The 144,179-nt window shown below is 42.9% G+C and overlaps 1 protein-coding gene across 1 annotated transcript; it reads right to left on the bottom strand.

Moving 5' to 3' along the window:
* Positions 1-51,457: 51,457 nt before the first annotated feature.
* LOC146829780 (nicotinamide N-methyltransferase-like) lies at positions 51,458-96,964 on the bottom strand. The gene is made up of 3 exons (XM_085608494.1): positions 96,801-96,964; positions 83,222-83,429; positions 51,458-52,157 (listed from the first exon to the last, which is right to left on the bottom strand). Exons 1-3 carry the CDS (start codon positions 96,946-96,948, stop codon positions 51,722-51,724), a joined length of 792 nt encoding a protein of 263 aa, XP_085464620.1. The 5' UTR covers positions 96,949-96,964; the 3' UTR covers positions 51,458-51,721.
* Between the last annotated feature and the right edge of the window lie 47,215 nt (positions 96,965-144,179).

The raw sequence follows: 144,179 nt of genomic DNA, 5'->3' as shown, positions 1-144,179 counted from the left end.
ACTGAGGTGAATTCATTCACGATGTCCTGGGGCAAGTGAGGCTTTCACCCCTTGCCAATGTTATGTCTGGTATAGCTATGGCAGCTTCACGCTGACAAAGCTGTGCTTCCAGTGATCTCCCTTATTTCTCTTCCTGTTTTTTATGCCTCCCATTCATCCTCTGCAGAGCATACTTGGATTTGGAGGTGCCTGCTCCAAAGATTTATGATGCTTTACAGTTGGGTGTTCCGAGTACAGGAGGGTATATGTACTAATGTCATTTTCCAACTCTTTCTGCTGAGAAATAGTTTGTTTGTTGGCCTGTGCTGTGTCTCTCATAAGATGATCCCTGATGGTGGCCTTTGCTGTGGCCCAGAGAGTCCTGCCAGAGTGGTAGTCTTTGAGGGATTTCTGTAAGTGGAATTTACCGGTAGGGGTATGAAGGTGCTGGATATTCATTCACCAGGGCTTGCATCCCGGCCTGGCCAGCACAATTTCTAGTGAAGGAGAACTGGAAAGTGGTAATAAAGTGAAACCTTTAGGATTTCAGATTCCTGAGTGAATTGCACCACCCTGTGGCAGATGAGAAAATAGTCCAGGTGGGACAGCATGCTGTGTGTTGGAGAGCTAAAGGTATATTCTGTATCTGTAGGGGTGGCTCAGATGCCAGTGGTCCTCCAAACCGTTGTCCACCAGCACATCATCCATCAGGGCCCTGTCTGTTGCATTAATTTTATCAAGGGGTCCCGTTTCTGTCCAGAACCGGGTCCCTCTGAAGATTCCAGTCCCTGCCAATAAGATATTGTGAGATGCCTTTTCCCACCAAAACATGATTTAGCTGTAGAAGAAACAATTTCTTTGCATCAGTTGGAGCATAAATCGACCCTTTACGTATATGCTAGTCACCCAACCTCAGCTTTGCAAACGCATATCACCCGTCAGGGTCTGTCCATGTTTTTATCACTGTAACTGGGAGTGATTTTCGGAGGAGAATCGCCATGCCACATTTTCGTGTGGGTCACACGTCCTGGATGTTTCCACCCTGCACATGACTTTCTCCATCCATTCTCTGTGTAAGCTTGTCGGATTCCAAAGCTTCAAAATGCACGTACTAGGTTATAGCGCGTAAGGGATGAGTGGACTCATGTTGAGAAGTAGTACCGGGCTGAGAGTGGAAGGATCCCACTAGTGTATGTCAAGGAGTCCTGCAATAACAGAAGTGTGTTGGAATGCTGCCGCTGCAGTTCCTTTTGAGGCGTAAAAATTGGCTGTATGGTAAAGTTTCTCTGAGGGGGCGTGGATGAAAGCTATTGAATGAAAGGAGACTAAGCAGTGAGCTTAACAAATACAGGGAACAAGCACAAGACCTCTGCACAAAACTCTCTAAACGTGACTATCCCATCAAAAATGTCAATAAATGTAAAAAAAGAGCAAGAAATCAACCAAGAGAGAGCCTTCTTGAGACAACACCTAAAACTCGGCCATCAGACCAACTAACATGTGTAACAACATACAACACAGCAAGTAATGCAGTCAAGAAAATTATCAATAAACATTGGCGCATACTGACATCAGGCAACCTGGACTGGCCTAAACCCCTCTTTGCTAACAGAAGAACAAAAAATGTCAAAGACATGTTAGTCCACACCCGACCTTTGGAACTAAAGACAAACTCCATAACGAACACCTTATGGGGTATGCCACCAGTGACAGGCCATTTTCCTTGTGGACATTGCTCTGTATGACATCTCACAGAAACTATTAAATCCATTGATTTAACACCAAATCTAAAATGGACGATGAGACAACACGCAAACTGCAATACAACCCATGTCATTTACATGATTACTTGTCCCTGTAAACTTAAATACATTGGGATGACTTGCCGTAAAATCAAACAACGAATCTGTGAACACAGAAGGAATGTCAAGTGCAAACGAGGTACCACCAAGATGAGCAACCATTATATTGATCATCCACACACCCTTGATGACCTCAAATGGATTGTCTTAGAGACTCTGATCTCAAAACCATCTAATGCTGAGAAACTATTATTTGAGAAAGAGCAAAGATGGGTGCACCGTTTACAAATGAACCTCATAGGGCTGTCTTACCGTTGATCGGACGAGTCCTGAAAGGAATGAGGAGAATGAGGATCAGGAAGCTGAAACCACTCAGGAGTTTTAATCTTAGAGTGATCACGTAAATTATTTCTATGTTCAGAAGAGTGAGGTGGTGGCAGACAACCACTAGACCTAGGCTAACTTTTGTCCCACGTTTTTTGGGGGAAAAACAGGGCATCGCACCTTTGCAGGAGGAGGCTTTCCCCGAGACTACGAAAAAATTATTGTGTCCCAAGGATGTATAAACATCAGCAATAATAATCGGCAACTCATCCAGGTCAGCCACCTATGAAAGGCATTGATGAACCATCAAGGTGATGCTTTACATTCAACATTAGCCATGATATTTCAATACTGCAGTCACTGACGATTCATGTCTGTTTTGATATGAGGCTTGTACAGGCCAATCCAGAGGTGGAATTGAGCCCTGCACTGTCTCGATAACTCACCCTCTACCATATTTCTTTGCTCCTTTCATGCACAAGTATACAGAGTGGAGATTGATAGTCCTTGCAAAACTCTTGACTTATGTGTCAGAGCGCACCATTGTCGTGCACAAGTTTGCTTATGTAAGATCAGGTTTTGCTGTGAGCAGCTACTCTGACCTTCAACAGCCAAAATATCAGCACCATATTTTGTTTGCTGCCTAGAAAGAATTGTATAGCCTTGAAAAAGTCTGTAGGATGAAACACGTGATGACTGCCCTTTTGCTTGACTTGTGCAACAAGACTGGATAATAAACACCTCTCATTTTGAGAAGAAAATAAATCTTGGACTGTATCTGTATAATTTCCGTCAACTCAGGGTTACTGTCTGGACTATTTATGTGTGCTTTGGTACTTCCTTATGTGTATTAGGTTTAAATTTAACATTAGAAAGGATCATACCAGAGACTATTGGAATAATTCCCAGATCTACGGCAGGACCTGTCCAATGTTGATCCTGTACTTGTTTAAGAACGCTCAGATGAACGGTCATGGAGGAGGTACAATAGCAAAATATAAACACTGAGGTAAGCAGTATCCTCCAGGTGTTTCAGTTGGCCAAAGGAGGAATTAGACCACTAGGCAAGCATATAGTGAGATCCTATGTTTCTCCACCGGACCAGTAAGCATCAAGCTGTTCAATTTTCGAAGCAATCCAAAACGGCAAGTCCTCGCGATTCTGAGGACGTTTGCCCATCTCCAAATTAATCATAATGGGGATAATCACAAGACCACCACCATGTGCAGCTTGCGCCAGGGGGCAGCCCCAGGTAGAGACATCAGAAAAGCCATTGCAACAACATGGATAAGGAACCTGTGAGAAGCTGGCTTAGTATATGGTGGACACTTATGTAAGTGGACACCCTGCACTATTACAGATAACACTTAGGATGATTTTAGTGGACTTAGACAACCTTAGAATGTGGTAGCAGTAGAAAGAAGCCCACAGGCTTAGTCCAGAAGGACTGTAAAGGAGCTTGTTTTACAAAAGCATAACCGTATTCATTTAGATGAAATAAAAAAGAACCACACAGTGTATTTATAAAAATATGTATTTATTATAAGACACTCACTAACATCTACAGATATCTCCTACCCGGAGATATACACAATGCACACAATACTTTGCAATAAAAACAGGTAAGTGGCAGAAATATGCAGTGGTTGCCAGGGGGAGACCAAACTATATACTAAAATAGTGGTATGTGAACCATAACTCAAGTCAAGACTACATACAGAAGAATTAGAAGTTCTGGGGATCCAAGGAACCACCCGAGGTAAGTAACCAGGAACACTATGGAGGCTGTGTGCAGAGTGGGAACAAGACTACGGGCTCAATACAAGTCAATGGGTAAGTTGCAGTCGCAATTTTGAAGAAGCAGGACACTTGCCAGTGGACCCTGAAGAAATCCTGTGGAAGACAAAAGGTTGGAGAGCCACCCCACCCGTGGATACCCAAGGAACTTGGAAATATACACCAGGGAAGCCGGGTGCAAAGGTATGAAGAGGAGTCAGACACCATTCTTGAACTCAAGGAGGACTTTAGAAAGATGCTGCTGCTGGAGAAGGTTAAAGTGTCTGGTGGAACCCAAAGGTGGATTCAAGATGAAAAGTACCTGCAAGCAGAGGGGAGAGAGTCTATGCCATTCAGGGGTGGCCAGGAGGCATGAAAGATGAATGTCCACCGATGTCGGGTGATCAGGTGGCACTGTGGAAGACCAGAAGCCATTCATGAGATGTCCCATGTCGTAAGTCGAGAGTTGAGGGCTCCGTGTCCATCAGGAGAACCAACAAGCCCTGGCAACTGCAAATTACGTGGAAAGCAAAAAAGGTACAGTATTTGATCAGAAAGATCCAGGTGACTCACCACAAGCAGGGGAGTAAGAGCAGACCCCAAGCAATCAGAGGAACCCACTGAATTCAAAATAGACCCTCAAGCTGACCCACATGATGGAGGCACTTGAGTTGCAAGAGGATTTCAGGAACCTCACCAAATATGCAGGCTCACGGTGCAGTTGATGTGGTGAGGACTAAGCTCTTGGTCACAGGAGATGCCTAAGGTTGGGGTTACTTGTAGCTCGAAGATCTTGGTTGAAGGAAGCCAACAAGCCTTAGCAAAAGCAAGTCAACACGTTACACAAGGGTTCTGTTACTGCGGCTCTGACAAGGCATAGTGACCTCAAACTTGGTAAGAGGACAGGGTAGTCCTTGTGGGATGTACAGAACCACCACCTGTGTTGCTGAGCCTATTGGAGTCTGTGGGATCCCAGGGCCCTTAGACCAGTCAGCTTTGTTGAGGTGCCTGCAGATGCAGACAAGTGACTCCTTCTCTTCAAGGGAGACTCCTTCAGGTGTCTTGGATGTCCACAGGCTTTTAAAGGTTCCTGTATGGAGCCCAGGCATGGTCTTTGCAGCAGACGTGCAGGGCAACGAGACCAAGAGCAGCAGGAGTCTTCCCAGATGCAGCCTTGATGCTCAGCGCTAAGTCCAGAGTGTCCAGATGGTTGAAGAAGATGTGGTGTCTTGATATGAATACTGTCCCACAACTAATCTAGGAACCCACTTACAGGTAAGCCCTTAATTACCCTCAGGAGAGGGTTGGGACAATTAAGGATTCTTCCCCAGGGGAAGGGTCGGACAGTCGGGAGAATACCCCCCGTCCTTTGTCTAGTTTCCCACTAGAGAGGGAGCCAATGGCTCCCTGAGTTTGTTTGAAATGTGCCCTTAAAGCAAAATGAGTGATGCATCAAGCGCTCCCACCCGGCCCCAATACACTAAACCCTGTCTGGAAGGTGGTCACACCTCCCTGTGCCAGGATACCTATTGTTCTGCCTTCCCCTGCTTGAGCTTGTCTCAGCAGCAGTAGGGCAGAATTGTGTCTCTGGTTGGCAGCTTCTCAGCGGGATGTGTTGATTACAGGCTACATGATGGCCAGATTGGGAAGAATTATTGAACTGTCCAAGAGCAGTCTGACCAAGAGGTCACTTTCAGTCATTTGAGGCTTTATAGATTTCTGGAGTGTAACTCAAGGACGTTTGGTTTCCTGAAAAGCAAGATGGAGTTTTGCCCCTGACAAAGGGACGGCTCATCCCAAAATGCACTGGGTGCTACTCTCCACAAGCTCCTGAAGCTAAAATTACTGTATAAATTACTGAAAATTATATTTTCCTTTGATTTGTTTACATGTTGAAAAGAATAATAAGTAAACATTCTTGAAAGATATAATTAAGAATGGTCACAGATGATTTAATTGATGTACATCGCGCATAGCAATGCACACTTGAGTCCATGTTGCCCTAGGAACTTGGCCACTTCATACTTTCTGGTTGGCAGCCGTCATGTTGTGCTCTCCGGGTCTAGAATACTGGCACCTGGAGCACTGAGGGCGTCCCGGAGGAGCTTTACAGTGCATGAAATCATACCTCCCACACCATTTACAGTGCTGTCTGCAGTGTTCTTGCTACCTTCTCTCCTGCCCAGCAACAGAATTTTGCTGGGAAGCCATCCTCCCCTGGTACCTTATGGTAGGGTAATTTGGTTATTGCCAATTCTATCTCTTCTCTGCTGAATTCTCCCTCTAGAACTTCCCTGTCCAGATTTGCCTCTTGTAGAAAAATGGTCACCTTGTCATCCTCAACAGGCTCTCCTGGAGTGTAGAGGGACTCATGAACTGAGGTGAATTCATTCACGATGTCCTGGGGCAAGTGAGGCTTTCACCCCTTGCCAATGTTATGTCTGGTATAGCTATGGCAGCTTCACGCTGACAAAGCTGTGCTTCCAGTGATCTCCCTTATTTCTCTTCCTGTTTTTTATGCCTCCCATTCATCCTCTGCAGAGCATACTTGGATTTGGAGGTGCCTGCTCCAAAGATTTATGATGCTTTACAGTTGGGTGTTCCGAGTACAGGAGGGTATATGTACTAATGTCATTTTCCAACTCTTTCTGCTGAGAAATAGTTTGTTTGTTGGCCTGTGCTGCGTCTCTCATAAGATGGTCCCTGATGGTGGCCTTTGCTGTGGCCCAGAGAGTCCTGCCAGAGTGGTAGTCTTTGAGGGATTTCTGTAAGTGGAATTTACCGGTAGGGGTATGAAGGTGCTGGATATTCATTCACCAGGGCTTGCTTCCCGGCCTGGCCAGCACAATTTCTAGTGAAGGAGAACTGGAAAGTGGTAATAAAGTGAAACCTTTAGGATTTCAGATTCCTGAGTGAATTGCACCACCCTGTGGCAGATGAGAAAATAGTCCAGGTGGGACAGCATGCTGTGTGTTGGAGAGCTAAAGGTATATTCTGTATCTGTGGGGGTGGCTCAGATGCCAGTGGTCCTCCAAACCGTTGTCCACCAGCACATCATCCATCAGGGCCCTGTCTGTTGCATTAATTTTATCAAGGGGTCCCGTTTCTGTCCAGAACCGGGTCCCTCTGAAGATTCCAGTCCCTGCCAATAAGATATTGTGAGATGCCTTTTCCCACCAAAACATGATTTAGCTGTAGAAGAAACAATTTCTTTGCATCAGTTGGAGCATAAATCGACCCTTTACGTATATGCTAGTCACCCAACCTCAGCTTTGCAAACGCATATCACCCGTCAGGGTCTGTCCATGTTTTTATCACTGTAACTGGGAGTGATTTTCGGAGGAGAATCGCCATGCCACATTTTCGTGTGGGTCACACGTCCTGGATGTTTCCACCCTGCACATGACTTTCTCCATCCATTCTCTGTGTAAGCTTGTCGGATTCCAAAGCTTCAAAATGCACGTACTAGGTTATAGCGCGTAAGGGATGAGTGGACTCATGTTGAGAAGTAGTACCGGGCTGAGAGTGGAAGGATCCCACTAGTGTATGTCAAGGAGTCCTGCAATAACAGAAGTGTGTTGGAATGCTGCCGCTGCAGTTCCTTTTGAGGCGTAAAAATTGGCTGTATGGTAAACTTTCTCTGAGGGGGCGTGGATGAAAGCTATTGAATGAAAGGAGACTAAGCAGTGAGCTTAACAGGGAACAAGCACAAGACCTCTGCACAAAACTCTCTAAACGTGACTATCCCATCAAAAATGTCAATAAATGTAAAAAAAGAGCAAGAAATCAACCAAGAGAGAGCCTTCTTGAGACAACACCTAAAACTCGGCCATCAGACTAACTAACATGTGTAACAACATACAACACAGCAAGTAATGCAGTCAAGAAAATTATCAATAAACATTGGCGCATACTGACATCAGGCAACCTGGACTGGCCTAAACCCCTCTTTGCTAACAGAAGAACAAAAAATGTCAAAGACATGTTAGTCCACACCCGACCTTTGGAACTAAAGACAAACTCCATAACGAACACCTTATGGGGTATGCCACCAGTGACAGGCCATTTTCCTTGTGGACATTGCTCTGTATGCCATCTCACAGAAACTATTAAATCCATTGATTTAACACCAAATCTAAAATGGACGATGAGACAACACGCAAACTGCAATACAACCCATGTCATTTACATGATTACTTGTCCCTGTAAACTTAAATACATTGGGATGACTTGCCGTAAAATCAAACAACGAATCTGTGAACACAGAAGCAATGTCAAGTGCAAACGGGGTACCACCAAGATGAGCAACCATTATATTGATCATCCACACACCCTTGATGACCTCAAATGGATTGTCCTAGAGACTCTGATCTCAAAACCATCTAATGCTGAGAAACTATTATTTGAGAAAGAGCAAAGATGGGTGCACTGTTTAAAAACGAACCTCATAGGGCTGAATGACGAAATTCCCTTGCTTAATGTATTATACATTTATAAAGTGCAAAAATTACAAACTGTGATTAACATAACACCACTTGTCTCCCAAATACGAACTAGACCTCAAATTCTGACTGATTGTACCTAGGGCTCTTTTTAGCATAAACCTAATGTTTCAGCTTTTTGACCGCAATTCAACAACCAGAATTAGTGGCCATTTTTAGAGAACCCACTGCTTAATATAACACTCTGTTCGCTGTTAACATCATTAAAATAGTAGTCTTTCTTCCCTCCATACACTTCACCTTTTATAAACACCTAACCGAGTTGCAGCATTCAAACAGGAAGACAGCGTCAGCACAAGTCGTGCATTATGCGAAAACCCGGTAGGAACAACCTGCAGATGACCGCCTTCAGAGAAGACACGTAACGTTGTCTCACTGCTAATCCTCACTTGTAAACCTTGTCTTGTTGTTTCCCCCCCCCTCCCTCCTCCCACTATTTACAGCAGCAAACCGCGTCCGTACCTATCTATTGAAGCCTCGAATAGAAGCACCAGAAGGTACACGGACGACACTATTTATTTACTTTTCTGTTTTGTTCGCCCCTTACTACTATCACAGTAAAAGCGCGACTTAAGCACCATATTTTGTAAATACGTGTTGGGGCTAAAGACGCCCAGTGTTATCCTGCACAATAAGCGACCTACAAACCGACAATGGCGCATTTCTCCACCACATATATATCAGTAAAGAGAAACATATATCTTTGAGTAAGATTTGTCTTCTACTTATTAACTCTCTGTCGGTTTGCACCTCGTAACTGTTATGATCACACTAACACACTGTTTAAGCACCACATTGTGCCAATTCCTGTTAGGGCTAGGAAACTTTAAGCGTAGCAGTACAAAAGGTGCGGCCGCGCACGAAAAACGGCTGTAACAACTAACATATCGACAATGGTCTATTTCAGCTCACTACCACGCAACTGACACCAATGAGCCTAATGAAAAGTGACCATATATACATACAGTTATCTTGGAATAAGAGTTGCCATTTTTATACTTGCTTTTGCCTCGAAATTTGTTCTACTACTAGCTACGTGTTCGAACACCACTTGCATTTTATTTAAACTGTATCTAGAAGATTTGCCATTTATTTTGCTTCATTGGTAAATTCACAAATTTAGCATTGCATCACCATTGGTTTTTCGACGTATGTCCTACCAAATATGTAAGGACTTTGATGTCTTTTTACCCCTGTACTCTTTCTCCCCCACAGGCAAAAAACCTTCTTTAGGAGTTCTACAGATTGACATTTGAACTCCCCCTTTTCTTGATTCTGGGTAGTATCCCTTTATCCCAGCACCCTTTCAACACCTTCAAGGTCCTGACGAAAGCCCCCCCGACCCTTCGGGGCGAATAAAGGGCTGAAACATTTCGAATAATTATTCGGACTAACTAAATGCCCATTCTGCACAACCTTCCCCTTTTTATTCTTTCCCCATGCACCAGACAAAAATAAAAACATAGTCCAGATAGCATGAGGGACTAAACCCCCATTTTTTAAAAAGTAGTTTTTCACTCAACTCGAGCACTTTATCACAATTTTTATTTCTGATCACTACTGTTAATATCCAGTGGTTCCCTCCGGGTGGAGGAAGTATAAACAAAACCCAATGATGATGCTGTCACATTTCTTAGGCGGAGAATCAAGATATACCCCCCTACGAACCACCTAAACGTGATGAGGGTTTTTTAAGGAATAGAAAAAACATGAACAAAGGCAGTCACGGTTTGGAGGGCGGAGGCCTTGTCCTCATGGGTGTGGGTTGTCCTGTCATGTTCTCTTCCATGATTCCGTGATCTGCTGGTAATCCGCCATCTGCTGTCTGATGCTTGGGGGCACTAATATGGGACTGTTCAGGGGCCTAATGTTGGTTATCCATTTCCTGTGCTCCTAAGTTATCCAGGACCGGTGTAGGTCTTCTGGATCATAGAAATCCCTTGAGTCACCATCTCATTATACAGAACCGTGAGGGTTCAAAAAGACCATATTTGATATTCATCTGGCGCAACCTAGGCCTCAATCAATCAATCAATCAATCACTGCATTTGTAAAGCGTGCTACATACCCGAGAGGGTCTCAAGGTGCTGGGGGGGGGGGTGCTACTGGTCGAAGAGCCAGGTCTTGAGGAGTCTTCTGAAGGTCAGCAAGTCCTGGGTCTGTCGTAGGATGGTGGGGAGAGTGTTCCAGGTCTTGGCGGTGAGGTAGGAGAAGGACCTGCCGCCGGCGGTGGTTTTTCGGATGCGAGGGACTGTGGCGAGGTTGGATGAGCGGAGGCTTCGGGTGGGGGTGTGGAAGCTGAGTCGGTTGTTGAGGTAGGTGGGTCCGGTGTTGTGCAGTGCTTTGTGTGCGTGGATCAGGAGCTTGAAGGGGATCCTTTTGTTGACAGGGAGCCAGTGCAGGCCTCTCAGGTGGAGTGTGATGTGGCTGCGGCGGGGGACGTCGAGGATGAGTCGGGCCGAGGCGTTCTGGATGCGTTGGAGTCGTCTCAGGAGCTTGTTTGTAGTTCCTGAGTAGAGGGCATTCCCGTAGTCGAGTCTGTTGGTGATGAGGGCCTGGGTAACGGTTTTTCTCATGTCAAGGGGGATCCATTTGAAGATCCTGCAGAGCATACGGAGGGTGTTAAAGCAGGACGCAGAGACGGCGTTGACTTGCCTGGTCATGGAGAGAGTGGAGTCGAGGATGACCCCCAGGTTGCGTGCGTGGTCTGGGGTTCCGGGGCTGTGCCAAGTGACGTGGGCCACCAAGAGTCCTCCCAGGCTGATGGGGTGGGTCCGAGAATGAGGACCTCTGTCTTGTCTGAGTTCAGCTTCAGTCTGCTGTCCTTCATCCAGTCGGCTACGGCCTTCATTCCTCTGTGGAGGTTAGCTTTGGCGGTGTGGGGATCTTCGGTGAGGGATATGATCAGCTGGGTGTCGTCGGCGAAGGAGATGATGTTCAGGTTGTGTTGTTGTGCGACGTGGGCGAGGGGGGCCATGTAGATATTGAACAGCATCGGGCTGAGAGAGGATCCCTGTAGGACGCCGCAGATGATCTCGCTGGTTTTGGAGCGGAAGGGTGGGAGGAGGATGCTCTGGGTTCTGCCGGAGAGGAAGGAAGTGGTCCAGGCCAGGGCCTTCTCTTGGATGCCGGCATCATGGAGGCATGCTGATAGGGTGCGGTGGCAGACCGTGTCAAAGGCTGCTTATAGGTCCAGGAGGATGAGGGCGGCTGTTTCTCCTTTGTCCATCAGGGTCCGGATGTCGTCAGTGGCGGCGAGAGGGCGGTCTCGGTGCTGTGGTTGCTGCGAAAACCAGATTGGGAAGGGTCCAGGATGTTGTTAACTTCGAGGTAGTGGGTAAGCTGTTTGTTGACAATCTTCTTGGTCACTTTTGCCGGGAAAGGGAGCAGGGAGATGGGCTGGAAGTTCTTGAGGTCCTTGGGGTCCGCCTTGGCCTTCTTCAGAAGGGCGTTGATCTCGGCGTGCTTCCAGCTTTCTGGGAAGGTTGCTGTCTCGAAAGAACAGTTGATTGTTTTCCGGAGGTGGGGCGCGATGGTTGCGCTGGCTTTGTTGAAGACGTGGCGAGGGCAGGGGTCCGATGGGGATCCGGAGTGGATGGAGTTCATGGTTTTGATGGTGTCTTCGTCGCTGACGCTGGACCAGACGGTCAGGCGACTGGTGCGAGTGGTAGTCGCAGGGGTGGTGGACTCGGTGGTGGGTGCGGGGGGGGGTCGGAGTTGAAGCTGTCGTGGATGTCGGTGATCTTGCGGTGGAAGAAGGTGGCCAGGGAGTCGCACAGGTCTTGAGATGGCGGGATGTTGTTGGTGTTGGAGCTGGGGTTGGAGAGTTCTTTCACGATGCTGAAGAGCTCTTTGGTGTTGTGTGCGTTGTTGTCTAGGCGGTCCTTAACGGCGGTCTTCTTTGCGGTCCTGATGAGTTGGTGGTGTCTGCGGGTGGTGCTCTTGAGGGCTGTGTGGTTGTCTGGTGTTCCAGCTTCCGACAGGTGTGCTTGGAGATCCAGAGGCCCTCGGTGAACCAGGCGGCTTTCTTGTTGGTATGGTTGGTTGTAGAGGTCTTGAGAGGAGCGAGGGTGTTGGCGCAGTCGTTGATCCACTGTGTGAGGTTGGTCGCGGCGGTGTCTGGGTCGGTGAGGTCGGTGGGTGGTCTCAGGGCGAGGGCGGTAGTCAGTTTGTCCTCGGTGACCTTGCCCCAGCAGCGGCGTGGTAGCTGTTGGGTGCGGTGGTGTGTTTTCTGAAGGTGAAGTGGACGCATCTGTGGTCGGTCCAGTGTGGTTTGGTGGTGTGGTTGAAGGAGACGTGGGGGCTTGCGGAGAAGATTGGGTTGAGCATGTGTCCAGCAGCGTGAGTAGGTGTCATTACGAGCTGTTTGAGTCTGAGGTTGGCGGAGTTGTCGATCAGGGTGGTGGAGTTGGCGTCGTTGTTGTTCTCGAGGTGGAAGTTCAGGTCCCTGAGGAGGATGTAGTCCGTGGAAGCGAGTGCGTGGGTGCTGATGAGGTCGGCGATGGTGTCACTGAACTTTGGGCGGGGTCCGGGAGGTCTGTAGATGAGAGTTCCTCTGAGGGTGGTGTTGGGGTCAGTGTGGATCTGGAAGTGCATGTGCTCGGCGGTGGTGAGGGTGTCATCGGTGTTTGTTGAGATTTTGATGGAGTCTTTGTGGATGATGGCGATTTCTCCTCCCACTCCGTTGGTGAGGTCTCTGCGGGAGATCTTGTAGCCCTGTGGGATGGCTATGGCGATGTCTGGTGCTGAGGTGGCATTCAGCCAGGTCTCCGTCAGGAAGGCGACGTCAGGGGCGGTGGAGTCTAGGAGGTCCCAGAGTTCGATGGCGTGCTTGCAAGCGGAGCGGGTGTTGAGGAGGATGCAGCAGAGGCGGTTGGGTTCTCTGGCTGGTGGTGTGGAGGGTTGGATGCTGGTGAATCTGCAGTTCCGGCAGGTGAAAGGCCCCTGGGTGTGTTTCGGGGTGGCCTGGTAGCAGGGGTGGTCTTGTCTGGTGTTGAGTGTGTGGAGGGTGATTGCGTCGTAGTGCAGTCTGGCGTTGTGGGGGGTGCGGGGTCCAGGGGTTCTGGTGCTGGGTGCGGTCCAGGCACGGACAGGCGCAGACGGGCTTGCCTTAGGCGTGCCTTCGGCGTGCCAGCGGCGCGCACGCTGGCAGCCTCCATATGGGGGCAGAGGGAGGGAGGAGCAGCTGGGAGGTGGGAGCGGGGCGGCCAATGGGAGTGAAGGGGGCGGGGCCGCAGGGGCTCAGCGGCGGGGGAAAACCTGGGGAAAACCCGGGGAAAAAACGGCGGGAAAAGACGGCAGGAGAGGTACAACAGAGCACAGGGGTACAGAAAGCAAAACACAGGGGCACAGAATGAAAAAACAAAGTGGCACAGAAGCCAAGCGCAGGGGTACAGAATAAAAAAGGGAGCGAGCAGTCAGGCGGCAAAAGTGGCAACGGAGGTTCAACCCACAGGGGGCTGTGTGGCGGATGGGGGGAACGACCTGCCTGGTGACAGGGTCAAAGGTCGCCTCAGGGAGGGAACGGTCTTGTGGCGCTCATTAGTCTCTCTGGAGAAATCAGCATGCACCCGAATACAATGGCCTTCTTGAGGGAATAACCCTTGGGCACACGCTGCAGCCAGTATCTGCCTCATCTGCTTGTGGCATAGGAAACAGGAACTGAGCTGACGGGGTCATGTGTTAGAGTCCTTGCGTGGGAGGCCTATGCGATGAGCACAGTGTCTCTCCAATGGAAGATCAAAGGCAGCACGTGTAACTTTGGGCCTTCAATTGTTTCTGGGAAGCCAAAGAAACAGGCATTGTCCCTTTGACTGCAGTCTTCCAGGTCAATCATTGTGCTACGGAGGAAGAGAAGTTATTGATCCCTATCCTGCATGGTGTTGAGATGGCCTTCCACTGCCATTAGTCTTTGGTCCGTCCTTTCGCTTGTGTGTGGAACTCCACGATGACTGCTCCTATTGATTTCACCTCATCAGTAAGCTTAGAGATATTGGAACACATTCCGTCCAGCCATCGGCTGACTCTGGAGATTCCCTCCAGGATGCGGTCCATGGTCTCACCTGTTGCAGAGGCTGTTGGAGGTGTAGAGGAATGACTTACAGGGAGGGCGTCTCCCTACATGGCCAGGGTGCAAGGTTATTTGAATGCCTCCGTGAATAGGAGCTGCCTTGAGGGTTTATTCCTGTGTTTATTGGTGTGCATTCGCTACTGTTCACAGGGTGAGGCTTGGTAATGTCGTGCCAGACTGCCTGGTAGGCAGACAGCAAGACCAGTGGCGTTCCAATGAAGGGCTAGCAAGCAGGAGCAAAGTATCTAGGGTGGTTGCTCCTCAGTGGCCTGTGGTTGAAGGTTAAAGGTAGGTGCCCACCCCACTGCAACACCTCTGTAAGTTGCCCCTTAGTTCACCCCTGAAGGGGCCCAGGAGAGCTTGCCTTATTGCATTTGCTGCCTAGGCTGTGGCATACGGGGCAGCCCCGGAGGTGACAGGCGAAGGGTCCTATAGGCTCGTCTGCAACTCGCTGCATTGTTCGTGATGGATAGCTCCTATCTGGGATGCCAGGAAAAAGTAAATGGGGACAGTTAACACTGTGCACCCTCCAAGGGTTCAATGTCACACAAGGGTCAGCCTCTGCGAGTCCCAGCAAAAATGAGGTGGGGCCATCTGGGATATATGCGGGTGTCCACTTTGACCATGGTAGGGAGAGACACCAGTAGATGAACAGTGGCCAACAGGTCAATGCTCACTTAAGCGTGATGTATGAGGTGACATGGTGATCTGGGGGACCGTGTTTGGCTCGCTCCTCCTAGGATCTGCTTCCTGGTTACACCCCCATGTGTTCTTTCACTAGTCAGGGAGAAGGAGGATGGGGGTAATCAACCTTGCGTTTTGTTGCCCTTTGGGTAGTTCCCACTGTCCGCTGTGTCCCATGGGACATGGAGTGTGTAGTTGTCCAATTAGAGGCCCCAGGAGGCATCACGCATCGTCACATCAGCAAGCATGCCCTTGGTCTGCCAGGAGTGCAACCCACTGTGTAGTGTGTTCCTATATCCCTGATAGGCTCTGTGCATTGGAATAACATACACTATAGCTTTGACATAGGACTAAGGTCAGTATGTCTCTATGGAGTATGATAAACTTAATTACTTGTGTGTGCCAGCTAACTCAGAGGTCACTAGAAACTTCTCGAATATACAAGAAGGGATTAGTCTCTGACAACCACATAAACATGGCAACTTTATTTTCCTTTAGAATCTGAACAGTCTCAGAATCGTGGAAACAATAGATAACAGTTTCACTCAGTCAATCATGCATGCTTCGTTTCTACGGAGTTGCACAGAAATAGAGAGACGGGCCTTTCAATAAAAGGGTTTATTGAACAGTCTTATTTCTCATGCAAGAGATATGAATTGCTACAATCGTAAGACAGACAATATGTACAAGGTTAGCAGTAAGATAAAATAATACTGCAATGGTTTGTAGCTATTACATATATTAATCAAAATACATACCTAAATAACATAATGCTAAAATGTGATACTCATGTGATGCTTCTAAATTGTTCTACCCCAGTGTACCTAACCTAAGTGCAGTACGAGCTAGTTATATTTTAGTTTAGCCAAGAGTTGCCAAAGGTTTCTCCAAGTTCTAGTCAGCTCCATACCTGAGAATGAGAGAGGTTGGAGTCTCTTTTCTGGACTCGATAGTCAAACCCCCGCAAGGGAAGTCAGAGAGCACTGGCGCTGGATTCTCTGCGAGGAGGATGGCAGCGTCAGGTCAGTGCGTCGGGCTGGAACTCGATTGCCGTGGTGAACCGCGTAGTCTGGGTTGGATCGAATCCTCCGGGAACCGCAATTTTCCAGGGCAAGTGCTGGTAAATTTATACCTTGAAAGTGTCCAGAAATGCCAGTATTGACGTAAAAGTCTGCAAGAGGAACATCATAAATTAACCCCTAAGGAATAGATGTTTAAGCATACCTAATGAGTTCTTGGAGAAATCAATATTCAAGCTGAGGGAAATTCTTAAAGACTTAAGGGTCTGATTTTCCAAGAATTTGTTGTGACGTGGATGGGCTGATGTAGGTTGCCATGCCTGTATTTAGTTTGTATGGACAATGTCTAAATAAGGGCCGGAATTCTATGTCCAAATAAGGGCAATGTGAATTGTACCTATATAAGGGAATACATCGGGAAACCTATATACGGAATCTAAATCTGCACACAACAGCTGATGTTTCAGGGCTAGTGCACTGCTGCCGTGAAAGAAAGAAGGATGCAAAAAGAACAATTGATTGACAGAATGCAGAACAATGACATACATTCACCCTAGTACAGAGATCTGGGCCTAAATCCAATGACTTTTTGCTCACATGCCATTCCAGTTTGGACCCAGCCATATGCAAATCAGTCTTGACCCTGCTCCCAATGGGAACAGTTCAGCCCGAACTGCGAGGCCAGGTTCTCCCTGGACTGAAAATAAGCATCCTAGGACCGGTTTTGGACTTACAGCCCTCATCAGCCAGGATAGCTTGAGTCCAGTGGCATGGAGATCACAGGACCCACGTCTGGGCATACCCATCCCACCTAAAATGATGGATTTAGGCCCAGATCTCTGTACTGGGGTGAATGTATGACATTGTTCTGCATTCTGTCCATCAATTGTTCTTTTCATGTGAGAGAAGGAAGGAGCAGGAGGGGACGTTATGCTACTCGGGGGTGCTGTCCCCTCTGCGCCAGTTTCACAGCTCTTGAGCATTGGCAGGGGAGCCCCTCTGGTCCTCGGACTCAGGCCCTCCAGCTCAGGGTGGAAGTCTGCTGGAGAGTAGCCCAGCAGTCCCACATTGAGGTGAGTATGAGGTTGAGAAGGGCTTCCAGGAGGTTTTCATGTTGGGCCCGCTTGTGGGGGACAGCCCCCTTCTCGATAGTGGGATGGTCATAGGTCTGCAGTGCGAAAGGCTGGCGCAGCAGGGCGAGGCAATGCGCAAGGTGCAGAGGGCAGGGTCAGGCTGCAATGGAAGGGCCAAGGCTTCAGTCACGCCTCATGGCACCACACTCCCACCTCATCACCAGTGTGAGTTCGCTCCAATGGGGCATACAACAGTCGCAGACCATGAACCGGGGTGTCCGGAGGGTTAGGCAGCATGCGGGCGGCAAAAGTTTGGCCCCACCCACCTCTGGAAGGCTGCTGTCACTACTCGGAGACACCCTCAGAGTAGAGCTCTCCGTTTAGGTCACCATCCTCGTTTGTGGCCAGACCACACCTGTGACGTATAGGTTTTGAGAGCAGTGACATTAGATATAGGGAAACCTAGCACCAGCTTATGCAGATTGCCATGTCAGGCCTGTAGTTACAGTTTGAGTAGTTGCCCATGGGTGGCATAATTCATGCTTTTGTCAATATGTGGCCCTTGGTGTACCTATGCCCTGGGTACCTCAGTACTAACCATGAGCAATAAACGCCACTCCGCTAGCAGAGGCTGCGGAGATTTGTTAACTACGCATTACATTGAAAACACAGAATTCATGCTATAATTCCGACTCTGCCACGTAGCAGAGTTAGCTTCTGCACCCACAACCCTTTAATAAAACAACCTTACCTTTAGGTGCTAAATAGCATATAACAAATTCAGAAAAGTGAACTCTGAAAAATATCAGGCAATGAGAGAGGTGATGATTTTAGGGTCACCCCTAACCTAGTTTGAGGGCAAGCAGATGCCTTAAACACAAAGAATATATCATGCTGAACGATTCGGTGGTGGTCCTATCCTCCTAGGACCACCCCAAGCAAAGTTATGGGCAAAAATACCATGCCAACAAAAGGCCCAGCAAAGTATTATGGGGCGAGCTTCTAGAGTGCAGTGACTATTATAGTATTAGCTCTAAGCCCCTTGAGGAATGTTTTGATATTGGATACTATAATATTCAAATTCAAATATTGGGCAAAAAAACATTGCCAACCGAAAGCATTATGAGACTCTGTCCATTTTATCTGTGAGAAACATTGAAACTTGAATGACTCCTCAAGCGTATCCAAACATAACAATAGATAACGATAATACTAATCAGCTCTGAGTTTTCTTGTCAACGTTGGTGCATGAATAGTTGTCACCATTCTCTGCTATACACCATCACTCCTTTGAGCATGCAGTGGCCCCAAGAAGAATACTTTTTTAAGAACTTGGTCACAGAATGTACCATCATTAGAGGCAGATAAGAATATCACAGGGAGGTGATTTTTACCCTTTTTCACAAATCACATATTCTGTTTCTATAATCTGTTTTTAACTTCACTCAAATGCACGGTTTTAACCCCTATAGATCCCCTAAACACAACGGAACCTCTAGCACCCATGTTGATTTTATTGTAAACAGGTTAAACATAGATATTACAGGAGATTAAGATTGTAATGAAAAATTGACATAAGTGTGCACGTAACCATTGAAATGTCATTAATTGTGTGTCCAATGCAGTGAAAGTTGAGACGGTGACCTGACGATGGCAACTTGCTGAAACGCGCGTAGTTCCATCTACCGCCGACCCTCCTTTCTGTGCATATATGATCTGGACCCTGTTCTAAATATATGATAAAAAATATTGTATCATTAGAGAACAGTATCATTATGTTCTAATCTCTTATCTATCTGACTATGTCTTATATGTCGGAATATGTGTTGATGCATTGTGATGTAAAATTTTCAGAAATATATATTTTTGATATTCTGGAAAAAAATGATAAAATATTATACAAAACAATATAAAAATACATTTTTTGATAATAGGTAAGCACTATGTCGTTTGATTGGGTGTAAGATGTCCTGTCATAATTTTAAACATTCATGCTTGTGATTAGCTTGTCCTTTTCCCCTTGCCCAATCTGGGATGTACCTAAGTACTTACCATAACCAATTTAGGGAAGAAAGAAGAGAGACTGGGGACCTAATTAGCAGGATACCAGTCAGTCAGACTAGTGAGCATAGCACCAGGCAAAGAGTGGGGGTAACCATAAAGGCAGATCCTGCTTTCCTACAGCATTTACAAAAAGCGAACCACCTGTCAATACAATAAACAAACTTCCACCACATTAGCATAAGATAATTAGGATGTTAAGTAAAACCGACTAAAAGAGACCATGTGGCAATATCAATACTTAAGGGCCCAATGAACAAAAGAAAGAGGATGGGGTAGAGTGCCATTAAACCAAATCTGAGTAACTTCAACATCAGCGCCTAAGGGTGTTAAGCAGGCGGACCAGCAGCTGGAGTGTAAAGATGGAAAGAATCATCATTTGCATACACTGTAGGAAACATAACCCAAATGTAAAATACTTTGTTATGGTATGATTCCAGAACATTCCACCACAGAAATGTGAGGAAGATGTGTTTTTTTGGACACATTTTGAGGTTTGCAAGGGATTCTGGGTAACAGAACCTGGTGAGAGCCTGACAAGTCACCCCATCCTGGATTCCCCTGGGTGTCCACTTTTCAAAAATGTGTAGGTTTGCTAGGTTTCCATAGGTGCTGGCAGAGCTAGGGTTTGTCTCGGTCGAAAAACAGGCTCCAAAATCGGATTGGGAGGAGTGTAAGAAATTAGAGGATTCAAAAAACTGTAAATTGTAAAAATTGAAAATGTATGTGCTTTTCCAAAATGTTTGAAATAGATCGGAAGTAAAGAAATTGGTCTGAAATTGGAAGACTGAGCAGGATCTGCATTAGCCTTTTTCAGGAGCTGGAGGACATAGCGTGTTTCCACTCAGATGGAACAATAGCTTCCTTCAAGGAAGCATTAAGTAGCTCCACGATTAACATGAGAGATGGTAATTCAAGCTGCTGTAGCACAGTGGTAGGCAGAGGATCTCAGGGAGAGCCTGATTTAATGCTACCTAGAATCTTCTTAAATGAATGAATGTCTAGGAGTGACCAAGATTCCAGTTTATTAGAGGGCTCAGCCATACAAGTAAACCCAGAGGTGAAGGCTAACTCAGTAAAGTCAACTGACAGAGTATTGCATAATGTAAAGTGAATATGCTTCAATTTGTTCAGGAAAAAATTAGGAAGGTTCTCACATTGCAGCACATCAATGATTGGGGCATGGGCTAAGTATCAGAACCAGACAACTTTTTGACCATTGTAAACAGGGTGCGGAAACAGTACTGTGCATTGGAAATAGTAGATGAATGAAAATCCAAGCGAGCTGATTTACAAAGGGCTTGGTAATCTTTTAAGGCCTTTTTTATTTAAGTTTGGAGTCTGGTGCATAATTCCTCCTCCAACTTCTATCCAGGGCTTTACATTTAGATTTTTCAGTTTTTAATTTCTCTGTAAACCAAGGGGCAGGGAGACGGTGATTATAAGACCTTTTAACTAAAGGTGGAAGACAGTCATTAATAGCTTTAAGAATCCAACTTTGGATTATGCCCTGTGACGTGGTCGACATTTTTATGAATGGTGGGGCCACTATTTTACAGGAGTTTATTAAAAAGTTCCATATCTAGTTTTCCCCGATTCCTACATTTTTCCTGAGTTCCAGAGACAGCTGTAGGCGAGTTCATCGGAATTGTGCAACAAAATTGACTGCAAAATGATCTGACCAGCAAACGGGAAGAACAGGCAGACACAGAATGTTAGGGAAGCTGGAAAATATGGGATCCAGTAAGTGGCCTGCCATGTGATTAGCACCGGTTTTACAGAGCACCAAATTCATCGCTGCAAGATCCGAGATCAGCGTACTGCTGATTGTGCATTCAGGGTTATCAACCTGAAGATTGAGGTCACACAGAATGGTAAAGTTGGCTGCTTAAAGAAGGTAAGGAGTATTTAAGTCAGAGAATAATGAGGCCCAGGGGCCTAATGACCCAGGAGGACGGAAGATAATTATACCCCACAAAAATAAATAGAGGGGTCAAGGCAAGTTTGAAAAATGCTGCCAGGAGATAGTTATAGTTAGGAACTAGTTTAAAAAATGTTTTGGGGGCGTGCCTATAACTTTGGCATGTTTGACCAATCTTCATGATTTTTCCAAAAAAAGTGTCAAAGTAGGTTCTGTGTGTTGGAAAGTTTGGGGGTGATCCGTGATGTGGGGACCGAGAAATTGGCCCACAAAATAAGGGTGCCTTTGTAATGTTCATTTCCATAGAAACCAGTTGTTAAACCTACAACCTGAACCACTGGATAAAATTACACCAAATTTGGCAGAAAGGTGAATGTTGTTATGAAGATTGTGCTTTTTGTTATTTATTGTAAATCCATCCAGTAGTTTTGAGAAATTTAAGCTGCAAATTACAGATATATCTCTGGCTGTGGATATTTCGCAGTGGTTTCGTGATGAATCGCAAATGTGCGTGCCAACGGGAATGCTCTGATTGGATGAATGCAACATCAACAGAAAGGTGTGGCCTCCATTTTATGATTTGGGAATGGTTCCTGGGGCTGAACATTTGTTTAAAAACTAAAATGAGGGGTCAGGGTGGAGATATACTGATGCCATTCTTGATTAATGGGTGTGATAGTGACACAAGTAATGTTTTCAGAATTGATTTCTTTAATCGCACGTGCTATATGCAAGGATGCTGCTGCCTCCAATGCAGACCTCCTGTGTACCATTGTGGGGACATCACAAAAGCATCATGAATATTAGTAATATTATATTAATATATATATATATATATATATATATATATATATATATATATATATATATATATATATATATATATATATATTTGTGCATACTCACGGGTCACTGTTACACACTCAAGTATGCACTGACAAACCACTCAGACACTTATTAACATACCCACTCAGATACTCATGCACTCACTCACATACCCATCCAGGTACATTTACGCACCCAATTACAGACTCATGCAGAGAGTGACGTACCCTTGTACAGGCCCACTCAGAGACTCATGCACATACTTAGAGACTAGTCATAGACCCATATATACATTCTCACCCCTTCTTAGAGACTCTTACACCCACTCAGAACCATTTAGGGACTAATATACCAATTCACAGAATTACTCACATACTCATGCACCCACTTACAGACTTAATTGGAGAGTCATGCACCTTTGTACACACCCACTCAGAGACACAAGCACCTACTTAGAGACACACTCATAGACTCATCTGTAAAATGTGATACCCACTTAGAAACTTTTACACCCACTCACAGAACTACCTGGGTATTCATGTACCCATTCACTGACCCACCCGGGTTCTCAGATACCCACTCACAGACCCACTCAGGTACTCATGCACTCACTTTAATACTCACTGAGAGAGTCCCACACCCATGTATAGACCCACTCAGAGACTCAAATCTATTTACAGATCCAATCACACACTCATGTATGCACTCACAGAGCTACATAGACACTCATATACTCACTTACAGATCCACTCAGACACTCATACACCCACCTACTCACCAATACAGTCACTCCCACAATCAGTTACAGAAGCTCTCAGAGACTTATGGACTTAGCACTTACTCATACACTCAGAAACTCAGACACCCACTCACAAAAATGCTACATGTACCCACTCAAGGCTCATGTATTCACCCACTGACTGGCCCAGAAACTCAGATATCAATGTATGTACCCATTCACTCACCCACTGAGAGACTTATGCTCTCACTTACAGACCAATTGAGACACTCATACATCCACTCACGGAGTCACTCAGACACTAATAAACTCATTCACAGGCCCACTAAGTTACCTACATACCCATACATCCACTCATAGACCCACTTGGAGACTTATGCACTCATCAGTTATGCACTCAGTCTCATATACCCACTCACATTTGCATTCTGAGAACCACACACCCACTGACAGAACAACTCAGACACTCATGCTGTCAGTCATAGACACACTCGGAGACTCATGCATTCAGTCACAGATCTACTCATGCACCCACTCATTCACTAACTGAGACAGCCACTTAGAGACTCATGTAAGCACTCACAGATCCAGTCAGACAGTAATATATTTACCTATAAATGGACAAAGACACTCATGTACCTACTCACAGATTGAGTGAGAGACTTACACACACAAACACAAGCCCACTGTGACACTGATGTATCCACTCATTGATTTACTGTGGCAATCATGCATTTTGGTACAAAAGTTTTGATAGACTGATGCAACATCTCACAGATCCCCTCAAATGCTTATACAGTGAATGAGAGACTTAGGGGATGATTTCAATGCAGTTAGAAACAGCTCTTACAATTGGACGGAGCCATACCATCTGCATCGTAATATGCCAGCTGGATTCCTTTCTGACTGCCTCATTGCTATGGAGGTGGTCCGAAAGGAATCTGTACGGTCATTCTGAAGGTCTCAGAGAGCCCGTTTGCAAATTGGAGTACAGCCAGAAATCCCTAGGGTGGCTCTTTCTGCACTATAGATTATGATGTCAGGTTTCGGCAGCCTTTCTTTGCCATCCTTTCTGACACAGAAAGGCTGTCCAAACTCAACTTTAGGGGCCCCAGCAGGGCCCCCTTGGTTGCACGCTCTCCTGTTTGAGGCCACAGGGGCACCCTATAGATCCTTGCATCCTGTAGCAGGCACCTTGAGTTGCCTGCCACCGGGTGCAGGGATGAACTGCACCTCCTATTTTACAATGGGAGTGTGCATTCCAGCCGGAATCAAGGCATGAAACAAGTCGACCTATAGACCACTTTCACTTTTCAGCCCTCACTTTGAGCTGCAGCAGATTTAATTTTCCTTGTCAGCCACAACTCTCATAGTCGGTTATAATTACAGCATCAGTATCAAGAGAATAACGGATCTTCGGACACTCATAGCTATTTTTAGACACACTTTCACTATGCATAACTATATATAACCTACTGGCGGTCACCAGTAGGTAGTTATAGTTAGGACCTAGTTTCCATAGGAAAAGCGTTCTTTCATTTGCCAATAGCTTTGACAAATCTTTGCGAAACTTTTAAGACTAATGGTGTACTCCGGTCAGCTCATATCTTGGAAGTTTCCGGGTGATTTGTCAAGTGGGGTCGGAGAAAAAAGGGGGGTCCCAAAACATGTTTTCACCATGTCAATTTCCATAGAAAACTTTAGACAAGCCTACAGTCCGAACGCTGAACGGAATTACACCAAACTGGCAAAGAGGTAGCTCTTGGTTCAGAAAGCTACTTTTTTTAAAAGGTGTAAATCTGTTCAGTAGTTTCAGAGAAATTCAAAAATAAAGAAATTATATATCTGATCACGGAGGAGGAGTCACAACTCCTCCTGAGCACGAGCTTCATTCTAATTGGCTGTCAACACTCCAAACTAGGAAGTGTTGGCAGTCATCTTGTGACTCGGTAACCGAGTCACAAGAAAACAGAAAAAAGAAGGTGAAAAATAAGAAAAGGGGGCACGGTAGAAATACACTGACCCCCAAGGCTCAGGGTTTTTTTACAAACCCTTAGAATAATGCATTTACACAATAAGATACAAAAGTGATTTTATAAACAAACTCAATCTTCTGTGATGTTAATTACATGTTTTTGAAAGTCACAAAAATTATTACTAAGCAATATAATGTTGTCATATTGAAATAGAACATGTTTTAATATATATTATTATTTAAGCTATATAAATCAAATTGTACGTTTTTGTTATATATCTATTAATAGGTAAGTAAGAAATAGTTTGTCTCACGTTCAGATTAGATGTCTGTCAAGTTAGTTTAGAATGTGTTTCCATTGAAGTCAATCTTGCACTTGTATTGCTTTAATGCATTCTGGAAGTGGTCGGAAAAAAGACTGCACACTAATCGTTAAACCTATATGTTATCTTGCAGTATATTATATCAATATGTTATATGTGTATATAAGATGTGCTGCTTATGACTAATGTTTGTATTTGAATTCTGGGAGTTATAGTCATATTTGGTCCATTATAAAAGATGAATACAACACTCAGTTTTGAAAGTGGGATTTATGCACTATAACTGTATATGAATTATGAATCTGAATGGATCTGTGTATGGAGGTTTATTGGTAGGGGTGTCTTATCACTTAAAACTGCTAAAGAACTTATACATATTTCTTAAACCATATATAACTGAACAGCGAGGTAGGCTATAGCTAGGCCATAGAGCAGGGAGCTATTGGCTTAAAAAGTAAAAGATGCATCAGAAAATGTTTCAGTGAGCTATATGCACTCATATAAACCCATGTGCCCAATTATATATCCGGCCTACACCAAGACTCAAATCTGATCCACCTAAGTAGGAAAGCAGTCAGACTCTGAAGCATCTAGTTTGATAGTTAGAGAGGCATGGAAAGACTCGCTCACAGAGAAAGCCACAGCTGAGATGTATTTTGTGATAGGGAAAGCAGTTACTTACACAGTTAAATAACCCAATATTCAATAGAACACCCAGGAGTCAATCTATGCAGGCCATTACAGACACATTCACATATCACCTAAAGAGAGGCAGAGATGTACTAATACATTTCCATACATATGGAATCACAGCACTGGAAGTTAAACACTTATTCAGATGTCTGCTGAACAACTGATACTTTCACGTTTAGTATGCAGAGAAATATCCCTTGCATTATGTCTCACACATGTTATAGCTGAGCTTGGGTAAGTAGATTTTCTGGTAGAGCTGTCTTATCACTTAGAAGTGCTACATAAGATGAAAACTGTCCTTGTACCACATTTGAGTACACAATGAGCTCGTCCGTAGCTAGGCAACAGTGCAGGGAGCTATTACCTTAAAAATGAAGAAGGTGCACTTTGATGTTCCAGCTAATTATGTGCATTCATAGAAACCTATGTGGCAAATTTTATATCCAGTGTACACCCACACTTAAATCTGAGATAGCATAGGGTAGAAAAGCAGACAGACACTGAAACACCTAGTGAGGTACTTAGAGAAGCACATAAAGATTGACTCACAGACTGACACAACTCGTGTGCATTTTGTGGTAAGAAAGTCAGTTTCTTAAAAACCTAAATAACACAATATTTACTAGTTCACCCAGGAGCAAATCTATCCAGGCTCTTACAGAGACATTTAGACATTCACATTCCACATAAAGAGAGGCAGTGATTTTGTGCATGATTTACATACACATGGAATCACAGTCCCAAATAAGAACTGAAACACTCATTGAGATATCTCCTAAACAACTGACACTTTCAAGTTTAACATGCAGACAAGTAGTGCTTGCATTATGTCTCATACCTGGCATACTTGAGCTTGGGCATGTAGTTTTACTGGTAGAGCTGTCTTATCACTTAAAAGTGTTACACAAGGTGTAATCTATTGTTTTGCCAGATATACGTGAACTTTGAGGTCGGCTGTAGCTAGGCATAGTGCAGGGAGCTATTTGCTTGAAAAGTAAAGGATGCATTTTGAAGTTTCAGTGAGCTACATGTACTCATTTAAATGTATATGCTGAATTATACATCCAGCCTACGCCCAGACTTAAATTTGAGATACCTAAGTACAAAAGCAGACAGACAGTGAAACACATAATGATGTACTACATTTACACATGGAATCACAGCCCGTTGAGTTAATGTCTGTGTAAGTGGGTGTATGGATGAGTGATAGGGTATGTTAACTCTATGAGTGAGTAAGTGTTTGCATGAGTTGCTGTATGATCAACCTCCCTTCAAAGTGAACACATGCAGTCTGAATAATGCCTAAGCTATATACATTTCCACATCTAAACAAAATGTTTGAGTAGTTAAACATATGTAATGTGACACTATATAATTAAGTGATGAATGTACTTTTCTATTATTTTGTTTTCAGATATCAATATCTAGTTATCTCCACAGAGTTACCATGCCAACAAAAACTCAGAGAAGAAGCAGCAGCAAAAAGAGCGTATCCCTAGAACTAAGAAACAAAAAGGGTAAAATGCAAAAATGATAGTCAACGAGAAAAAGCTTGCTGGTAAGAGGACCCAGATATTTCTTAAAATCTTTTGTGTAGAAATGGAAAAAGTACAAAAAGAAGTAAAGAAAATGAAAACTATAACATTGAGTACTAAAGCACAAAAGTCACTGATGTAAAAAGTGAGAAGTCATTGAAAAAAGCAGACTTTAAACAGAAGGCAAGAGTTCAAGGAAATAAGAAATAGGATGTTCCATGCTAGAGTAATTCAGAACATGTTAGCATCTATGAAGAAATATAAAAGAAGAACACAAGAAATCAGACAAAAAACTATATTGAAGGTGTAGTTGATAAGGCATTTGCTCTGAAGAGAAAACTATGTATCTTGATTTTAAAAAGAATGAATACACTGGACAAAATAGTGCTGTCTATGAGAAGACACAGCCAAAAGAAAAGACTAGTTAATAGAAGTAACTTTTCCAAAGTTTTCAGTGGTAAATATATACATACTTCATGTACTGAGACTTTCTTTAATGAAGAAGGCTATTTCCAAGACAGCACATTAGTGCATGCAGTTGATGAATCTAGATGATGTTATGAGATAAAAAACAAAAATGATATTCCTGTTTCAAAGGTACCTAGAAATGTTGAGGAAGACATTGCTGAAGAGATACAAGGAAGGTGTAGACAGGACCCTGTGTACAAATGGAATTGTAGTAGTGTTTGTAGTATTCATGAACAATCAATTGACATATTGAGACATTCCCTCTGCATGTTGCAGACGTTTTAAACAGAAAATACATAGAGGCAGATATACAAGCACCTTGCGCCTCTTTGCGCCGCCATTGCGTCTCTTTTTTTGACTCAACGGCGCGCAAACAATACACCCTATTTACAACGTGACTCATCTAGGGAGATGCGTCACGCTGTAAAGCCCTGTGTCACATTATACCTGCGCCAGGTATTGTGTATGTAGGGGGCGTTCCTACGCAGGAAAGCCTCGTAAAAGTGACGCAGTAAAATCTACCAGATTTCACTGCGTCACTTTTAGGATGCCATTGGGTCAAAACCTTACGGCTGCTTGAAGCAGGCATAAGGAGTGACGCAGTGTAGTGGGACTTGGCTACAAAATGCATTGCTGGAGTTGCGTCGTGCTTGCGACATGACTCCAGCAATGTGTGACATTTGCCCCAACTGCTGCTTCAGAATTTCTGACGCATCTGTCAATCCTTCCGCCATGGTGCGATGTATTGTAAATACGGCGCATACATGGTGGCGCAACCATTTTTTAGGGTGTCGCAAAGAAAGTGACGCATCATTTTAGATGTGTAATTTTCTTGTAAATCTGCCCCATACTTTGTAAGGATTAAATCCGTGCAAAGTAAGAGAACATACTATTTAACAAGGACACTCACTAGCTTAGCTGTCAAAAAAAGTGTATGAAAGCAGCTTTCACATTTTAGAATGATAGATGTGCACCATTCAATAATGAGAATTTTTGCTTTATTATGCAAAAACTCCTGCTCAATAAGAATAGCGGTAGCACACTGTTCACCAGCACTAATAACAATACTACAGTCTGTGAAATACATGGCCATTCTTGAAAATTCTGAAGCCATATCTGTTGTAGCAGTCTGCATCTCGTAAGGGACTTTCTGGCCAGAAATTGTTGCTGATGCCACTGATGTAGAGGGTCCTCCAGCTGCCCTCTTCTTGATTGCCAGTTAGAAAAGTTTTCTAGGATAGGTTTTAGGATGATAAATCATGCAGATCGCCCCATATGAATATATTTTGTTTGTCCCTCTAAAGAGGGTCTTGACACAGTTTGCCGCAGTTTTTGACTCCCCAGATGGGATTTAAAAACAAACCCCATGCCACACTTGCCCTCTTTTGGGGAGGCACCTCATCTTCAATATCTTCTGTGTCGGCCACCTCCACGTCCGGCTCCTGCTAAAAAAGTCTCCAGAGAAAATTAACCGCCTGCTCACAATAACGTTCTGGAATAGAAGATTCAAGAAGGAGGAGTGGGTGTGTACTTCCTATTCATTTTGCCAAAAAGCATATTACCCAATGATATTCCTTGCTTTCCCAGTCATGTGATAATCGCAGTGACCAACATAGTCGCTGTTAATGACATATTCGCAGTTACCTCTTGAAAGTGGAAATTCAAAAGTAGTTTTATTTAAAAATGGAAACAAAAGTAGAGCTTTTAATATCATAGTAGTGAACAGCTAGACTGAGACTTGTTCATAAAATCTTTATATACATGTTTATTAGTTGTTGAAAAATACACGGTATCCACGATTACCAATATAATCGTGATTTTACACTTTGTTGGCGAAAACGGGAACTAAATAAAAAAGATTTTGTTAAAAAATTACTATAGGCAGAGAGCAGTAAACAACAAGTGTCAAATAGCAGCTATAATAGGTGTATATATGTGTTTTTATAGTTTCTGTAAAAACACGCAGTATCCGCAATGAATGAGGTCATCACGACTTCCGCTGTCCCATCAACCACAATGCAAATTAAAAAGTAAAAATTATTTTGTTAAAAAATGATTTTAGACAGACAACTTTAACAGGAGATCAGTAAAGAGCTAGCATCAAACATCAATTAAAATATCTGTATATATATTTTAGAGTTTCTGAAAAACACACAATGTCCCCGACTACCGACATCGCAGTGATGTCCGACGTCACCTCTAAAATGGAAAATAATCTTTTAAGATGAGTTTTCTGGAAATTCACTACAAAAATATGAGTTTGAAAAGTACAATGACAAGGCTCTACTGGTAAATATACTGTAGAATGTGTCTATATATGTGTTTTATACTTTGTACAAACACACGCTCTTCGTGTCTACCAAAGTCATCCCGATGAAGTTGTTAGTCGTGAATATACATTCTTTTTGTACAGGTGGATTCCTCATAAATTGATCATAGAGATACACGTTAAAACAATATTCTACTAAATATTTAACCTTTATTTAAAAAAAATCTTTAGGTGTCTTTTTCAGTATGTGAAATACATTTGCTGATCACAGATTCTCCACAGTAAATGTGACAATGCTGTACCGACTCAAATATTTTTTTTTAAATAAAACCAGTTATTAATGTACTTTCTGATAGACATATACAAAATTAAAATATGAGTGGTATATAATATAAAAAACAAAGCTTACAGGGATGGTATAGTTAGGAATAGTGTTCAAAAAACCTTAGAAATTCACTGTAAAAAACAAAGGTTGCAGGGATGTTATAGTTAGGAATAGTGTATAAAAAACCTTAGAAATTCACTATAAAGAACAAAGGTTACATCGATGTTATAGTTAGGAAATACAATTAGAAAATCCTTAGAAATTCACTGGAAAAAGGAAAGATTACAGGGATGTTATAATTAGGCTGACATTTATCTTCTACAAAACCTGAGAAATTCAGAAGTTATAATTAGCTAAGCTAACTATAACTTGTGCCCCTGCAATGCACTGCTTATACCGTCTTCCACTCCTAGCAAAACTGATTAAAAAAATCATGATTACACAACTAAGTACCTTCTTAGATGAGACACAAGCCTTGGATCCCTCCCAATATGGCTTTAGAGAGGGACATAGTACCGAATCCGCTCTCTTTAAGGCCACAGAGGCGATCAAGGAAACTGTTGATCATGTGGCACAGCAGCTCTGATCATATTGGATCTGTCCGTCACCTTTGATACGGTCCATCATGAAATCCTGATGGATTGTCTAAAGGCTTGTGGGATTCAATCGAAAGCTTGGGATCTTTTAAGATCTTTTCTTTCAGACAGAGGACAAATGGTTGCTTCAGGTGAATATCAGTCTAAACCTTTTGAATTGCACTGTTGGGTCCCACAAGGTTCCTCCTTGAGTCCTACGCTTTTTAATGTGTACGTTTAATCATTGGCCCCCATTATCAGTGCATTTGGATTTGGTCTCACCTCGTATGCTGATGACACCTAAATTGTGGTGTCTATGCTACCTGGCCAGGAGGTGGGATTGGATAAATGCTTTCAAGACTGGGTGGTATGAGTGTGGAGTTGGATGGCAGAGAATTGCCTAAAACTCAATAGAGGCAAAACCAAACTCATACTGTTTGGCAATGATGCCAACTTCTGGACACCTAACTGGTGGCCGGACTCGATGGGCACTCTCCCTATGTCTTCAAAAAAGATTACAAATTTGGGAGTAATAATGGATGAGAAACTTACCTTTGGTGACCAAGTAAATTCAGTGGCATCAAAAACAGCTTATGTGATTAGAACAGTCAGAAAAATACTGCCGTTCTTGCCCCCAGGTAGCCGGCAAAAAGTGGTAACGGCTCTGGTAATGTCGAGGCTGGACTACTGCAACAGTGTTTACCTAAATATTCAACAAAGGATCCATAATAAGCTTTTACTGCTGCAGAACGAAGCCGCCAGACTACTTACTGGCACGTCCAAGTTATTTCCCATATCTAAGGGAAAAAAAAAACTGCACTGGCTCCCAGTAAATAATCAAGTGCTTTTTAAATCCCTCTGTTTGGTTTTTAAAGCACTTCAAGGGATAGGGCAAGACTATCTCAAATGGCAGTTCACTTGGTACATACCGAAAAGAACACTTCACTCACTGAGTGCCAAACTGGTCTAAGTACAACACACACAAAGAAAGCTTTGTGGGGTGATAGAGGTTTTGCCCTTTGTGAGGCAAAAGCCTGGAACGACTTGTTGTTTGACCTGAGAAATGCCACGGATCTCTTAACTTTCAGGAAGGGCCTAACAACCTGGCTATTTGCTAAATAAATACTCTTTTCTTCCGTTTCCTGTCCTAAGGAGTTGTAACTATCGCCAGGACACCCCCGGGTAACCGTTGCACATTAAACATATCATTAACATAACATAACATCACATCACATATTACATCATTCAGTACATGGTCAGTGACATTATTGATGACATCTCAAATTGCATCACTGAGAACATCAATGATCACATCATCCAGTGACTGTGAGTGTTTACAAAAATGTTTGTGAGTGTTAAATATGTATACAAAGGTGTACTGATGTATTAGTGGGTATATGGGTACCTGTGCATGGATGATTCAGTGGGTGCGTGACTGACTGAATAAAAGAGAGATTAGGTGTTTCAGTGAATATATGGATGAGTGACTAGGTTGTCTGAATGTCTGTATCAGTCTGTCAGTAGGTATCAAAGTGGCTGTGTGAGTTGGTAAGTGGGTACATGAATGGCTATATGGGTGACTCATTGGGTGTCTGAGTACCTGTATGGGTGTATGAATGTCTGTGCGGGTGGGCAAGGGAGTGTCTGACTGCCTGCAGGAATGAGAGAGTAGGTGAGGCTGTGTCTAAATGGGTTAGAGAGTGCATCTGTGAGAAGGTGTAGGGGTGAGTAGCTACATCTTCTGTCTTGAAAATTTCAGGGTGATCCGTCAAGCGGGGGCTAAGAAAAAGGGGATCCCAAAAACATGTTTCCCAATGTTAATTTACCAGTTGAACTGGTGAACGGAATTACACCAAATTTGGGATTTGCTGTAAATCTGTTCAGTAGTTTTTGAATTAGTAAAGATAATGTAACTTATACAAGGATCTGCGACCCCTCACTATCTCATGCTGAGATTTAAACCAAGAAGTGTTGACAGCCATCTTGGGTCTCAAATTGAGCCGAGCCTCAGAAAAAACATTAAAAAAAGGAAAAGGGGTCAGGGTAGAAATATCCTGACCATTTAGGCCTCTAGTGTGGTCTCACAGGGACCCACAATATGCATTACTTTTTTATTATTTTCAGTGGGACCCATGAATTAAAAAAAAACAAGTGTGGGCTCCTGAGCTTCATTTTCAATCAGCCTCTGGGTGGGCCAGGTCCCGGGGTCATTGGAATAATAAGGTGGGGGTGCACAGGACCCCTCATGGGGCTTAATAATGCCCAGAGGACCACCCCTCCCTGGGGCTTATTTTTTCAAAACATGGGTCCTCTCAGACCCCCCTGGTCCCTAGGGATAATCGACATCCTGGGCTCAGATGCCATAATTAAAATGTGGGATCCTCTTGGCCAAGGGGATCAATCAATCAATCATAACATTTGTAAAGCGCACTACCTACCCATGAGAGTCTCAAGGCGCTGGGGGGGGCTGCTACTGGTCGAAGAGCCAGGTCTTGAGGAGTCGTCTGAAGGCCAGCAGGTCCTGGGTCTGCCGAAGGTCGGTGGGGAGCGTGTTCTAGGTTTTGGCGGCGAGGTAGGAGAAGGATCTGCCGCCGGCGGTGGTTCTCCGGATGCGTGGTACTGTGGCGAGGGCGAGGCTGGCGGAGCGGAGGCTGTGGGCGGGGGTGTAGAAGCTGAGTTGGTCGTTGAGGTATGCTGGACCGGCGTTGTGTATGGCCTTGTGTGCGTGGATGAGGTGTTTGAAGGTGACCCTCTTGTCGACGGAGAGCCAGTGTAGACCTCTTAGGTGGGGTGCCATGTGGCTGCGTCGGGGGACGTCGAGGATCAGTCGTGCTGAGGCATTCTGGATGCGTTGCAGCCGTCTTAGGAGCTTGGTTGTTGTTCCTGCGTACAGGGCGTTTCCGTAGTCCAGTCTGCTGGTGGCGAGGGCCTGGGTGACGGTTTTCCTTGTGTCGAAGGGGATCCATTTGAAGATTCTGCGGAGCATTCGAAGGGTGTTGAAGCAGGACGCGGAGACGGCTTTGACTTGCTTGGTCATGGAGAGGGCGGAGTCGAGGATGATCCCCAGGTTGCGCGCGTGGTCGGTGGGTTCTGGGGCTGTTCCTAGAGATGTAGGCCACCAGGAGTCGTCCCAGGCTGATGGGGTGGGGCCGAGGATGAGGACCTCTGTTTTGTCTGATTTCAGCTTCAGCCTGCTGTCCTTCATCCATTCAGCGACGGCCTTCATGCCTCTGTGGAGGTTGTCTTTGGTGGTGTGGGGGTCTTCGTGAGGGATATGATCAGCTGGGTGTCGTCGGCGTAGGAGATGACGTTGAGGCTGTGTTGTCGTGCGACGTGGGCGAGTGGAGCCATGTAGATATGGAACAGTGTTGGGCTGAGGGAGGATCCCTGTGGAACGCCGCAGATGATCTCGGCGGTCTTGGAGCGGAAGGGTGGGAGGAGGATGCTCTGGGTTCTGCCGGAGAGGGAGGATGTGGTCCAGGCCAGGGCCTTCTCTTGGATTCTGGCATCTTAGGGGCGTGCATTTAGGGTGTGGTGGCAGACCGTGTCGAAGGCTGCTGATAGGTCCAGGAGGATGAGGGGGGCTGTCTCTCCTTTGTCCATGAGGATCCTGATGTTGTCGGTGGTGGCGATGAGGGCGGTCTCAGTGTTGTGGTTGCTGCGGAATCCGGATTGGGATGGGTCCAGGATGTTGTTGTCTTCGAGGTAGTGGGTCAGCTGTCTGTTGATGATTTTCTCCGTGACTTTCTCCGGGAAGGGGAGCAGGGAGATGGGCTGGAAGATCTTGAGGTCCGCCTTGGGTTTCTTCAGTAGGGCGTTGATCTTGGCGTGCTTCCAGCTCTTCAGGAAGGTTGCTGTCTCGAAGGAGATGTTGATAGTTTTCCGGAGATGGGGTGCAATGGCTGTGCTGGCTTTGTTGAAGACGTGGGGAGGGCATGGGTCGGATGGGGATTCGGAGTGGATGGAGTTCATGGTCTTGATGGTGTCTTCGTCGCTGACGTTGGACCAGGTGGTCAGACGACTGATGCGGGTGGGGGTCGCAGGGGTGGTTGTCTCGGTGGCGGAGGTGGGGGTGTTGGTGTTGAAGCTGTCATGGATGTTGGTGATCTTGAGGTGAAAGAAGGTGTCCAGTGAGTCGCACAGGTCTTGTGATGGTGGAATGTTGTTGGTGTTGGAGCTGGGGTTGAGGTTGGAGAGTTCTTTCACGATGTTGAAGAGCTCTTTGCTGTTGTGTGCATTGTTGTCTAGGTGGTCCTTGAAGGCGGTCCTCTTCGTGGTCTTGATGAGTTGGTGGTGTCTGTGGGTGGCGTCCTTGTGGGCGGTGTAGCTGTCTGGTGTTCGGTCACGGAGCCAGTTCTTCTCCAGTCTTCGACAGGTGCGCTTGGAGGTCCGGAGGTCTTCGGTGAACCATGCGGCTTTCTTGTTCGTGTGATTGGTTGCGGAGGTCTTCAGTGGGGCTAGGGTGATTTTGCAGTTGTTGATCCACTGTTTGAGGTTGATGGCGGCTGTGTCTGGGTCGGTGGGGTCGGCGGGTAGTTCCGGGACGAGGGCGGAGGTCAGTTGGTCCTTGGTGATCTTGTTCCAGCGGCGGCGTGGCAGCTGTTGGGTGTGGTCTGTCCAGTGGGGTTTGGTGGTGTGGTTGAAGGAGACGTGGGGACTGGCAGAGAAGATGGGGTCCAGTGTGTGGCCAGCGGAGTGGGTTGGTGTCGTCACGAGCTGTTTGAGTCCGAGGTTTGTGAGGTTGTCGATCAGGGCGGTGGAGTTGGTGTCGTTGTTGTTCTTGAGGTGGAACTTCTGGTCCCCGAGGATGATGTAGTTCGTGGAGGCCAGGGCGTGGGTGATGATGAGGTCGGCGATGGTGTCGCTGAACTGTGGATAGGGTCCGGGTGGTCTGTAAACCAGTGTTCCTCTGAGGGTGGTGTTGGGGTCGGTGTGGATCTGGAAGTGCATGTGCTCGGTGGTGGTGACGGTGTCGTCGGTGTTGGTCGAGACTCTGAGGGTGTCCTTGTGGATGATGGGGGGGCTTTCTGACCTCAGGGACCACCACCTCCCTGGAGACATAATCAATGTGTATTGGGGGCCTCAGGGACTTCCACCTTCCTGGGGGCCTCCCTCCTTGAGCCACAGATGGCCCTGGGGATAGCCACCCCAAATGGCCCTGAGTGGGACCCGGGGACCCAGAAAAGATGCCCTGCCCCAGGGAATTGTGTCCCCAGGGCCAAAATGGGCCCGGGAGAAGGACACGCAGCAGCCCTTACCCCCTTTCATCCACACTCTACAAATCTGCATCCTGGCGCACTACTCGTTTGCGGATGATGACTCCTTGAGGTCTGAGGGTCCTTGGGTCCCACTACCCCTCCTATTACCTCCAGTGAATCCTAAATAGTAGTCTCACAGGCAGGTCATTGGAAGCCACGCACCCTTTTTCCACCACTCTGCAAACATACCTCTTGGTGCACTATTGGTTGGGAGATGAAGTCCCTTTGGCTGCTGATGGTGCTTGGGGTCAACAAGTCCTCCTGTTATGTCCAGTACGTCCCACACAGTACAATTGCTTTTAGATGGTCAGAGGCCCTGCCCCCTTTCTCTGTCACTCTACAAATGCCCCTCCTGGTGCACTATTGTTTGGGGGATGAAGTCCTCTTGGATTCTGAGGGTCCGTGGGGGCAAGGAATCCCTCCTGTTACCTCTAGAAAATCCCATACAGCGGGATTACTGAGAGCTGGTCGCAGGTCACAAATCCCTTTTTCCACCACTCTGCAAACAAGACTACTAGTTATAAAAACCATAGAAATTCTTAAAAAACAAAGGTTATAGGGATGTTATAGTTAGGAAATAGTTTTTAAAAAACCTCAGAAATTTACTGAAACAACAAAGGTTACAGCGGTGTTATAGTTAAGCTCAGATTTCACTCATACAAACCCTGTGAAAATTAGCAGTTATAGTTACCTACACTAACTATAACCTGAACCCCTTCAATGCACTATCCCTGACCTCACATATTACAATACGGATGACATTGTCAGTGACCCACTGACAAACCCACTCATACCACCCTAAAACCTCTTGTATACCCACTCACACACACACACAACCACTCACAAACACATTACCAGTACTCATATACTGGCTCACTCCTTTATAGAGGTACTCACACAACCATTCACTTATCGATACAGCCACTTATGCAATGAACCACTTATTTGTAGAGCCATTGACTTAGCCACAAACTCACCCATACAGCTACTCACACACCCATGTATTTACCTACTCAGTCACACTTACACAACTATTCACTCACCCATATAGCCATTCAACACAGTCACTCACTCACGCATGCAAACACATACACTCTCACTCTGACACTCCCAGACAACTACTCACATACCCATGTACACATCTATACAAACACTCATGCATCCACTCACTCACCCATATAGCCATTGACACAGCCACTCACTCATACACACACATATATATGGAGATAGATAGATAGATAGATAGATAGATAGATAGATAGATAGATAGATAGATAGATAGATAGATAGATAGATAGATAGATAGATAGATAGACAGACAGACAGACAGACAGACAGACAGACAGACAGACAGACAGACAGACAGACAGACAGACAGACAGACAGACAGACAGACAGATAGATAGATAGATAGATAGATAGATAGATAGATAGATAGATAGATAGATAGATAGATAGATAGATAGATAGATAGATAGATAGATAGATAGATAGATAGATAGATAGATAGATAGATAGATAGATAGATAGATAGATAGATAGATAGATAGATAGATAGATATAGACACCAGCCTCCAACTGGTCACAGCTGGGAAGGGCTAAAAGATGTGCTTATCAGGGGGTTTGTCTGCCAACGTAGGATTGAGATCAGAGCCTTTTCAATGGGCTACTGGTCATGAGCAGTGCCCAGCTACCACTGCACACAGCTCATGAGCATCTGTGCTTGGCTGAAAGCTGTAAGAGGAAAGGAAGAATGAAAAGAATAATCAAGATGGATGAAAGAAGAGAAAGAAGTAGTGAATGAATGATCAATTGATGTGTTTATGTGTGAATAGGTTACTGAATTGATGGTAAAAAGGATATATGGATAGACAAAAAGAAGACATAAATATGGAGCAGAGGGAGTATGGATGATAGGCAGACAGAAAAATGGAATAAAGCAAAGAATGGAAGACGGAACAAGAGGAAAAATGAAGGCTAGGTAGAAGGAAGGTAAAATAACTGAATGAATGTTAGAAATATACAGAATGAATGATACAAAGAAAAAGATGAAAAGGAAAAGAAAGTATGAGGAACATTTCGAAGAATGGAAAATGGATACGGAAAAGCAAGGGAACAAAGACAAAATTAAGAAGAGAGATAAACAGGATAGATAGTGAAAGAAATAGAATAGCAAAAAATAGCAGAAATAAGACAAGGACATCACTATGAAAAGACTGAAACTGTGAAAAAAGGTAGAAAGAAAAAAAAAAACATGAAAGCAAGTAGGATGAAAAAATAATTAAATATGACCTGAAAAAATTGAAAGTTTGAATGAAGGATAAATATATGGAAGTCAATATTGTGAGAAGGAAATACAGATGGGAGAAAGGAGAAAATTAAAGATGGTTAGAAAGAAGATATAAGCAAAGATAGATGCAAACATGATTGAATAAATAAAATGGAAAGAAAGAATGACATGAGAAACATGAGAGAAATATATAAACATAGAAAGATACAGTGGAGGATTTCACACCATTAAACTTCATTGGGTTATAGGAACTTTGTTGCTCAGAAGTGCTCTGTCAGTGCTGACTGTAAAAACCTAATGCCTTTTTGGTCAATGTATTTAAAAATGGTTCTGTGAAATGTTAACTTCTTTCTCAATATTCCTTGAAAGGAGAGAGTTCTTAAACATCTCTGACAGAGGACTTTAACACAGCTGCAAGCCCTTGGTAAATTGGAATATTTCATGCGTACACCACTCAAGCAGGGCCGGACTGGGAACCAAAACAGGCCCTGGCAAAGTGCCCGCCCCCCCCCCCCCCCGGCTTGGGGGTGGCGCCGAGCACTGTGCCAGGGCTGTTTTCGGCTGATTTTGTTACAGGGCCGATTTTGCAGCCCTGTAACAAAAAGGGCCCCCAGGGGCCCAAAACCGTCCCCCACCCGTGCGGGGCACTGGGGGATTGCCCGGTGCCCGCTACGGCCAGTCCGGTCCTGCACTCAAGCTGTCTAGAAGTTCGCTATTTTTGGGCTAATTTCTTTGAGTTTTAAGGTGAAAAATATACCATTTGGTCACATATTTTTCAACATTTCTCTAGATGGAGGAACAGCTCTTCTTAACACTCTCACCACTGACCTAATGAGGGTTAGGCTTCCTTCATTTTCATTCACTTTCTTAGTGCCATTTGAGGGATAGCTCAAAATGTGTGTCGCTTCATTTTTATCACAAGTTTTATGTCAAGATTTCCATTTTCTGTAATGAATGCGGTGGTTGAACAGAATGATTGTCAATGAATCTAAAGTAATTGAGACAACACAGTAAGGGTCTCATCTGTCAGCTTGGACACCAGTTTCTGTATGAAGAAAGGATCTGAAGTATGTGGGATGCCCATTATCTGTGATGAGTCCTCATACACATCCAGCATTTGATCCATCCTGCAGAGTACAACTGGTGCTTTGTGAGATTTCAGTGCAGGGTATGGCCCCACCCTCGGGGGCTTATCTACATGAAATTTGTGTAGGGCAATGCTTCCTGCTGTGCTGCCCTACACTAGTTTAAAAGGGCAGGAATGCATAGTATTTAAAAGCTATGGTGTATTGCTGTCATTTCAGCCAGTGCACAATTGTCCCCTTGCACTATGGCTCGTTCCTACACAAAAATAATCACGAAATACAGCTCATTGTTCCACATGTGCTGCAGAATGCAGCACATGTGGAAAGAGGAAAAGATAGGAGAAGTGTAAAAATGTCTCCTTGTACGCCTTCTCTAAGGAGGCAAAAGTGTTTGCCATTTTTTGTAAACAGATGTTATTGGTTGTCATATATACATTATACATACAACCATATAGTTGTTACCATTAAAGTTATCACTTATCTACTCAGATCTACATAATTAAAGTACTTATGAAAAATTATGTAAGTAATATGTAATCAATACCTAGCCTTCCCCCCAAGGTCCCTACCATGGAGTAAGTAAAGTATTACAGAAATGAAAGTAAGCAGCATGAATTGCACCACATATAAGGTAAGGAGACATTAGACATTTACAATTAGGCATCCATTCCTAGCAATTACTTAAGGGTGCACAGTACAAGCCAGAGTAGCAGAGACATTCCCCATAGAGAAATAATCATGGTGATCTTCTGGGTGTATCCGGTTCAGGGTTGGATAAGCTATCTACCATGACTCCCCAGGCGCAGGTAACATCAATTTTTACCTGGTCTCTTCAGGCTTTTTTCTTAAGCGTATTCTCCCCTCACAACCTGCTCATTTGATTATTTCTCTTCGCAACATGTGCACTCAGAACCCCCAGTTGTCTTCCAATTCCTCGCGATTTCCCGTTTTGCAAGGATAAACACTAGATCTTGGAACTTGCTTGCAACTTTCGTCTTGATGTGTGGGAAAACCATCCCAGAAAACAATGCCCCTGGGTATGGGGAACCTCTCCTTTGATGACCTTATCAATAGTGTGTAAGGTCTCAGTCCAGAATGTGTTCAGTATGAGGCATGCCCAGAACATGTGAAGGATGTGTGCCCCTCCCTTTCCTCATCTAGTACATGTTGCGTCAGTTACCTGGAAATATACGCCTATGCTCTGCGGGGTCAGATAGGACCTGTCTAAGATATTATACGAGTCCTTTGCTGTATTAGGGAGGCTAACTCTTCTTCCCTCCTAGATCACAGCTTGTTTTAATAGCTGTTGCTGGTCTGTGCATAACTCTCTATATAAGCAGCGTTTAATGGTGCCTGCAGGGCAGAGCCATATATTTACAGCTCAGCGATATCAAGAGGGTCAGTGGTTTCTGTGTGACAATGTTTGCGAATTGCTGTCATGAGCGCTCAGTGTAGTAGAATGTGTCCCCGGAGTAGGTCGAATTTTGCATGGAATTCCTCAAATGGGAGGACTTCCCAATCTCTAAAAAGATCACCCACTTTTGTTGTCCCAGCCTCAACCCAGAGTTCAAGGCCCTGCCACTTGCTGCCATGTGGAAGTGCCCTCAATTTTTCTAGAGGCAATTCTGATGAGTAAGGAGTTTTATTTCAAACCTCCTGTAAACCTCTGTTCACTCTGCCTACACTCTGAACTCCTGCGAGTCATTGTGAGAATTTTCTCACTCACAGAAGAAGTCAGGCAGTGGTGGCATAATGGGGCCTGGGGTCTGATCTCGATTCTGTCTCTGTGTCAGTCCTTGGATCAGCCATTTCTATTGGGCTGCAATATAATACGTCTTGAAATCAGGGACTGCCAACCCACCCGCTGCTGTAGTGCGTTGTATGATTGCCAGAACCACTCACCTGTGGCTTGTCCCTCAAGTAAACACAGTGACCAATGAGTCCAACGCCTAAAAGAATGAATTCAGGACCCATACTGTAGGTGTGCAAAAAACTTATAGGAGGCAGTGGGACAGCCAGCATTTACATGAGTGCTATTCTGCCTCCCACAGAAAGCGGTTGTGTCCTCCAGAAAATAATGAAAGGCCTTAGTGATCTAATATCTCACCCCAGGTTCCCTTCAACAAGTCGGTCCGGTTGTGCTAGATCCTAACTTCAGGGTAAGCCAAGTATCGGGGTATCCCACTGCAGCTCAGTTAGGCTTTCTGGGGGATTCTCACTCTGTACAACAGGAAATAGCTTGGACTTCTGTCAACTGACTCACAACCCAGACAATAGACCAAACTCATCTAGCATAAAGAGGAGTAAGTCATCTGTATAGAGCTCAATTCGATGATGATGCCATCATATACACAATCCCCTATACATATGCCCATACCTAGCCAAAGCCTCTGGGGCTCCGTAGCAAGGGCGAACAGCATGGGGAATAGTGGATATCACTGATGTGTTCCCTGTCCCATCAGATAACCAGCAGAAATGACCCTAAACATATGCCATCTAGTATTATGTTGAGTAACATAGTCCATGTTATGAAGTCTTCACCTAGTCATCACTTCATACATATAATGCCATTACGGCCTGGGATAAATCTTGCTAGATCTGTGTGGATCAATGTAGGGATTACGGCTAGAGCTTAGCTGCTACAATCTTACTCAGAATTTTGTAATTGATGATGAGCATCAATAGCGGTCAATAGGCTGATCGATCATAGGCAGGTTTACCCCGCTTTAGGATGGGGGTTATCACTGCTTCTATAGTAGTGTCCGATACGGATCCGGTAGCCTTGGCTGTCATGTATAGATCAACCAATCTTGGTATTATATCAGCAGAGTATGGGCCATAAAATTCCACCAGGAAACCATCTGTGCCCGGGGTCATAGTTAGGGGTGGGCGGAATTTGTGAAATTCACTTTCGCAAATTATCGCAGAATTTTAAAAAATCTCCGCAAACATATGGAAATATCGCGAAGATGCGGAAGTTTTTTTCCCGCCCGTTCATGGTATTTTCTGCGTGGTCGCGGCTACCCAACTTACCCATGCGGTTGCTCGCAGGCGCAGCCATCTTGTTTTCACTTGTCTCGCGGTGCATGATCGCGAGAAGAAAGACGTGATCGCGCGACGAATGACGTTACTGCGGGCGCGAACTGTCGCGAGACAGCGCAAATGACTACCAACAATCCAACATCTCGTGGAGAACGCAACCGGATCGGGAAAACTTGGCGGCAAACATAGGGATTCAGGTAAGGCGATCACGCGCACGTGAGAATGTATTATTTTACAGGGCAAGCAAGCAAAAAATTTCCGGTATGATGCGGATTGCGTAAATTTTTACATTTTCGCGCTCTCCGCGGAACGCGAAAATATCAAATTATCGCAATTTCCACGAGCGGAACGGAATTTGAGCCCAGGCCTAGTTATAGTACATGCCATTTGATTAATGGCAGAGGTTATTTTGTCTGGAGTAATATCCCCACCAAGATCTCTTGCAACCTTGAGTTGTTGCTACAGCAATGTATTGTTGCTGTGTCTTGTAAGGTAGAGCCTGTATAAAGGTTGGAGTAGTAACAGGTAAATATGTCATTGATAACCTAATGCAAGTAAATTCTGTTACACCCTTTGTCTTTCAATTCATTATTGCTGAACTATACTTATCTGGGTTGACTAGCAAAGCTAGTAAAAACCAGATTTATCTCACTCAACAATGGATTCTATCCATATACTGCTTGTAGTTGAAGCATCTAAGTCCTTATACCTGCAACAAAACCTCCTCTTTAGCTTCCAGGAGTTTAGATTATAGCTGAGGATTGCCGGTCGTTGGGTCTTTTTTCTCTTAAGGCTCTCTCAGCAGCTTGAACTTCACCCAAAAGTTTGTGCCTGATACCTTTCAATCTGGCCAAACAATACCCAGAAGAACCTCCTTAAAACTGTCCAATTCTACCTGAGGAGACAAAGCCATAGCAGTTTTATCGGTAAACTACTGGATTATCTTGGTTCTGATCATCTTGCAGAAGACCTAGTCTTCCAGCAACTCTGGTTTAAGCCTACACGTAGCGATTGTGTGTCGGGGTTGAGCCCATTGTAAATGTAATAGGACAGGATTATGATCCAATATGGTGCAGGAGAGATACTCCACAGTGTGTACTAGGCTATGAAGACTTGGGGTACAGAGAAATAGATCTAATCGGACATGAACATCATGAACCCCAGAGAAGAGGGAGTAGTCCCCCCCATCGCTTACAGCCATCCCTATGAGTCAATGAGCCCCCAATGCTGTTGCCAGTCTTTAAACGCATAGGCTGTGCGAACAGTTTGGAAGTCATGTAGTGGAGGGTGCAATCTACCCAACTGAATATCAATAATTTCCCACCTTTGGGGGTCGGTGGAATCCAGATCTCTTATAATAGCTGTTCTACATTACTTTATGTCTCTATCCAGGAACTCTCTCTGTGTTGGTTGCAGTATCTGACAGTGGCATACCAGATGAACCGAATTCTCCTTTTTATAGCCACAATGCCTCCAATTTTTGTTTTCCTTATGCATCCAATGCGGGGCGTCTGCAAGAGTAGGGAACTGTCCAAAACGCAGGGTTATTTATTTTCTTTTAACACACATAGAAAAAGTGGACTCCAAATAGGCTGCTTGTTTCAATGTTTTATAAGTATTGATCACTGTCCACGAGTGAGTTCTTTTAGAAAAAATACTTTTATCAACCAGCCGCGAATGGAACTTTGCAGCCTTGTTTAATGTTAATTTGAAGGTTTGGTAGGGCATATATTTATTCCAAAGATCTTCAGTGCAGGTAATCTTTAGCGCATGTTCCAAAAATGTATAGGCTGGCAAATGTTTATCCTGTTCCATTTCCTGCCATAATGATTCGTTAAGACTATTTTCCTCTACAGTCTGTTTTGTCTGATACCAAACGTTTATGTATGTGTAAAGTCTGCCCAGTACCTCGTTCAGTAGCCCAAACTCTAAGCACATCTGTGCTGGTGAAGCAGTCTTTGGAAGCTGAAGAACCTTTTTGTAGATACTCGTTATTAGTTTGTTTACAATTTCTGAGTCCTTCCCCTACATTGCAGCACTGGCGTATGATAGTGTTGGCAGTGCTTTAGCAGAGATTGCCATCAATAATGGTCTTAAGGAAGGACCCTCCAGTTTCTTTGCAAGAGCTTTTAGGGCAAATGTTAGGGCCCCTGCTCTCTGCGTCATGTATTTTTTCTGGTCTCTAAATAATAATTTGTTGTCAACATAAAATCCCAAATATTTGTAGCATGATACATTCTCCAGCAAATTACGTTTTAGTCTAATCTTGTGATTCAAGGCTATACGGTTTGTAATGAGCATCATTTTTGCTTTTGAAAGATTTAATTCCAGTTTATTAACAGACAGAAAATCAGAAAGTTCATTTAGTAGTCTTGCTAAGCCTACCTTAGTTAAGCTTAACAGAACAATATCATCTGCATAAGGTAGATGCGACAGTTGTAATTTGCCCAACTTTGGTGAAAGTGAGTTAATTCCATCAAGCTTTCTCAAGAGGTCTGAGATAAATAAATTAAATAGGTGCGGAGCCAGCACGCACCCCTGTTTCAGTCCCGTGTTGGTATACACTTTTCTGGATATTCTAGCTCCATTTCCGAGCTTCACGCCTACCCAGGATGCTGTATAAAACAGCAATAGACCCTTCAATAGTCTCTCTGGTATATTCCAGGATTTTAATTTAGACCACATGAGTTTCCGGTCTACGCTGGCAAAGGCAGCTTTTAAGTCTATATAATACAGGTGAAGATCCTGTTTTCAGCTTTTGCATCTTTCAGCAATCAGTGAAATGGACAGGATATTTGTGATAGTTCCGATGTCCTTTCTAAATCCTGTTAGATTTTTTGGTATCAAGTTACATTCTCTTGACTAGTCAGCTGGATCTTTAAGGAGCAATGAGGCAGGGTTCCTGTAGGGCTATTATATCGCAATCTGCCTCTCGTTAAGTGGAAGGCCTTCATTAAGTAGTCGCCTGGCTCCAGCTATATTCCAAGATAGCATGTGTATTGCATGTGTTTCAGAGGTAATATCTGAGACATTTTTAAAGGTAACCAGTTCCTCTTTTATAGTACATTAGGCATATACGTGCAAGTTAACACGGCATGCCTGACACTTTAAGTCGTCACGAGCACAGCGGTGCCACGGCCCCCGCACCACAGGGGAATTACCCCCGCTGGGAAGGGGTTAATATACACCTCTCCTGTTCAAGTAAGAGAACAATTTATAACGAAAAGCATTTATATGTCATTTGCCCTGCAGTAGATGCCATGTAAGGAAAAGTCATTATGCAAGTCCTCTTTATATCTCCTGTCCCGCAACCCCAATAAGCACAGTATGGGCACAATATACAATGTTTTACGACTCATCAATCCCCAAGATTTTAAAACAATAACTAGTGTCCCAACTCCGCATCCCCAGGACAAGCCGAGGAACACCACCCATCCAAACAGTAAAATAAAACAGAGCCAGTAATGTAAGTTCTTCCATGCTATGTATGAGTAAGAGGGTTAGCCAGTGAGTTGCCCAAGCTATTGAACTTACGTTCAGCTTATTTCAATAGCATTGTAAATTCAGCCCATTGTTTAGTGTTAGACTTGGGGGTCTCTAGTTGGCACAGGTATGCACTTGTGACAAATAGGGACCCTCGCCTCTAGTCAGGGTAAGGGGCTACACTCCTAAAATAACCCCTGCTCACCCCCTTGGTAGCTTGGCACAAGCATACAGGCTTATCTCAGAGGCAGTGTGTAAAGCATTAGTGAACACATACAGTAATCAAGTGACAACACTACAGATGGACACCACACAGGTTTTATATCAAAAATAAGTATTCTTTATGTATATTTACCACAAGACCTTTAAAGGACAAAAACACACAATACTGTTACTTTAGATGGTAGAATTTAACTTAGTTCTCTTAAGTTCTTAGATGCGACACTTTAAGTCAATGTACCTTTTAGATGCGACACGCAGGGCAACGAAAGTGTTGCAACGATGTTGATGCGATGAAGTTTTTGGTGCAAAGAAATAAAGATGTGAAGATCTTCCAGATGCGGCACGCTTCTCCGATGTTGCGAGAAGACTCGACTCGATGCTTCAGCTGCAGCGGCGACACACTTTACGCGATGCGACGACATCGGGCTTGGCAGCAACACTCTTCTCCGACGTTGCGCGATGCTTCCGCTCAATGCGATGTTGCAGCGGTGACACCCCTATACGCGATGTGATGACAGCAGCTCCGACGGCAGCACGCTTCTCCGTGGATGCGAGGCACTTCTCTTCATGCGGTGCAATGCGACAACTATGATGGCTGCGATGGCGACACGCTTCTTCCTCGATGCGAGACTCTTCTCTTGATGCGGTTCAATACGTCAGCTACAATCTCTGCGATGGCGGCATGCTTCTTCGGTGTTGCCAGACACTTCTTCGATGATGCGAGACGCTTCCGCTTGATGCGATCCTGCAGTGGCGACACACTGTACGCGATGCGACGACAACAGTTTCGACGGCGTCACGCTTCTCATTCTTGAGTTGCGCTTCCAGCTCCTTGCGACGCGCAGTCCCTCATAAGGCCCAAGAGCAGCAGGCACTTCCAAAGGACTCTGGGGAGCTGGGGGGTGAAGTCTGTTGTTCCTGAGACTTCAGCAGGAGGCAAGCTCTTTTCCAAGCCCTTGGAGATCCTTCACAAGTTGAGCAAAAGTACACACAAAGTTCCTTTCTCCTTTCTTTGGCAGTAGGCAACCCCTGCAGGCCAATCCCCAAGTTTCAGGGATAGTCTCTCCTCAGTTTCTTCTTGATTCCTCTCCTCAGCAGAGGTTCTTCTTGTTTCCCAAAGTGATCTAAATTCTTGGGATCAGGGTCTCAATACTTATACCCCAAAATCCTTTGTCCTCTGAAGGCAGAGGGGCCTTTGCCTTGTTCAAGCCAGTTCTGGTCAGTCCTGGAGAACTTTGTTTATCTGACTCCTTCTTTCCTTTCAGAGTGCAGGGCAGAGACCTCAGACGAACCACATGAGGTGGAGCCAGCATTGTGGAGGGAAGGCACAGCCCTATTCAGGTCCCAGGTGCAACTCCTCCAACCCATCTAGATGCAGATCTCTCTATTCACCACTGGGACACCTCAGCCTGTCTCCTGGAATTCCTCAGCCATGTCACTCAAACTCCAGGCAGGGAATAGACAGCCTAGCAGAGGCAGGTTTGAATGGTTAGACAAGAAAATACCTAATTTCTAAAAGTGACATTTTCAAACACAGAATGTTAAAACCAACTTTACTAAATGATGTATTTTATCATTCTTTGTTCAGGCATACTACATTCAAATTTCTACCATGTTCCCTCAGTCAGTTAGGATTATAAGATGTAATAACCAAACTGCCCATGCTGGTCTATGGAGAACAGGTACCCTTCCAATAGTGAAAAATGAAAATGGCTGTAATTCACTATTAGAACATGCCACACACACCAGGCCATGCCCTACCGTATCCTTACAATGCACCCTGCCCTTGGGCCTACCATAGGGGTGTCTGATATGAAAAGGGAAGATTTAGGGACTGGCAAGTGGGTGCACTTGCCCAGTCTGCATGACAGTACCAGACTGCACGCAGGTTCTGCAATGGCAGACCTTAGACACATTTTTACAGGCTGCTTCTGTGGGTGGCACAACCAGTGCTGCAAGCCCACCAGCAGCATTTGGATTTACAAGCCCTGGTCACTCCTGGTGCACTGTACTAGGGTCTGACAAGTAAACCAAAGCAACCAATCGGAATCACAAATCATACATCAATTTACAATAGGGAGCACTTGCACTGTGGCACTGGACAGCAGTGGCACAGTGCCCTGAGCAACTAACAGCAGCAAAAACATATGAGGCAACAGCAAGAAATGGAAGGGAGACCCACGCCATTGTGCCAGGTCTAACATTCAGCTATCAGTATCTTTCGCAGGTGTCCCACGTGAGTGACAACCATGCTATTCTTTTGTAGTATTCCCCCAACATGTTACCAGTTTGTCGTATAGCTCAGGTAATGTCATCCAATGATTTTGGTGATACCTTGTGCATCTCCAGGCTTGAGCCCTCTGAAGCATTAGAGCCATGTCCAGAATCTGAGTCGCGAGTAGGAGAACTCGGCTCCGGCGTCATAGATACCATCATTCTCCCACTTGTCTTGTCTACGACTTCCATTGCGCTCTGCCACCCAAGTTAAACTATGGCCTGTGAAGGGGCAGTAATACCTCGCTGCAATTGTGTCAAAATCAGGTAACTCACTGTTGTTTAGGGCTCTTGTCAGCTCTCGGTGCCTGTTGGCAGTCCAGCCAATCCCAGGCTTCCTGTGGGGAGTGGGAGAACTGTGTCCCGTCTGAGGTCGCCACCATCAGCCTTGCAGGGAAAAACCTTGCATACTTAGGGTCCAGTTGTCATAGTTTTTTCTTAGCATCATTAAACAATGCTTTGTCTTTCGATGTCTCTGGAGAAGTCAGGGAACATTTGTATAACTGTATTATCAATTTGGAGCTCCTTCTTTCGACTGGCCTTAATCAAAATATGATTGCGATGGGACTTGGTGTGCCCTCTCAACTGCAAAGAATGTAGAGAGGTCCTCAAGCACAACCTTTGTATATAACCAATTCTCAAGATAGTTCATCATGTTGGCGCCCTCCACAATCTCAAGTAGTCTGACCACTCGGATATTATTGTCAGGGGAACAATTTTATACATTTCCACTTTTCCGAACATTAGATTTCACCGCTGTCAATTGAGCCTTCATTGTAGAATTGGTAGGGGGTATTTCCCTCAGAATCTGTTAGTTTATAGTGACTTTCTCCACAAGGTGCTTATGATCATCTCATAAGAGGCCCAAGTCTATGCTAATAGTATCTATTTTGGATTCCAGTATCTCACAGGAAGCTATCATAGCTTGAAGTATGTCCTGTAACATCAGATTTCTAGGAGACCCCGCAGGCTGGGACTTGCCTTCAGCCCGTTCTGGCAGGTAAGCATTGCTCTCAGGACCCTGGTCCCTTCTGTGAGTAATCTTGCCCATAATTCCCAATATTAGACTAATGCTAGCGGACATACTCTCTTCCTGCACCTGCACCTGATAAATTACAGTGCCATCAATCTGGCAGGGGCCATACATACCACCCCCTTAGTAGTGCAGACTGATAGTCAGAAAGAGCTTCAAGCAGGGGGGTGATAACCCATTCACGATAATATTCTGCTTAAGGACAACAAGGGCCCAAACACATCTTGTCAGCCAAAGACTCCCCAGACACAGGCCTCGCAGTATTCTCTGAAATGATATAGGTTGTAAATCACCTCCTGGTCATATTACTTACCCCCTTTTCCAAGGAGATGCTGGTAGAAAAGTGCTAGCAATTCTTTAGTCTGTTTCCTTTGTCGTACTTATATCGGTTATCTCTGAGACAGGGCCTCTTCTTTACAGCCTCTTCTAGCCGTCACTGGAATGGCAATGCGCTGCTCAGATCCAAGCCACTCCTTCAGACCCGGGTCAAAGTCAATCTTGCGGTCCTCAACCGATGCAGCCATATGGCCCAGGGGTAGGAAGAGCACCCAGCAATCTCCCAGGTCTCCTTGCAATGCTCAGCAAGATGTCCCTTGAACTCAAAGGACTAGGGCCAATATGTCTGAAAGGAGAATTCGGTGCCTCCATCTACACAGGGGGGCCCAGCAGCCTCTAGTACTGGCATACCTCACATCTCTCACATTGCTTTTCAGTTGGTATGCCTCTGTGCTCCAGCACTCACATCTGGCCTACACTGTGTGACACAGGCCCCACTATTTTTCTTCCTTGCAGGTTCCTCTGAGTACCTCCTCATCTTCAGCAGTCTCCAGCTGGCAATACAGCAGATATAGAACCCTCAGTAGCATGCCAATATGGAGGGGGGAGTTGGGGCTCTTGAGCTGGTCTCAGTTTATCAATTTGGAGCTGGATGCAGGTCAGCCAAACAGAGCTCTGAGCCATGCTGTTCACTCCATTGGCACCAGGCCACACTCCACATGCATACTTGATGCTGCTAAGATGGGACAATATCAAATTCCATGGGTGTTCAGAGATAAAACCAACATCAACACCTGTGGAAGGCCTCTTTCGTGCAGAGTAAGGCAAGGCAGCAACATGCACCGATTTGCCTTACTACATATCTACATGGCCATGAAAAGTCACACAGGGTGGTTTTATGTGGCCTTGTAGATATAGCTAAGCCCTGTACACCAGCTGAATGTTACCAAAGTGATATCTGGAGGTACACATGGCTTTTAAATAAGTCCCTCAGTATGGCAATTGGTGTTATTCTGCTCCCAATCTGTATCATCATGATAAGATCTGATGTACATAGCCTCTCCATCACCTGTGGCAAGTTCCAATGCACCCAGAGTGCTCAAGGGCTAGAAGCAGCAATCTTCGATTATAGCCGAATGCGCACCAATGTAATTATCAATTGGCTCACTCTTGAAAACATACCCATAACATCACCACTTTCCTATAACCTTTTAGGTCTTTTGTTTAAAGTCTAATGTTTAAAAATATTGAATTTCAGTAAGTGCCAAGGAATGAAGGAAAATAAACTACCCTCCTAATTTTCAAAATAAATATCAAGAAATCATGAGTGCATGGTCAACCTTCCCAAGTGTCATTTCATTTTCAGAGATGAAGTGGAATTAGTGGTCGACTTCTGTACAACTGATGAATTGATCCTGAAAACCGGGCACTAGTACTGTCAGGCTTCTGGGTTATGAATATAATTGCCTGAAAGAGGATCCAGGTCCTTGGGGTTTACAATTAAAAAGAAAACACCAGAAATTAGAAGCTCTTGAAAAGAAAGCCATGTCCAGGAGTTAGGATGACATCATTGTTTATTGATTGTATTTATGAACCAACTACTCACTAATGGTTTCACTCACCATGGTTACTCAACATTGCCCAGCTTTGTGGACTACTTTTATGTTCTATCAACAGCTCTCTATAATATTAAAGAAATAATTATAATTTTAAAGTATAGATATAATGAGAAAATGTAAATGAAAGAAATTTGATGCTCAGGTGAGCTTAATTTTTCATAATTTTACCTCCAGAAAGTTTACTCTTTAGCTACTGAAAGATTACAGTTCTCTTTCTTTGCGTGCTTTTATAACAGCAAAATATTTAAAATCTGCTACATTGTACAAACTTTCTGTTTTTCGAGGATAAATGTAATCTTCCTCAATGACATAACCAGCCCCCTTGAGAGCATCCTTCACAAAATCTGCATCCAAGCAGAAAACAGGCATCTTGACGTCACCGCACATGAAAAATGTCGCACAGAATTTTGTAATCATTATCAGATGTCCTCCAGTCTTTAACAGTGACGAGACATTTTTCAGAGCTTCGCAGTAGGACTTCTCGTCTGAGACAAAGTGCTCCAGACAGTGCACCAGGAGCAGACAGTCAGCTTGGGAGTGGATGACGGGAGACAAAGGGTTACTGCTCATGACGTCATATTTCAGAGCTCTTTTAATTTTTTTTCGCAACATCTGTTTCTTCTCAGTCAATGTTTCACTGGAATAAAGAAATACAAGGTGATTAATATGCTTTTAATTGTTGACTGACAATTGTTATGCAATGGGACCATCTTCATAGCTGCAATGGAAAAATGTATAAACCTTTTCAAGATGGCCGCTCCACTGCCTGTGCAGTTCACTTTCTGTCTTGCACTTTGCTACAGCTATCAGTATGTTATGTTATGTTATGTTAACAGGTATTTATTAAGCGCACGGCTACTCCCGGGAGTGTCCTGGCGCTCTGGGTTATTAACTACAGCACATTCACATACACATATCATTGCATTTCTGCCTTCCCTGGACTCCTATTAGACATGCTGGTGTCAGTTCATCTTTTTGGAATTATTGTTTTCCTTGACGTAAAAGAGCATTCTGTTCCTAGGCAATGGGAAAAGATCGATGATTTCTAAAATATGGTAAATACCACATACGTTTACGGTGATCCTTCCATCTACATCACACATTATTAAAATCACTGTGTGGGATCAATCATCTTAATCGCCATCAATAAACCTTCCCATCAACTCAAATCCCACACCAGCGCATGAAACAGCAAAATGTAAAACCCTCACTTCCAGAAAATCCACTGAGTGAATATATATACTTCTACCTGGGTTTTAAGACACAACTCACAGTAGTCCCCAGAGAGATTTTTTCTAGATACTGATATATTGGAAGACTGGTGTCCTCAGACCCTGGCAATGAAACACATCACCTTAACCTCATTCAAACCCCATTCTCTTCCACTGATTTCCAAAGCAATCCTTCTCAAATGTCTTCCACACAAATGCTGCTGGCCCCAAGACAAGACCTTAACTAAAACCTCAACATTTTATTTTATTCCTAAAAGAAACCTGGTTAGATGTCTCCTCGGTTTACTGATAGATTATAATATTGTGTCCATAAAAATAAGGCCAAAAATATTGAGATTGTAAGTGCAATTCAGTATATCCATCCAGTGGGGGTAAGAAAGTGAGTTACCAATTGTAATTCCCTTAGGGTTTATAGACATGAATACAGCTTGAACAGCTGGACAGAATTACACCACATTTGGTAGAAATGTAGCTCTTGGTCCAGTAAGCGACATTTTTTGTAATTTGATGAAATTCAGTTATGTAGTTTTCAAGATATTAACTGAAATTTAAATGTGTATCTATAGGGTTTGTCCCTCTGCGGATCCTCCTCGTATTCCTGAATCAACATGCCAACTGGAATGTAGTGATTATCTGGCCACACCTGAAAAGAAAGTTGGTGCTGCCATTTTGTTCATTCATATACGGTCCTAGTGGGGAAAATAAAGTTAAAAGGTGATAGAAGGGGTCACGGTAAAGGTACCCTAACCACATGGGACTAAGGGAGGGTACTGTGAGGGATCCCTCATGGGCCACAAATGTCCAACATTTTTTTGATTTCAGCATCAGAGAAGCCGCATATCCTCCCCAGATACTCATGGATTAAGGTGGATCCACCAATCCAAAACACAGCAAAAAACATACACTCACTCAGAGATCCATACCCCTACTCATACCTCACTCACATACTCCAACACCACCTTACTCACCCATGAAGTCACTCACACACCACTCACACACCTATGCAGACACTCTCACACCTACTCACAAACCCGCAAACCCACTCACACACACACACACAACCAATGACATACCTACTGACACACCCACACAGCCAGTCCCATACCCACTCACAGCCACACACAGACAGTCACATAGACACTCATATAGCCACCACACACTCACACACCCACACAACCACTTACACACACACTCACATTCCCTCAGACACCCAAATGCAGGAACATTATTGTTAGGAAACAGCAATGAAAAAACATAGAAATTCACTGAATAAAAACAAAGGTTACAGGGACATTTTAGTTAGGTTCAGATTTTACACACACAAAACCACTGAATCAAAAGTTATAGTTATAGTTATCTCAAGTAACTATAATATGTGCCCCAAGGTAACTATAACTCAAGCCCTCATCATGCACTGCTAATTACCCCACATATTAAATTGCTCATCAGATCTTCTATGACATCATTGATAATATTATTGCAACATTTGAAGTGAAAATATTTAGGAGAAAACTGTGCATGGGGGTGTGAGTTATAGTTACCTTAGGGCCAATTTGGGACCCGGGGAGGAGGTCGATTGTGGACTAGGGGACCACATCCCCCAGGGCACAGCCGTTAATTATTTTTTTTAATAGGGGGGTGGGCGTGGAGCTCCCCTCTCCTCTCCTAACCGATTTTGGCACTGGGCTCCCATCCCCCAGGTCCTGGCTTTTTTACAATAGGGTGAGGGGATGAATGACCCCTCTACACCGGCTGATTTTGGCCCTGGGATCTATCGCCTGGCCTTTTTGCGATGGAGAAGGGGAGCAGCGAGGTGTTCCTCCTTGGGAGGATTTTGGCCCAGGGACTCCATCCCCCTGGGCCCGGCCATTATAGTACAGGGTGGTGGTCTGCATGGCCCTCTCCCCGGCCAATTTCTCCCCTAAGAACCTCATCCCCAGTGTTCCGGCCATTATACTATCATGGAGATTGACTATGTGGCGCTCTCCCAGAGTCAATTTCTGCCCCGGAACGCCAATCCCTGGGGCGCAGCCATGTTTTCCTGGGGGTCCCCAGGAACATAGTCTGCACCTGGACTGCAGGAGTAGCCTGAAGGCACCTGCAGTCCCTGTCGGCACCTCACCTCCTGCATGAACCAGCATTGCTTCCACACATAGGGAGGTGCTGAAAATACATCTCCCTGTATGGGAAAGTAATTTGTCTGTTTCCCTTCTTGCTTGAAAGTGGGCAAGGAAACAGACAAATGCTCTGCTTCCAGCAAGTGAGAGAATTTGTTGTGGCTTGGTGGGAGCTTTTAAATCTCCTGCCAAGCAACAGTAATCACCAATATCCTAGGGTGAGCACCCCAGTACATAGCAGGAGCCGGCCCTGGGAGGTAGCTATCACCAGACAATCTATGGCTTCAGGAGGGAGGTGGCACAGCCTTCCTCCACTGTGGTATATTGCCCCAGGTGGTGGTCCCTGGGGCTGTGGAGATTCCCTGCAGGCCCCCCATTGATTTGATGTTTAGCCTTGGGCAAGTGGCATCCATTGGGCAATATACATGTATATATATATAATGTTATAGTGGGCATTCATATTCAGGTGCCTATATCTTTGGCAACAGTTGATACATCTTCATGAAATGCTGGTACTTCACATGGGGTCTGGAAAGTTTTGCGGTGCTTTTGTGTAGCAGGGACAGAGAAAAAGGTAGGATCCCAAAATGTGTTTTCCCTATGTTAATTCCCATAGGACCATTAGACACGACTACAGCCAGAACTGCAGGACGGAATTACATCAAATTTGGCAGAAAGCTAAATCTTGGTTCACAGATCATGTATTTTGTGATTTGGCGTAAATCTGTTCAGTAGTTTGGGAGATATTAACTGGAAAAAACATTTTTATATCAGGGGATGTGGATTCAAATTCACTGATGAACTCCTGATTGGCTGGCTGCCCCTTGACAGAAAAGGCCATTTTGTTTGCCATGGAACGGTTGTAGTTGTTGAAATCATAGAGTGAATATTAAGTGAAGGGGACAGGTGAGAGGTTTATTGACCCCTTGTGAATGCTTACAATTAGGAGTTAGGGTGTATTAAGGCCATAAATATGACTCCAAATTTTTTGGGGATCATTCGTTTAATCAGTGGATTCCTCATGAGGCGATGCTGGGGATCCGCTAAATTAAAGTAGCTGAAAAAATATATACATATTTGTATCCTATTCTTCTCACAGCTACTCACATACCCATACAGATAATGTTACATCCACTCTTATACCCATAAAATCATTCACACATCCAGTGTTACACCCATACAGGCACTGTCACACTGATTGACAACCCCATAATGACACTGTCACTCCTATTCCTAAACCCATACAGACACTGTCACACCCATTAATAAAGTCATATAGACACTGTCACATCCATTCACGTACCTAACCAGGCACTGTCACATCCATTGACAAACTTGTACAGACACTGTCACACCTATTCACAATCCCTTAGAGACTGTCATACCCATTCAAATCCCCATAGAGAGACTTTTATACCCTTCCACACACCCATAGAAACTAAATTACATCCATTCACAAATCCATAAAGTCACTGTTATACCTCCTAACAAATCCGGACAGACATTGTCACAGCCATTCACAACTCTGTCGATACTCTGTCACACCCATTTACAACTCCATAGAAATGCCTTCATATACATTCATAACCCCATACAGACTCTATGACGCCTATTGGAAAACCTATAGAGACAGTGACACAACCATTCACAAACCCTTACAGTCACTGTCACACCTATTGATAAACCTATACAGAGACTGTCACACTCATTGACAACCTCATATAACCTTTGTTATACCCATTTATACACCCATACAGACACTGTCACACCCATTTATCTCCAATACAGTCACTGTCACACCCATTGACAAACCAATGCACACAATGTTACAGCCATTCACAAACCCATATACTTTCTGTCATGCCCATGCATATACCCATACAGACAATGTCTCACTCTTTCACAAGCACATACAGACATGTTCATACTCATTCACAAAGCCATACAGACACTGTTACACCAATTCATGTACCTAACCAAACAGTGTCAGAGCTATTCACATACAGACTCTATGAAACCCAAAACCCATACAGTCACTGTCACAGCCTTTCAGAACCCCATACAGACTGACACTTAATCAATTAATATACCCAAACATAGACTTTCATATATACTGACAACCCCATACAGACTTTGTGATACCTATTCACAAACCTTTTGGGACACTGTCACACCCATTTACAAACCCATACAACATTTATACACCCATTGGCAAACCCACTTTTGCACCTAAAATAACACCAATTTAGACTATGTTATACCCACTGTGAAAAATCATTCCGAAGCTTTTTCTCGAATTATTAAATGTGCTCTTTTTCATTGAATGACTGCTTTTGGTTTATGGATTTGCGGAGTCAAATACTGTTTGGGACATAACGTGCCTCTTAGAAGAGCTATTGTGTTAATTGTGAGTATATGATAACTACATATACAAGTGAATGCAGAGTTTCAAGTTGTTCAGAAACACTCTGTTGCGTTCATCTGGGAAGAGGAAACCATCTCTCCTGTATATTCCATGAATGTTGAAATGCAGGTTATTATTTTTGCCAGAGTCCATGTTACAACAGTTTTATGAAGATGTTTCCTGGCTTTCTCTGTCTGTGGACAGAATTCAGAAAACAACTTCCATTTCTGCCTCTGGCATATCTTAGAAAACACCAAGGCAGTGTAAGGGAAAAGTTTCATTAAATGTTCAAAGGTACTCTTCATTGGGATTTCCAGTCCTTTCTCAGTCACTGTGCCCAGGCCATTCCCACCACTGTGTACAAACTTGAGGTCAGGATGTTGGTTCTCCATAAAACTTTCAACCAATGGAAGCAGGTGATGCCACTTTAACTGGCCAAAGATGAGAGTGGTTTACCATTCTTCTGTTTGGTTTTTGCATACTTCCTTGAAACAAGTTTGAAAACCTGATAGTGAGTACCAAACATGATCAACACCAATCACATTTAACAGGCATGTGTATCCATCTATAGCAAAAGAAAATGAAACAGAGGGTCTGAGTATTATTAAGATGGATCAAACTGAGCAGGATGTCAAAGGACATTTTGAAAGTGAGTAGATCATGAAAATAGAGTGAAGTGAACTGATAAGTAACTATGAATAAAAAGTGGTGAAGGAAAACAAAACAGAGGCATACATCAATGTATGGAGTAACACAAGGAGTGAAATGCTAATGTATGCTGTGAGATATTAAGGATTTTATTATGTATACAGTTATACAATGAGATATACACAGATATGTAGATTAAGATGAGCAGGTTCACACTGATGCTGTTGCAAAGAGAGCAGGGTATAATTAAAGATATTTACTTTTTACAGATATTGATATAGATATGCATAGACTAACAGAGAAAGGTTTACAGTAATGCATATATAACAGAGTCAGAATGAAACTGATGTGTGCATCATTTCTTATACTCATTCAGACCTCTTTTATTCTCCTTTATATACCTATACAGACACTGTTATACCCATTCACATACTGAACCAGAGACACTGACATCCACTTATACACCCAATGAGAGACTCTCACGTACCCATACATACACTGTCATATCCTGTCACATACCCATTTAGACCACCTTTAACCCTATCCACAGAGCCATACAATCTGACCCCCATTCATATACCTATGCAGATAGTTGCATCCTGTCACATACCCATACATACACTGGCATCCCCTCCTACATACCCATACATACACTGTCATCCCCTCCTACATACCCATACATACAATGTCATATCCTCTCATCTACCCATTTAGACCTCCTTAACCCTAACCACATACCCATACAGTCTGACCCCATTCAGATACCCATACAGATAGTCACATCCTCTCACATACCCATACATATACCATCAACCCCTATCGCATACTCATACAGTGTGTGTCATAACCATTCACATATGCGTACAGAGACTCTCACATATCCATACAGACACCCTTATACCAATTCACATAGCAATACACAACTTTAACACCCTTTCCCATGCTCATTAAGACCTCCTTTATTCCCATTCTTATAATCATAGAGACAGTCTGACACCCATTTTCATACTCAGACACTGTTAAACCCACAGGCACTATTATACTGATTCACAAACTGAAACAGAGACTCTGACATCCTCTTATATACCCAAAGACTCGAACAGCCTCTCACATACATATACACATCCTGTCATTTATCAATTAAGACCTGTGACATCTTCCCACATGCCAATGTATATTTTATTCACTATTGACAACACGCTCGACTTCATTTCTGAATTTCAACCTACCATGGTGCAAATCAGTAACTGGATGAACAGCAACCATGTAAAGTTAAATCCAGATAAAACTGAACTGATTCTGATAGTCAGTGCCCAGAATATTTGGAGCTCACACTTTTGGCCAACTGAGCTGGGCTCCCCCACCCCCCAGCTCCATCTACTATCTACTTCAGCTAAGAGCCTCGGGGCCAAATCAATTGTGACCTGTCTATGAAATCCCAGATTAGAACAGTAGCACTGGTCCAGGTTGTCTTAGCCCAGGTCGTTTTCCATACAAATTAGGCTAACTCACTGTATTTTGGTCTGCCAATGACTCTAGTCAAAAGAATGCAGCTGGTGCAGAATCAGGCAGCTAGACTGATTTTCCATCACCTGACATGGCAACATGCCTCCCCTCTTATCAGAAAGCTACGTTGGCTTCCCATAATACAAAGTTGAGCCTTCAAAACCGGGTGTCTCATCTTCAGATCTTTGCACAGTGCCCACCCAACATTTGTTTCCAATCTTATAGAGAGACATAAACCCACCCGCAAATTGCAGTTTGCCACAGGAATCTTCTGGTCATTTTACCTATCAACCAGAAGAGACTAAGCATCAGCAGGTTTGCAGTGTTGGACCCCCAATTTTAGAATACCCTCTCCCTAGGCGTCAGATCCTGCACAGACCTGCTGAAATTAAGGAGACTCCTTAAGACATGGCTTTTTATTCAGGCGTACTAATAACTCAACAGGGCTCGGATACTCCTACTTTCAGTGCCAAGAAACCGACCAGTGCACGTGCGCACTAAAATGTTTTTTAGCATAACATAACATATATTGTCACAGCCTCTCACATACCCATACACACACAGTAATACCATTTACATACTGATACAGTGATTCTCACATGCTCACACATACCCATGCAGAGCCTCACACCCTCTCAGGTACCCATATATAGTCAAGTCAAGTGTATTGTTTTTATGAAACACAGTATATTCTATACATTTGTAAAATGACATGATTGTGTGCGATGTCTCATACTTCTGTCAGCAGGTGAGGGGTGTTGTTGGGAAGTTTCAACAGGCTATGTCTAACAATGTCATGAATTTACAGTTTAACTGAGGTGCTACAAGCTAAAAACAGGCAATTACAGCTTCCCTGCAGGTGCATGTGTTTCTCTTACTAAACAGCTTGTTAGGTATTGTCGTCTGGTTGTTTGCAGACCTGAGCAGGTACAGATTATCTCTCTTATTATTACAGTATGTGCATGCTGTAGGGCCCTTATATTTTCATGTTGGCAAGGCTGCAAATCCTGGTATGTGTCCCATGCATGGGGAAAGAAATCATTGTTTGATATGTGCCAAAAAAGGGATGGTCATATACAAGGCAGCAGAGAACTCGGTATAGTATTTCATTACCCTCCATGCATGTGGTACTGGGTACTAAAGTTGATTTTGTCTCCCAACACAGAGATCATTTTTGTGGTGTTGTTTGTTACCCTTCTAAAGGTGTCATAGGTCATGCCTGATATCCATAGCTGTGTAAGATCTAATTGTTTGATGGAGGCATGTAGGTATTTATGGTGCTCTGATAACTGAATATGTTGATGTGCTGACCATAAGCCCTCATTTAAACAGTTGGTTGAACAGCTGGTTTTTACTGCTGTCACTCTTCTTGATAGATCTTGCTTAACAAGGCCAAATGGATTTGTGTCAGGGACGAACCCCGCTGTAAATTAAATACTCTCCTAAATGCACTTATCTATATCCTGTCCAGTATTTCGTCACCTCGGTCTTACATCGCCATACTTGGAAAAGTGCTTATTGGAATAGTTAATTGGGAGGCCATTACCATTAAGAGCGACTGAAGAGATGGCCCGTTCAGTTTCCTTGCCAAGAGATAAAGTGTAAATTAGGGGTGTCTCCTTCAGATTGATATACTATTTTTGCAGTGTAAAATTCCCTCTCTAGTCTAAGTATACGTCTAGATGTTTATATTGCACTACTGATTCAAGGCACGATTCATTCAAAAAGAATCTGGGGCAGGGCTCAGAGGAATATTCAGTGACATTGTTTTTGTTTTTGCTATATTTATCTCCATTATAAAGAACGGGGTAACCCAAAGTAATCAAGGACCTGGGTATTATGTGGTACAAAAAACAATGGTCCTGAACCAATATTTCAATTGAATCAATCAAGGATTTTTATTTAACATATTATTGAGTAAAGCAATCAACATAAAAAGTCAACATAAAAAGTGCAACAAACGACCATAATCTGGATCACCATATATTTATTTAAAGCAATTAGGTGAAGACCAGACAGTACATAATACAAAATAGCAATTTAAGGCTGCTCCAGAGGGAGACGTGCAGTGAAACAGAGTGCTCAAGAGTGACGTGGTGAAGAGAGAGAAGAGAGGTTGCACACTTTAGTCCTGATGAAGATCCGCCAGGCCGAGGAACCAAATGCCCTTTTGGCCATAAGTCGGATCGAAACGTCAACGCCCAATGCACCTAACCTGGACCCTCTGGTTCTTTCACGTGCTACCCTAGAATTGATTTCTAGTGTGAACTGATATAACAATCGTGTGTGAATATAATTGGGCCAGGTTACCTAAGGACGGTGATTCACAACCGGTCCCCCTGTTTTTTGCCTTGACATATTGAACCTTTTATATATTTCTCACTCTTGAGCACTCTGTTTCACTGCACGTCTCCCTCTGGAGTAGCCTCAAATTACTATTTTGTATTATGTACTGTCTGGTCTTCACCTAATTGCTTTAAATAAATATATGGTGATCCAGATTATGGTCGTTTGTTGCACTTTTTATGTTGACTTTTTATGTTGATTGCTTTACTCAATAATATGTTAAATGAAAATCCTTGATATTTATCTCCAGGTCATTGTCTCATGCATGGTGTGTGCACTGATGTTGTAATCCCACTCTGGTTTGACTAAATGAGGCGTATAATAAAAGGGTGGGTTGAAGCAGACACAGATGGGAGGGGGATTTAATTTGGTCAAGCACAGGTGTAAAATCTGACAGGAAGATATTGATATAGCTACGCATACAGTAACAGAGAAACAGATGGGTTTTTGGCTCTCAAAAAAGTACTAGTGTTAGTGGGTTCGTCCACGTTGTTTTTCATGTACTTTATCCCTGGGATATGGACATACCTCCTTAGAATCCTCGCTCCCTCCTTTGTTTACATATAGTACTGACAGACCCATACAGAGAGTGATATACCCTCTGAAATATACATATAGTGACTTTTACATCCTCTCAAATACCCATATAGACACTCTTATACCCATTTAAATATCCATACAGAGATTCACACACCCTGTCACATAATAATAATTCACATTTGTAAAGCACGAACAATCATCCGTTAGGGTCTCTAGGCGCTGGGGGCCGTCGGGAAGATTAAGCAAGCTATTGCCCAGAGTCACATGGTGCTGGGCTAATCTGCCGCCGGTGCTGGGGATCGAACCGTGATCCCCAGATTCCGGAGTCAGTCACCCTGGCCACGGCGCCACACCTCTTCCACATACTTATAAATAGAATATAATACACTCTCACATAGCCATAAAAGGAGTGTCATAATCATTAACACAACCATAAAGAGACTCTTATTCTCTGACATACCCATTTAGTGACACCTAAGTCTGTTTACATACATACCACTACACATACCCATTCATATACCCTTATACAGGCGCTCTCCTCTTCTCTTGATATGTGACATTGTTTCATTGATAAAGTTGTTATTTAGTGAATTAATAATTAGATGTTTAAATCTGGAGCTTAATGTATTGGTTAATACTTTTCCAGATATACAGTTTTGAAAAAGAAGAAGAACTACAATGCCTAACAAACACAAAAAAGAAAGAAACAGTATTACCCATTTCAAAGTGAAACAGAAAAGCAAAATACGGTGGTGATTCTGGAAAAAAGTATATTGTAAAATGCCGAATGAGAGTACAGTTTTATCTAAAAGTGTTTCACAAAGTACTAAATGTTCTAAGAAATCATAGAATTTCTCCTGGAGACAAAAACAGTTTAAGGAGTTAAGAGCTAAAATGTTTCGCAAAAAGGTAATACAAAAATTGCAGGAAAGAATAAAGAAATATAATAGGAGAAGTGATGCATTTCAGCAAAAGTAGTATACTGAAAGTGTTGTCGAAAAAGCTTTTTATTTAAAGAGGGAAGTATTTATTTTGATATTGAATAGAATGAGTATATTAAACAAAACAATGTTGTGTATGAAGAAGTGCTAGAAAAATGCATGTTAATAAAACTAATTTTTGGAAACTTATTAAAGGCGTATGGGTGCATACGTCTAGTATAAATACTTATTTCAAGGAGGAAAGCTATTTCCAAGAGAATACATTAGAACAAACTGTTGATTTAAGTGGTCGTTGTAATCAAGTAAATTATGATTCTCCTATTGAGGAGATGGGTTCTAAGAATGTAGAGGAAGTGATAGATAAAGTGGTGCAGGAAAGGTGTAGACAAGCCTTAGTATACAAATTGAATTGTAGTAGTATTTACAGTATTTGACAGAAATCAATTGATTTATTAAAGATTTTAAACATGACTTTCTATGCAGAAGTCTGAGAAAGAAAAGTACAATTTTGCAAGGTTTAGATCCATGCAAAGTTAGAAAATATAGTAATTGACAGCGACATTCACTAGCAGGCATTTTAAGGAAAGTTTGCACAAGCATGTTTCATCATTTATTATGTTAGCAGTTCATCACCCAAAAAAATGAACTTTGGTTAGTTACTATGTAAAATTACTGCTTTATGCTTAGGATTGATGAATAGAGCTTTATTGTGTGGTACACTAGCAGCGGTAGAAAACGTTAAAGAAGATACTCAGTTTTAGTTGTTTGGTCTAGAAAAGGAGTATTGGGAAAATGTGATGTTGGTTACTGATGATGTAGAAGATACAGAAATTTCAACTCAAATCAATGCAAAGTGTAACACAGTTTCCTTTGAAAAACCACACAGAGTTTATATTTGTTGTTGACTCACTCACTACAAAACAAAAACTCTAAATGTAGTGTACTCTAAAATTAGAATAGAGGACAATGATAAATGGCAAGAATATGGTGCACACTTATTTGGTGATTAACAATTATCTGTAGGAACTGCTATGACAAGTTAGAGAATAAAAAAATGCCAGCTAGAGATATACATAAAAAAATAGAATTGGTATCCATTCCACAAGAGCTTAAATCATTGAATGTTTATGAATTAATTATTGTACAACACATACGTACTTCAGGAATCATTCGTATGGATCCAAAGACAGGGGAATCACCTCAAACTGAGCTATCCAGGTGACTAAAGAAGAGTGTTGTGTATTTGTCTTTAGATTTTAAGAAGAATATTTAAACTGTAGGAGTAGTTATTGAAATAGAATAATCACTTACCATTTTGGTAAATGGTGTTCCATCAAAGAATAGAAAAATCTGGCAAAAGTTAGTAGATGTGAATAAAGTAAAAAAAAACAACATTATACCTTGTGAAATATATCTACTATAGAGATGTTGTTGATGCTGAAATTTGAATTTGCATACACAGTGCTACCTTATCATCATGCGTACAGATCAAAAAAGTGGATCAATCTAGACAAGAAGAATTATTTTAACACTACATTACCCATCCAATGAATTCAAAATAAGTTATTGGTGATGCTATTGAACTCTTTCAAATGCAGCAAGCAAAACTAAGTCCCTTAAGCGTCTGGTAAATTACTTGTTGCTTTGCGCAACTGTTTCCCACTGGAATAGGTGGACACTGTGATAACCTCCCTGTACAGATACCTGCAGCTGAATACTGCTCACCACAATTAGACTCAGAGAACCCAAGATGTTGTCTGTGCATTACAGACATATTTCATTTCTTTTTTAAAGCGTCTAGCACTCCTGAGGCTTGAGCCGGGAGCACTTCTGTGTAACGAGTGAGATTAGCGTTTACACTGTATATTTGCACTTTAACTGTGCTCCGTTTTTATTCACCTGCTGCTACTGTTTTTAACATTCTACTTGCTGCTACTGTTTTTTACATTGCATTGAATGATACCGGTAGAGTTACTTCCTGGCAAGGGGCACGTCTGATTTACGAGGCGGATCCCGATAGCAGCCGCCATTTTAGGTGTACACAGGTCAGCGGGCTAGTCCCCTGACTGTGTATAAAGCGACGCCCTGGCGCAAACGCGCAGCGGACGCGCGCGACGGGCGCGCCGCTGGCGCGCTGAAGGCGCGCCTAAGGCAAGCCCGTCTGCGCCCGTCCGCGCCTGCTCAGCGCCCCTTGCCAGAAATTCTGGCCTGATCCACCCGGGCACTCAAACTATCCTCAGTTACGACGCTCGTACATTGCTGACTCTGAGGAAAAAGATTAGCCCGGCCTGCCACCGCCTGGTGCCGCATGAGTTCCCCCTCTCTCCTCCTAATTACTGTGCTGCTTGCAACTCGCCTATCCCGAAAATCTTCGATTCCCCCATCCACATCAAGCGGGGGATTGTGGGGAATATAAGTAATAAAAAGGATAACTACCTAGCATGTATTTTGCTAAATGCTAGATCTCTAGTCAAGCACAGTCTGGAGTGTGCTAGACTTTTGGATGAACTGGAGATCAAAATAGCTTTCATCACTGAATCTTGGACCGACCCGGCTACTGGACCGGATATGGTGAAAGCCACCCCCCCAGATGTTCTCTCCTATAATATGGATAGACCTCTAAGAAGAGGTGGGGGTCTGGCGATGATATATCACCATTCCATTAAAGGATCCTTCCAACCCTGCCTCTTACAGTCATGCGAAGCACTATTTTTTAACTTTACGCTCTCCCATCATGAATCCTTTAAGGGCTGTTTGGTGTATAGACCACCGGGGAATCGGAATCTGTTCCTGGCCTCGGTTGGTACGTTATTGGAGGAGGGGATGCTCTCTCCAGCCTTCACAGTCCTGGGTGATTTTAACTTTCATCTTGAGTTAAGAGGAGACGCGGATTCCATTGCTCTACACGATCTCATGATGTTAGGAGATCTCAGGCAACATGTGATAGGGCCTACGCATAAGGGAGGACATACACTGGATGGGATATTCTCCAACTTCAGTAACCTCCACTTTAGGGGCCTTCTCCCATTAACCTGGTCCGATCATTGCGCAGTTAACTTCGATATACGGCTAGATTTTCCTGGCAAGGAAGCCGCTAATCGAAAGAACTATATAAAAATCCGAGCCTGGAATAAGCTGAAGGAAGGTCCATTTAACAAAATGCTATCGTCTCCAACAGATTGTCTGCTGGACGACGTGGACAGCGCTTGCCAACACTATACGGGTTGGTTGCAGCGGGCCTGTGACAGTTTAGCTCCGACCAAAGAACTGCGACAGAAGAGAGCACAGCCTTCGGCCCCCTGGTACTCACAGGAATTGAGAACTCAAAAGGCAATCTGCAAGAAACTTGAACGTGCTTGGAGGAGCAATTATAACGAGGCTGAGCGGAAAGTGTATAGATCCAGCCTTCATACCTACAAACAGACAATCGCTTCTGCTAAACAAATATATTTTGCTGCACAGATCTCAGAATCTAAAAATTCAGCAAAAGAACTGTTCAAGACTGTCAAACTTTTGGCCTCACCTAAGTCAAGCCCTGTCCAACCTAGTCAACAACTCTGTGAGGAGCTGGCCAACTTTTTCCTGACTAAGGTTGAACGCATTTTTGAGCCCTTTAACAAGGGATCTAATGACACTTTGGAGTTGTGGATGGAATGCCCAGGGTCTGAGCTTGCTGCTAGCCCAATTTTCGATAAATTTCGGACCATCCCCATTTCAGACATTCAAACTGGCATGAGGGAAGTCAACTCTGGCTCCCCTTTTGATCCCTGTCCCAGTAGAGTGGCAAAACGTGCGTCAGGTCCGATTGGAGTGAAGCTTACGAGCATAATTAACCTCATGTTCGAAACCGGCCGATTTCCGAAGCAATGGAAGCTTGCTTCCATCCTACCTCTTCAAAAAAAACCTAACCTGCCTTCAGATGACTCCAATAGCTTCCGCCCAATTGCCAGACTCCCCTTTCCGGCTAAATTGGTTGAAAAATCCATGAATTAGCAACTTAGTCTCTTCCTAGCCGAAACTCAAGCATTCGACCCCACACAATACGGATTTAGGCCAGGTCATAGTACTGAATCTGCCTTGATCAAAGCAACAGAAGAAATTAGAGAGGCGGTGGACCAGGGAGGGAAAGCAGCGCTGATTCTGCTTGACCTGTCGGCAGCGTTCGACACCGTCCACCACTCTATTCTTCTGAATTGCCTAAAAATGTGCGGAATTGGTGGAAAAGCATGGGACCTCATTAGATCTTTTCTCACAGATAGGAAACAAGTGGTCACCTTGGGGGAATTCCAATCTAAACCTTTTTCCACTCCTTGTGGCGTCCCTCCGGGGTCATCACTTAGCCCCACGCTATTCAATATTTATGTGAGCGCTCTGGCCCCTGTGATCAGCGCTTATGGATTTGGGATCACTTCCTATGCAGATGACACCCAAATCGTGGTCTCTCTGACACCTGAGGGCGAGCTAGACACGGTAAAGCGCCTACAGGACTGTATGCTAGCAGTGGGGAGCTGGATGACGACGAATTGCCTCAAACTAAACTCAGATAAAACAGAGGTTATTCTGTTCGGAAATGTTACTAATTTCTGGACCCTGCCTGCTGGCCGGACTCTCTTGGCACGCTTCCAGTCCCGGTCATCAAAGCAAAAAACCTCGGCATAATCCTGGACGACAAATTGACCTTTGACTCTCATATTAAAGAGGTGACGTCCAAAACCATGTATACCATTAGGATGCTGAGGAAAATGCTACCTCTACTTCCCTCGGACAGTAGACACACAGTGGTCAGGGGGCTGGTACTTGCCAAATTGGATTATTGTAACGGTCTGTATTTAAATGCGCAAAGTAGAGCACTGAGTAAACTTCAGATTTTACAGAATGCTGCTGTCCGCCTCCTCACGGGCGCCTCACAATTTGCCTCTGCATCCGCAGGAAGAAAAACCCTGCATTGGTTACCAGTCAATAGCCGCATTCAGTTCAAGGCCCTGACCCTGACCTTTAAGGCTCTGCATGGCTTAGGCCCAGATTTCTTAAAGAATAGATTACACTGGTATGTGCCAGGCAGAAACCTACGCTCTAAAGAAGCCAATTTGGCGCAGGTCCCGCGAACTAGGAAAGCTCGCTGGGGAGGCAGAAGTTTTGTCTGCGGGGCCGCCAAGGCCTGGAACGAACTTCCTTTGTACCTTAGGTCGGCAACGGATTTGCTGTCTTTTAGGAGGGAACTCAAGACTTGGCTGTTCCGTAATGAATAATTCTGATCTCCTCTTCCATCTGACTTTGACGCAGCCTCCTCAGGATCTTGCTAGACAGCGCCAGGATGCCTCCGGGTAATTGTCGCGCTATATAAAAACCAATAACATAACATAACATAACATTTGTCTGGACTTTCTTCTACTTTGAATCATTTTGATGACAGGAGCAAATCTTCAAAATGTACTTGCAAGGGAATTTGTAGATAAAGTTCAAGAAAAACATGTGAACTGGGAATATAACTTAATGAATTTGATTGCATGCCAAAGGGGAAAAATAGTAGTTGTATTGTCCTCATGGAGAACTCAAATGCATGTTGAGAAACCTAGGAGCACCTACTTGGTTTGTTACACTTAGTTGTGCTGAGTATACATGAACTTTTCATAGAGGCAAATTCAAATATTGAGGACATAAATGTAAAGACAGCAGGAGAACTTTGCTCTCTGGATCCTGGTAATGTATGCATACATTATTGCCTATGGTACATAATTATGCATAGAAGTGATATATTTATCGAGCTTTGTAAAATTGTATCTCTGAAGGTGCTTACCTTAGAACTGTGCTCTTGGTCTTAAAAAATTATATAACAATCAATGTATTTCTATAAATTGGTCTCAGATTTATTCTTGACTGTGTGTCTCATGTATTTCATCTGTGATTACAACATATGCTTAACACTACCCTCTGATAAGCCTAACTGCTTGCCCACACTACCACAAAAAGAGAGTTAGTATTATCTACTTGTATCTCTATCTGTGCTTTTTGGGATTTGTTGCACTCTATTTCATTTTAGTACACTGTACAGAGAGGCTGTTTCCTAGTGTATTACTCCTTAACATCTCCACACCAAGAGATGGAGCAGAAACCAAACAACTTGTGATGCACCATCAAAGCAAGGAGGCATTTCAAGTAAAAAAAACAATAAAGCATTGTTTGACGAAAATGGCACTGTAACTGTTTGAATTCTTCCTATCTAACTGAGTGCTGAGAAAAAAAGAACAGAGATGTATAAGACTTACAAAATGGGCCATATATATGAAACTCACACACTCTGTAACGGACCCACTCAGACACTCACACCCATTCCCAGACCCATTTTGACACTCACACATCCACTCACAGACCCACTCAGATACTCACACACCCAGCCACAGACCCACTCAGACATTCACACAGCTACTCACACAACTCTTCAGACACTCACACACCAACTTACACACCCACACAGCCAAGGTTACAGGGATTGTTGCAGGGATTCTGCTCATGCACATAACTATGCGCAGGAAACCAGGACCTCAGTGAATTGCGGTGTACAAAAAACTCACCTCAGTATCCAGAATCCCTATCCGACTAGCATCAGTGTCTCATTCGTTCTCCGTATCATCTCGAAGCTACCAATGATTAGGCAACCCAGAACAAGCAACTTAGAGTACTCTCAGGAATGGTGGGAATCAGAAACACCTTTTCGTTATTATTCTCATATCAGTCCACAACAATAGTAATCAGAGACACTGTAATGTTTAAAATGTTTATTTTTAACTACGTGCCCTAAGATGCAGTACTTTGGCTAACATAAGCAGACAAATGATTAAAAAGGAAACCATCAGCATTGTTACAATACCATAGAAAATGAAGGGAGAAATCATATTACAAATGATAGTGGAAAGCAACCACCTTCCCTTCGCTAGTAAACTAGTTTTATGAAACTAATAGAAGGTCTCTAGGCTTGAATGGAGAACCCCATACCTTAAATATCCGCTTAGGTGAATACCATCACAGGATCAGCTCTGCTCTGTGTCTGGAAAAGGTCTTCTCCAAAGTGTTCTAATCATGCATGCAAAATGCAATATTAAAGGCACTTGAGTTTCAGATATTTGCAGCTGTGTGTGTGTTATGACTAGAGCTTGGGCCGATCAACATGAATTCAAAAGCATACATTGTTATTTGACCTTGATGGCTTCTGTACACAGTGTTCAGACTAAGGTCGCGGTGCACGTCTAGGGATGTGAACAACAGACTGTTCTCATGTGAAGAAAAAGCAAGCAAGCAGTTTTTCTTATAATCACAGCTACCTGCAGTGTCGTGTGCAAAAGCAGCAAAAGTGACAAGATGGCGTTTTACATCTAAAACGCTTATGCTAACATACCAATGTGTGTACATGGAACTCCGTCTCTACTACATGACATTATAGTAAGGAAATAACATTAACGAACTTTAGTAATTCACTGAAAAAAACAAAGGTTACAGAGACATTATTGCCAGGAAATAGAATTAAAAACCTTAGAAATTCACTGAAATGAAAGGGACGTTGTGTTAGGATGCGATTTCACTTCTACACAACCATAGAAATTCAGCAGCTATAGTTATCCGGGCTAACTATAACTTATGCCCCCTGTGATGCACTGCTTATGGCTGTGCATATTACATCATTCAAAGACATCACTGATGACATATCAAATGACACTTCTTAGGACATCACAGATGACACCATCCACAGAAAACACACACACTCACACAACCACTCACACATCCACTCATACTCCCATGTCCATGTCTCCAAATACCTGGTGTGCATTTCAGCAATGAGATTATTATTCATACATCTTTATCCTAAAGCCTGTGAAAACATGAATTTCCCTAAAGAGAGGACAACATGAGCACAAAAAGGTATATTGTCAACAAACAAGGGTACATCATCTCAACTACATAAACTAAGTGAATCTTTGTTTGGTGGAGACATATTGTCCGGCATCAAATACACAATAAAAAATAACCAAAATGTACTGAGTAGCCGTTTGGTTAGCAGTGGGAAGAACTCTCTGTACTTCTAAGGTGGATTGGGTAGGGCTAAAAGGGTAAGGCCTTTTTGTGATTTTCCATGATTATAAAGGGAGAACCATATAGTCTCTTCTCACCAGAAGATGATAAGAAAGAAGCTACTGATCACAGTCACTACATTTTGCACTATGATACATCAATGATGTTTTCACACCCGTCCTAATATTTGTGAACATTTTTAATGTTGAATTTGGCAGAAAACACTCTTACTTTTCCTTTACCAAGCCCAAGAAGTTAGAATCATTTGAATGTCACAGATATATTCTATCTTGGATGAAACACATGTGGCCAGAAGGTTTTATTTTCTATTTACAAATTTGTTGCAAAAAGATATGATACGTATATTCTAGTACTGCGCTTGCTTGAGAAATCGGTGTAAATAATATATATAGATACATATTGTAATTCATGGTTGTTTTTCAGCTATTTACTAAATTAAAATGTACAGTGAGGTTTTTATTAGTAATTTTATTATATTTCCTGTATTCTGGAATACTTTGGAGTTTGCGAATATCACATGACTACAGAAAAGAGGGATTTTATTGGACTCTTTTGATTATTGTGGAAAGGAAGCCCCCACCCAGTCTTTCTTTCTTTACACTTGTGGTGCTCAGATTGGAGGTGCATATTCCAGTACCTGCCAGTTTTTGGCTTTCTTCTTTAAAATGGTATCTGGTGGCAGTGGAGAACAGAAGCCTCACCCTGTGGACGAGAATTTGTCAGAGGAGGAACTCCCGATGAAACACCAAACCCATCCAATGGAAAGATTTCATCAGCCCCGCCGCAGAAAAGAAAACAGTGCCAAAGTATGTGAAGTGCTCTTTGTGTGAGAAGAACCTCTCCACGGGTATGTCAAAGAAATATTTGTGTGGCACAACAAGTATGCTGACATACCATTCCAAGCAGTTGACCAGAGCCGAGATGGAGTACAATAATCCCCATCCCCCACGGCCTGATGTATTCTTTAAGGGCCCCCCTCCTTGAGCCCATACATGGTTTTGGGTACCCCATCAATGGGCTTGGCTTACTAGCTAGGTCCCAGAGAGCCTACCACCAGGACATAGTGGTTTCCCTGCGTGCACCGGAAAGTGGTTTACTGTGTTTAGTGCCTTGTGGCCAACCCCCCTACAAATAGGGTCTATGCATCATAGGGTGTTAGATTTATGGATGGTAATTAAATACTACTTCACTGAAATAAAAATAGAATTTCACTGAAAAAAATGAAGATTAAAGTAACTTTATAGTTATAATAAAAGTTCGATTACATCATATTGGGGTTTTTTTGCACTCTAAGAACTTCTGCAATTCACCAGTCATAGATATAGTTATGTCAAGTAAACATAATCTCTTCCCTAAGGTAACAATGACTCGTGCCCTCACCATGCACTGCAAATGACCCCACATTTTGCATCACTCATGACATCTTCTATTACATCATTGATAACATCACTGCAACATTTCAGTACAATTTCTGATGAGAAAACTGTGCATTAAGAGAAAACTGCAGTTTGGGAACAGAAAGAGAAATGCTTCTTCCACTCATTTAATTGCAATTTAAAATCCTCTCTAATGGCAAAGGTGATTTTTAAGTTACTGTTCTGAAGAAGGCATTTTTAGAAAGTTTGCATTTGTCTGCCTAAAGCAAATATGCGTTCCTGCCAGTGTCTAGAAAAATATGACTGTGAATTGTGTACTTCTTCTGTGTATTTTATTTGTACAGATATTGAATTAAGAGAGTATGTTTTCCTGATAGGATGGATGGGATGAAGTTAGTCCCTACCCTGAATAGACTTCAAAGGACCCGACCTGCAGTACACACAAAGGAACTTAACAACAGGCCTTCCCCTGCCTTTGTCCCCCTATACAGATTGGAACCAAACAAAATGATAGGGAGAAAAACTGGATAAAGGCTTGTTTGGGAATTCACAAGGACTGATCCCTACACAAAGGCTGACACTGGGTATACGAATAGCACCATTAAAACCCCTCATTAGAATACTCCTGGGCCTGTGGAAGTTTCAGAAGAAGGACTGCTTTGAACCTAGCATCCCAAAGGTAAATTGACTGACTTCCAGTGTGAGCTACAGATGTACAACACACTTCCAAAGGCCTGTCTGCAACTGTCCAATTGACCAGCACTAACTAGACCTGCCTGAGTGTTGATTATGGCATCTACTGCAGTGAGCCGACATCCCAAAAAGATGTCCCAATTCATGGACCCTTGGCCGGCATCAGTATGAACTTCTCTTGCCAAAAACTGAAGTCCAGGTGAAAATCAAAACCATAAGTGAGCTTCTTGCGTCAGCAGCAATCAGTGTATTTTCAACAGTGAGCTGTTCTTCACGCCACACGAAAACTGATCATGTATCGCGGCTTGAGAAGATCCAGCTATAACCTGGTCCTAGTAACAACAATGATCTCCTCGCAGCCCGGCTCAAGCTAAGGTTCATTCGAGTGGACTTGGACTCAGAAGAGGTAAACTCTTCACTGGCATAAGTACGTAGCATATAGAAGACAATTGAAATGTATTGGAACATTCAATTGGGAATCCAAGGTAAACAGGCGTCCTCTCTCAGACTTGAGGGCAATAATCGTAAGTGAGTAAAAATGCTGAAACCCCCGAAATGCAGCAGTCCAATGTTGTAATGATGCTTCAGTATGCTCATGTGGTGTTGTGACCCTAGTCGCTTGGGTCAATATGTGAAATAAGTCATAAACCCACGAGTGGCGCTGTGGTCTTTTTGTCATAACTACAGTCCTACTATTGGAATTGAGTCATTTTAAGTGTAACATTTAACTCTATTTTTCTAAATTGATTTGGGATTTTTCTAGTCTTATCTTTTCACTTATTACTGATTGAATGCTACATACATACTTTACAAATTGCCTCTAAGGTAAGCCTGATGCTTTTGTGTCGAGGTACCAGAAAGTTAAGCACATGTTTATTTAGTGGCTTCTGTAGTTCACATTGAGAAGGATTGTGTTTATAACTACACAACACTAATTTCTTACAAGTTGCAGAACACTCTTCAAGAAAATAGAGCTTTTTACCAACCCCAAGAATGACCCTCTAGGACCTTACTCCATGGGCAATTGCAAACTCACTTCTTTTTCAATGGAAAAATGCAGATGATATGACAACACATTACTGTGCCACCCATCCCTCTGTGATGTGTTCCATGATGCTTTCCTTTGAAGCCCTGTCAATCGTAGACCTCACTGATATCCTCAAATCCATCAATACCATAGCCTATAAAGATGATGCTTTCTACTGGTGTTTTAACGGCACTCTCACTGGAAAGACGTTCTCAAATCTTCTTACCCTTGTCAATATCTTCCTCAATCAGTGTATGTTCCCAGAATCTCTGAAAGCAAAAGATACAAAATTGATGGACGGAATGCAGAACAAATCACAACATCCACCACCAGTCAAGAGATCTGGGTTAAATACATCATTCTTTTGCTCACCATGCCACCCCAGTTTAGCCCTGGCTATATGCAAATCAGTCTTGACCCTGTGCCTCATGGGAACAGTCCAGCCCTAACTGCCAAACCAGGTCCTCCCTGGCCCAGAAACAAGCATCCTAAGACCCATTTCGGGGTTTCATCCCTCTTCAGCCAGGAAAGCATGATTCCAGTGGCACAGTGAGCCCAGGACTCATGTCTGAGAATGGATTTAGGCCCAGATCTCTGTACTGGGGTGAATGTATGACATTGTTCTGCATTCTGTCCATCAACTGTTGTTTTTGCATTTGTCACCCTGAGTGGGACATGTATGCTCAGAAGTGAGTCCCGTGCTCTCCATGCCACTGGAATCAAGCTATCGAGGCTGAAAAGGGGTGAAACCCCGAAACCGGTCCTAGGGTGCTTGTTTCCAGTCCAGGGAGGACCTGGCTTGGCAGTTCGGACTTGACTGTTCCCATGAGGCACAGGGTCAAGACTGATTTGCATATGGCTGGGTTCAAACTGGAATGGCATGGTGACAAAAAAAAAATGGATTTAGGCTCAGATTTCTGTACTGGGGTGAATGTATGACATTGTTCTGCATTCTGTCCATCAACTGTTGTTTTTGCATTTGTCACCCCGAATGGGACGGGTACGCTCAGACATGAGTCCGGTGCTCCCCATGCCACTGGCATCAAGCTATCCCGGCTGAAGAGGGGTGAAACCCCAAATCTGGTCCTAGGATGCTTGTTTCCAGTCCAGGGAGGACCTGGCTTGCCAGTTTGGACTGGAGTGTTCCCATGAGGCACAGGGTCAAGACTGATTTACATATGGCTAGTTTCAAACTGGAATGGCATGGTGAGCAAAAAAACAATGGATTTAGACCCAGATCAGCATGATTCCAGTGGCACAGTGAGCCCAGGACTCATGTCTGAGAATGGATTTAGGCCCAGATCTCTGTACTGGGGTGAATGTATGACATTGTTCTGCATTCTTTCCATCAACTGTTGTTTTTGCATTTGTCACCCTGAGTGGGACATGTATGCTCAGAAGTGAGTCCCGTGCTCTCCTTGCCACTGGAATCAAGCTATCCTGGCTGAAAAGAGGTGACACCACGAAACCGGTCATAGGATGCTTCTTTCCAGGACAGGGAGGACATGGCTTGGCAGTTTGGACTGGACTGTTCCCATGAGTCACAGGGTCAAGACAGATTTGCATATGGCTGGGTTCAAACATGAATGGCATGGTGAGCAAAAAAAGGATGGATTTAGGTCCAGATCTCTCTACTGGGGTGAATGTAGGACATTGTTCTGCATTCTGTCCATCATCTGTTGTTTTTACATGTGTCCCCCGGAGTGGGACGGGTATGCTCAGATGTGAGTCACGTGCTCTCCTTGCCACTGGACTCAAGCTATCCTGGCTGAAGAGAGATGAAACCCAGAAGCCGGTCCTAGGATGTTTGTTTCCAGTTCAGAGAGGACCTGGCTTGGCAGTTCGGACTGGACTGTGCCCATGAGGCACAGCGTCAAGACTGATTTGCATATGACTGGGTTCAAACTGGAATGGCATGGTGGACAAAACAACAATGGATTTAGGCCTAGATCTCTGTGTTGGGGTGAATGTATGACATTATTCTGCATTCTGTCCATCAACTGTTGTTTTTGCATTTGTCACACCGAGTGGGACGGGGATGCTCAGACGTGACTCCCGTGCTCTCCGTGCCAGTGTGATCAAGCTATCCTGGATGAAGAGGGGCAAAAACCCCAAAACCGGTCGTAGGATGCTTGTTTCCAGTCCAGGGAGGAACTGACTTGGCAGTTTGGACTGGACTGTTCCCATGAGACACAGGGTCAAGACTGATTTGCATATGGCTGGGTTCTAACAGGAATGGCATGGTGATCAAAAAAACGATGGATTTAGGCCCAAATGTCTGTACTGGGGTGAATGTATGACATTGTTCTGCATGCTGTCCATCAACTGTTGTTTTGAATTTGTCACCCCGACTGGGCAGGGTATGCTCAGACGTGAGACCTGTGCTCTCCATGCCACTGGTATCAAGCTATCCTGGCTGAAGAGGGGTAAAGCCCGAAACAGGTCCTAGAATGCTTGTTTCCAGTCCAGGGACGACCTGGCTTGGCAGTTCGAACTGGACTGTTCCCATGAGTCACAGGGTCAAGACTGCTTTGCATATGGCTGGGTTCATACTCGAAGGTCATAGTGAGCAAAAAAATGATGGATTTAGGCCCAGATCTATGTACTGGGGTGAATGTATGATATTGATCTGCATTCTGTCCATCAACTGTTGTTTTTGCATTTGTTACCCCGAGTGGGACGGGTATGCTCATACGTGAGTCCTGTGCTCTCCTTGCCACTGGAATCAAACTATCCTGGCTGAAGAGAGGTGAAACCCCGAAAACGGTCCTCGCATGCTTGTTTCAAGTATAGGGAGGACATGGCTTGGTGGATTGGACTGGACTATTCCCATAAGGCACAGGGTTAAGACTGATTTGCATATGGCTGGTTTCACACTGGAATGGAATGGTGAGCAAACAAAAGATGGATTTAGACCCAGATCTCTGTACTGGGGAGAATGTATGACATTTTTTTGTATTCTATCCATCAACTGTTGTTTTGCATTTGTCACCCAGAGTGGGACGGGTAAGCTCAGACATGAGTCCCGTGCTCTCCATGCCACTGGAATCAAGCTACGAGGCTGAAAAGGGGTGAAACCCCGAAACCGGTCCAAGGATGCTTGTTTCCAGTCCAGGGAGGACCTGACTTGGTAGTTCGGAGTTGACTGTTCCCATGAGGCACAGGGTCAAGACTGATTTGCATATGGCTGGGTTCAAACATGATTGGCATGGTGAGCAAAAAAACGATGGATTTATGCCCAGATCTCTGTACAGGGGTGAATGTATGACATTTTTTTGCATTCTGTTCATCAACTGTTGTTTTTGCATTTGTCACCCCGAGTGGGACAAGTATGCTCAGACGTGAGTCCAGTGATCTCCATGCCACTCTAATCAAGCTATCCTGGATGAAGAGGGGTCAAACCCTGAAACCGGTCCTAGGATTCTAGTTTACAGTTCACGGAGGACAAAGCTTGGCAGTTCGGACTGGCCTGTTCCCATGAGGCACAGGGTCAAGACTGATTTGCATATGGCTGGGTTCAAACTGGAATGGCATGGTGAGCAAAAAAATTATGGATTTAGGCCCAGATCTCTGTATTGGGGAGAATGTATGACATTGTTCTGCATTCTATCCATCAACTGCTGTTTTGCATTTGTCACCCTGAGTGGGACGGGTATGATCAGACGTGAGTCTTGTGCTCTCCATACCACTGGAACCAAGCTATCGAGGCTGAAAAGGGATGAAACCCCGAAACCGGTCCTAGGATGCTTGTTTCTAGTCCAGGGAGGACCTGGCTTGGCAGTTCGGACTTGACTGTTCCCATGTGGCAAAGGGTCAAGACTGATTTGCATATGGCTGGGTTCAAACTGGAATGGCATGGTGAGGAAAAAAGATGGATTTAGGAGAGATCTCTGTACTGGGGTGAATGTATGACATTGTTCTGCATTCTGTTCATTAACTGTTGTTTTTGCATTTGTCACCCCGAGTGGGACAAATATGCTAAGACGTGAGTCCAGTGCTCTCCATGCCACTGGAATCAAGCTATCCTGGCTGAAGAGGGGTAAAACTCTGAAACCAGTCCTAGGATGCTTGTTTCCAGTTCAGGGAGGACCTGGCTTGGCAGTTTGGACTGGACTGTTCCCATGAGGCCCAGGGTCAAGACTGATTTACATATGGCTGGATTCAAACTTAAATTGCATGGTGAGCAAAACAACAATGTATTTAGGCCCAGATCTCTGTACTGGGGTCAATGTATGACATTGTTCTGCATTCTGTCCTTCAACTGTTGTTTTTGCGTGTGTCACCCTGAGTGGGACGGGTATGCTCAGATGTGAATCCAGTGCTCTCCGTGCCACTGGAATCAAGCTATCCTGGCTGAAGAGGGGTGAAACCCTGCAACCGGTCCTAGGAATGCGTGTTTCCAGTCCAGGGAGGACCTGTCTTGGCAGTTCTGACTGGACTGTTCCCATGAGTAACAGGGTCAAGACTGATTTGCATATGGCTGGGTTCAAACTGGAATGGTATGGTGAGCAAAAAAACGATGGATTTAGGCCCGGATCTCTGTACTGGGGTGAATGTATGACATTGTTCTGCATTCTGTCCATCAACTGTTGTTTTTGCATTTGTCACCCCGAGTGGGACGGGTATGCTCCGACGTGAGTCCCGTGCACTCCATGTCACTGGAATCAAGCTATCCTGGCTGAAGGGGGGTGAAACCCTGAAACCAGTCCTAGGATGCTTATTTCCAGTCCAGGGAGGACCTCATTTGGCAGTTCGGACTGGACAGTTCCCATGAGGTACAGGGTCAATACTCATTTGCATATGGCTGGGTTCAAACTGGAAGGGCATAGTGAGCAAAAAAAACATCAATTTAGGCCCAGATCTCTGTACTGGGGTGAATTTATGACATTGTTTTGCATTCTATCAATAAACTGTTGCTTTTCCATTTTGTCAACCCGAGTGGGACGGGTATGCTCAGACTTGAGTCCCGTGCTGTTCATGCCACTGGAATCAAGCTATCCTGGCTGAAGAGGGGTGAATCCCCGATACCGGTCCTAGGATGTTTGTTTCCAGTCCAGGGAGGACCTGGCTTGGCAGTTCGTACCGGACTGTTCCCATGAGGCACAGGGTCAAGACTGATTTCCATATGGCTGGGTTCAAACTGGAATGGCTGGTGAGCAAAACAACGATGGATTTAGGTCCAGATCTCTGTACTGGGGTGAATGTATGACATTGTTCTGCATTCTGTCCATCAAATGTTGTTTTTCCCAGTATCTCTGAAAGCATGAGAGAAAATCCCAATTTTTTTTTAAAAACCCACACTAGACCCCGAGGCCCAACAATTATTATTTTTGAACCAATCTAGCTTAAGACACAGTGCAGAAAGTCACCTATCTTATAAATAATCAACAATGCCCTCATGATCGCAGATAAAGATTATCACGCCCTCGCGACCATCCCACGCATCCGAAGAGCGACCTCCGGCAGTAGATCGTTTTCCTATCTCGCCGCCAAAACCTGGAACTGCCTCCCCATCCTCCTACGGCAGACCAAAGACCTACTAACCTTTAGGAGGCTACTCAATACCTGGCTGTTCGAGGAGTAGCAGCACCCCCCAGCGCCTTGAGACCCTCACGATTAAGTAGCGCGCTCTGCAAATTCCTCGATTGATTGATACCTGTCTCCTCATATGACTGGACCTTACAGCCAACCTCTCTACTAACTACCATTTCACCCTCATCCACACTTTTAAATCTCAAATAAGAATCCCTGGAAGCATCCTACACTAGTTCTTTTCCTACCTACCTAAACCACCCCAATTGGGCATCACACCTTTAGAGAACTCCATGCATCTACATTATCCACATGTATTGGTACCAGAAACTTGTTGCCAAAATATCTCCTGGTAAAAAATTATTTTCCTAAAGCTTGTTAGGTTGCCTGTTTTCAGTGCTTATATTTTGTCGATATCAAGAGTGTTTTATCTGTGTTTTTCAAACCTTTTGATATCTGTTTTTATTCCGCTGCATAGCCCCCAAAATAGACAAAACTGTCTTGTTTATGTTTACAAAATGTGTTGTTTGCAATTTTATAAAGCAAATATTTAATGTAAATGAGAAGTAATGTGGGGGTGTGCAATAAACATATTAATCTGTTTTATGAAGAGAAGCTGCTTGCATTGCCCTCCCACCTACAATTACACTCACATCCTGTTACCCTTTCTCACATCTTGTTATTTTCTGCACTCACTATCAGGACTCTATCTGATTTGCAGAACTATTGATGGATTAAAGATTAAGATCATTATATTAAAATGTTTTAATAACAATTCCTCAACACAGTTGGGAGGAATTCACCTACTAATTTTTCAACACTGTCAACATCATAGTTCCTTCTGAAACTTTTAAAATTAATTTGGAACTAAATCAGATTAATCTGTAAACTTTCAGTCTAGGTATGCCAGACCATATTTTGACAACAACATTCTGACATTCAACCATAACAGTTTTCTTCAACTTCTAACTGGAAGCACTTAGAAGCTTACTTCCAGATGCATGCAACAACACATAATTCTACTTGGTGTTCTTTTCCACATCAAGCATCCATTATCTCCCTGTGTTCTTTATCCATACCTGGATGTCTAACTCCTATCTTAAGCTCATCAGAGCCAAAACAGAATTACTTTTATTCTCTAGTAACAACAAGCTACAACTACTCCAAACTTGGCTCTAAGTCATGAAAGTAGACATATTGGATCCCTCATGTTGACCCAATGCTAAGTCACCCGGATTCAAGAAGGACAACAACCTCCCACACAAAGAACACATCGCCCAAATTTTTTTTACCTTGGTATCAACTCTCTTTACTATAAGGAGACTTTTCCACGTACCACACACTTCTTTGTGTGTGGATGAATTTGGATGACACCCTCTCTCCGCAAGTGAAAAATCATGCAGATAGGTACTGTTCCTCTACCAGTAAAGTGGAGCCATTCTCGCAGGAGGCAGACTCAGTTCAAAGGCAGAACACACATAGGTGACAAGGGTGAAGCTTAGAGACAGATGAAAGAATGCATCATAAAAAGTTGGAATCATACTGAGGGATAACACAGCCTCAGCCATTTAAAAAAATCATTGGTTGATATACTTGAGATATGTTACGTATGAGTCTAAACTCCCCCTATGCCTTTTTGGGGAATAAAATTGTGTAGCAAAATTATGAAGTTTCTCCAGACAGTTTAAACATTGATGAAGAATTTCCATCCCACCTGGAGTTTTGCAGACCTTCATGTGAAATCCTAGACCAGCATTTATAAACATTTTTCAGTAATTTTAAAACTGTTCTGTCTTATGCGCAGTCCTCCAGTTTGAGTGTGTTAGTTTTGCCAATAAATCTACCCATCCTTAAGGCTGTTCGACTGAAAGTGGAGGATAAATGTGAGAATAGATGAAGCACAGGCATTATTTTTCATAGGAAGTGTTACTTTTAAAGCCATCCACTACTGCCAAAAGTCAATATCTAACTTGGTTCTAGTTAAAGAGTTATCCTCCTCCTTCCTTGAACAAAACTCTGTGTCATAGCGCAACCAAGCCAACCCAATGAAGGTGTATGTGCTTACCCTCTAATTTAAATATACTTGAGAGGAGAAATAGTTCCCTTGGAGCCCTTCTTGTATATGACATTTGCATAAATTGCTTATGCTAATGTCTAGAATTTAACACAAACTGGCTCTATGAGACTTGTAGCCAGTTCTTTCTTCCCTGTATTGGCCCTACGTTGGATCTTTTTTTTCTGTGTGGTCGCTTTAAAAGGGCCATATTATCACAAATCCATATCTTTACCTTTATTGTGCCTTTATAGAAACCATACGGTGAGATCTGAGTGGCCTTAACACTGACAAATAGAGCTTAGTTGCACCAGATGTGCTTATGTACGATGGTCTCTCCATCAGCCAGTCTGACCATTGGTATGTTATTGGAGAGATAGGATTGGGAGATTTTAGACTGCCAGGTTTCATATTTAACACATTTACCTCTAAACTAAGATTGTTTGTGGAGTGGCCCTAAAAGATTTTATTGGTGTGATTTCCATGTCATGCATTTAAAATACATTTGAAAATGCCGATGATAAAAAAAAACTGCACTCAACGGGACCCTCATATTCCAAAATGATGGACAGGTAGGTTGTAAGACAGAAGAATGTTTAGATGCTTCCAAGTTCTAGATGTCTACCCAATGATGAAGCATGCCATCAACCAATGAGATGAGAGTCATGAGATGGTAATCCACTAAAGATTTGGTAACCACTAGCGAAGGTGCATTTGTTGCATGTTCTTTATAAAGTAATGAGGGCGACAACAATCTACAACATCCTCTCACTTTCCTACTTGTGTTCAACATTCATTAAACAGTCTGAGGACATGAAGTGCATAAACAGGTACATGTCAGAGTGAGGAACTAAGTCAACACTTATTAAAATCATGACCTGAAATTAAATTGGTATGGCATTAAAGCTTTTCTACAAAAAAGGTGTGACTAAAAGAATCCAGGGTAGCTTGGTGAGCCTTTGGTTTATCTGTGATTCTGGGTAACTGAGTCAGTGATCTTGGAAGCCCAAGAATAAAGTACAGAAGATTATTCCTTCTTTTACACTTCTGATCGGGGTATCTAACCCTTAATTTCATAAACTCCCCCCTTGGTGCATTTGCTCCTCTCTATGAGCACTCACATTCTTTATAGGAGTAATGCAAAGAGAAGATGGATAGGAAAACAAAGTAGGACAGTGTTAATACAGAGCCAAATACATACCCTCTGCCCTGAAGCTCACAAATCATCTCCATGGCGTGACTATAATCCAGGGCATCAGGTTCATTCTTCAACCATTTCTGCATCTCTTGGAGGGAATTGTCATCAGCGCAGGCAAAGGTGATCTCGTTGAAATTGTCACAAAGTGGGAGAGTGTAATGTAAATAGGGCCCAAGGCAAAGTCCAATTAGGGAGTCTCCTTTAACATCACCTGTTTACAAAAACATTCATACTTGAGTGAAATAAGAATCTATAACACGTAAATGTCTCTTTTTCATCAGCAAACTAGAATGAATAAATATGTTCAGTAGGCTCATCATTATCATTTATATGTTACATATTGTGGTCATCTTGCATCATATGAGTCTTTCATATATCCTCTCAGTCTCTCTTTTGACCCTCATAACCACCCCAGATCTAATTTGAAGTCTGCAGTGTCTAATTTGGGACTCAGCTTCTGTGACTGGGTGGTAGAGGAAGTTGGAAGGTTATCCCTTTCTTTCATTTGTTTTAGAGGTGTTATTCAGTGGGGGTGTGTGGGTTTTGATTCTTTCGTCAAAGGTACTTGCACCTCTTGTAGACTATAGATTTTCTGCAGTGTGTTTTTGCCTTGGATTTATATAAATCTAGGCTATAGAAACATTTCCTTTCAAGTGCTTAGGACTAGAAATCAAGATGTCTCTTGCTTCTGCCCATCACACTGCTTGTGCCAATGTCAGGTCACTTAGGGCCATATTCTTTACATGGTTGTGTCACTTTTTTTTTTTTTACCACACAACAGGGTGCATGTAAGACATAACCTTTTAGCGTGTATTCAATGCCAGACCTGTAAAAACCTCTGCGTGTGAATCAACCAGGGAACATTTTATTGATTTGTTATTTAATCTTAGTAAGGGTTGATGTGCATGACCCAGGGAGTAAGAAACAGGAAATTGGTCAGACCAGTGCATTATAGTATAGGTGGCACTCCATAAGATGTTTTCTGCTAATGAAGCAGTCGAGGAAAAACCCTTTTCTAATGAGTTAGGTTTGGAACAGAATTGTATGAGGTCATTGTTGATCAGAAAGATGGTTAGTTGTAACACAGTGGAATCAGAATTATCTCCTCTGTTTAAATTGAAGTCACACAGAAAGAAGCTAATGGAGTTGTATTTTATCCATGAGATGTTCAACGAACAGAATAATATAATCAGGAGGGTGGTTGATTATGTTAATATTCAAGGCTCTGGTTTGAAGATCTTAATTTCAACAGAGAGACGTTTGAGATACCCTAGGGGTTTTGCCCGGCAAAGAACAACAGTAAATACATGCAACCCATCTAACTTGTTATTGTCCCATTTATGGAGAATAGTACAGGATGGGAAGAGTCGGAGAGTCAAGTTTCCATCAAGAAAATGCGTCTAGTTGTGGGACTGGATCAAATCCACAAATTCAATGTAGTGTCTGCTTCTGATCTGCAGTGGAGCAAAATATTTAAAATGGATCTTCTAAGTTAGGAATTATTCACAATTTCCAAGGTAGTTTAGGTGTTAGTTTGAGTTCTCTTAGACAGAAAAGCAAACTATGTATCTCTCTTGATACCTAGATTATAAGTATGAGCACCAGCTGTACTTTGGGAGGTAGGATTGATGTATGAAGGTAGATGGCTGTCATGTAAGAAATTATGAAGAGTACTATGTAGACCGGTAATTTGGGAAGATGGAATGATATCAGAAGGAGTATTGCTGCTATCCTCAAGAGAATTAGTTGTGAACAGCGTACAGTAAGACTTGGAGGTTTCTGAATGAATAGGAGATTGGGAGGTGAGAGAACTGGATGAGATAGTCAAAGAATTGAATGTCACTCTTTAAGATAATTTGTTGGACTATTCTGAGACAGGGAGACTTATTGGATTGGAGAGATGTTTTGAGATGGCCATTAGAGGTACTAGAGGATCACTAAGAGAACAGGAGAAGATTGAACATAGATTCAAGGGTGGACAGGATAATTTTCAATAATAAAATGGGTGAGATAAATTTCGGCATTTCAGAGAGAAAACCGTGCAGATTGTCGATAAGAGTTTTCTGATTATAGGTGATCAGCGGTGTCCTCATGTCATAAGGGAAATGGGTGACAGTTTAGTAAGTTTTCAAATCCAGAGACCTGTGAATAGGGCCATGGGACTCTAAAAGTGGTTTCACTTCAGAAATATTAGGACATATTTTTCAGTTAAAGCTTGATGATGGACTCTTTTCATGTATTTGCTCTGTAGGGGAATGTGCCAAGGAAGGAAATAAATTAGGTGGAGAAAGCTATCAACTGGGGGGGGGGGGGGGCAGAAGAGGAATATGTGTCCTGTTCTGGTTGAACTTACTAACCAGCAGGTATGTAGTAGATGTGGGACAAACATTTTAACTGTCTAGATGCCCTTGGAGTTGTATGGGGAAGCTGAGGAGCAGGGGATGAGGAGGAGGAGGAGGATGAGGAGAGGAACTACGAACGAGTCACAAGGAAAGTAATGTGACCTAGGCAGGGATGGGTTTAGTAAAGGGAGGGAGTAGGGAAACTCATTCTAGGGATAATTTGAATTTATTTTTGGAATGTGCACATCTCTCATTTGTTTAATGAATTATTATCTTGCCATTATTGAAAATGGAGATTAACAGCTCTCCACCAAATTGAGTCAAGTTTATCTACATGTGGTGTTTGTCTAGACTTCTCCAATTCAGTTTTACACCTGAAAACTGCATTTGAGTCTTGTGTATCAACCGCAAACATTTACCTAGTATTACAGCATTTTGAACATGGCCTTTTAGTGCACTATTCAAGACTCACCAAGGTCCTTGCATGTTGAATGAATTCTATCTGCACTGCTTCTCTTTTTTAGTGATTTTAGATCTCAGGTGTTTATCTCAACACATGACAAAAAATGTGTGAATGCAAAGAAAATTACAATGCCTTTCACCATTAGTGTGTGCTGGTAAAGGTGGAGATTTCCTAATCACATTTAACACGCCTATGTCATCCTTGTTTTGATTATGTTGGTAGTACCAATAAATATAGACATCTTGCGCTGCTCACCATGCTTTACAGAGAGAGCAGAACCAGCCTCATGAGCAGTATATGATCAGATGGAGACTTCCAAGATGATTTTATAAATGCAGGCTAATCTTTCATTAACCTTAATTGCTAAATTATCTGCTGTCTTTTCCACTTTAGCAATCTCACACTGAATACATCACATCCAATACAGCTGTTTACAAATATATTGCTCCGTTAGGTATAATTTTCTTTTATCACCCCTAATGAAGCAAGATCTTAGAATAGGATATTGTGGACATTTTATTTATGTAAGATTACATTTACACAACAATATTCTGGTGCCATGTTATTTAGTGTACAAGGCATGGACCAAGTTATGGGTGCATACCAGCAAAATGTCTGTGAATTAAAGCAGAAGAGGCATGTTTTTTCTCCGCCTTTCTCAGTCCACTTTTTCTTGCTCACATGTTGTTAACCCCACGATACCTTGTGTTGGCACTTTCAAGAGAAGGAGTGACTCATTGTGAGGGACCAAAACCTGCACTGCATGTTGTTCCCTGACCTGTGTGATAATGAGTGCTTTTGATTCGCTCCTTCTTATGCACCTAAAATGATACCTTGATCGACTAGACTGCTATATGCAACAACGTTGGAGTATATAGACATGCCAAAGTAGGTGGCAGAACCTCTTTCAGAGGGCCACAGGGCATGCAGGGGTTAATAGATGCAATATAGGGGGTTGAGGCCTCTTACTCCTGATGTACTAGTTCCGAACTACTATAGAACTTGAGCAACGTGGCCAAGTCCTCCTTCTGCACTTGACTCTCAATGGTAGCTGTAGCTGAGCAGTCCAAAGCTACCTTGCACGTCAAGTCTGAATACAGGTTAGTGAACACAAGTCACAACTAAAAGAGCATGCAGCAGTGTCAACAAATTGATGTCCAGTCAAAAACCTATTTTATCTGTAACTCTACACATTCAAATAGAATTGTGACATGCAGGAAAAATGAGGTGGGGGTCTAGTGTTTCGATGAAAAATCCCTGTCCAACCACTCTTCATAATGTGGTAGGTGTTATTCCCTATTCACTGGAGCCACATCCAGGGATTGCTTAATTGAAGGCATTAACTCAAGAGTCCACTCTGACTCTAAATAAAGTAGTCCTTAGCAGCAAGTCCAATGATAGGCCCCTAACCAGTCTTACCTGTTCCAGCAGCAAGGAAGCTTGCAGGATCTCAGCTATTGCCCTGACCATGGATACTCACACTGATCTGGTCCTGGTGAAGGTGTCAGCTGCATGCATGCTCTGTGTCCAGAGCTTATGCCGCTGGATCTATTAGTAACCATAGGTGATCTAGTGCTCCTCCTGAACGGTTTGATGCTCTCCAATGGGGGGCTGAACTGGATTTCATTAATCCCAGAGTCCTCCTCATCTCACAGGGAACTCTGGCACAATCCTAATGCTTGGTAGTGACTCGCGGGTTGAGCAATTCACAATTGTCAGACGAATGCCCGATCCTCAGCAATCCCTGATAGCAGCAGCCCCTCCTGGCAAACTGATTTGCTGTTATCACTACCTGCCAAGGCGCTGTCCTTCACCACATGGTAGTCCATACCACAGCAGTTCCTCCTGGCATACTGGGTTACTACTAGACTCCACACAGGTGTTGGCAACTTACTCTAGCAATATTTTCACATCTGCTCATCCTGGCCTATAGGGTCATCAGGGCATTGTGGAGACTTCACTCACCGTACAAGGCACTCTCCACATGGCAATCATTGTGAAGACCTCTGGGATACAGTAGTTGCCGCTAGAATCTGCACCTGGGCAATGGCCAACTAATGCAACTGCAGACTCCACACACCTTGCACTGGGAGTCCACTCGCTTGGGCTCCCCACATGATTTTACCCCATCCAATGCATTACTCTCCCTCAGTGGACACGCTTATCTTGACAAGCAGACTGGGAATGGTGATTCGAGCTCCAAAGAGGGTCTTCTTGGTTTCCTTGCACGATGTCCCATTCACTAGCAGGGAGACTAGCAGTCCTTGCCCCCAGTATCGGTCAGAAGCAGAAATCTTGCACAGTTTCTCCTCCTCACACAGCCTATCTGTGCTCCCTAGGTCACCATCCGGAGGCCTTGAACCCATGGAGGCCCTGCTGGGGACCCCCAAAATCAGATTCCCAAAGCCTTTCTGTGTCAGAAAGGCTGGCACAGAAAGGCTGTGAGAATCTGCCATTGTAATCCCTCGGGCGGAAAGGGATTACTGGAGGCTTTCCGAAGGGGTCGGTTGGAAAGCAATCCAAACAGCTGATTATGATCAGGTACTTAGAAGGGGCCTACAGCACTCTGCTCACCAATTTTGTCGATAGCTTAAGGGAAAATTCCTATTCCATATTGGTTGTCCGCCCCCACACATTAGCAGCCTGTGTAACATCGACTTCTAAAGCTATCTTTTTGGGTAGAATATCCTCAACTGATAAGCTGATTAGGTAATGTAACTGTTTTGATGTTCTTCCTCAAAAGAATGATGAGTACTGTTGGGGAGGATTGATGTAATGAATTTATAAATGTGATTGAATTGTTACATGACAAATTATTCTATTAATTTTTTAATTGCAATTTTAGGGTGCAGGATTTTAAAATGTATTGTATGATTCTTGCACTTATTATGCTTTTTTGTTTTTGTAGTGGATTTCATTAATTATATCTATATTGATATCTAGTCAGATTACTGCAATTAATACTAGGCTTTACTTTAACTACTGCACAAGATACTTTACAAGCCCAAAAGTAATTCAGGACAAACAAGCCTTTTGAGGAATTGGCAGAGTTATGAAATGCAAAAATAGTGGGCATATTGACAACCGGCATTTAACAGTACAGGTAGAAGTACTGCAATAGGAATACTAAAGTACAAAAAAGCTATTTAAAAATGTATAAGCGTAAATCTCCAGCTCTACTGTCCTGTATCTGCTTTTGGGAGATTCTTACATGTGCTTTCGCTACATTGTAGGGCGGAATGAGTAGTGATTTAAGGAGGGTTACAGAGGGGCATGTGCCTACCCTCAAAAGGGTGAGCCCTTTTCTATATAGCCACAGAGGTACCCAAAACTAATTACTTCAACTTTTAGCTGAATTAAGACCACTGGACCAACCACTGATACAACAATACCCTCCCACAGAAAATAATGGCATAGGTATTGCAAATAAAATCTCATAGGAAATAGTGCTATAATAAATAAACTATTTAAAATGGTTACACATGAAAATAAATACATCTCATAAAACCTTGTCCGACAATAAGATCAGGGAAGAAAAAAATAAATGAGAATTGCAATAGTGTGTAAAGGGGTGATTTCAAAGCAGAGGGAGCTTCATCTAGGGCATAATCACAGTTCTATGGGATTCTAGTTGGTCCATTGACCACAGCAAATGCCAGTATAAGATAGGGTGACACTGCATAAGTTTAGTTATAGGAATAATTCCCAGGTCCAGCAGTTGGGGGAGGTGGGAGGGTCTCTGAGGAAGGTTGAGAATGCTCCTCATGAACCTTTCTTTGGTTTTACTGAGAACATTCCATTGACATGTCCCCATAATTTTACCGCGTTCATGGCTAAGCTTTTTGCTTTGATGTTGTAGAGCTCCCCAGCTCGTTCTAGAGAATGCATAGGCCCATTTGCACAGTTTGACTACTGAATCAGCTTCTTGCTAAAGTTTTAGTGAATATCTCTTGATATGAGAGGACCAGCTCAGCGCCCTGCACCCGATTTATATGGATTAAAAGCCATACATTTTATTTTGTTGATGTTTAGTTCCAGAACATGCTCACAACAGAAGATTAAAAAATGGTAAAGTTGTGCCTGCAGACCACGTGGGATATTGGAAATTAAGAGCGTGTCTTCTGCGAAAAGTAGCGTTGCAGTTTTATAAGGGCCAAGTTTGTGTCTTTTCCAGGGAAATCAAACGCGTGCACAAAGTCATTAATATAAAGTGTGAACAATGCCGGGGCCAGCACACAGCCCTGCCAAACACCAGTTTTAATCTTTAAATGGTCTGTGAATACTCCGCAGTTGCCATGCCTGACTCTGGCAGTATTGAGTCCATGCAACCTGATAAAGACAGAAAAAATTTACTGGGCGACACCCATCTTTTCCAGAACTTCCTGCAGCTTGCTCCTAGGCACAGAATTGAAAGCTGTCTTTAGGTCAACAAAGACCGCATAATGAGGGCCTGTTTTCCAATATAGGGCACTGAAACAGAGTATTTGATCCACCGTGCTGATCCTATTTCTGAAATTCACCTGGAGCTATGAGAAAACAGAGTTGCTGTTTGCCAATTAAGCAGTTGGTCAAATATAAGGTGGCAAAATAGTTTCTGTGAGGATTTCAATAGGGCTGATATGCCTATAGTTCCCCAGGTCATCTTCAAGCCCTTTTTTGTAAAAAGGGACATTCTCTGCAGTAAGCCAGGGACTGGGGTCGGGCTGCCTTCAAGTATAGCATGCAACGGTGCCTGGAACTCTGTGGCCCAGATCAGAGGTTCTGAACGGAAGAGGACCCCGGGGAGGGAATCGAGGCCTGGAGCTTTAGCTGCTGGGAGTGACATTATTGCTGCCATTACATCCTTAGATGGAAGGATAAGGGGAGGCCTTCATCTAGGAGCAGGCCTGTAGCATTTTTGGAATAGGCATACTCCAGGTTGGGTTTGGCTATGTACATTTTTTGGAAATGGTCCACCCAGGTCTGAGGCTGTAAATTATATTCTAGACTGGCAGTGGCGTTCTGCCTGTCATGAGCCACAAATCCACAGAAATCTGTAATATCCCCTGCCTTTACTGCAGCTACTAGGTCCTCCCAAATCTCCTGTTCCACATTAATTTTGGCCTGGTTGAGAATTTCTTTATATTCTTTCCTAGCATAAATAAGTTCTTGCCTATTTCCGTTTTTCATACTTTGTATTACGTTACCACTTGATTTGTTACAACTGGAATTGAACCAGGTACAGCGGGATTAAACGTTTAGGTTTTGCAGACATCTTTGCTAATCATGACTTAAATGGAGCTAAAATAACTTTCATGCGATTTAGCAATAAAATTATGACCATGCTAGATGGTTCCACAGTGTTCAGTGCATCCATCATATCAGTCACACGTTGGTATATCTGGTTCACCATTTTTTGGCCCTTACAAACAGCTCCCCATTTTAGAGGCCTCTTGTTGTTTCAAATTGACAGAGCAATCCCAGAGTCCAAGGCAGCACATTGATAAACACTCAATTTTTCCCTCACTTAGAGGTAAGTAGAGAGCATTATAGTAACTTTCATAGCGCTCAACAACTACCAGGCCTAGGAGCGATGGCCATAGCGGAAGAGACAGGAATATGTGATCAATACGGCTCTTTTACAATACACACTTGAAGGTGAGGGACCACTAAATTCTGAACGGGACCAACCATTACAAGCTCTAACACCAAAATGAAGGGTTAGGCTCATCACTTGGTCAGCAATGAGAGAGCATCTTGTAGGCTGGCCTAGGTCTAAATGAGGGACCCCCCAAACTGCAGTTTCAGCTTCAGTAAATTTAGAGGGCTCAGGGCTCAAGGGAACAAAGGTAACTTTGAAGTCTCCGACAATTGTTACCCTATTATTCTGTGGGAGGGAATTTAAGGCTTTTTACAAGACGCCCAGAGTATTGGATATTCTGTTTACCCAACTGGGTCTGTTTTAAATGTTAACAACATACCAGTTGGTGGACCCCCAGCGAGGAATTGCCCCATAACATCTGTGGAAATTATATTGTGTCTTGTGATGTGGAGATCTAAAGAATGTTTTAACCACAGAATTAATCCTCCAGCAGGTTGACCACTTCCACCTGAAGATGCTGGACAGAAAAAGGTAGTAAACCCGGACCTGACATTCAAATATCATACTTGTCAATGAAAATCCCCCAGTCTGGATCTATCACCTTAGATTGAAGTCCAGCTAAGTTCTATGAAAACATGTTCCAAATCCTTTGCTGGTCCCCTTGAATTAGATGGCAAAACAGAGAGAGGTGTTGCAGTGGAATTGTGGTAACCAAAGTTGTCCTTCTAGGGGAAGAACCATGTGTAAAAGCTGGAACCTCTGCAAATAGACCACAGGTGACAAGGTTCCAAACAAAACAGGTTTCTGAACAATGATGGTGCAATTTAAAGGGCACTGGTGATCAGTGGTCACTAACTAGTTTCAGAGCTGATGGGTGTGACATCAGAGTTCCAATTGAAATGTATTGCCACTAGAGGGAAGGATTCCCCAGTTACCTGCAACTGTAGTCGTCAGTTCTGAGCATCTAGAAGGGAAACAGTTAGAGGGGGATTTTTATTATAGGAATTGACACATGTAGAGCTGAAATAGTCATACCTAATGTATGATCTCGCCTCAACGGTCATGGAGAAAAAATGATGGCAGGGCCTATAAAAGTACTCCAGCAGTAGTGTTTTAATATGACTTGCTCAGGGTGCCAGCAGATCAAGCTGGCTAAATAAAGATTCAACAGTTAAAGGGGACTTAAAATTCACTAACACACAATTCCCATGACAAGCTTTAGGGTGGATGCCAAACCATAGTGAACGTCTGACAGAGAGGATCTCATGAGTCAAGTCACAGTGCCACCTCGTATTGGTTTGTAGCCAATGTGCTGACTTATTCCTCAACAACACAGGAATTTCACCCAGGGGTGCACTCAGAAGGAAGTTGTGAATAAACTAGGGGGGTGTTGTCATGTCAGGGGGATGGAAACGTTTTCCTGCTTTTACTCGCTCCACCCTGACCCTCCCAAATACCCGTTATTTTCTGGTCACTAGAGATCTTTAACTGGAGAAGTACGTGTGGTTGAGTTTGGCCAACAGAGCTTGAATCACATGTTACAGACTGGGAGTGGCCTGGTAGGGAAGAGCACTTGGCTAGATGGCGGGCCCTCTCTTCCAGTGGTCGTAGGAAGGTTTTTCAGAACCAACAGTTTCCCTTATAGATGATAGAAATGGGCCAGCACAGGGTCAGCCCGGCTGCCATGATAGCTCAAAACTTCTCTAGTGAGACCTCGAAGAACCAATCCAGATGTTTTTGAAGGAGTAACCCAGGGGCCTCAAGAGTCATACAGGTGATACAAGTGAATTAGGGTCATTGGCCTGGGTCAATTTATTTGCTTTATTTTTATTTGATCGGGGAACAGTAGGGATTGTGTAGTATGAATGGATAGTTGCTCTACAGGTGGATCACTCATGAGAGCACAGCAATTACAACTGGAAGGTATGTCATCAAGTGGAGCTAGACTAGGGAAAACAGAAGAGTATGGTAAGGGTGGATCTACACTAGGGTTATCAAATGGGTTCCTGGCCTGAATTACCCCGGTTTCCCGGTTTGCTTGCTCTACCCAACCTGGTAAACATCCCAGGAACTCTCCTGTGGTTGTGGGGGATTTTGCTAGGGGCAGCATTGGGTCTAGGACCTCCTGGGTGAACACCTGGACATGATGCAGAGGGGGAAGGAACAAGAAACTGCTCACATTCTGATAAAAGGTTATCTGTTCTGTTGATAGCACAGTTGTCTCCAGCAGGTTTCTGTGTTTTTTTTTATTTGTTCCGCTTTAGTGAACTCAGCCCTCCCTCCAAGGCCTTTCTCCTCCCCATAGTAAGCAAAGGGTCAAGGGACTCAGACAGACTTCACAATTTCTACTACAGCAGGGCACAACACACTTGAGGGGGAGACCAGTCCCATACCAGAATCAGACCCAGTACAACAAAAGCAAGCAGGTAGCTGCAGGAAGAAGCAGACAATCAATGAAGATCGAGGAACCCCATGCATATTTAAAAAAACTGGGCCTTATTTGGTGTTTGAAGACAAATGGAGGGTTCAGGTTCCAGCATTGTGGGTGAGAAGTGCTCTTCCAACAATACTGGCTTACTTTTGGGATAAATTAGGGCAGGGAATAGACCCCCTGAGGTCAATATGGTCCTCAGATGACAGTCCCCGCTCTCTTGAGGGTCTGTGCGAGAAGTATGGTATGATAGTTGGTAGTAATATTGAAGGGATGAAAAGCAGCACAAAGTCTGTGCGAGAGGTATGATAGCAGGTAGTATTAATGAAGTGATGAAAAGCAATACAAAGTCCACTCCCCTCCTCCCCTGTTCTTCCAGGTCACCACCTCCACCCTCACACTAGGCTGAGCTGTTGGTCAAGTGAAGACAGAAGCTCTCTTTTCCTTTTTTGCCACCTATTGCCGCAGCACTCAGTAGCGGCCCAGTTGAAGGCCTCTGGTCTTTAAATAATGTGATTCAATTATAGCCAGGCTTTTTCCAGAAATAACATAAATAGAAGCACCGTTTTCAGTGGAGGGGTTTGTGCGAAGAGAGCTCAACCCCTCCCAGGAACTCTCACCTCTCAGTACTGGTCTCAGCCCAGGTCGTCCGTGATAAGCTGCCACCCCAGCCACCACAAAACATGCAGTACCCTGCACAAGCACTCAGCCCACAGCATTTTTGCATTAATACATTAATGTAAAATGTACTTTTATTAAAATATATGTTTTAATTACTTTTAGTTAATTCTCTATACTACTTTAATAATTATTAATGCATATTCAGAAAATAAATATATTTTCATTTCAGGTTGGAATTTTGTATTTAAACTTCAGAAAATGTATTTGTTTTTATTCAATTGACTAAAATAAACGGTATTATTTTGTTTCACATTTAAAATAAATATTTTACTATAGATAGAATCGACTGTCAAGTTGGAAAGCTCCCTTTGGTGAAGTGTAAGCAAATTTTTAAAAAAATATATTAACCTTAATAAAGTAATTTAAATATACAAAAACATTAAAAAAAAATCCACAACACAAGTTGAATTAAAATTAATGTAAATATATTAAACATTATAAAAAATCTTTAACTGAAGTTTAAATTAAATAAAGTGAATTCCCTCCTTAAGAAAACAACATGAAGTAGTAATTTTTTTTCAATGATGTACTGACGTATTTCAAATGAATTTCAGGGAGTGGAGATTTGCACGTATAAAATTTTGATGAACGTTATACTCAGAATGTCAAAAATAGTAAAATTACCATTTTTTATTTAATAGCATTAAATTCTGAAAGAATTGCATAACAAGATCATTAAACAAATAGCTTATGTGTATATTTGAATAAAACAATGAGAATACAAAGACTGAGTACTTAATATGAATGCCGAATAATACAACAGTATCAAAAACGGTGCACAGTTTGTAGGACACATTCAATAGGTTTCTTTGCCATGATCTGTAAGACATTGTTTAATTCTGACTGATCCTCTTCTGTATTTAGCAAGTCCCATGTGTATTTCAATGTGCATACAATATCCTGGAAAATAATTGGATATGTGCTTGACATTTTATAAAGTGACGAACTGTAATACAATTATTCAAAAGAGAAAATCCTGTAAATTTTTAAACAATAAACATTGAACCCTTTGTCCTGTGATTTTGAGCATGTGACAGATCTTTTCACCTATAATTCCCCAAATTGATGCATTGTTCTCATTTTCTCAAAATGAAAAAATGAGAAAAATTCTCTACCTCTGTAAAATTATTGGATGACCCATGAATATTGCAATAAAGATAAACATTGGTAATTTTCCAGCTGTTCGTCGAATAAGAAATATCAAAGCAGAGGAAGAATTGAGTATCTGAGGAATTGTACAAAAAGTTGCTTCTAAAGATGTTGCAGAAAAGCGTTCAGAAAATATTTAATCAATCAGAATTCCATATAGAAGGGGATCAGTTATCTGTGTCTATTGAGTCAAAGTTAAAACTATTAGTACAGATCTATCAACCATTTGTAATAAAATTGCTTTCTGTAAACTTTCATACTCCTGAGACCTGACAACAGTAAGTTGATTCACTTTTCTCCAGATCTGAAGCAAAGTTACTTAAAAGTGTAACGCTAAATTTCACATAAACTACTCACAAACCAATTTACCTTTGAAAATAGCCTTTAGTGTTGATATAAATGCATTTTGAATTCTTGAGCAATTAAAAAAGCTATTTTAAACAATCTTCTTACATTTCTGTGCACAATACACCTGATATCAATAAATGATCTCCTTATGCAGGCTGTATACCGTGTTTCAGTTTTTAAGGCAAGAGTTATTTAACATGGAGGAGAGGAGAAGAGCACAAATTCATGTAGCTTCAGACTTCATGGATTCTATTTTAAACACATGGTCCATGGGTGACCTGGCCAGACCCCCCAGCTGACGGATGTTAATTATATTGCATCATTGTATTGTTGTTGACGCATTTACTGTTTTCCCTGTTCTATTATAGAGGCCACAGCACAAGTTCTTAAAAAAGAGACAATAGTATCAACAATTTAGAGATTTTGTTTCTTAATACCATTATTGTTGCATAACATTTATACTCAATCCTCTACTGCAAATGGTTTAAGCTCATTGTTTATGTTAGACGTTATTCTGGTACCACACTTTGAGTTTATCTGCTGCAAGCAGAAATCCAAAAATAAGTAAGACCATGAATAGAACATACCTGACGAGGAGCACTTGAGGAATTTAGAAAAAACCTGAGTAACGTGATCATCAAAAAAGTCAGAATCTCGGATGAAATATGCCTCCAGGAACTTTCTTGGATTAAAATACTTCGCAAAGAGTTCTTTCAGGTTCATAGTAGAAGCCATTTCTCTGGTGAAACCTTTACCAACTTTAAAGCTGTGCTACTTGCTCCTATGCTATATATGGCTTGAAATTTAACTTTTAAATTATCTTCAAATAGATAGAACTCTTCATGCATGTGCAACTTATGTTAGTTCCCATAAAATTTCACTTTTACCCTCAGGAACAATGATCCTCAACCGTCATAACATTATTAGCTTGTGGCTGTTTGTGAGTTTTGACTGTTTGCAAGTATTGCACTTTGAAGCATGATGCAACTCCATATTCAACATTAATATATGTCCACAAACTTATGAGGTTATGAAGATGGGCTCAAATGATGGCCTTGGGAAAAATTCTACTCTTTGCCTGGACCAAATGGAAAAGCATCCAATGGCTCTAATTTTTACAAGGCTTAAACAGGTACAGTTAGCAATTCAGTGCAGACTGGCAAATGCTTCACAGTCCCAAGAAAATTGCCCTTCATTATGAGTGGGCACTCAATTTCAGTGGGACTTGTAACTGTAAGTTCTTGCCCCATTAGACTTGTGAGATCCTACACGACACTGCAGATCAGTTTACTTTTCTTTGGAGATTTCCGGTTGACGTGGAAATCTAAAATGTCTGATCGAAACTCTACTGAAAAATGAGGAACTACCAGGGATATTGGATCAAGAATTCCTTCAGGACAGCTGCTAGACAGTGTCCGGGGTACATTTATTATTCTAATTCTGCTGGGGGCATACCTCAGGGCAGGTGCTGGTAAGTGACTGGAGGCACATTTAATAATCTAACTCTGCTGGGGGCGTCCCTCAGGGCAGGTGCTGGTAAGTGACTGGAGGCAAATTTAATAATCTAACTCTGCTGGGTATGTCCCTCAGGGCAAGTATTGGACAGAAACTGGGGGCCAAAATTAACTTGAGAAATAGAGAAATAGATTATTTTTGTCTATTGTGGCAGTGTCAAACAATATACTGCAAGTAATGTGAAGTCTCCAAAAGTATTCACCTTTCAACGCCATACCAACAGGAGACATTGCATACATATTTAAGTGAGCCAACCTTTACAATGAAGTCATCCACAAACCAAAACAGAACAATGGTACAGCATTCAAAGCTAATAACATTTTCTATCTATTTTACTCCACAACAAGAAAACAAACAACATTGTACGGTGAAAAGCACAAAGATAATCTAGATTTTGACCATCACAGACTGTCTAATAAAACAAAGCACAATAAACTTCAGGCAAACAAATGCCATCTTTCCATTTATCCAACAGTAGCAAGCAACATTTTTTCTATGGTGTGCTGGACAAATTGTCAATGCTATTTCACAATTTTAACAGGGTTTTAAACTGTTCTTTTTCTCTCTTGGTAGGCAAAATTAACCAAATAATTTGTCTTTTCTTCCAAACAAGTACAACAAACAGTTTGGAAAACATAAAAAAGAATGATAAAAACACAATACTTAATCCTACTGAATGTTTATCTCCCCAACTAGAACATCAAGAACATTGCAAGACACAAACATAAAGCCAAAATGGAATAATATTTTTCTGGTAAGGAAATCTCACCTTTCCATTTATCCATCTCTAATATTTAATTATAAAAAATGTGTTTAATTATAAAAATGTATAAAATATCAAATGGAGCTAGTTGAATAATACAAAAAAGAGAAACTAAAATAGATCGAAAAGCCCTAAAAAGAAACCCAAGAGGATCACCTAGGAATACATGAGAAATGAGAGTTGGCCAAATACGGAAGAGCCAGGTCTTAAGCATCCTCCTAAATTGTAACAAGTCGGTTATGGATCTCAATGAAAGAGGAGGTGAGTTCCTAAGATTGGCTGCGCTAACCATAAAGGTCCGGCCACCTTGCCTGGATTTCCTAAACTTGGTTGTGCATAGAAGATAGGCTGATGTAGAACAGAGAGCTCTGTTAGAAGTATATCGTTTTAGCCTCTCATGCAAAGGGGCAGGACAACCCCCTGAAAGACTTTGAATACAATGCAGAGAGATTTAAATAAGATTCCTTGCTTGAGTGGTAGCCAATGTAGCTCCTTTCGAGCTGGGGTGGAAGACGCTCTCCAAGGTCTATTGAGGGCTAGTTTAGCTGCTGCTGCCTGAACCCGTGACAAGCGATGTAATAGGTGCTCCGCTGTAGCCAACAGAAGGGCATTACAATAGTCCAGGCAACTAAGAATGGCACTATTGACTACTAAAACACTAGAGGAATAAAGAAGTACTGGGAAGATCTTCTCAAGGATCTCATGAGCACGAGGCATGTGCCTGCAACTTTATTCACGTGAGTCTCCAGACTAAGTTTGTCATCAAACATGACTTCAGGATTTCAGACCAATTTTATGAGAACTGCTGGCCCCCCAAATTGTCTAGGCCCCAAATATGACAGAAGTACAACCTGGAATTTTTTGGGTGGAGCAGCAGAACAGCTCAGTCTTATCACCAATGCATTTTGAGGAGTTCAGATTGAGCCACTGTATGATAACCTTCATACTGTCATGAAAAATGGAAAGTTGCTTATTGTTTGCCAAATAAATAATGAGTCACGTAACGTAAACATAGTTGACCAATATCACCTTGTAGGACGTAATGATCCTAATCAGGAGAGCCATGTAGATGTTAAACAAAATCGGGCTTATGGAGGAGCCTTGTGGCACTCCATGTTTGACAGATCTGACCTGGGAGCGGAATGGAGGGAGAGTGCTCGCTTGACATCTGGCCAAATGACAGGAAAGGAACAAATTCAAGACTGTCCACCTCTACCCAACGGACTCCAGATGATCTAAAATCCTGGTATGACGGACAGTATTGATTGTGCCCGAGAGGTCATGTAAGATCAGCATCGCTGATTGCGCCTCATCGACTCACATCCTTAGTTCACCCATAGCTGTAATCAGAGTTGATTCCTTCTTGTGCCGGGGCCTAAACCCAAATTGCTCTTCTTCCAGGTAATTGATGTTTTCCAGGTATTAGACTTGTTTGTCCTGGTACGGTAAGAGTGAAATTGTTCTGTATGTGCCCCATTGGGGAGCATCATGCCTGATGGTAAAGTTTGACAACAAATTAGCTTGAACAGGGGAAACAGAACTTCTGCATGATCCTTACAGATTTTAACTGGTAGAATATCTAGGTGAGGGTACCGGATGGAGTGGCCATGACCAAGGTATGGAAGCCTTCCACCGAGAGGGGTTCAAAGTTAAACATTATTATTCTAGGATTATTTTTCTAGGATGTTATGTGCATATTAACAAAGCAATTTTATATTTTCAAACAATCTGTCTACCCTGGTATTTTCGCTTTTGGAAGCCAGAATTCATCAAACAATTAGCAAAAACTAAAAACATTGTAAAAACACATTATCTTAACTTTTTTCTCTTACTTCTTTGTCAAAGAATCCGCAAACATGGCTGCAACTAGACAAGGTTTGTATGTAAAGTCAAGAAGGGGCAATTAACTGTTGACACATAGTGGCTACCTTTATTGAAAGGATAGATTGACTGAGTCAGGAGTCACTGACGGTATGTGCAATATTTTACTACCAGTATGCCTGCAATACCTAATCTTAGAAGGTTGATACAGAGGCGAAAACAGGCAAGTAGTTCCCAACAGGTCACCCCACAGACCTTTTCTGATATTAACATTCCTCAAATGTTATAATTATGTAATGAAACGTTTCTACTGCATGATACCGAAAACCCTAAAAGAAAGACTAAAAATCTTGTTTACCACACGTAACCTGGTAAGTCGTGAGAATAGTGCTATTTGGATGATGGATGGTACTTTTAAATCCACTCTCCAATTTATCCGCACAAATGTACACTATTTATGCAAACATTAATAACACAACCATACCTTTGGTATACAGGCTGGTGATGCACAGACTGGCTATGAGATGGCCAGAATTTGGCTGGTGTGGAAAGTTGCTGTAGATGCTTGGGATGTTGTTGTGGAATCAGTTTGATAGGTCATTGCCGTGTTTTTGAGGGGGGTGATACTGTTAACAAAGGCTGGGGGTGTAGTGAAGTCCTTGATGATTGAGAACATTTCTTTTCAGCTGTTGGCATTCCCTTTAATGCATTAACCTGGTGTTCTTTTCTTGGTGTCTCTCAGTTGCTTATGGTAGTACTGTCAGTGATTGTGCAGCTGGTTCTCCACTTTCCGTCTAGCTGTTTGCACCATTATTCAAATGTGCTTGTTCCTAAAAGCTTGGAAGGTGAAGGTATGAGTACAGCAAGCATTTTCCTAATGCAATTTTGGAAAATTAAACTTTTGCTTCCTTGTTCAGCGCCTTTTTTTTTACCATTTCCGCAAAGAAAATGTAGCTATATTTAGCTATTTCCAAGGTCCACTCCAGGGAAAGCACAAACCCTTGGTATCTTTAGAATCCCCAAAATGGTAGAAAAGAGCATACTCATTTGGTGAGGATACTTTATGTCAAAACTAAAAAGTTATGAAAGAGTAAACAAAAGTGAACCAAATAGCAAAAAAAGGGTCAGCATTGTAGTGGGAAAGCTTCAGCGGTGAAGGGGACATCAGTATAATCTCCACTCTCTATTGTTGGAATGCAATTTACTTCAATAGTGGATCATGAGATAAATTGCTTATTGATATTGTCCCCCTGACTCCAAGGGGGTTAGATTGCTGATGTGTAACACGAAGCTGCTTTTGGTGATGTAGTGATACACTTACAAAGCCAGTCAGTCTTCCTTATTGATAATGGCTCCCCTATTTTTCTGATTTTACATCTGTTATAGTTGTGGGTATTGTGATTATCAGTTGTAGGACTCACTAGGCATTTAATGTGGTATGAGGTTGTCTCCAAAGGTATTTTTCTCTGCCTGATGTGCAATTTGTAATTTAATGTGCAGTATTTAGTTGTGTATCTAATAACGGTACATTTTCTTTTCAAAAGAAAAACACTTACTGTCCAATGAATTAGTTAGTGTTGTTTTTGAGTAACAGTGAGCTCAGGTTACTATCCCTCAACGCCTCCTTTCAGTAGCTCTTCCTTGCTATCCTGAGAGATCCAAGTGCTACACTGAAGTATTTGGTGCCCAGTAAGAAATCAATTACAGACCCATTGCTTATGAAGCAATCACAGGCGTCACAACTAATAACAATATTTATCACAGCAGGCTTCCCAAGAAGATTACTATTCCACTCAGAATGAGGGTCTCACTAAGTTGCGATGCTGTATGAATCATCATGAGGTTGTGGTTTACAGCTGCTGCCAGATTTACAGTTGTCTGCCTGTGCTGGTGTGTCCAAAAACGACAGCCTCTCGACAGCCCCCTCTTCTGTCACACACTTGCATTTGTATCCCTAAACAGGCATCACCAGGTCATGTGACCAAAATAATAAAAGGGAGTCGGTCTCTTGCATCTTCACTTCATTTGCCCAATTATCTGATTATGTGTGGTGTTCCTGTGGAATGATATGTACCACATAATACTTCATTTGTGATTAGGGGAATTGTATCATATTTAATGTGCTGAGCATGATGATGCACCATCTTCGTTATGGTGCTGCTGGGATGTATGGCACACAGCCCCTGACTTACATCAAGTCAAATGAAGGCCTAGATTTCTGGGCAAATCACCAACACAAAGCTTTGCACCAGTGCATGACCTTTTCTGTGTGTGACTATGGCAGCTGCATATTGCCGAGCAGACATGGGCCCAGTGAACTAGCCATGCAATGACATATCTAATTCTATATCAACTATGTTGACAATAAATATGCTCATTGTTAGGTCTATTAGTCTAAGGGTGTTCTTCCCTCAAACGTTTTTCCTACTTACCTTGATTTCTCTGCTAAAACTTGTTTTTGTTGGCATTCGGACTCTACCACTGCTAACCGGTGCTAGCCTAATGTGCTTGTGCTCACTGCCCTAAAACAAGGTTTAATTGGTTTACACCTGATTGGCATCCTTAATTTACTTATACAACCCTTGTAGGGTGATAAAAAATATACCCAGGGCATGTAAATTAAATGGTACCAGTATTCCTGCAGCATGTATTGTGCCACCCACTTAAAAAACACTTTAAAACATGTCCCAGGCCTGAAATTGCATCCTGAATGCAGTTCTAGACTGATAATTTGACTTGGCAATATAAGCTCTTTTTTTTTAATATGTCACCCATAAGGCAAATCATAGGTAGCCCCTAGGGCATGGTGCATTGTAGTTTAAAGGTTAGGCATGTACCTTTAAGTTTTTAACATTGATTTGCCTTATTGCAGATATTAAGTGCTAACTTTTGATTGGGGACAAGTAAGCATTTAATATTTGGTATCTACAAAATAGTGATTAATAATTCTCTTCAATGGTAAAGTTGAATTTTAAATTACAATTTTGAAAATGCTAGTTTTAAAAAGTTGGCATTTTCCTGCCATCAGACATTTAGTGCCTGCAGCCTCCTGGGTTACATGACTGAGCTTAACTGACAGTAAGACTTTGTAAATTCCTTTCAGACAGTCACACAATAGAGGAATTAGGCGTGCCTGATTGGGAAATTTGCTGGCAGAATGGGGGCAGAGCTGGGCCCGGCCCCCCTTACAACGGAATAAGGCTGTGCTCTGTCTTCACACAAAGGACTTGTCACCTCCAATCTGTCTGTGCTGCCAGTTTTGAGCAAGGGAAGGTGGATTTGGGAAGTTTCAAGCCCCCAGAAACATCTCCCAACTTTAAAGGAAGCACCAGATAAAACAATAGGGCCCTTAGACCCACTCTTCAGTTCAGTTTCCAGACCTACAGAAGGACTCTCAGAGAACTGCCTCCTATTGTGGCCTGGTGTGTCCACTACAAGACTGCTTTGCTGCACCTGAAAGGACTGCTTTACTGCCTGGAGCCTGCCTTAATAATCATAGACCAGCCCTGCTTTTTAAACCCTGCATCTTCACCTAAACCAAAGTGAACCCAAGGCCTAGTTTGCTTGCCTCCTGGTAAGAGGCACAAGGGCATAAGCTTCAGCGATTCTAAACCTGTACCTAAACCTAGTCTGAGTGAGCTCCGAACCCCAAGTGGTGTACCACCAGTCCTGAACCCTTACTTTTTGTGTTACAAAAATCATTGAACCATTAAAAATGTTGGGGTAAAATCTACTCTAAGAACTGAGGGAAGATCAGTATCCACCTGATCATCTATCTAGCCATGGCACATAACCGGTCGGTCTGACGTTGCTGCTACTCACTCTATGTTCTTCTCCTCAGCAGCCAATCCTTTACAGCGAGTCTTCATCAAAATGGCATCCGAGCTTCTGGAACTATCTTCGACTACATCCTCATGCCCCATCCCACTGGAGATTTTTGACTTCCATAAAAATGACTTAGGGCCTGATTTAGATTTTCGGTGGATGGGGTATCTATCGAAATATACATCCCATAGGATATAAATGTATTTATATATCGGTGCTTGGGGTATCTGTCATCCTTGTTATGGTGTAACCTGTCAGCTGTTATCTAAATTAGGCCCTGAGTATGAATGAAGAATATCCTCACCATGTCGTCGACCGAAGGCTTCTGGACAATGACTCTCCCTTCCCAGATTCCTCTTCCAACCTTTCCCCACTGGACTGCACCGCCTCATTTTTCTCCCCTTCTTGCATTCGAACCGTGGTCCATCATGGTTTGCCATATTTTCTTACTTTGATCCGGTCTAGCACGACTTGATGACTTCATTAGGTACTTTGCTCTTTAAGGTGCTAGTTTGTACTAAAACATTTTAAATTCATAACTCTGTCTCTACTGATTGGATTTTGTTTCGTGACAAATAATTCATTAAAATGAAGTCTATTTTTTTAAATTGGTGTGAGCTTTTTCTAGTGCTGTGTTTTCTCTGTATTACTGCTTGCGTGCTGCATAAATACTTTACACATTACATTTGTATTAACTCTGACTGCATTTTTGCAAAGCTGCCCAGGGTTAAGCACAGGTTAATTTAGGGACTTTTTATGCTTCACCCTGCCTGGGGGTGTGGCTGTTGCTTGACCAGGGCCACCACAGTCAACCAACAACGCAATTTCTCACACCCATAATCAGAGGGTAAGGTGCTGGAGAAATTGACTCACTGTTCAAATCTCTGACACCCTCACAAAGCTCAGCTAACCAAGGCTTCTGGGCAGGTATCTGCTGCTGCCACAACCTCAATTCTGGCATCATCTTGAAGTGAAAGCACCATGCTTCATAAATACAGCACCAGCTGTCTATCCCTGCACTCAACCCCTCAGGGAGACAGGCCCACGTTGTCACCCAGGTCTGCAACTACTGATTCAGGGCACTCCAGGCTACTCAGCTGCCATCTCTTAACTCTCCTCATGCATGCAGCTACACTGGCGAGAGGAGGACAGTTCAGCCTCACGCATGAATATAAAATGTTAAGGTTCAAAGAAGAAAACTAGCTGTTAAACACAGTATCATGTGCTAACATTGTTTTCCAATCATCACCATTATCAAAGTTCTCCTAAAAGAAATGTTGGTAAAAATATTGCTTTTCCATAACATCTGAGACAAATTTAGCCATTGAAATCTGTTATTCTATTTTCTATCTTTAATGTCCCTGTAACCTTTGGTTTTCAAGTGTTTTTTTTTAACTAGTAATCATGCTTGCAGAGTGGTAAAGAAAGGGAGTGGGGCCCCCGACCAGCTCTCAGGTATCCCCCTTCTATAAGACGTACTGGAGGTAAAAGGAGGGCTTCTTGGTCCCCACGGTCCCTCAGCATTCAAAAGGACTTCAAGTTCCAACCAGTAGTGCACCAAGAGGTGCGTTTGCAAAGTGGTGGGGCAAGGGGGTGTGCACTCTAAAGACCTCACTGCAATCCCACTACATGGGACTTACTGGCGATTACTGGAGGGGTAATTCACACACAACTGCCAAAAAGAGTTTATCCCCCAATCGGTTTTGAGCCAGGAGGTACATTTGCAAAGTGGTGGAGAAAGGAGGCGAGGGCACTGGCAAACTCTCACCAATCTAGCTGCATGGGACTTACTGGAATAACAGGAGGGGTAATTGGCCCCCACACACCCACAGAGCCACAGGTAATTCATCCTGTAACAAGTTGTGTGCCAGGAGGCATGTTTGCAGAGTGGTGGAGTAAGGGGGAATGGCCTTTGACAACCACTCTCATTCCCTCATATCCTTCCCTAATAACAGGAGGAGTATTTGTCCCCAATGACCATCAGGAGTAAAGTAGACTTAATTCCCAAACCAGTAGTGTGCCAGGAGGTGAGTTTGCAGAGTGGAGGAGAAAGGAGGTGTGGCTTCCAAAGACCTTTCAGCAATCCTGCTGTGTTGGACTTACTGGAGATAACAGAAGGGGTTCTTAGACCACAAGGACCATCCACATCCAAAGGGACCTCATCCCCAACCAGTAATGAACTAGGAGGTACATTTATAAAGTTATTGAGAAAGGGAGTGGGGCCTCTGACCAACTCTCAGCAATTCCCCTGTGTGGGACTTACTGGATGTAACAGGAGGGGGTGTTGGCCCCCAAGGACCCTCTGCAGCTAAGCGGACTTCATCCCCCAACCAGTCGTGCACTAGGAGGCACAGTTGCAGAGTGGTGGTGAAAGGGGGCGGGACCATTGGCAACTTGCCAGTCATTTTTATTACATATGGGGAGGGTGCCACGTGGCACTCCTTCTGATTTGAACGCAGGAGACCCCATACCCTGGGGCCAGGCCTTTTTTGTGGATTTTTTTAGAACATTGAATGGCGATTGCCAAGCAACCTCCCTCGAGGGCTGCTTTTGGCCCTGGGGACCATATCACCCATGTCTAGCCTCAATTGTGGGAGCCCTGGTCCCACCAAGCACACCAACTTACATTTGTTGGGGACTGAGGGGGAAGCCTGAAGGCCCCTGTTGTCCCTGCTAGCTCCCACACTCCTGAGGGAGTCAACATTGCTTTTATGGAGACGGAGCTGCTGAACATGCAGCTCCCTCTCTGTGAAAGCACATTTGTTCTGCTTCAAGCAAGCAGGAGCATTTTTTATTCTATTGCTTGCTAGAAGTGGATCATTTGCTATGGCTGAGCAGGTGCAGTAAATCTCCTGACAACCCATAGCAAACAGCAATTTCCCAGGCTAGGCCACCCTGGAACATAGCAGGAGCTGGCACTGAGGGGTGGTGGTTCCAAAGTCCATCTATGGCTCCAGGAGCTGCATGGCCCCCTCATTTGAAAGATTTTGCACTAGGGAGGTGGTGGTCCCCAGGGCTGTGAGGGGGTCTGTGCGGAACCCCCACATTTAATTTATAAAAGCTCCTCTCAGTGTCACCACATTCATTATACTTAAAAACCCAGAGAGGGTCAGCTCCTGGGGCTACAGGGGGGATTATGTGTGGCCCACCACATTGATTTAAGATAAAGCCCCAGGGAGGTGGCATCTTTTGAGGTGAGTGGATCTGAGAGGCACCCCCATTTATAAATCAATAAGCCTGGGGAGGTGGTTGTCCCTGAGGCAGTAAGGGAGGCTGTACAGGCCTCCCTCACATTCATTTCTAAATGAGTGCGGGGGAGGCCCAGGGAGGTGGCTGTCTCCCGGGGCATTAATGAGCTCTGCAGGGGGCATGTGCCCCCTTCTTTATTTTTAAAATGCCATAGGGGCCTGGCCCACCTGGTGCTGATTACTAAAGAAGCAAGGGAGCCTGTGCTCTATTTTCTGTATTTTCTTCTGTTGGATCCTCAGATCCTGCAGAAAATGTAAAAATAAAATGTTTTTTGGCACTGCAGAGTCCCTGTGGGAGCCCCCCAAGAGGCCTAGGGGGTTAGAGTATTTCTACCTTGTCACCTTTTAAAAAAATGTTTTTTAAGGGACTCAGCTGAAGCCATGTCCCAAGATGTCTGCCAACACTTCATGGTTTGAACTGTTGGCAACCAATCACATTTGCAGACTGGACTGTCAGATCGTGGGAAGATCCTCGTCTCTATGTATCCAAATTTGTTTTTGGTTAATATCTAAAAAAGTACTTTACAGCAAATCACAAAAGGGCCCTTTCCTGGCCCAACATCTACCTTCTTGCCAAATTTGGTGTAATTTCGTTCAGCAGTTCAAACTGTAGCCTTATCTAAGAGGTTCCTATGGGAATTAACATAGGAAACGCACATTTTTTGCCCCACCCGTTTTTTTGGCCCCCACTTTAAAACCTTCCGTTCCCTAAAAGAATCACAGCACAATTTTTTGGGGGGAAACTTTGTGAAGATTCACCAAGTGGTGGCAAAGATATAAGACCTAACTGTAACTACCTATTACCTATATACATACATGTACAATCTATTGACAGTCGCCAGTAGGTAGTTAGAGTTAGGATGTAGTTTACATAGGAAGAGCAGGGGTGTGCAAAAGGGGGTCCAAAAATTATTTTGCATAGGAACTTTAGATAAGTCTAGAGACCGAACTGCTGAACAGAATTACACCAAATTTGCAGAAAGGTGGCTGTTGAACCTTTTTGTTAAAGGGTGTAAATCCATTCAGCAGGTTTGGAATTATTATATTTTTTCCAGTTGTATATAAAGGGATATGGTGGATCCACGACCCTTCATGATCTCATGCTGAGATCTCATTTTCTGCCAATACTTCAAACCAGGAAGTATTGACAGTCATCTTGTGACTTGGGTCACAGAAAAAAGGTTAAAATAAAAGGAAAGAGGGCAGAGTAGATACACTAGGTGCCTTGGGGGTCAAAAAAGCATTTTTTTTTATTTCAGCGGGAGTGGTGAGGGATCTGTGAATCACTCTGCAATTTTTTTTAAAACTATGCGCACGCTCCCAAACTAGGTTGATTTTAGGCCCACGGGTGAGCCAGGTCCCAGGGCATTTGTAATTATAGGAGGGGGGCATGGGTTTCACTCCTGTTGCTTACTAATGCCAGCAGGACCACCACCTCTCCAGGGCTTCTTTTTTTTAAATGTACAACCTCCCCACTGCCCTGGGGACCACCACCTCCTTGGGGCTTATTGTTTTATAAATAGTGGGACTCTGACCCCCTTGCCCCAGGGACCACCATCTGCCTCGGGCTCTGTGTTTATATAATGCGGGGGCCTTGGGGTCTGCCACTTTCCAGGGACTTTTGTAGCTTTAAATGCCCCCTCCACAGCCCCAGGGACCAACACATCTTCAGCGTTAAACTAGCATTGGAGGGGAACAACAAGGACCCCCTAATAGAGCCCTAGATGGCCATTGGGACCACCACCCCGAGGGCTGTCTCCTGCAATGTCTCGGGGTGCCCATCCACTGGACATTACAGTTTCCTATGGCTTGCTGGGAGACCCGCTCTTACCAAGCAGCCATAGCAAACAGTGCTCTGCTTTTAGTAAGCAATAATATTTTGCTCTTGCTTGCTCAAAGCAGAGCACAATTTGCTTTAACACACAGGGAGCTGCATGTTGTTTAAAAGCAATGCCGCCTCCTGCAGGAGGCAGGGAGCCAACAGGGACCAAGGGGCCTTCAGGCTCCTCCACGGTCCCAGTGGAGAGTGAGTGCCCACCGTAAAAAGCCAGGCCACAGGGGATGGGGTACCCGGGGGACTGCGCCACCCCACCAAACCCATTGAAAAAAGACCTGCCCCAGGAGAAATAGTCCCCAGGGACAAAAATAACACCACTCTGCAAATGTGCCTCCTGGTACTGTGGTGGTTAGGGGGTGAAGTCCCCTTAGATGCGGAGGGTCCCTGGGGTCCTTGAATCCCTACTGTTACCTTCAGTAAGTCCCAGATAATGGGATTGCCAAGAGGAGTTGGAGGCCATGGCCCCTTTCTCCACCACTCTACAAACATGCCTCCTGGCATTCTGTTGTTTGGGGAAGGACTAAAGTAAACTTCTCCTCCAACCAGTAGTATGGCTGCCTAGCCAGACAACAATATGCAGACACAGAACAGGATCTAATTGAGAGAACAAGCTTAGTTATCTATTTTTATGATGGACTGTGATGAGACCTCATTGGGGGGCACAGCTCAAGTATGAGCTACTGGGTCACAATAAAGGAGGCTTAAGACATTGGTTTCTGATGTCCCAAGGTCCATCATACTTTCGCACTTCAAACTTGACTCCATACAGCTCCTTCAGCAAATAATGGTCAATAATAGTGGTGTCAAGTAAGTTTGAGGGTACAAGAGGATCAGCACAAAAAACTTCCAGGTTTGTAATAATATGTTGTCCAGCCCATTGCATATTTCTGGAAAACAGAAGTATGTTAATACAGAGAACAATGAATGCTATACACTACACAAAAATAGAGGGTACTCAAATTCTCTGGTGCGTGACTGTTGCCTCCCAGTGTGGTTGCTCCCTCTACCCGTATGCACTTCCTTTGGAATAAGTATTCCAGTGCAGGTTTCAGAATACAATCAGTATTCAGTATTTGGTTTCTCAATGTTTCTCTCACTAGCAGGGACCCACATAGCTCACACACCATCCATGCTTCCACTAAACAATCATGGGCCTCGGGTTTGCATCGCTTGCACTCACCACCACCCCAAACGTCATCTGAGAAAAACAGGCAGTAGGGTGGCCCCTTACATTGCAGGTAACTCCTATGAAAACCTGACCCATCACATCATGACTACTGCGTGCAATGTGGATATGTGTTAGTTACAGTGCACCTGGCTCATCAAGTTATCCTACTTGGAGCACATGCTCAGCACCTGGATACCATCAGAGGTGACATGTTGACTCTCTGCTAAGCAACATTAAATTCCACTTTTGGCTGCCTAGCCCCAAGATAAGCACCCTTGCATCATGGTGCAAGGGGACATGCTTTGGTACTAGTATTTCTGCTAAGTTTACAAGGTCCATGCATGATGCATTGCTCCAGTCTAGGTTTTCCTCTGTGTTGTGGGAGTTGTAGTCTAGCCAATAATGTACATCACACTGCAAATCTCAGGATTCAAAGCACAACCTGAACTGGAGCAGCACATCAAACATGGACCTGAGAACCTTGGCAGGGCTTGACTGGACTTCATAAATTGTGACTGACTAATAACATTACATTTATGTGATGAATGCATTAATATTGAGACTTTGATACTCTTTCCTTTGCACACACCACAGTGCAGTGCAGCAGAGGGTCATATTTACAAGGGAATTGTGTCACTCTTCTACTACACAATGCGGAGCACGTGCGACACAAGCAATACATGTGATGTATAAAGCCATGCAAGGCCACCTTGTGTGGCTTTGAGTAGCTTCATAAATCTGGGATAACGCATCATAAATCACTGCTTGCATTACACTGCGCTGTAAATTTATTCCATGGCCTTTGCATGAACTTTCCACTAATCAGTAGGAACTGCAAGTGTGATGGCAACATAAATTTAGGATGGTGCCCGACTGATTCCATGCACTCCGATGAATATGTTGTGCTTTGGACCAGCTAGCGCACTGTGCCACTGTTAGCCCCCCTAACCTGGACAGGGAACAAACAGTTCTGACAACAACTGCACATGACAACTCTGTTCCCACAGGAAGCATGAAGATAGACAGAACTTTTTGCCCAGTCACTCATGCTCTCTTTTGCTCGGAGAAATATACAAAGCATACACAATCAATCAATCAATCAATACATTTATAAAGCGTGCTACTCACCCGCGAGGGTCTCAAGGCGCTGAAGGGAGGGGGGGCCGCTACTGCTCAAATAGCCAGGTCTTGAGGTGTTTCCTGAAGGTGAGATGGCCCTGGGTCAGTCGTAGGTGTACGGGGAGGGAGTTCTATGTCTTGGCGGCCAGGTAGGAGAATGATCTTCCTCCCGTGGGGGTTCTGTGAATCCGTGGGATGGTGGCGAGGGCGAGGCTGGTGGAGCGGAGCTGGCGGGTAGGAGTGTAGAATGAGAAGCGGTTGTTGAGGTATTCGGGGTCCATGTCGTGGAGTGCTTTGTGTGCGTGGGTGAGGAGCCTGAACATGATCCTCTTGCTGACGGGGAGCCAGTGCAGGTTTCTCAGGCGGGCAGATATGTGGCTGTGGCGAGGGATGTCGAGGATGAGTCATGCGGAGGCGTTCTGTATGCGCTGAAGACGCTTCTGAAGTTTGGCTGTGGTTCCTGCGTAAAGGGTGTTCCCGTAGTCCAGTCGGCTGGTGACGAGGGCCTGGGTGACCGTCTTTCCGGTTTCGGTGAGGATCCACCGGAATATCTTTCGGAGCATGCGCAGGGTGTTGAAGCATGAGGATGAGATGGTGTTGACTTGTTTGGTCATCGTGAGGGAGGAGTCCAGGATGAATCCCAGGTTGCGTGCGGTGCCCAGCGCTGTGGGCCACCAGGAGTCGTCCCAGGCAGAAGGGGTTTGTCCGAGGATGAGGACCTCAATCTTGTCTGAGTTCAGTTTCAGCCGACTTTGCTTCATCCATTCTGCGACGTCTTTCATTCCTTCCTGGAGGTTGGTTTTGTCGGTGGCTGGGTCTTTGGTGAGGGAGAGTATCAGCTGGGTGTCGTCGGCGTAGGAGATGATGTTGAGGTTGTGTTTGCGTGCGATGGCGGCGAGGGGGCTCATGTAGATATTGAAGAGGGTTGGGCTGAGCGAGGAGATTTGGGGTACGCCGCAGATGATCGTGGTGGCCACGGAGCAGAACGGCGGGAGGCGGACTCTCTGTGTTCTGTTGGAGAGGAACGAGGTGATCCAGTCCAGGGCTTTCCTTGTTTCCCAGTGTTGTAGAGGCGGGTTGTTAGGGTGCGGTGGCAGACGGTATCAAACGCGGCTGAGAGGTCTAGGGGGATGAGGGTGGTTGTCTCCCCGTTGTCCATCAGGGTCCTGATGTCGTCGGTGGCTGCGATGAGGGCGGTCTCGGTGCTGTGGTTGGCTCGAAATCTGGAATGGGACGTTTTTCAATATTTATTGAACCATAGTGATTCTTGCATTAAAAATATGAGCAGCGATGATCAATAGAACGAAGCAGACAAAGGATATAATGAGTGTCAAAATAGTGAATAAAATGAAGAGTTCCACCATCTTGTTAAGACATCTTATACATGCGTACATATAAAATATTATAACAGTCTAGCGCACTCCTACAATGATAACCCTAACCTGTGTGTCTAGGGTGTGAATGTATGGTCTACCAAGAAACCACGTTGATCTACCAACTTTAACTGGTGGGTATGAGTGTAGGACCCTGTTATTGTTTCAGACATGGGGATGTGAGTCAACTGTTAGGCAAAAGCTTCAGCATTCAGGGAACCCTCGGAGTCAGCAGAAGTGTCTTCTCCGATTATGCCTGAAAAAAAGGCTATATATATATATATATTACCAAAATTGCCCCAACGCTTGAGGCCGCAACACAGCTGCAGGTAGGTCAACAAAACCTTTATTTAAGCCATTAAACAGGAAACTTCGCATCCCTTTGTATGTCCGTAGCCTAATGCATTTCAGAGAATCTATCTCCTTCGTCAGAGGCAGTGTGTCGAAAACCAGTTCATTTCATCCGCTGCCACTCCCCTGCATGTTTTAAACAAATCGCCTTAATTGGCCTCCGGTGTGCTCCGGTATTTTTTCATTTTCTGTGCATGCTGGGAGATGCAGTTGAATTATGATATCTTTGAAGCCCTCCAATGGGTTCCGGTATCAGCATCTTTTCAGGACAGTTCTCGGCCCTCCATTGAGCCTCGGATGGGACTTTTCCTGCTTACAATGCGAGCTCCTGCAGCGCCTACACGACGGGCGAGTTACCCTCGGTTGGGGCAATTTTGGTAATATATATATATATATATATATTCACTTAAAAAACCATAGGTTTCACACATGTTATAGTTAGCTGGACATTTCCCTCGTAAAAAAACAATGAAATTCCCCCGTTATAGTTAGTGCAGGCAACTATAACTCACACGACCGCAATCCTCTGCTGATGACGTCAGATATTACATCACTGTATTTAGACACCTATTTACCCATGTCTTCTTCCATTAATCTTTAGCTATACATATATTACAAATATTTATTTTCAGAAAGACACATATGTAATCAGTGATGTAATATCTGACGTCATCAGCAGAGGATTGCGGTCGCGTGAGTTATAGTTGCCTGCACTAACTATAACGGGGGAATTTCATTGTTTTTTTTACGAGGGAAATGTCCAGCTAACTATAACATGTGTGAAACCTATGGTTTTTTAAGTGAATATATATATATATATATATATATTACCTACTGGCGGTCGCCAGTAGGTAGTTATAGTTAGGACCCCTTTTCCATAGGAAATCCGCAACATTCTATTTTGAATAACTTTAGCGCCGGTCGATGAATCCTCGCGAATTTCTCAAAATAGGTGGGGCGCTACGCTCCGCTCCTACCCTGAAAGTCTCGGGGGGATTCGTCAAGCGGGGGCTGAGATAAAAGGGGGTCCCAAAACGCGTTTTTCCCATGCATTTTTCAATAGGACCTTTAGAACGAGCTACAGCCCGAACGGCTGAACAGAATTACTAGAAATTTGGCAGAGAGGTAGTCCCTATGTCAAGGAAGTGCCTTTTGTAGGTTTGGTGTAAATCTGTTCAGTAGATTCTGAGAAAATAGCCTTTAAATCAATATATATATCTGAGCCCGCTTACGGTACGCTTACCGTACGCTTACCGTACGCGTACGGTGGCGTGCGCGAGCGCGATTCTGATTGGCTCTTAGATCTTAGTAAACATTCGAATCGGCCGAAACCAGGAAGCGGCGTCCGCCATTTTGTCTCTCGTACTGAGTGTTATTTATCAAACATGATGCCCAAAAACATGTTACGGGGCTGTTTTGACAACTCCCTCCCACATAGTCATGTTGAGGGAGTCCCCAAACATCCCCCAAGAGCAAAAACGGTTTTATTTTTTTTTCGGCAATTTCGCCGAGTACGCTTACCGTACGCTTACCGTAAGCGTACGGTAAAAAATAGAAATAACAAAAACACTATCCACACTTACCCCACCCCCTGTGCTTTTGGTGGCCGTAGGCCACCAAATGTACAGGGCTTATAACATCAGTAAAAAAACTATATTTTGGCAACATGAAATTATAAAATCGAAATAAAAAAAACACTATCCACATTGACCCCACCCCCTGTGCTTTTGGTGGCCGAAGGCCACCAAATGTACAGGGCTTATTAAAGTTGATAAAAACCGTGCACAGAACGCACTGCGTTAAGTGGGCGCGCACGCCTCGAATGGCGTAAAGTAACTTAGCATTTAAAAAACCGTACAAATTCACTGAAAAAACCATAGGTTTCACACACGTTATAGTTAGGAATTAGCATTTAAAAAACCTTGCAAATTCACTGAAAAAACCATAGGTTTCACACATGTTATAGTTAGCGGAAATTTTACTGATAAAAAACCAATGAAATTGCCCCGTTATAGTTAGTGGTGGCAACTATAACTCACGCGACCGCAATCTTCTGCTGATGACATATGTGTCTTTATAAAAAAAAATATTTGTAATATATGTATAGCTAAAAATGTATGGAAGAAGACATGGGCAAATAAGTGTCTAAATACAGTATTAGCATCAGCAGAGGATTGCGGTCGCGTGAGTTATAGTTGCCAGCACTAACTATAACGGGGCAATTTCATTGGTTTTTTATCAGTAAAATTTCCGCTAACTATAACATGTGTGAAACCTATGGTTTTTTCAGTGAATATATATATATATATATATACACATATATACACATATATACACACATACACACATATATATTTCCTTTTTCGCCTCCATGCACACCGCCCTCCAATACTCCACGCATCTCGAGGGCAAGCAGAAGAACAGCACCACCAAATCCTTCTTGATGAGGTAACTTGTTTTATTTTTCAAAGTTTCAAATAACCTCGATTACTCAGGGGACCATAACAAGCAAAGTGCAAGAGTGCATACAAACTGAAAAGTGACCTACGCGTTTCGGCTTTCGCCTTCTACTGGGTCATAGAGTATTGTGCGAGTGTCATTTTAAAGGGAAAACACTCCCTTTCTCCACCACTATTTAAAAACAGGTATCACTTTTAAAGGGGACACAACCACTAATTAGGTTAGTAAATTGATTGTATTCCTATACCAAGCAGATTTCATGAAAGGTATATTAAGCAGCATGTAAAAATAAATGAAATTCATTTTAACCTCGTAAAGTACATACAGTCAGGGATTTGTTGGTAATTAATCTGGTTTGGATTGAAGGTTTTTCTACATCTTCATCTGAAACATGGAGTATGCTATGGTCAGGATAAAATGTATGTGGAACTATATATATATATATATATATATATATATATATATATATATATTCACTGAAAAAACCATGGGTTTCACACACGTTATAGTTAGGAATTAGCATTTAAAAAACCTTAGAAATTCAGTGAAAAAACCATAGGTTTCACACATGTTATAGTTAGCTGGACATTTTACTCGTAAAAAACCAATGAAATTCCCCCGTTATAGTTAGTTCAGCTAACTATAACTCGCGCGCCCGCAATGCACTGCTGATGACGTCACATATTACATCACTCATGACATGGTCAGTGACATCACTCATGACATCACTGATGACATCTCAAATGACATCACTGATGACATCACTGATGACATCATCCAGTGAATGTGTGTTTTTCTGAAAATTAAATATGTTTTATATATGTATATCTCAAGGTCGATGGAAGAATAAATGGGTATATAAGTGTCTAAATGAATTATTTTTTTTTGAAAAATTGATTGTGTAACTGACTGATTAAGTGTATCATAGTGAATACATGGCTTAGTGAGTAATGTTTAAATATTTAAATATCTGTATCAGTCTCTCTCTTTGTGTATAAGTGGCTGCATGGGTTGGTGAGTAGCTACATGAGTGTCTATATAGGTTATTTGTTGGTTTTTTGAGTATCAGTGTCTGATGTCTGTATGGTTTGGTGGGGGGTATTACGTAGTGCATAGGTGCATGAATGAATGACTCAGTCTTTGTATGTTTTGAAGACAGCATGTGTGCAGGACTCTATGGGTGCATGAGTGTGTGCTTGGTTGTGTTAGTGAGTGAATGACTGTCTCAATAGTGTCTCTATGAGTAACTACATATGTTTTAAACTAGTATATGTGACTATTGGTGTATATAAGCGAGTATATGTGAGAGTGAGAGATTGAAAGAGTTCCTTTATGAATAAGTATGTGTTTCGTTAAGTGATTGTTTAAAAGACTAAGTATGTGTAAGTTTCCGTAGAAGTAAGTGTGGTGGTGTGTGTATAACTGTATATGCAAGTAAATGTATGTTTGATTCTTTATTAGCATGAGTGACTATGTGTGTGAGTAACTCTATGGATGAGTGGCATTGTGTAACAGGATGTATAGGTGTATGAGTACATATGATGAGTGTGTACATGTATGAGTGACTGTATAGGACTGTTGGTGAATGAGTGGATGTGTATGTGGATCTTAGAATTACTGAATAGGTTGTTGTAACTGGTATTGGTATGTCCATTGTTTTTAAAATTGTAATTTCTATTTTTGAATGTGTGTATCAAAGGTTATATTAGGGGAAGAGGAGGTCTGCCACTCTATCACAAGGATGATGTCATCAGTGATGTCATCAGTGATGTCATTTGAGATGTCATCAGTGATATCATGAGTGATGTCACTGACCATGTCATGAGTGATGTAATATGTGACGTCATCAGCAGTGCATTGCGGGCGCGCGAGTTATAGTTAGCTGAACTAACTATAACGGGGGAATTTCATTGGTTTTTTACGAGTAAAATGTCCAGCTAACTATAACATGTGTGAAACCTATGGTTTTTTCACTGAATTTCTAAGGTTTTTTAAATGCTAATTCCTAACTATAACGTGTGTGAAACCCATGGTTTTTTCAGTGAATTTGCAAGGTTTTTTAAATGCTAATTCCTAACTATAACGTGTGTGAAACCTATGGTTTTTTCAGTGAATTTGCAAGGTTTTTTAAATGCTAATCCCTAACTATAACGTTTTTGAAACCTTTGGTTTTTTCAGTGAATTTGTATGGTTTTTTATATGCTAAGTTATGTATTTTTAATTAAAGATATTTTTTTTTATTAAAATACAATTACTATATATTCATTTATATATTATCTGTATTTTTTTATAAATAATTTTTTTTTAAAATTCAATTAGGATATATTTTTTTTTTTTTTTTTTTTATTATTTTATGTCCACTTTTTTTTTTTTTTTATAAATTCTTGGGGTGCGCGCTCTGAGCGCGCTCCTAGTACTATTTCGTAAGTTTTTTATGAATTCCGGCGTACGTTATTTACGTGCGCAAATATACTTCATGGTGCGCGCTGGGAGCGCGCACCCAGTACGTATGCGTACGTACGTACGCATGCGTCCTACGCGCTCGACGCGGTTTACTTCCGCATACGCAAAAATTATGTGCAATAACGGTCGCGTATACGCGTGTTCAACGTATGCGCGCTAGGTACGCGCATATGACGTACGCACCTGCGCGTTTACGCGTTCATGCATACGTCATCACGGGGTGCGCGCTCGGAGCTTGCGCAGTGCGCGCACCTCGGGTTTATACATAATAAAACAATATTTCTTATTGGTTATCATTACTTTCAGTTTCTAATTGTTTCAATGCCACACCCAATCCCCTCATGGCAAGTCATGTGATCAAGAATCATCACTTTTGATTGGTTTGAAGTACTTTCTGTTCCAGATTATTCCCAAACCACACCTACTCCCCTCATTATTAGTTCTGATTCCTTTGGAGAAGGAGCTATTCTGTTGTTGAGAGACAATGGCTGAACAGCAACCTACTTCAGACAGTGACCAGGACACTCTTGAGAGGCAGAGGAACAGGAAGCAGAAAGACAGCTTTATATGGCAGTTTTTCACTTTTCCAGATGATGAGAAAAAGGTAAATGCACCGAAAGTTACATGTGTACTTTGTAAAAAAGTCTTATCACGTGGGAATCCTAACAAGAAATATTCTTTTAGCATTCACACTATGTTGAGACATGTTTACAAAATGCATCCAGTAACTTATCGTCGAGCTTCTGGAGAAAACCCTCCACCTGCTCAGCCGACGACATCAGCAGCAGCTCAGCCGAGCACATCTTCGGCAGCTCAGGGGAGCACTTCAGCTGCGATGGTGCCTTCACCTGTTTCTACACCTCTTGTTGGTCCACCTTGTTTGGCGAGGTTGTCTACACGGTGCACTGATTGCGGTTCTCTTATTTCTGTGGGGGAGACCAGTCTTGATCTCCTTCAGAGAAAATTTGATGCGCATCCGTGCACTAGGCCATAGATGTTTTTTCTTTTTTTGTGTTTTTCTCTTCCTGTTTCCCTCCATTAACTCAAGGGCTCTTTTAAGAGCCACTTATAAACTTAACCAAACAAATTTGTTTTGGGGAAATTTTTTGGGAAATTTTTTTGAGGTGCGCGCACCCTGCGCGCACCCAAGGTTTTTTTTATTTTTTATTTTTTTTTTGAGAGACTACAATTAAAAATTGAAAATGTGATTGTAGAGAAGTAGAAAAAAAGGAACCATGATATTGGTGACTTACCATACCCACTCAAAAAAATATTTTTTCATTTATTTTTCTAAAAAATTGCTTTAAAAATGGTTCTAGTTTTCGTAAATGTTCTATATCAATCTGAAAAAAAAGAAAAAAGTATTAATATTTTTTAAAACATTTTATAATACAGTACACATATTTACATATTTATCAAAAAATATTTTTGCCTTATTTTTGCTGTTTTCAGAATATATTGCATTTCACTATAAATTGTGAAAGCAATTGCATTCATCATTTAACAGCGGGCAAAAAAAAAATAACAAACCCCCACTCGCTTGTAAATACTGTGCATGATTATACATGGAAAGGAGGTGGGTGTTTGGTAAGAGTCTGTTTCTGCACCAAACAAATCGCTCCCCCTTTTTCCTACTAATGCAACTGTGAAATCACCAGAGCAAAACGCAACAAATCTCTGCCTGTAATTCCTATTTGCACACAGAGACATGTTTTCACATTAGTCACAAAACAAAATTTCTTTGCCAATTTGAATGCACACTTACTGCTCTTTTTTGTTGGCAAGTGAAAATCACTTTTACAGACTGACACATTATGAATCCACTTTTCAGATTTTTTAAAAAGCCCATGTCCAGACCAATACACCTTAATTTATCGTGAAAACATAGTCCATATTATTTTACATGTTCCTCACATTTAAATTTCTCCCAAAACTAAAAATAATAAACACAACTTCAACAAAAAGAATTACATTTCTATTATTCATTTCTTAATTTACCATATACATCTCCTCTCAAACTCTAACCTCACCTTTAAAATTAGTTAGTTGTGATAGAAATGTGGCACTCAAACAGCAGATTATCAGAGCCAGGACCTCTGTTCTCTACACCTCTCTACTCTCAGCAGAACCAGATAATGGCAAACTTTCCCTCTCTTTTTCCACACATATGCATGTTAATTTCAAATCTCACTGCTTCCCCCTTTTTTTCAAATGTAATCACACATTTCTATTGGTTGAAAACCAACCCTTTTCCAAAAGTACCCCTCCCCCTACTTGACTTCTGCCTAGTACCCTTCCCCCAACTTGACTTCTGCCTGCTACCATAGCAACAGCTCATGGAACACTGCTGTGTGGAGTTAGGTCAGAAGTTCGCCACACAATGTTTCAATTCCACAGAGCAAGAGTGCTTGACTTTTCAAACCTAACAGCAAATCCATAGTACTGTTCTTTGGTAACACATTTTTCTGTACCAATACAAAACATGCTTCTATTATTTTACACATACAGCCTAGTTTTTAGTGTAGAATGGTATGAAACAGCCAATCAGTTCTTTTTTTTAATAAAAAAATATGTATGCCTCCATTTCCAAACTGTCTTTCATTTCTTTTTACCATTCTACTGAATTACACCTCCTGAGTGCATCCAGATCTCCTTTGAAGATGTTCACAGTGTGGATTGTAGGACACAGCTATGTCTTCTGGAGTGAAAAATTTGCAGAGAAAAGAGGTATGGTGAGAGACCTTGCTTTGCCAAATGTAGACATCAAATGGATTGGTCAGAGAGGGTTAAAGTGGCACCAATTAATGCCTTTGGTGAAAACCTTTCAACATCTCCCACAGCCTAACCTTATTATTGTGCACTGTGGTGGTAATGATCTAGGCACTTTAACTGGGGTAGGTCTGGAAATGCTTATTAAGGACACCTTTGTGCAATTGATGACGCTTTTTCCACAAACTGCCTTCGTATATTCTAACAAAATATTAATCTTTTTTTTTGCCCTACAAGGTCCTACTTTGACCCCCTTACAATGCCTACTGGGTCTATTTCTACCCACTCTGCCCCCTTTTCAAGTTCTCCCCCTTTGTTTATCACCCCCTCTTTATGCGATAGACAAAATGGCGGCCGCCGCTTCCTGATTTCCTCCGATTCGAATGTTTACTAAGATCTAACAACCAATCAGAATTGCGCTCGCGCACGGCGAGGTGCGCGCACCCAGCGCGCACGGAGCGCGCTTAGATATATATATATTGATTTTAAGGCTATTTTCTCATAATCTACTGAACAGATTTACACCAAACCTACAAAAGGCACTTCCTTGACCTGGGGACTACCTCTCTGCCAAATTTCTAGTAATTCTGTTCAGCCGTTCGGGCTGTAGCCCTGTCTAAAGGTCCTATGGAAAAATGCATGGGAAAAACGCGTTTTGGGACCCCCCTTTTATCTCAGCCCCCGCTTGACGAATCCCCCCGAGACTTTCAGGGTAGGAGCGGAGTGTAGCGCCCCACCTATTTTGAGAAATTCGCGAGGATTCGTCGACTGGCGCCAAAGTTATTCCAAATAGAATGTTGCGGATTTCCTATGGAAAAGGGGTCCTAACTATAACTACCTACTGGCGACCGCCAGTAGGTAATATATATATATATATATATATATATATAGCAAGGGACTCACGTCTGAGCATACCCTGCCAAGTTATGGCAAACAAAGCGGTACAAAAGGGGGTGGTGATGGACGGAGCATCAGAACCAATCAAACACTCACACCCAGTCAACAGATCTGGGTTTGATCCATCACCGTTCTTTAGCCCACTCTGCCACCCCAGTTCAGACATGGCCATATGCAAATCAGTCTGACCCTGTGCCTCGTGGGAACAGTCCAGCCCGAACTGCCAAGCCATGCCTTCCCTGGACCGGAAACAAGCTTCCTAGGACCGGTTTCTGGCATTTCAGCCATCTTCAGCCAGGCTTGCTTGAATCCAGTGGCAAAGTGAGCAAGGGACTCACGTCTGAGCATACCCTGCCAACTTATGGCAAACAAAGCGGTACAAAAGGGGGTGGTGATGGACGGAGCATCAGAACCAATCAAACACTCACACCCAGTCAACAGATCTGGGTTTGATCCATCACCGTTCTTTAGCCCACTCTGCCACCCCAGTTCAGACATGGCCATATGCAAATCAGTCTGACCCTGTGCCTCATGGGAACAGTCCAGCCCGAACTGCCAAGCCATGCCTTCCCTGGACCGGAAACAAGCTTCCTAGGACCGGTTTCTGGCATTTCAGCCATCTTCAGCCAGGCTTGCTTGAATCCAGTGGCAAAGTGAGCAAGGGACTCACGTCTGAGCATACCCTGCCAACTTATGGCAAACAAAGCGGTACAAAAGGGGGTGGTGATGGACGGAGCATCAGAACCAATCAAACACTCACACCCAGTCAACAGATCTGGGTTTGATCCATCACCGTTCTTTAGCCCACTCTGCCACCCCAGTTCAGACATGGCCATATGCAAATCAGTCTGACCCTGTGCCTCATGGGAACAGTCCAGCCCGAACTGCCAAGCCATGCCTTCCCTGGACCGGAAACAAGCTTCCTAGGACCGGTTTCTGGCATTTCAGCCATCTTCAGCCAGGCTTGCTTGACTCCAGTGGCGTAGTGAGCACGGGTCCCTCGTCTGGGAATACCCATCCCACTTAGGGCGAAAAGCGTTACAACAAACAAATGATGGACGGAATGCTGACAATGCATTCATCCTCCCCCAGTCAAGAGATCTGGGTTAAATCCATCGTTCTTTTGCCCACTACACCACCCCAGTTTAGACATGGCCATATGCAAATCAGTCTTGACCCTGTGCCTCATGGTAACAGTCCAGCCCGAACTGCCAAGCCATGTCTTCCCTGGACCGGAATCGAGCATCCTAGGACCAGTTTCTGGCTATCAGCCGTCATCAGCCAGGATAGCTTGACTCCAGTGGCGTAGTGAGCACGAGTCCCTCGTCTGGGAATACCCATCCCACTTAGGGCGAAAAGCGTTACAACAAACAAATGATGGACGGAATGCTGACAATGCATACATTCTCCCCCAGTCAAGAGATCTGGGTTAAATCCATCGTTCTTTTGCCCACTACACCACCCCAGTTTAGACATGGCCATATGCAAATCAGTCTTGACCCTGTGCCTCATGGGAACAGTCCAGCTCGAACTGCCAAGCCATGTCTTCCCTGGACCGGAATCAAGCATCCTAGGACCAGTTTCTGGCTATCAGCCGTCATCAGCCAGGATAGCTTGACTCCAGTGGCGTAGTGAGCACGGGTCCCACGTCTGGGAATACCCATCCCACTTAGGGCGAAAAGCGTTAAAACAAACAAATGATGGACAGAATGCTGACAATGCATACATTCTCCCCCAGTCAAGAGATCTGGGTTAAATCCATCGTTCTTTTGCCCACTACACCACCCCAGTTTAGACATGGCCATATGCAAATCAGTCTTGACCCTGTGCCTCATGGGAACAGTCCAGCCCGAACTGCCAAGCCATGTCTTCCCTGGACCGGAATCAATCATCCTAGGACCAGTTTCTGGCTATCAGCCGTCATCAGCCAGGATAGCTTGACTCCAGTGGCGTAGTGAGCACGGGTCCCTCGTCTGGGAATACCCATCCCACTTAGGGCGAAAATCGTTACAACAAACAAATGATGGACGGAATGCTGACAATGCATACATTCTCCCCCAGGCAAGAGATCTGGGTTAAATCCATCGTTCTTTTGCCAACTACACCACCCCAGTTTAGACATGGCCATATGCAAATCAGTCTTGACCCTGTGCCTCATGGGAACAGTCCAGCCCGAACTGCCAAGCCATGTCTTCCCTGGACCGGAATCAAGCATCCTAGGACCAGTTTCTGGCTATCAGCCGTCATCAGCCAGGATAGCTTGACTCCAGTGGCGTAGTGAGCACGGGTCCCTCGTCTGGGAATACCCATCCCACTTAGGGCGAAAATCGTTACAACAAACAAATGATGGACGGAATGCTGACAATGCATACATTCTCCCCCAGGCAAGAGATCTGGGTTAAATCCATCGTTCTTTTGCCCACTACACCACCCCAGTTTAGACATGGCCATATGCAAATCAGTCTTGACCCTGTGCCTCATGGGAACAGTCCAGCCCGAACTGCCAAGCCATGTCTTCCCTGGACCGGAATCAAGCATCCTAGGACCAGTTTCTGGCTATCAGCCGTCATCAGCCAGGATAGCTTGACTTCAGTGGCGTAGTGAGCACGGGTCCCACGTCTGGGAATACCCATCCCACTTAGGGGGAAAAGCGTTACAACAAACAAATGATGGACGGAATGCTGACAATGCATACATTCTCCCCCAGTCAAGAGATCTGGGTTAAATCCATCGTTCTTTTGCCCACTACACCACCCCAGTTTAGACATGGCCATATGCAAATCAGTCTTGACCCTGTGCCTCATGGGAACAGTCCAGCCCGAACTGCCAAGCCATGTCTTCCCTGGACCGGAATCAAGCATCCTAGGACCAGTTTCTGGCTATCAGCCGTCATCAGCCAGGATAGCTTGACTCCAGTGGCGTAGTGAGCGCGGGTCCCACGTCTGGGAATACCCATCCCACTTAGGGCGAAAAGCAGGTCCCAGATGGTGGTAGCAGGTCCCAGATGGGGAATAAAAGGGCCGTTAAGTATAACGCGGGGCACTTGGAAGGATTTGATTAACTTACAGAGAACTTCCTCAAGAGTGCGAGAACGCTAAAACATGCACCCTGCCGGGATGCTGTCACCACTATTGCAGATCCCGACGACGGGTTTCCCTTAGAGGGAGAGGGTGTATCGGAGGACTATTTCTCCTCCGATAAGGATAAGGACTCGGGGTGTCCCTGGCATCCAGAGTCCCACTCCTCTCAGTCCCGGGTTGGGGACGGGGTTCACTTGGACATGTTCGAACCTACCCAAATTTACCATCCCAGGTTTGTGGAGTGGACCTCTGACACCAAAGTGGCAGAGTATGTGGTGGGGAAAATCCATCAACCCCTTGAATGGGAGGTCAAGAACAGGATGAAGGGAGAAGGCCCCAGGCCCTCACTGAAGGGGAAGGTGGCACACACACCTGAAATTGATGAGAAACTATGTACTTTTTCTCCAAGTATACGAGGGATCCCAAGAAAGGAATTGATAGGTCTTGGACGTGGTAGGGCCCTTGACCCAAATTATTCAATTGGCGGAGCATTCAAAAGAGTCAGGATCCCATTTGCCCATGGATATTGTGGCTGGTTGGGCGCACTACCCTAAACCATAAAACACTACCCCCTCCACTACCCAAACACCACTGCACTACCCTAAACCCTAAAACACTACCCCAGCACGATACCCTATACTACCCAAACATAACTGCACTACCCCAAACCCTAAAACACTACCACCAGCACGACTCCCTACACCACCCAAACACCACTGCACTACCCTAAACCCTAAATCTACCCCAACACAACCCCCTACACTACACAAACACCACGGCACTACCCTAAACCCTAAAACACGATCCCCAGCACGACCCCTTTCACTACACAAACATTACTGCACTGCCTTAAACCCTAAAACACTACCCCAGCATGACCCCCTACATTACACGAATACCACTGCACATCCCTAAACACTAAATATACCCCATCATGACCCCTACACTACACAAACACCACTGTACTACACTAAACCCTAAAACACTACCCCCAGCACGACCCCCTTCACTACCCAAACACCACTGCATGACCCTAAACCCTAAATACGTCACCCTACACTACACAAACACCACTGCACTACCCTAAACCCTGAAACACTAGAACCCAGCACGACCCCCTACAGTATGCAAACACCACTGCACTACCCTAAACACTAAAACACTACCCCCTACACTGCACAAACACAACTGCACTACCCAAAACCCTAAAACACTATCCCAGCACTACCCCTACACTACACAAACACTACTGCACTACCCTAAACACTAAAACACTACCCCCAGCATGACTCCCTATACTACCCAAACACCACTGCACTACCCTAAACCCTAAATCTACCCCAGCACGACCCCCTACACTACCCAAAGACCACTGCACTACCCTAAACCATAAAACACTAACCCAACACGACCCCCTACACTACCCAAACACCACTGCACTACCCTAAACCCCAAATCTATCCCCAGCACGACCCCCTACACTACCCATACACTACGCTAAACCCTAAAACACTACCCCAGCATGACCCCCTACACTACCCAAACACCACTGTATTACCCTAAACCCTAAATCACTACCCCAGCACGACCCCCTACACTACCCAAACACCACTGCACTACCCTAAACCCTAGAGAGAAGAAAACACCCCTTGCCCAATCCCCCTTACCTCTCACTCCTCATAGTTCCTCTTTCCTCTTGGTTCCTTCTTCATGTCGTCTCTGAGGACCGGTGCATGTCGTTGTGAGGAAACGGAACAGCCTCTGTTTCCTTACAACAACGTGGATCGTCTACATGTTTTTTAGAATGCATGTTCATTTACCATACAGACCTTTACAAAACAAATTGCGTTGTAATGGTATGGCAAAGTAAAAAAGTCGTTGTAACGGCTGTTTACCGATCGAAGCTTGCCCCTGTTCTTCAGTGAGATGTTTATTTGATTAATTAGGAGGAAGGAATGTGTTTTTTTACCGAAAAGTGCATTCCCAGCTGTTGTATTGTGAAAGTGTCCGCGTGGCCTGGTTTCACTTCTGGTGGGAAAGTGGAAGAGTCTGTTTGGATCTAAAGGAGTTCTGTTGTTGGACGGGGCCGGCACGACATGTCATCGGAAAACATAGCTAATCGAAAGCGTCCTCCCTGAAGTGTGGAGCATTGCCATGAGAGGTCAACGAGTGTGCGTCACACCGCAATATGAGCATACCGCGTGACCCATGTGCTGCCTCCCGAGTATGGGAGGCAGAAGCGGCATCGCAGGTCCTCTTGAAGACCGCTGTAGCACTAATTCTATATTTTGGTACTAGGGCATTTTAACTTTGCCAGATACCTTTTTTGTTGGTTGTGGTGCTTGCCACTTCGCTGCCCCGCTGGTGCACTCGACTGGGCACCCCACCTCGTGTGCCATCTGTAGGGCCTCTGCCCTCGGATCACTGCTTTCAGTTTCTGGAGTGGCAACATAAACAATTGCTCCCAAAGAACTAGCCTGAACACTTAGGTGAATATACCCTTGACCAGCATTCCACGGAAAATCTTTCCTAGCTCTTCCACATCGACGAGGACGTCAAAATAGCATGGCTCCGCTTGTGACAACGTATGGAATCATCGGAGCCATAAGAGGACCCCGTCGGCCTGAAAAAAACATAGATTTCAGGCACGTTATAGTTAGAAATTAGCATTTAAAAAACCTTAGAAATTTACTGAAAAAACCATGTTTCATGGGCGTTATAGTTAGTTGGACATTTCACTCGTACAAAACCATAGAAATTCCCCAGTTATAGTTATTTCAGCTAAATGTAACTCGCGTGCCCGCAATGCACTGCTGATGACATCTCATATTACATCACTCATGACATGGTCAGTGACATCACTCATAACATCACAGATGACATCTCAAATGACATCACTCATGACATCATCTAGTGAATGTGTGTTTTTCTGAAAATTGAATATGTTTTATATATGTATGTCTCAAGGTCGATGGAAGAATAAATGGGTATACAAGTGTCTAAATTGATGATTTGTTTTGTAAAATTGATTGTATAACTGGCTGATTAAACCCTTCAATGCGCATGACGGAGCGGTTCCATCATGAGCGTCGGTTGCGCTGTGCGCATGATGGAACCGCTCCGTCACGGCCCCGCCCGCTCAATAGAACCTTCAGCACGGCGCGGTAATCCGCGCCGCGCTGAAGGGGTTAAGTGTATCTTAGTGAATACATGGGTTAGTGAGTAATATCTGTATCAGTCTCTCACTTTGTGTATAAGTGGCTGCATGGGTTGGTGAGTAGCTACAGGAGTGTCTATATGGGTTACTAGTTGTTTTTTTGAGTATCAGTATGAGTGTCTGAGTGTTGCAGTCTTAGTTAAAGGGGGCATGAGGAAGGTCAAGCCCTCAATTATCCAAAAGGCTCACCTGTGACCAAGACTCTACATGAGTTGAAACGCGTAAGGATACCATGCTGCCATGACGAGGTTTTGTGAAATAAAAGCGCATGTTTGCAGAGTCTGGTTTTAGCGCTCTTCTTTTGGGCACAAAGGAGATATTTGAGGATATATATATATATATATATCACTTAAAAAACCATAGGTTTCACACATGTTTTAGTTAGGTGGATATTTCACTCGTAAAAAACCAATGAAATTCCCCCGTTATAGTTAGTTTAGATAACTATAACTCGCGCGCCCGCAATCCACTGCTCATGACGTCACATATTACATCACTCATGACATGGTCAGTGGCATCACTCATTAAATCACTGATGACATCATCCTTGTGATAGAGTGCCGGTTGCGCGAGTTATAGTTATCTGAACTAACTATAACGGGGGAATTTCATTGTTTTTTAAGAGTGAAATATCCACCTAACTATAACCTGTGTGAAACCTATGTTTTTTTAAGTGAATTTGCAAGGTTTTTTAAATGCTAATTCCTAACTATAACGTGTGTGAAACCTATGTTTTTTTCAGTGAATTTGTACGGTTTTTTAAATGCTAATTTATTTATGTATTATTATTTTTTTTATATATTTATTTTACAATAAACTACGTATTCATTTTTTTTTTATTTTCATGGTGCGCGCATGGTGCGCGCACCCCCGCGATTTAAAAAAAAAAAGAAACATTTTTCTGCCTTCGGGGTCCTTCAGGGACCCCCTGACAAAGGCTAGGGGGTCAGGAACTCTCTACCCTGCCCCCTTTTTACGTTCGCCACCTTCCGTTTTCACTCTCGCACTGAAAACAATCAAAATGGCGGCCGACACTTCCTGATTTCGACCGATTCGAATGTTGACTAATATGTAACCACCAATCAGAATTACGCTCGCGCACGTTAGGGTGCTCGCACGGTGTTCTCACGGTGCGCACACCCTGCGCGCGTATAGACATTGATATGCTTTTAAATGCTATTTTCTCAGGAAACACTGAACAGATTTACACCAAAAGGCACTTCCTTGACCTTATGGCTACCTCTCTGCCAAATTTCAAGTAATTCTGTTCAGCCGTTCGGGCTGTAGCTGCGTCTAAAGGTCCTATGGAAAAAAGCATGGGGAAAACGTGTTTTGGGACCCCCCTTTTTTCTTGTCCCCCGCTTGACGAATCACCCCGAGACTTTCAGGGTAGGAGCTGAACGGAGCGCCCCATTAGTTTTGAAAATTTCGCGAGGATTCGTCAACCGGCGCCAAAGGTTTTCAAAATAGAATTTTGAGATTTCCTATGGAAACACGGTCCTAACTATAACTATCTACTGGCGACCGCCAGTAGATAATATATATATATACACACACATATATATATATATATATATATATATATATATATATATATATATATATATATATATATATATATATAGATACATATTCACTGAAAAAACCATACGTTTCACACATGTTATAGTTAGCTGGATATTTCACTCGTAAAAAACCAATGAAATTCCCCCCGTTATAGTTAGTTCAGCTAACTATAACTCGCGCGCCCGCAATCCACTGCTGATGATGTCACATATTACATCACTCATGACATGGTCAGTGACATCACTCATGACATCACTGATGACATCTCAAATGACATCACTGATGACATCACTGATGACATCATCCATTGAGTATGTGTTTCTGAACAATTTTAATATGTTTAATATATATATAGGGAAAGGCCTGTTGAAGAATGAGTGGGTGTACAAGTGTGTAAATGGATGATTTTCTGTGGTGCGTAACTGACTCTATAAGTGAGTCATTAAATGTATCTTACTGCAGACTAGTGACTAAACTGTGGAAATGTTTGTATGTGTCTGTATGTTGGTGTATAAGTGGCGGCATGGTTTTGTGAATACCTATATAAGTGTCTATATGAGTTATTGATTGCTTGTCTCAGTATCTGTATGGGTTCCTGAGTGTTTGTGTGGGTAGGGTGTGTGTGACTCTATGCATAGATGTGTGAGTGGGTGATTCTATGGGTGCATGGTTTTAAGAGTGCATCTGTGATGGACTGTATGGTTGAGTGAGTGTATGTATGGGTATGTTAGGGATTGAATGTATATCTCAGTGGTACATTTGTGACTAACTACATATGTGAAAGGCAGTATATATGTGTGTAAGAGTATATAAGTGGGTAGATGTGATTTGATTGATTTGATTTGATTTGATTTTTCAATTTGTATAGCGCGCGAATGCCAAAAGGCGTCTTGGCGCTGAGATTCCCACTGACTCCTAAGTATGTAGTTAGGGCTGTTTAGCAAAAAGCCATGTTTTGACTCCCTTTCTGAAGGTTTTCAGAGATGGACTGTTTTTCAATTCCAGCGGTAATTGGTTCCACATTTTTGCCGTCTGCACTAGGAAGCTTCTGCCTCCCCAGTTTGTTCTTCTGTATCTGGGTACTTTTATGAGTTTCCTTTGTCCGGATCTCAGAAGTCTATTTGGCTCATACAGTTGTAGGTGTGTTTTTAGAAATTTTGATCCCGTTCCATTTATTGCTTTGTATGCCAAGCATAATGACTTAAATTCTATCCTACTTGCAATTGGGAGCCAATGCAAGCTCTTAAGTTTGTGGCTTACTCTTTCGAACTTTGGAATTTCCAATATCAGCCTCGCTGCTGCATTCTGCAGGCGTTGTAATTTAAGAAGAATTTTCCTCCTTGCTCCGACATATAGACCATTTCCATAATCCAATCTGGACAAGGCCAATGCCGTCACCACTGTTTTCCGAGAGTCATGCGGTATATAAGGTAGTATTTTTCTTATCATTTTCAGGATGTACCAGAGTGATGATGCTAGTTTGCTTGCTTGAACGTCAAATGAGAGGTTAGTATCTAGCATTATTCCTAGGTTTTTTACCTTTTCCGATGAATCTGGGCATCTTCCCATATCTGTGGGCCACCATAAAGGTGACCATATGTTTGTGTCACCACCTAGTATCAATACTTCACTCTTATCGCCGTTTAATTTCAAGCAATTCATTTGCATCCATTGGCTGATTTTTGTCATGCAGCATTGGAATTTTGCTGCTGTGTCTTGAACCTCTTTATTTATTGACACCACAATTTGGGTGTCGTCGGCGTAGGATATAGGGGTGAATCCCTCACTTCTTATTATTTGCGCGAGTGGGGCTACATATAAATTAAAAAGCGTGGGGCTCATCGATGATCCCTGCGGAACTCCGCATGGCAAGCTGAACAGATTAGACTTTGCTTCTCCTGATTCAACTGAGAATGTTCAATTTTCCAGATATGAGGCTATAAGAGCACAGGTTGACTCATGAATATTTGCTGTTTTTAGCCGTGTTATGAGGATTTCGTGGCTAACCGTATCGAAGGCCGCCGATAGGTCAAGTAATATCAATGCGGCCTTCGATCCGTTATCCATTATTGTCCTGAGTTGTTCCACTGCTGTGATCAAGGCTGTCTCTGTTCCATGCTACGCCCTAAAACCAAATTGTGAATGGTCTAGCCATTCTCCGTCCATCAGATGTTGGGATAATTGTTTATTTAGCAGTTTCTCCAGAATTTTAGCGGCAAAAGGGATCCTGGCTATTGGTCTGTAATTGTTAGGATTTTCGCCGTCCAGATTGGTTTTTTTTAGCAGTGGCCTAATGGATATCATTTTCCATTCGTCAGGGAAGGTGTTGGTAATGATAATTTTGGAGAATAGTTTTTCCAACACCAGGCTTAGTTCAATGGAGCAAGCCTGCATTATTCGGGGTGGGCAGGGGTCTGTTGGGCTACCTGAGTTGCAGGTAAGGATTTCTTTCTGTATCTGCTCAGCTGTAGGGGGTGTGAAACTAAAGGCTGGTATTAGGTCTTGTTGAGTTTCTGAATTAATTGAGTGGGATATATCTTTTTCCAGAGTTTCACTGTTCTGATTTTTAAAGGAGTTGTATACTGATGAGACTTTGTTAACAAAGAGGTCACCAAGTGTATTGCAGAATTCCGATGACAGTGCTTCCTGATTATTGTTTTCAAACTTTGAAAGTTTTTTGACAGTGTCAAAAAGAGTTTTACTGCAGTTTTTTGACTCATTAATTTTATTAGTGAAGTATCTACCTTTTTCTTCAATTATTAATTTTTTATAATTATTTAATGTGACATTATATTCTTGTCTGAGGTTGGCGTCGTATTTGGTTCTCCATTTTTTCTCTACTTTTCTGCAAATTTGTTTTTGTGTTCTTAGCGCATCTGAGAACCAGGGTTGTGATGGGGTTTTTCTTTTCACAGTTACCTTTTTTTGAGGGACAGCCGAATTGACTGCCTTATCTATCCACTCATTAAATTGTTTACAGGCTGTATTACAGTTATCGTCCAATGTGGGGTAGGATATTTGGAGTTTCTCCTTGAACGCCTGGTTGTCAATTTTAGACCAGTCCTGATATGTTATCTGCCTAATAATGTCCACTGGTCTTCCCGTCTCCTTTTTAATTTCTAGCGTAAAGGTTACTAGTTTATGATCAGTCCATGGGATAGGGAGAGTCTCTACATTGTGTAGGTTCTGACACGACGAGAAAATTCCGTCTAGTGTATGTCCAGCATTATGAGTTTCGACGTTGACTTTGTTTTCCAGGTCAAAGTTAGCCATAGCATCAATAAATGCTGCTATCTTAGGGTCTGATTTTTTCTCTAAGTGTAGATTAAAGTCACCTAGGATGGTATAGTCGGGACATGTCACACTTGATTCCAGAAAGGGGCTTAGTAAGTCGATTAAGGGGGTTTTCGCACTGGGTGGTCTATATATTAGTATTCCATTAAAAGTGTAATTATCTGTGATCTTTATTTGGAATGACAATGTTTCACAGTCTGCGGTATTACCTTTGTCTGAGGTTTTTACCTTCAGTGAATCCTTAGCTATAATCGCTATCCCTCCTCCTCGTTTAATTTTTCTGTCAACTCTGGAGAGGGAGTATCCGTCTGGAATGGCTAAGGCTAGGTCAGCATCTGATGCCTCGTCTGCCCATGTTTCAGTGACGAATAATATATCTATTTTCTGTCCGTTTATTAATTCGGACGTTTGTATATTGTGCTTAACCAGTGACCTTGTATTGATCAGACCGACTTTCAGATTATAATTTCTGTGCTTTGGTATCCCGGTGTTAGCCATATTTTTGGCGGGAAGAAAATCGAAAGTGAGTGGACATGACGAACATTTCTTGCCCTCTGTATGTGGTTCTATCTTGGGGCATAAGGTGGTAGGTCTCCAACATTTTAGTTCCTCACTTGAGTATTTCCGTGGCCCTATGTGGTGGTTTATTTGTCCAGGGGATGTGGCCCTTGGCCCGGACTCGGCGCGGACGAGTGCAGACGAGCTTGCCTTATGCGCGCCTTCGGCGCGCAATCGTCGCGCCCGCTGCGCTCGTCCGCTGCGCTTCCTGTGCATACACATTATTGTAGGGCGAGAAGGGGGCGTGGCCTCGAGGGGGGCGTGTCCATCTGCTCGGCGTGGCCGATGGCGCCTGACAGAGCTCCTGTGTACTCTCCTTCCCAGCGCAAGACTCGCTGTTGGGGAGGCTTCTAGCAATCTATTCAGGTAAAGTGCAATCGCTTTAAAAACACAAGTATACACAAATTTTAAAAGTCAATTTCTACAATGCTCGCTAAATTCTCGCTCCCGGCTGTGCCTCAGGAGGGTTGTGGGTTTCTGGCGCGCTCGAGTTTCAGCGCTGCAGATGTACTATCAGGAAGGGGGCGTGGCCTCAAGGGGGGCGTGTCCCTCTGCTCGGCGTGGCCGATGGCGCCTGACAGAGCTCCTGTGTACTCTCCTTCCCAGCGCAAGACTCGCTGTTGGGGAGGCTTCTAGCAGTCTATTCAGGTAAAGTGCAATCGCTTTAAAAACACAAGTATACACAAATTTTAAAAGTCAATTTCTACAATGCTCGCTAAATTCTCGCTCCCGGCTGTGCCTCAGGAGGGTTGTGGGTTTCTGGCGCGCTCGAGTTTCAGCGCTGCAGATGTACTATCAGGAAGGGGGCGTGGCCTCGAGGGGGGCGTGTCCCTCTGCTCGGCGTGGCCGATGGCGCCTGACAGAGCTCCTGTGTACTCTCCTTCCCAGCGCAAGACTCGCTGTTGGGGAGGCTTCTAGCAGTCTATTCAGGTAAAGTGCAATCGCTTTAAAAACACAAGTATACACAAATTTTAAAAGTCAATTTCTACAATGCTCGCTAAATTCTCGCTCCCGGCTGTGCCTCAGGAGGGTTGTGGGTTTCTGTGAGAGTGTGTGATTGTGAGAGTGACTGTCTGGATGAGTGTGTGCTTGTATCAATGATTCTATAAGAGTTTTAGAATGTGATACTATTTTTATGAGTAAGTGAACTTGAGTGTGTATAACCACATAGGTGAGTAAATGGGAGTGTGATTAGTTGCATGACTGAGTAGGTGTGAGAGTACCTCTATGGATGATTGGTAGTGTGTGAATGTCTATATAGGTATATAAATACATATGATAGTTTTGTATGGAGTGACTGTAAGTATGAGTGACTGTACAGGTGAATGAGTCGAGGTGTATGTAGACCTAAGAGTTAATAAGTAGGTATGTAGTTATTGGTATTGCAGTATGTATGGTTTTGAGAATGGAACTCTTAAATTTTGAGTCGGTGTATCAAAGGTTATATTAGGGTGTGAGAAGATGTGGTTATTTATCACATGGATGACGTCATGAGTGATGTCTTCAGTGATGTCATTTGAGATGTCATCAGTGATGTCATCAGTGATGTCACTGACCATGTAATGAGTGATGTAATATGTGATGTCATCAGCAGTGGATTGCCGGCGCGCGAGTTATAGTTAGCTGAACTAACTATAATGGGGGAATTTCATTGGTTTTTACGAGTGAAATGTCCAGCTAACTATAGCATGTGTGAAACCTATTGTTTTTTCAGTGAATTTGCAAGGTTTTTTAAATGCTAATTCCTAACTATAAAGTGTGTGAAACCTATGGTTTTTTCAGTGAATTTGCAAGGTTTTTTAAATGCTAATTCCTAATTATAACGAGTGAGAAACCTATGGTTTTTTCAGTGAATTTGCTAGGTTTTTTAAATGCTAATTCCTAACTATAACGTGTGTGAAACCTATGGTTTTTTCAGTGAATTTGTAAGGTTTTTTTAATGCTAACTCCTAACTTTAATGTGTGTGAAACCTATGGTTTTTTAAGTGAATTTGCAAAGTTTTTTAAATGCTAATTTATGAATGTTTTATTATATTTTTTAATTATTTATTTTACAATAAGCTTCCTATGTATATAATTATTTATTTACTGTATTCTGCAATATGGAATGGCTCAGCTTTTCTTTTTTTTTGGATATAGTTGAACAGCATAATTAATATCTTCTATAAACCTCTAAACATATATATAAATTTTTTAAGGGTTTTTGACCGTGCACGCAGCGTACGCGTACCGTACATGTACGGTGCACGCACGGTTCTTGCGTACGTGCTCCGTGTGCGCATGCGTACATGCTCCACGTGTGCATGCGTACTTCGTGCGTGATCCGTATGCGCGTGCTCCGTACGCGCATGCGCGCGTGCTTCTTTCGTGAATGCGCACGTGCTCTGTACGCCCGTGCTCCGTGTGCGCATGCGCGCGTGCTTCGTACGTGTTTGCTCCGTATGCGCGTGCTACGTACGCGCATGTATGCTTGTACCGTGCACGCACCGTACGCGTACGGTGCGCTCACGCCAAGTCATATGATCAAGAAGCAACACTTTTCATTGGTTTATGGTAGTTTCAGGTCATGTGATTAAGAAACAACACTTTTCATTGCTTTATAGTAGTTTCAGTTCCAGAAACTTCCAACACCACACCCACTCCCCTCATTATTACTTCTGATTCCCTGGGAGAAGGAGCTGAGCAGCTTTTCTAGTACTTCAGTACTTCAGAATGGCAGAGCAGCAGTCATCTTCCGGGAGTGAGCAGGAGACCCTTGTGAGACAGAGACAGAGGAAACAGAAAGACTCTTTTATTTGGCAATTTTTAACATTTCCACAGGGGCAGAAGAAAGTGAGTGCTCCCAAAGTCACCTGCACTCTTTGTGATCGTGTCTTATCAAGAGGAGATCCTAAAAAGAAATACTCTTTTAGTATCTTCACTATGATCAGGCACGTTAGAGATGTACATCCTGTGGCTTATGCTCGAGCTGCTAGAGAAAACCCTCCAGCAGCTCAGCCGAGCACATCCGCAGCAGCTCAGCCGAGCACATCATCGGCAGCTCAGCCGAGCACTTCATCTTCGGCTGCAGCTTCACCTGGTTCTGTTCCTCTGGATATACACCCTCTGTTTAAGAGGGTGCATATACGGTGCAATATGTGTAATGCTCTTATCTCTTATGTGGACACCTGCATTCCGCTAATAGAGAGCAAGATACAGCAGCACACCTGCGGCACCCTATAATTTTTGCCATGTTTTTTTTTTCCTCTGTCCCTCAATTACCACAACAGCTCTTTTTAGAGCCACCTAACATCTAAACACTTAAATTTGATTTTTAATTCTATTTTTGGGGTTTTTTTTCCGCCGTGCGTGCACCGTGCGCGCACGGTATGCGCACCCCGTGATTTAAAAAAATAAATAAATTTTTTTTCACTCTTCATGGTCCTTTAGGGACCCCCTGACAAAAGCTAGGGGGTCAGGAACTCTGTACCCTGCCCCCTTTTCACGTTCTCCACCTTTCTTTTAAATGAAAACACACATTTCTTTTTTTTGCACATTTCAACCCTTTCCAAATGATTTCTACCCCCAACATGACTTCTGCCTGCTAGCATACCATCGAGGTCTCCTCCTCACTCCCTGAAATACACTGCTCTTCTACCATTTTCAATTAAAATTGATTGCTGCTCAGCTCCTTGTCCCAGGTAATAAGAAGAAATAGTGAGGGGAGTGGCTATGGTGTATGAAGATTCTGGAAGAGAAACTACTATGAACCAATGCTTCTGAGTGCATCCAGATGTCCTCCTCACTCCCTGAAGTAGAGTGCTCTTCTGCCATTTACAACTAAAATTGATACCTGTTCTTCTCCTTGTCCCACGAAATAAGAAGAAATAGTGAGGGGATTGGCAATGCATTTATAGAGTAGACGGTGTACATTTCACAGATGAAGGGAACAGAGTCTTCCTCTTGATCTTTAGACTCTGCATTGATACTTACTTATAGGTACCTTAAAACACTCAATTAACACAATCGCTCTTTTTTAGAGCCAACCAACATCCAAACACTTAAACTTTATTTTTTATTCTATTTTTTATACGATTTTTTTGTCGCATCTCTATGCTTCCCCTGCGCAGGCGTACAAACTTTAGCCATGCGCCGGCGCAGCCTCCCTTGCACCATGGTTCAAGGATGCCTGCGTGGTGGGGAGGCTTTTTCCTCTTTCAATGCATGCTGTAGAATAGAGGACGCACTAAAAGAGGAAAAACGAGGAGAAATAAAAACATTTCTCCTCGTTGTGCCTCACAACACCACCTCTAGGGTGGCGTAGCATTCACACGCATCCCCAGAGTTACGATTTCTCGTAAACCTGGAGATGTGTCTAGTTCTTTGTGTGTTGCTTGGGAACACCCACAACAACACCCATGTAACGCCCCTTCAACGCACAGTGCTGCGTGTGAAGTGGCTGTATTTATGTGGAGAGGAAAAGTCACGCAGGGTGGCTTTTCCTCTCCTTGTACATATGGAGGAGCTCCCTGCGCCACCAGTACGTTATGAAAAGTGACGTATGGTGGCGCAGGGGCCTTGTTAATCTTCCCGAGAGATGTTAAGCAAATTAAGGGTAAGACAGACAAAGGGAGAGAGACAGAAACAGAGACAGAGAGCAAGGAACTGAGAAGGAGTAAGGCAGTTAGAATGACTGAGACACATGGAGTCAGGGAGAAATACATGGTTGAAAAAGTAGTGATGGAGGCAGTAAACCTAGGGGAGTAGTATAGAAGGAGTGAGGGAGTTACGAAAGAGCAGTAAAGGAAGAAGAGAGAGAGAAGGGGAATGAGAAAAGCAGAGTGAGGAGAAGTGAAGAAAAGGGAGCATGAAAGTGAAGGGGTGAGAAATACAGATATTTCAAACTTACCTGACCAACAAAATAACTTAATTATAAATACATGTTTTTTTTTAATTGCTAGAAAAAAAGGATTACATTTCCTAAATTTCCATTCTCGATCTGAAAAAAAAGAAAAAAAGTAGTAATATTTAACAATACATTTTAGAATACAGTACACATATTTTCTTATTTAACAAAGTAATTTTTTGCACTTTTTCTGCTGTTTTCAGAATATATTGAATTTCACTGCAAATTGTGAAATCAATTGCATTCATTACTTAACAGCGGGCAAAAAATTAACAATCTGAAAGATTGTTTAAAAAAAGCCCTGAATCTCTCCTCAGTAAAACATACCTTGATAGAAATGTAACATATATATTAAACATATCATCTAAGAACAATAACTATTTGCAATAAATAACGTCTGTAAATCTTGTTGCTTAAGCTCATACACCAAAATATTATCTGTCAAAGAAGTCCACAATAGAAACAGTTACCTTTCTATGAGGCCAAATGGTAATTTTTAAATTCTTTTTTGGTGAAATCGAAATAATGGTTTCTTCAGATGCTGCAATTTGTATCTAAAATTTTGGTTTTAGAAAAATTAAGTAGGAATTTGGTAATTCTGTAGGAAAACGTTGCTTGAAAATCAATTGTGAATCATTACACAGTGTCCAGCCTTTTTCACATTTTAGATAAACTGTGTAATGACCGGAAGTTATAGAAGGTCCATCATGGAAAATTATTGCAACTGCAACAAATGTTTTTCCTGATGTTGATAATTGATTTCCTGTAAACTTCTTTATTAAAGTGTCCAATTTTGTTCCATCAGCACTACAACGTTGCATCATTAAAATGACATACTGTCCATATTTCTTTAAAAATAACGTTGATAACATTTCTGATTTACATTGAGAACATTCCATGTTGTGATTTGCATCTTTAACTATTTTACTAAAAGTCACTGATTTACTCTCTGGTAATCTTAAATATATGAACCTTTCAGAATCAACATTAGAGCTGCATGTGTTCAAACAGTTTTCACAACTATGTTCCCATTTATAAGAGAGACCAAACATATTTTCTATTTCTACCCCTTCATCTTCCAGTACCATAAGCATATACATTAAGAATTCCTGTGCATCTTGCTGGACATTTTGAGTAAACTGTGTACATCCAGAACATACATCTAAAAGATTTATAACATCAGAAGCACTTTCTATTTTAGTTTTATCATTACTCAGCTTCTCATAAAGGAAACTCAGCAGAGAACAGAATCTTTTTTCATGATTTAGTATTATCTGCTCTTTCAAACTTTCAAGATAAAATACAACATTCAGCACTACATTAGCATAGCAGTTGACACCTGAGCTATTTTCAAAATGACAACCAACTACCTCTTCAGCATTGTCCTTTTTCTTTTTGCTTGCAATCACATCAGTCTCTATTTGTTTACTCTTCTGTACATCCTCATTACAGATATTCTCAATTCTCCTTTTCCGACAAACAACACGTTTTTCAAACACAGGATACTGACCTAAATGAGGAGCATAGCTTCTTCTTAATCTGTTATATTCCTTTACACAGTTTGCATCAGCACTTACCTTTGACTCATCAAAGTCTATCATGAATAAATCAGATATTTTTTTCACACGTGACAAAGCAACATATGCCATACCTTCTTTAAACACACTAGATCCAATGTTTACAAAAGCACTATCTACAGTTAATCCTTGAGATTTGTGAACAGTTACAGCATATGCTAGAGAAAACGGAAACTGCTTCCTACGTACATATAAGTCTTTCACAAGCAAGAAACGAACTGAATAACGACTAATGTATTTAACCTCTTCAATCTGATAAATTTTATTTTTAAAAATTCAATTCCATCTTTTTTCTGGTAATTAACAAAACCCACAACTTTACCCATAGCTCCATTCACTAAACCTTTTTCTACATCCAAATTACGTCTTAAAATTACTCGACAGTTCATACATACATAAAGATTCTTTTCTAAACCAGCTGTTTTTGATATGTTTTTCTCTAGAGAATCCAATTTAGTTGTCAATTTGCTTGTCAATATAATAGTTATTCCTTCATGCTGTATTTAAGCCACAGCTTCCAGTTTTATAATCTCTTCATTTTCCAATTTCAAAAGTTCTTGATTGAATATAGAGCATTCATGTAGTGTTGGCATTAAGCAGATTACAGTATTTTTTCCAGCAATTTTCTTGTATATTTTCTCTGGAACTATTTGTTCTGTTGGAAACAAATTACATAGCAATCGACTCTGTAAAGCTTTTCTGCCATGTTCTGTGAGTAGTCCAATTCTGATATCTTTGAGAATACTTGCATAATCATCATCATTTGCTTGCCGCATATTGGTAATGAGTTCTTTGTACTCAAAGTATGTCCAAATATTCACATTACCTATACTTCCTAACGACTTTTACGTGTCTTTATGTGTAAGAGTATGAAATACTGGTTGTCCTTTAACTGGAGTGAGCTGCAGTAGATCCCCAAAAACTATAACATGTTTTCCTCCAAATAGCACGTTATAGTTTGTCTTTAGAATTTGCTGCATTCTTAAATGCACAAAAGCAAGCATTAAGTTTGATACCATGCTTACCTCATCAATAATGAGAACCTTAATTTTTTTCAATACTCTTGAAACTTCAAAACATGCTTCTCCTGTTAGCTTGTGGTATTGTATTTTGTTCTCATGCTCTACTGGTAACATTAGCAAATGATGGAGGGTAATTCCTTTTATGTTATATGCTGCTAACCCAGTTGGAGCAGTAACAACACAAGACAAAGTTGAATCAGTTTTTTTCTGTAGGTAGCTTCTAATTACTTTAATTAAGAAACGTTTTCCAGTTCCAGCTTGTCCACTCACATACATTCTGATTGGTTCAAATTATGTGCATGAGCACTCTTTTTTTCATGTAGTAATCCTAGATCAATTTGTTTTGTGACTTCCTCATAAATTTGTTGTTGTTCATCATTCAGTTGTTGTTCCAAATTTGGTAAGTGTATTACATCTTCCTGAGCTTGATTCATAGCTGTTTCCACTTCAGTCATGGCTATTGCAGCTTCATTTTCTACGATTGGTTGTCCTAGAGGATCTTGACTGAGCGTCCCTGAACTTTGACTGTCTTGAGAACTGTCTCTAGCTACTTCAGCTGCAATTGTTGCTTCTTGTTCAATTTCTTCATTTAACATTTGTACATAAGTTGTGAAAGTACTGCATTCTATGGTATCTTTGCATGCATTAAAGGAATCTTCAGAGCTTTGAAAATATCCAAGTAATTCATCCTCTGAACGCCATGGTTTAAACAACTGTAAAAGTGCTAAGTGGTAAAATTCCTTCTTGTCAGAAGTGTCGCAACTCAGCTTTCTGTGATTAATCAAACTTCCTTTTGTTTGTTTTACCAAACATCCTTCCTCACTAATGACTTTATATTTTCCATTGTTGATGTCTTCTGTGGTATTCCGTTTAAAAATGTAGTTCTGCAGCACTTCATAGAGACACATGTTCTCAAGATGATGACTTCTCTTTGGGTAATATGTGTCCAACATGTTTGTTCTTAAAATGTCTGTACTTTCTGGTTCGAACTCTGCTAAATATTCAATTTCTCGAATAGATTTCAATACCCGATTTCGCATTCCTGCAAGGCCTAAACTTACCCAAATTATTCTTCTGGATTTGGAGTACAGACTTGCAGATGATAACCTATCTGAGCATTCGTATGACCCAATTTCTCGATGCGATAACATCTTTAAACTGAAACTGTATAGCTTTTTACTGACAGTCTTCTCGTGAGAAATCTTTTCCCATATTTCTTTCAATTCCGTTTTCTCAGATTTAGTGATGTAAGATGTAACATACCAAGCAACAGCAAGAGAATTGTCAGCTACATACTGAATATCCATGTTAGCATTCCACATGGATAAAAGGACTGGGTTGTAGTCATTTATATATTTTGACTCTTCTTTTCTTCTTAGGTTGTAGGTATTTTTAGGCGATTTTCTGGTAATAGTATGTCGCACAGCTGACATAAAACTGTTTACTCTTCCTTTTGAAAGAACAGGTCGTGCAAATCCAAATCGACATTTTGTGTAGAATTTATCTTTACTCTTGTACTTTTGTCGACAGTATTTTCCACACTGATGACTTTGGAAACGTAAAACTTGCTCTTTTAAGTTTTTTTCTTCTGTGCTTTTAGGTATAGCACATGTTGCATATCCTTCAATGAAAGATAAAACTGCATCATCAGAATCTGTTCCAAATGTTGGGGCATTCTTGATGCACAACAGCATATGAATATGAGGAGCACCTCTTGCTTCGTACTCTTTTCTCCAAAAGAAATCCACAACTTCTCCAAGAGGTGGATTTTTTTATTGCAGATGAAGGACATCATAGCCTCAAATCTATGATTGAAATATCTGCAAACATTAACCGGATCCAATGAGCACAATTCTCCTGCTGTCTTGTATTGGATGTTTTCAATATTTGAATTTGCCTCTCGAAGAAAATCCAGTAAGTCATCCCAAGCGTACTCAGCACAGCTTAGGGTAAGGAACCATGTAGGAGTTTCTAAATTCCGTAACATACATTTCAATTTTCCATGGCGTCGGTACCAATATTCATTAGTCCCACGCTGACAAGCCATCAGATTAATCAATTGAGATTCCAAATGATCATCTCGCTGTTGCACTTTGTTCAGAAAATCCTTTGCAGACACATTATGTAGATGTACTCCAGTTTTTAAAATGTGATTTACTGCATAAGACAGTGCAGATAAGTCACTTTCAAATAAAAAATGGAACAAATAAGGAATACTTTGACGAAATCTTGGATCTTCTGCATATAATCTTGTAGTCAGATACTCAGAAGCAGGAATCTATACTGGACTTTCATCATATCGTCCACCTTTTCCTGTTGGAAACAGCTGGGCGAAACAACGAGCTTCCAAGCTCTCCTCCCATACACTCACGGGAATTCCTTTTGCTTTTTTCATCTGAAACAGATCAATAGTGTTTCCCATACCTTCTTTAGAATGAAGAGGATGTATGCTGAAATGTTCATAAATTTCTTCTTCTTTTGACTTATCCACTTTTTCAATTTGCCCAGTTGGTATTCCTCTGTCTGCTAGTAAAACTTCTTCATCTTCATCCATATAAATTGATTCATACCATTTATTATTTATTTTCAAATATAAATTTGCTCTTTGTACTTTTCGTACATCTACCAGCTCCTGCCAAATTTTCTTATTCTTTGTAGGTACACCATTAACCAGAATAACTAATGGTTGAGTTTCCAAACTATCTGCATCAATTGTTTCAATATTTTTTTTCAAATCTAATGGCAAATAGACAACTCTTCCTTTTAAACCTCTTTGTAAATCTGAAGGAGGTAATTTTCCTGTTTTGGGCTCCATACGAACTATAGTCTGAAACGGATGGACACATTGAATGAGTATAGACTCATACATATTTAAATCACTAAGTTCTGCAGGAATATCAACCAATTCTAAATTATTATGTACAGCTCTAGCTGGCATTGTATTTTCTTCTAACTTGTTATAACAGTATTTACAAATATGCTGATCTTCACCCAATTGAAAACAATATTCCAGAAACAAATATGTAACAAAATCCTTCCACTTAGAATTATTTTCTTTTTCACTTTTTTTATAGAGATCAACATTCCTTCTTTGAGTTTTAAAATGGCTTCTCCGGCAACAAATACAAGTAATATTTGGTCTTTCATTAGAGATGATA

The sequence above is a fragment of the Triturus cristatus genome, chromosome 5_2 (genome assembly GCF_964204655.1).
Source record: "Triturus cristatus chromosome 5_2, aTriCri1.1, whole genome shotgun sequence".
NCBI classification, from domain to species: Eukaryota; Metazoa; Chordata; class Amphibia; order Caudata; family Salamandridae; genus Triturus; species Triturus cristatus.
This window is presented reverse-complemented; position numbering and strand designations above follow the sequence as displayed.

Bases quoted from the DNA above. Each gene is read 5' to 3' on its own strand.
- LOC146829780 (XM_085608494.1), bottom strand. From the start codon at position 96,948: ATGGCTTCTACTATGAACCTGAAAGAACTCTTTGCGAAGTATTTTAAT. The intron at 83,430-96,800 runs GTATGTTCTATT...TTTTGTAAACAG, and splicing joins CCTCAAGTGCTCCTCGTCAG to GTGATGTTAAAGGAGACTCC. The intron at 52,158-83,221 runs GTATGTATTTGG...TCTTTATTCCAG, and splicing joins TGTGAGCTTCAGGGCAGAGG to TGAAACATTGACTGAGAAGA.